Below are 144,179 nucleotides of genomic sequence, written 5' to 3'. Positions count from 1 at the left end.
CCTTGAGTGCCTTACAATTTCCAGCTGCCAGAGTTGGAGTACTGTGCCTTTAAGGGCATTTATTTCTTTATTTTCAGCGGACCGAATGGGGGTTTCGATTCCTTGCTGGAACGAGGGAGCAGCGCTTTCTTCAGTGCTTTTGCAGTGTGAGTGAGTTTTTGGTTTGGCGCGTTTGCGGAACAGCTTTTCCCTTCCCTCGTGGTTTATGGCGGCCCAGCTCCTCCGATGTCGCGCGTGCTTGTGGCGAGGGGTAGAGGCGCCGGGCGCTCAGTGTAGCTTTGCGGTGCGCCTATAAAGGTGGCTGCGGCTCCCCCCGTCTTGACCGCGGAGGGATCGATGGTGTCGGGAGTCTCCGGGTCAGCGGGAGCGTAGGCAGGGCTGCTGTCAGCGGGAACAGTTTCGGCGGGAACGGCCGCCATCTTGAGTCCGACGCGGCCCGTGGAGCCAGCTGTTTTTGGGCCTGCGGCCTCCGTTTTTGGCACAAAAGGGCCTAATGACGGTCCAGGAATGGTGGGCTTTCCTCCAGATTTTGTCTGGACGCGGTATCAGGCCTGGAGATCGGGACCCCCCCCCCCCCCAATTGGAAGAGAGGGCTGTTTCCGTCTTGGCTGAGAGACCACGGTTAGAGTGGTCAGAGGACAGGCAATGTTTTTCTCCTGTAGCTGCAGAAGCTGCACTTAGTGATCTGGGGGAGTCAGATGGAATTGATGGCTCTCAGGAGCAGGATTGTTGGATTCCTGGAGAGGATCCTTCAGTAGTGCGGATTTTCCATAGAGATGAGCTGTCAGAACTCACAGATCAGGTGTCATCCACCCTTCAGTTTGGTCCTGAGGTGGCTTTGGGGGAAACTGTCCAAGATCCGTTGGTGAAGGGCATTCAGCGTCAGGCGTGATCCTTCCCTATGAACAAGGATCTCCGGGAGATGATTTGATAGGAATGGGATTTGCCGTGTAAGGTGGCAAAGGCAATGGCGAGGCTTTATCCCCTCCCTCAGGACGATAGGGATTCCTTTAAGGCTCCCACGGTAGATGCAGTAGTGACGGCAGTAATTATAGCTACGGCTATCCTGGTTGATGGAGGAATGGCCCTCCGTGATCCTCAGGATAGGAGGTTGGGATCTTTTCTCTAGCGTAGTTTTGTTTTGTCGGCTCTAGCCCTGCAGGCCTCGGTTTGTGGGGTTCTGGTAGCTCGGGCATGTTTTCATTGGGCCGAGAAGCTCCTGGATGATTCGGTAGATGTTGGTTCTTCTGGGGGTCAGGAGTTAGCCAACTTGGACATGGGTTCATCCTTTTTGTCTGAGGCTTTTATGATTTGTTGCGTACTTCAGACAAAAAATATGGCTATGGTTGTGGGTCTCTGCCACTTAAGGGAGCTATGCTCTTTGGAGAAGATTTGGACAAGTTAGTGTGAGGTCTTAGTGATACCAAGGTTCTATGGCTTCCAGATTTTCGGTTCAAGGCAGGGGCCAGAACTAGTTCCTCGGGGATGGTTTAGGGAGGCTCAGCGGTATAGGCCGGGCAGATCGAGTGGGACCTACCCCTAGCTGTCTGTTCGTCTGTCCAATTTAGATTGTAAGCTCTGTTGAGCAGGGACTGTCTTTTCATGTTAATTTGTACAGCGCTGCGTAAGTCTAGTAGCACTATAGAAATGTTTAATAGTAGTAGTAGTAGTAGTAGGACCTCTAGGGGTCGGTTTTTCCAGCGCACACAGTTCTTTCGTGAGAGTTGTCGCGGAGGGCGTGGCTTTTCCAAGGGAGGTTAGTATTCAGGCCGCAATTCCCAATGAAGGTGTGTGGGCTCAGGCTCTGGTGCATGTTGGGGCTCGGCTGAGTCTGTTTTACCAGAGCTGGGCCCAAATCAGGTCAGATCAGTGGGTTCTCGAGGTGTTTCGAGGTGGATATGCGCTGGAATTCGAAAGCTGTTCTCCCGAAGTGTTTCTAGAATCTCTCTGTCAGTCTTGGAGCAAGAGGGCAGCAGTGAGGGACACTCTGCGGTGGCTGCTTGCGTTGGGAGCCGTGGTTCCTGTTCCTTCAGATCAGCAACGCTCAGGGTGCTATTTGATCTATTTTGTGGTCCACAAGAAAGAGGACACTTTTCGTCCCATTTTAGATCTCAAAAGGGTTAATGCGGCACTCAAGGTGCCCTCTTTTCGGATGGAGACGTTGCGGTCGGTCACTGGTGCGGTCCGGAAAGGAGAGTTTCTCACTTCCCTGGATTTGACGGAAGCTTATCTTCACTTTCATTCGTGCGGCCTTTTGGTTCCAAGTTACAGGGTCTGATTTGTCGGTTCCTTGCAGAGAAGGCGCCGACGGCCCGTACTTATCGTCAGGTCCTGGGCCTGATGGCGGCGACCATAGAGGTAGTTCCGTGGGCCAGGGCGCACATGCGTCAGGTACAGTCAGCTCTGCTAAGTCGTTGGTCCCCTCTGTCGCAGGACTTGGAGATGTGTTGTCCGCTGTCGGTGGTCCCTCATCTCAGTCTCCGCTGGTGGCTCAACCCGCGCAATTTGGGAAAAGGAATGCCGTTGGAGTCCCCACAGGGGCTGGTAATGGTCACGGATGCCAGTCTGCAAGATTGGGGGGCACATTGTCTCGGTCAGGTAGCTCAAGGCCGCTGGTCTCGGGCAGAAGCAGAATGGTCCATCAACCGGCTGGAAACTCGGGCAATTCGAGTGGCGCTCCAGGCCTTGCCATCGGTGGTTCGCCACAAGGCAGTCCGAGTGCTCTGCGACAACGCCATGGCAGTAGCGTATGTCAACCGTCAAGGGGGGACGAAGAGCCTTGGCAGTGCAGTTGAACTCATCTTCAGGCTCTCTTGGCAGCGCATGTGGCCGGGGTAGGTCACATAGATGCAGATTATCTCAGCAGGCACACTCTAGATCCCAGAGAGTGGTCTTTTCTTCGGTCAGTGTTCCAGTGAGTTGTGTCGGTCTGGGGACTTTCGGTGATAGATCTTAGGGCAACGGCTCGCTATGTGCAAGTTCAGAGATTTTTTTTTTTTCAGTCACTGAAGAGACCCTCGAGCAGAGGGAATCAACGCTCTTCTGTTGCCTTGGCCTCGGGAGTGGCTGTATGTGTTTCCTCCGTGGCTGTTAGTCGGTCAAGTAATATAGCGCATCAAACTTCACTCCGGTCGGGTGATTCTGGTGGCTCCGGATTGGCAGTGTCGACCATGGTACGGAGACCTGGTGCGGTTGGCAGGGGCGGCGGCCCTGCCTTTGTTGGGATCAGTTCTGTGTCAAGGCCCGATAATCATGCCGGATCCGGCTCGGTTTTCGCTTATGGCTTGGCTCTTGAGCGGCACAAGTTGAAGAGGGGGCTTTCGTCCAGTGGCTTTGCTACGATGTTGAGTTCCCGTAGACGATCCACTTCCTTGGCGTATGTCCGGGTTTGGAGAATCTTTGAGCACTGGTGTGAAGACCATCGAGTTCGGCCGTGTCGCTCTTCGGTGGCGGAAGTTTTGGAATTTTTGCACGATGGTGTTGATAGGGGTCTGGCCTTATCTACACTGAAGGTTCAGGTGGCAGCTTTGTCATGTTTTCGTGGGAAGCTTCAGTGAAAGTCCTTCGCTTCTGTGCCTGAGGTAGTGCGTTTTTTGAAGGGTGTTAAGTTGCTGCGTCCGCCTCAGTGACGGATGGTGCCTCCGTGGGATTTGAAGCTAGTTTTGGATGCTTTGATCGGGCCTCTGGTATCGGCATCTTGTAAGGATTTATCTTTAAAGACGGTCTTGTTGGTGGCGATTACTTCAGCACGGAGGGTTTCAGAGCTTCAGGCTTTGTCTTGTAGGGAACCATTTTTGTCCTTTCTGAGGGAAAGGTTTCGTTGCGGACGGTGCTTTCCTTTTTTGCCCAAGGTGGTTTCCGAGTTCCATGTTAATCAGATCATCTCTCTGCCAGTGTTGGGTGATATGGCTGGAGATTCGGAGCAGCGTGGTATTGCCAAGCTGGATGTCAGGAGAGTTTTGAGTTATTATCTCTCTGGAACTCAGGACTTCAGAGCCTCTGACCGTTTGTTCGTTCTTCATGCTGGCCCAAAGAAGGGTGCAGCGGCTCCTAAGGTGACCATAGCACGGTGGTTGAAGGAGGCGGTTTCATCTGCTTACTTGGTGAAGGGTCCTGTGGTGCCTAGGGGCTGGTCTGCTCATTCCACTAGGGGAATGGCAGCCTCGTGGGCGGAGAATAGTATGATTTCTCCGTTAGATATTTGTCGGGCTGTGGTTTGGTTTTCGTTGCATTCCTTTGTGAAGCATTATAGGATTCCTGTGCATGCAAAGGACAAGGTGAGCTTTGGGGCAGCAGTTTTGACCTCTGGCCTTAGTAGGTCCCTCCCGTAAGTTAGTTACTGCTCTGGTACGTCCCACGCGTCTTGACCGGTCTGGAGGGTCGCTGAGGAAGGTGAAATTAGATCTTACCTGCTAATTTTCTTTCCTCTAGACCCTCCAGACCGGTCAAGAGCCCGCCCTGTCTGTATTGGAGGCCAGGAGGTGTGTGTGTTGGATAATTCTTGGCTTCTGTAGATTGTTGTTTCTCTAATTGCAGACTCTGTTTATTTCTGTTTTGTGATAGGAGTCTGGGACAGGTGGGGCTCTTCTTTGATGGTCCACCTGTAGAAGCCCAACTGTTTTATCAAAGGCAAAGGAACATGTTTCCGTAAGAGCAAGCGGAAGATGTTTCTTGTTTTTGCAGTTTACTGTGACCACGTACAGGGTTGCTAGTTGTTGTTAGTGTTTTTTGTTTCTCTGCTTTGTCAGGGTTATACTGGCTAGTGGAGGTTCTGCACAGGTTATATATACAGGCTTCAAAAGCTTAGTGTTTTCTCAGTCTCCCTCTGCTGGTAGGAGGACATAACCCACGCGTCTTGACCGGTCTGGAGGGTCTAGAGGAAAGAAAATTAGCAGGTAAGATCTAATTTCACCATTTATCCTTAAAATCGAGCGTGGTACCGGAAAATTGGAGGGTGGCCAATGTAACGCCGATTTTTTAAAAAGGATCCAGAGGAGATCCAGGAAATTATAGACCAGTCAGTCTGACGTAGGTGCCGGGCAAAATGGTAGACACTATTATTAAGAACAAAAATTACAGAGCATATTCAAAAGCATGGATTGAGACAAAGTCAACGTGGATTTAGTGAAGGGAAATCTTGCCTCACCAATCTACTACATTTCTTTGAAGGGGTGAACAAACATGTGGATAAAGGTGAGTCGGTTGATGTGTATCTGGATTTTCAGAAGGCGTTTGACAAAGTACCTCATGAAAGACTCCAGAGGAAATTGGAGAGTCGTGGGATTGGAGGTAGTGTTCTATTGTGGATTAAAAACTGGTTAAAAGATAGAAAACAGAGAGCAGGGTTAAATGGTCAGTATTCTCAATGGAGAAGGGTAGTTAGTGGGGTTCCCCAGGGGTCTGTGCTGGGACTGCTGCTTTTTAACATATTTATAAATGACCTAGAGATGGGAGTAACTAGTGAGGTAATTAAATTTGCTGATGACACAAAGTTATTCAAAGTCGTTAAATCGCGGGAGGATTGTGAAAAATTATAAGAGGACCTTACGAGACTGGGAGACTGGGCGTCTAAATGGCAGATGACGTTTAATGTGAGCAAGTGCAAAAATGCATGTGAGAAAGAGGAACCCGAATTATAGCTACGTCATGCAAGGTTCCACGTTAGGAGTCACAGACCAAGAAAGGGATCTAGGTGTCGTCGTTGATGATATATTGAAACCTTCTGCTCAGTGTGCTGCGGAGGCTAAGAAAGCAAATAGAATGTTAGGTATTATTAGGAAAGGAATGGAAAACAAAAATGAGGATGTTATAATGCCTTTGTATCGCTCCATGGTGCCACCGCACCTCGAATATTGTGTTAAATTCTGGTCGCCACATCTCAAAAAAGATATAGTGGAATTAGAAAAGGTACAGAGAAGGGCAACGAAAATGATAAAGGGGATGGGATGACTTCCCTATGAGGAAAGGCTAAAGTGGTGGGCGGCCTGATGCTTGTTGGGTTGGAGGGAGGGCAGGAGGCCGGCCTGGTGCTTTCTGTGTGCTGCTGGGTGGGAGGGAGGCCTGCTGCTGCGTGCTGGGTGGGAGGGAAGCCTGATGGTGGGTGCTGGATGGGAGGGAGGCCTGATGGTGGGTGCTGGGTGGGAGGGAAGCCTGATGGTGGGTGATGGGTGGGAGGGAGGCCTGGTGCTGCCGGGTGCTGGGAGGGAGTGCAGGGGGGAGAGGAGGGTGGCTGGAGGGGAGAGGAGGGTTGCTGGACATTTGTGGCTGGAGGGGAGAGGATGGTTGCTGGACATGGATGGAGGGCAGGAAATGAAGAACAAAGGAGGAAAGTAAAGAAATAAATGGAAAGGAAGCCCTGGAAACGGAGTTAAGAGAACAGAGAGCAGCAGAATCAGCGACTAGAACCAATATGGATAGAAAAACAAAATCACCAGACAACAAAGGTAGGAAAAATCATTTTATTTTCATTTTAGTGTTTGGAATATGTCGAATTTGAGAATTTACATCTGCTGTCTTATTTTGCACTGGGTATACTGGAGCTGTAACAGCTTACAGAAATGATTTATAATGGAAGAAAATCATGTTATTTTTTTTCTCCTATACTAGTATAATATTTTCAATGATGTCTGTTTATATGCAAGAGAAAAACGAGTGGAAATACAATTTCAAGAGATCAAACCAAAAAAAGAGATGAAATGCTCCGAAAAACTTTATTGAGGACCCAACACGGTCCGTGTTTCGGTTTTTAAAAAAACCTTCATCAGGGGTCTAAAAGATAACAATCAAACATATATGGTTAAGTAACATGAAAGCAAATACATTACAACAATTATAGAAATCTAAAAACACACCATATGTACCAAACATGTAATAATTAAACATGTAATAATTAAAAATTAAAAATTTTTGTAATTAAGAATCTGAAATGTCAACTGAATCGATGCACATATTGTTATTATATCATCAGATGACCATCATAAGAAGCAAAAGGTAAACCGATTATATAAATTTGAATTGATATATATAATAAAACTTGTTTCTACAAATATTATGTATTAAAATAATTATATTAAACATAAATATGAAAAAGAATCTGTATGAGAATAATTTTGTATGATATATGACAAAACGGATGTCTATAAATAGAAGAACAGAAGTCTACATATAAATGTCATGAATTTAATAGAAAACATTAATATCATTTATTTAAGAAAGGTAATAATACATTAAATGAGAAATAAATAAATAACATATAAAATGAGGTTTGCAGCAAATATTTTCTCAATACATGTATATTAAATGAAAAGAAATCAATTGAACATACCAATCAGTAGTAGCACAGGAAATATACTGACAGACAAAGGGAGCTTGTAAAAATGTAGTCTCTATAAGAATTGTGGATAATCAGAAATTATTAAGTATGGCGAACAGTAAAAATCAAAATCATAATAATGAGTTGTATTAAAACGTTTAAAGACCAGTATAATAAAAAGGTTATTTGTAAAATTATTTAATAACTGACACATCTATATGAATATCCATATCATGATAACAAAATAAATTGTTAAAAAATAATAATAAATCATATTAAATAATAATGTAAATAACATATAGGTCCACCATCATTGAATTCATGAAGTAAAAAGTTAAAGATATGAACATATGTTTCCAAAATGTCCGTACTTTTTCAAAAATAACCATGAATTCAATGATGGTGGACCTATATGTTATTTACATTATTATTTAATATGATTTATTATTATTTTTTAACAATTTATTTTGTTATCATGATATGGATATTCATATAGATGTGTCAGTTATTAAATAATTTTACAAATAACCTTTTTATTATACTGGTCTTTAAACGTTTTAATACAACTCATTATTATGATTTTGATTTTTACTGTTCGCCATACTTAATAATTTCTGATTATCCACAATTCTTATAGAGACTACATTTTTACAAGCTCCCTTTGTCTGTCAGTATATTTCCTGTGCTACTACTGATTGGTATGTTCAATTGATTTCTTTTCATTTAATATACATGTATTGAGAAAATATTTGCTGCAAACCTCATTTTATATGTTATTTATTTATTTCTCATTTAATGTATTATTACCTTTCTTAAATAAATGATATTAATGTTTTCTATTAAATTCATGACATTTATATGTAGACTTCTGTTCTTCTATTTATAGACATCCGTTTTGTCATATATCATACAAAATTATTCTCATACAGATTCTTTTTCATATTTATGTTTAATATAATTATTTTAATACATAATATTTGTAGAAACAAGTTTTATTATATATATCAATTCAAATTTATATAATCGGTTTACCTTTTGCTTCTTATGATGGTCATCTGATGATATAATAACAATATGTGCATCGATTCAGTTGACATTTCAGATTCTTAATTACAAAAATTTTTAATTTTTAATTATTACATGTTTAATTATTACATGTTTGGTACATATGGTGTGTTTTTAGATTTCTATAATTGTTGTAATGTATTTGCTTTCATGTTACTTAACCATATATGTTTGATTGTTATCTTTTAGACCCCTGATGAAGGTTTTTTTAAAAACCGAAACACGGACCGTGTTGGGTCCTCAATAAAGTTTTTCGGAGCATTTCATCTCTTTTTTTGGTTTGATCTCTTGAAATTGTATTTCCACTCGTTTTTCTCTTGTGTTGGACTTTTGTGGAATTTTTGGGACCTTTCATTTCTACGGTGTCTGTTTATATGCGCCATGGCTGGTGTAAGGGGTGTGGCTATCATAGGGGTGGAGTCATGTGGTGACCCCGCCTGTAATGAGTACCGGCACTTTGCGATAAATAATTCGATTTTAGGTTGCTGTTTGGGCATTCGGTCTCTGAAAGGTTCGCCATCACTGGCCTAGCAACATGGAAAAATAAAGAAATCTTTAAAGGCCAAAAAACTAAAAGAAATTAAAAGGGTAACTGAAAAAACGAGGTATATTAAAGGAAAAAAAGATCCAAGGGGACTGAAAAACCCACGTGGGAAGGCACAAGAGAAAAATAAAGGTACTTGAGAATATGAAGATGCATCTTCCCTGCTCCACAGAAAAACGAAGACTGAGACCCACGCTTGCACATCAGATCATGATGATGTCATCCAGCAGTTAGAATACGACAGCCTGCTTGTCCTAGGAAAACTCATTCTTCCTCTGAACAGTTCAGGGAATCCTGAAGGCAGCAAAATTGTAGAATACATACATCATGTTGTGAAGGTTACCTCTTTTGGTGGAAGAAGTTCCATGATAAAATTCACTGAAGAAATTCTTGTGGTCTGCTTTGCTTTATAAGAGTTTTTGGAGCAGTCACAGTAACTGGTTTTCTTCCATTTCATGGGATGTTGGCTGCAAGGGTGGTTGAAAAACAGGCATCATATATTGAAAATATGAGCTTGATTAACCCTCTGAGAGACTGACATGAGGAAATGAGACAAGTGCTTGGTGACCGTAGAAATTACAGTACCTGAGGAGTCCTCACCTCTGTGCTGTAAAGTTTGCACAGGTGTTTTTGATTCACAGCACTAAATCTGTGAGATATGTGGTGACTTCTATTGTGATCCTTGAGGTCTGCAGGGTTCTTAGCAGCTTAAGCATGTTAAAGGAACAATCAGGCCCCCCCTGTTCCAATGCATACAATGAACCATCCTTATTTTTTTGTCTCATCATGCCATTTGTGGTGCTCTGGTGGAGTATAGCTGTGTGTCCTCCCTAAAGGAATTAGGAAGAATGACCTATTGTTTGTCAGGCAGAGTAGCTTAGTGGTTAGTGCAGTGGACTTTGATCTTGGGGAACTGAGTTCAATTCCCACTACAGCTCCTTGTGACTCTGGGCAAGTCACTTAACCCTCAATTGCCCCTGGTACAAATAAGTACCTGAATATACTATGGGAACTGCTTTGAATGTAGTTGCAAAACCCACAGAAAGGCAGTATATCCAGTCCCATTTCCATTTTTATAATTCTATTAGATATTTGCAATGCTGTATAGTAGTGATAAGTATTCAAGAACATAATGACTTGCCCAAAGTCATTAGGAGTGTCAATGGTAGAAGCTGGATTCAAACCCTGGCTCCCCTTGTTCTAAACCCATTGCTCTAACAACTTTCTCTCCAGCATGCTTCTGATTTCTCAAGTTTTAGAAGTGCTGGTTTTGTGTTTTGAAACCCCTTACAGTGAAAATCTAGATTCTGGGGCGTTTACAGAATTCCATGCTTCTGTATCACTTCCTGTCACTATCGTGACAAAATCGGTCCAGAAAGAACATGCGTGTATGGAAGCATTTTCAACAAACCTGTGTACTCAAATGGGCTTCTTAGGATTGTAGGGCTGGCTACAGCATGGAAGGCTTTTTTTCTGATGTCTTTTCTTCAGAACATTTTTTTTGCTGTGTGTTGAACAGATGAATTAAAATAAGAAATGAGGGTAAATGTTACTTGTGTGGGAGTAACCCCCCCCCCCCCCCCATTCTCAGAAAGGCCTTTCAAATGTTTCCCCTATCCTATTATAATAATTCTCACCTCCAACGTTCTGTCTTGCTGCCTGGGACCGTGGCTCATTCCGAGTTGGTCTGCTAGGCTCCGTAGATCAGGCTGATATCACCGTAGCCATTATGTCAACTTCAGAACCCGGGGGAAAATAAAAAAAACATGCCTCACAGCTGATCCATGTCCAGAGGAGGTTCGCTGGACATGGGTGGCTGCAGTGGGCGCAGGGGGAGAGGAGGGTCGTTGGACATGGGTGGCTGCAGGGGGAGAGGAGGGTCGCTGGACATGGGTGGCTGCAGGGGAGCTGAGGAAAACCTTGCTAGCGCCTGTTTCATTTGTGTCAGACACGGGCCTTTTTTACTAGTATGCTATAAGACAGCAAGTGTACGGGTCAGGGGCCATCATGGTGATATCACCATCTATTATGCCTGCATCATTCCTGTTTGCCAATGGAAAATGTTGACCACTGCAGCCACTCCCAGGAAACAGCATGACAGTAGCCCAGTTTCATACACTCAGTCTCCAGAAATGCAAGGTAAGTGCATATGTGGACATAGTAGCAGCGCCTTTCTTGGAAACCTAGCAAATGTTGGCAAACAACCATCCTAACAAAAGGTGGTGATTACTCTCATTTGCTTAACTCTTTTGCATTGGGAATAAGACTTCAACGGAGAGGCTCCCAGTAAAGCTTATATTAGGCGAAATGGACTGCTCCGTAGAGCCCAGGAGCAATATATCAGGTAAAGATAAGTTCTTATACTTCAAATTGCTATAACAATATTAAATCAACGTGAATATATTTTTGGATGATGATCTGGATATTTAATAATACAATCAAGATTTTTATGATCACTGGAAGTTTGGTGATAAAGAAATTCATCAAATTATATAAAATATAAGTTATGATTTAATTTAGAAAAATATGGAGGGTTTTTGTTACCAACGATAGTCGCGCTTTTTGTGAGGTTTTTCCATATACTCCTAAAATAAGGACATATGAGAGCCACTGAGGTCTTTTCCTTCTGTATAAAAGAAGTTAGATTTTTTTTTATTTTTTCAGCACAGGTTTCTAAGGTGAGTTTAGTATTGACACACAAACACACCATGAAATATACCTTCAGGGCTATAATGCCTGAAGTAACTAGTAATACAGAAACACAGAAAATGACAGCAGATAAAGCAAAATATTTACCTGTAGCAGGTATTCTCTGAGGACAGCAGGCTGATTATTCTCACAAGTGAGTTGATGAGCCGCATCAGCCAAGGACCCAGCATAGTAGCTAGCAAAAAAGTTGCTAGAGACTTCTGATGAGCATGCTGCACCCCACCGCGCATGTGCGAAGTGCCTTCTCGCGTGCCCGTGCTCCTCAGTTCAGGCAAAAGAAAGAGAGAGAAGATAACTCCAAGGGGAGGTGGGTGGGTTTGTGAGAATAATCAGCCTGCTGTCCTCAGAGAATACCTGCAATAGGTAAGTATCTTCGCTTTCGCCGAGGACAAGCAGGCTGTAATATTCTCGCAAGTGGGGTATCCCTAGCATCCAGGCTCACCCAAAACAAGAAACATTGGTCAATTGGGCCTCGCAACAGAGATGACATAATGTAGATCAACCTGAAACTATATACAAACTAGCTGAGAGTGCAGCCTAGAACAAAGTGGGCCTAGGAGCGTGGAGTTGGATTCCATACCCCAAACAGATTCTGCAACACTGACTACCCAAACCGACTGACGGGTTGGGTATCCTGCTCTAGGCAGTAATGAGATGTAAATGTGTGGACTGAAGACCACGTTGCAGCTTTGCAAATTTCCTCAATGGAGGCTGACTTCAAATGAGCCACCGAAGCAGCCATGGCTCTAACATTATGAGCCGTGAAATGACCCTCTAGAGTCAGCCCAGCTTCAGCATAAGCAAAGGAAATGCAATTTGCTAGCCAATTGGAAATTGTGTGTTTACTAATGGCGACTCCCCTCCTGTTGGGATCAAATGAAACAAACAACTGGGCAGACTGTCTGAAGGGCTTCGTCCGCTCCATGTAAAAGGCCAATGCTCTCTTGCAGGCCAAGGTGTGCAAGCTGCTTTCGCCAGGGTGGGCATGAGGATGGGGAAAAAATGTTGGCAAGACAATCGAATGGTTCAGATGGAATACTGACAGCTTCGGCAGGAACTTAGGGTGCATGCGGAGGACTACTCTGTTGTGATGAAACTTAGTATATAAGGTGCATCCACTACTAAGGCCTGAAGCTCACAGACCCTACGAGCTGAAGTAGCCACCAAGAAAATGACCTTCCAGGTCAAGTACTTCAGATGGCAGGAAATCAGCGGCTCAAAAGGAGCTTTCATCAGCTGGGTGAGAATGACGTTGCAATCCCATGACACTGTTGGAGGTTTGAAAGGGGGCTTTGACAAAAGCAAACCTCTCATGAAGCGAACAACCAAAGGCTGTCCAGAGATAGGCTTACCTTCTACACGCTGATGATACACACTAATTGCACTAAGATGAACCCTTACAGAATTGGTCTTGAGACCAGACTCTGACAAGTGTAGAAGGTATTCAAGCAGGATCTGTGTAGGACAAGAAAGGGGATCAATGGCCTTGCTGTCTCACCAGATGGAAAACCTCGCCTCTTAGTGGAATCTTTCCTGGAAGACACCCTGCGAAAGATCCAAGGAAGCAAATTCTCGGGTCTCAACATCCAGGCCGTTAGAGGCAGAGACTGGAGGTTGGGATGTAGAAGCAACCCCTCATTCTGTGTGATGAGAGTTGAAAAACACTCCAATCTCCACGGTTCTTCGGAGGACAATTCCAGAAGAAGAGGGAACCATATCTGACGCGGCCAATAGGGTGTGATCAGAATCATGGCTCCATGGTCTTGCTTGAGTTTCAACAAAGTCTTCCCCACTAGAGGAATGGGAGGATACGCATACAGGCTTGTCCCTCAATGAAGGAGGAAGGCATCTGATGCTAGTCTGTCGTGGGCCTGAAGCCTGGAACAGAACTGAGGGACCTTGTGATTGAGTTGAGTGGCAAAGAGATCCACTGAGGGGGTGCCCCATGCTCAGAAGATCTTGCGGACTACGCCCATATTCAGAGACCACTGGGGCTCGGGAGCAGGAATTGGACTGCTGTGAGACCGACGCGTCAGCACTTTCTGTATGGAGGGGGAACAGTCCTGGCATCCAGGCTTCTTGGGTGCCGATTCCCTCTGCGCCCAGCACCATGTGTCGATGGAGAACGGTGACGGTGCTTCTTAGCCTTCGCTCGATGCAACTCACCAAGGCTCCTCAGTGCCGACAAGGACATCAAATCCCCACATCGCCTCGGGGTAGGGTCTGACGATGGATGGTCCCGGGGTGGGGGGGGCTACATAGCAGGAGGCCTCAAGGCAGGTGGAGACCCACTCTATGCCTCACTGCTCCCAGTGTGTCTTGGTCTCTCAGTAGCCATCCCTACCTCCATTCCCGAAGCATCAATGTCGACGCCACCGACCTCGATGCCGATGTTGAAGGACAGGACCGGTAGGGTGCGGCGCACGCGTCAGAAGGCTCTAGCAACTTTTTTTTAATCTACTATGCCGGTTCCTGGGTCGACGCGGATCGTCAACCCACTTGTGAGAATATTACAGCCTGCTTGTCCTCGGAGAAAGATCATATGACCTAACCAGTCTCCCTACCCTTACCATCTACTATCCCGATCCTATGTGCTAGTCCCATGCGTTCTTAAATTCTGACAGGCTACAGCGTTTATTTTCAAAATATATGGGACTTCTCAAAAGGCCGAAATGGACAAATGTTTGAAACTTCCATGTACTGATTTTACAAAGGCAGAAAAAGGGATGCCCAACACTGCAAATAGCAAAGGAGTGTGTTTGGGGCAGGATTAGGGACAGCCTGAACTCTGGACACCCAAGAACAATTACCAAAGGGGAAGAAAAGTCTATGTCTAAAATGAAGAATGCCCTTATTTAGAACTGTTTCGGGCACATCCAGGATACAAAAGGGTGCCTGTCCATTGGAGGGATTAAGGCATGACATCTCCTTAGTCCCCCAGTGACTGCTGTCTCCCAACCTCTTCCTTGAAAGTGAAAGAGAACGGGGATATCAGGTTCTACGACAGCTTCAGATATTAAGGGCATTCTTAACTGAGCAGGAAGCAAGTCTGAGGAATGGCCTAGTGGTTAGTGCAGGGACTTTAAACCAAGAGATCCAGGTTCAAATCCCATTTTAGCTCATTTAAAAAAAAAACGTCTTTTGTAATTGTGAGCCCTCCAGAAACCAAAATATCTACTGTACCTAAATATACATGGCACCTGCAAGCCTAAAGGCTATAGAAGTGGTTTACACTCAGATACAATAGGTATGTTGCTGTTCCTGGAGGGTTCATAATTACAAAATTGAGTTAAAGTGGGATTTTAACCCGAGTGCCTTGGTTCACAATCCATTGCACTAACCACTAAACTTCCCCTCTACTCTGCAAAGATATGTGTGGCCTTTTTCAAAGAATGCTGCCATACAGACATCCATGCCCCACCTACCCCCATTTATAATTTGAACTTTATAGTTTGTAAAATGGATATTCAAGCTGGATGTTTCCAGCATATGGACATTCACCTCACATGATTTTGAACAGGAAATCTTGACCTATTCCCTGTTCAACAATACTTAAGAATAGCCATACTGGGTCAGACCAACGGTCCATCTAGCTCAGTATCCTGCTTTCAGCAGTGGCCAATCCAGGTCATAAGAACCTGGCAGAAACCCAATTTTGTTGCAACATTCCATGCTACCAATATCAGGACAAGCAGTGGCTTCCCTCATGTCCTTCTCAATAACAGACTATGGATGTTTCCTTGAGGAACTTGTCCAAACCTTTTTAAACCCAGATATGCTAACCACAGTTACCACATCCTCCAGTGAGTTCCACAGTTTATTGTTTGAGTGAAAAAATATTTCCTCCTATTTGTTTTAAAAGTATTTCTGTGTGAGATGGCTGTCCCTTTGGAACATCCTGGTTTGGACATCACTATTCTGACCTGGACATCCTTTTGAAAATTCCCTTCCATTTCTCCATCAGGAGGCCATTCCATACATCTACTACCCTTTCCATAAATAAGTATTTCCTCCCGCCATATTCTATCCCCCTTTCATCTTCATCCTATGCCCCTTCATTCCAGACCTTCCTTTCAACTGAAAGAGAATTGCCTTCTCTGCATTTATGTCACAAAGGTATTTAAATGTCTGGCCTATACCTCCAAGCATCCTTCTGACTTCTGCAGGTACCTTTTTGACCACATTAAGATTATTAGATACAGTCATACCCAAGTCTCATTCTTCGTACACAGGAGTACTTCATCCCCTACACCAGTGTTTCCTAAGTCTGACCCAGGAGTACCCCTTGCCAGTCAGGTTTCCAGGATATCCACAGTGAATATGCATGAAAGAGATTTGCATATTGTGACAGAACAGTTGTGTTTTAAACCTGTAAAATTGCCTTTATTAAACCTTGAAGTGCATTTCTCTATTTTGGACTGTTATAGAAAAGTGAATGCCCTCTTTTAGTTTCACTCAGTGAAGAAGTTAAATCTATAGTACTGTGAGCAGTATACTTTTAAAACTTGTTGACTGGGTTCTGATTGGCCTGGAGTTTGAAATTACCCAGCAGTTGCTGGCTGTTGCTTCAGTTTCCGCCCAGGAGAAGAGAGAGAGAGAGCAAGAACAGCTATATATGTCCTGATCTCCCCAGGTACTTTTTAGGAAATAACCAAATGTTTGGTGTTATAATTGATCCATAGTTCAGTCACCTGTTACTGTTTGCACATTTTTTTTTTAATTCATTGTTCAAGTTTGACAATAAACCTGTTTACTTTGCCTCTCTGGACTGATAAAGAATTCTGGTGGTTTGTGTGTTGGGTCTGTGAGTGCTTTCTGGGGAGGGACCAGAGGCAGAGCTGAGACACAAGCGAAGGCAGTCTGAATCGCCGCTCGCCTTCACTGTGGACACTGCGTCCCAAGGTAAGAATTTTTAAAATACAGCCAGCACTTAGGAAGGCGAGGGGCTGCCAGAGGACAGGTCGTGCTTGGAGGGCAGAGAGAGAGAAGTAGGGAGGTGTGGGGGCGTGGAAGTCGGAGAAGAGGGGGGGGCATGGACCTTGGAGGGAGGGGGCATCCTGCAAGTCGAAGGGGAGGGGGTCCTGGAACTCGAAGGGGAGGGAGGGAGGCGTGGGGGTGTGGAACTCGAACGAGAATGGGGGGCATGGAACTTGGAGGGGAGGGAGGGGGTCCTGGATATGGGTGGGCCTGGAACTCAAAGGGGAGGGAGGAAGGGGGGCCTGGAATTCAGAGGGCACACAGAGAGAGAGGTAGGGAAGGGGCCTGGAACTCAGAGGGGAGAGAGATGGAGGGAGGGGGGCCCTGGATATGGGTGGATGGAGGAGAGGCCAGGGGAGAATGCAGAGTTGATGCACATGTAGGGGGGGAGGGCAAGGGACAGAGGAGAATTGCTGCACCACGACGGATGGAGGGGGCAGGGGAGAGATGCTGCACACAGATGGATGAAGGGGGCAGGGCACAGAGGACATTTGCTGCATATGGATGAATGCAAGGGAGAGAGCATAATTGGTGCACACGGGACAAACACTACACTCTCTCACTCACACAGACACACACATTCTGTCTCTCAAACACACACACTCTGACACCCACTCTTTCTCTCTCACACATACTCTCTCCTAACAGTTCCCTTAAAAACATAATTGCTATTAGAGAACAACCTTGCTAGCTCCCGTTTCATTGCTTTCATTAACGGGCCTTTTTTACTAGTCTTATAATGAACACACATTGAGATTTTTGCAATGTATTTCACTTTTTAGGTGGTTTGATGATCACTACTAGGGGTTTACTTTGTTTTTTACCCCATTAGGTATGTAAAGTACAATAACTTTACGATTATCTCTTATGTATGAGCACTCTGACACCTATGACACTTGTTTACAATTTGTAATAAGCATGCCACCTTAACTTTCACATTGATTTATCCATCTTTTCTCCTTGCCTTCTTATATATTATCACACTATGATCTCCTGTTACACGCTTGTGAGTATAAGCTTCTTAATAGATGTTTTTATTACTGTTTTAATTAAAGTTTTGAATTGATTTACATTTTTTATATTACTTTTTTATACATACAATTTTTTTACTTAATGTAGTTGCTAATATAATATATATGTGATTCACGTTTAAATTATGTTACATTATGTTTTATTGAATTTATTATGTTTGTTCTTTTATTTTGTAGTTTGTTTGTTTTTTTACCCCTGATGCAGCTTGAGGGCGAAACGTGGCCATGTCGGGTAACTGTTTGAATAAACCTCTTCTGATTTGATAACCATGTCATTATTGCTGTTTGTTTAATCTATCAACAAACTTCACCAGTAGCATGGAGCACTGATAAAAATCCACTCTTCAGCTGTCTGTGCTGTAGTCATGCTTTCCATATATCAATGTGACTCTTGTTCTGATGTCCTTATAACAGTAGGAAGAGCTGTGCAGCAAAGGCTTTCAAACATGTAATATTTCTTAAGGAATACAAACAGAAACAAATGTTAAAGATTTTATTCTGTCTGTCGTAAATAGAAATAAAACAAAACATAGAAAAGATGAGTGGAGGAAGTGACGTCACGGACCAGGATGGCAGCTTGAACGCGGAGCTCCGTCAGGGCATTGTTTAGAGCGAGCAAATCCCACAGACTTGAGCAGCATCCCAAAGAGTGCATCGAAGGGGAAAGGTCCCTGAGGTATGCCGCCGAAGGGACTGGAGCGATTCCGTTTTTCGATGGAACAAAGTAAGAAAATGTCGGCAGCTTCGGCAGGGCCAGAGCGGAGTGAAGCAAAGATGGCGGCGAGTCCGGCTGTGGCCAGGGAGGACCACGCTGAGGAGGGACCCAAGGCTAGCGAGATTGCAAAATCGGAAGTAGTGGCTTGGTTTCAAGACTTTAAAGCCAATCTGGCGGGGTCCGAAAGGATATACAAACTGCCCTGACGGCAGAAATTCGCGATTTGGGAACGCGTGTCAGTGAGGTGGTGGAGAAGGGGATGGAGACTTTTAAGCAGGACATGGGGAAACTGCATAAAGTGGTGAATGCTGATATGTGGGAATTACAACAACTCAGGGAGCAGGTGGAAGACCTGAAGAATAGGTCACACCGAAACAATTTGCGATTCAAAGGAATCCCTGACTTGGATATATTTATTAACTGTGAAGCAGTGATTTGAGAGTTGTGTGGGTTCATTTTGAATTCTGAGGAAGGTGGTCAACTGCCAGACCTCTGCATCCACAGAGCGCACAGAGTGGCTGGCCCGCAGCAAGAATCTAACCTGAGGGACATTGTAGTGTGTTTTGCTGACTTCCCCATGAAGGAGAAGATATTGTCTAAAGCAAGGCAACAAAAAGAGATTCTTTGGAAAAACTGTAAGATTGGAGTGTTTCAAGATCTGGCATGGACTACTTTGCAAAAGCATCTATCCTTTTGAGAAGCCACGATATTTATGAGGTCAAAGGGGATCCGGTACAGGTGGCTATTTCCATTTGGGATGTGGCTAACGGTGGACGGTAAATTGCGTAAAGACCCTGGATGAAACATGGTTAACATTGCGCTCTTTGGGGTGTAGAGATATTCCCATTCAAAGGAGTTACTGGAGACCGCCAAGGAACCCTGAGCGGATTCAGAGTGGCAGAGGGTGATGGATCGGGGGAAGCATGCTGCCAAGCAAGCTAGTGGAAGATTATTTCATTGAGAACATTATGCAGATAAGCAATTACTTAGGGGGTGCTATGTATAGGGGGTCTGCAGGGGAGAGGGGATGGAGGGTAGGGAACCCTGAGGAGTATGGGTAAAGGTTGGAAGCCGGTGAGGAGATGGAACTGGAGGGATTTGGGGGAGGGAATTAAAATTATGCAAATTTGGGGGTGGAGGGGTGTGGGATGAATGAATGCAGTGGTTGTGGGTGAATGCAGGGGGATGGGAGGGTTAGGGATTACCTTTTGAGAGGTTAAAATCCCAGGAAAGTGCGTTGATTCCTTGTGGGATGGCTGATTTACTGATAGATCAGCTAAAGGGAAGGGGAGGATGGGGAGGGGTTGGGGATATGTTGGAGCAGAGGGGAGTGGGGTTGGAGCAGGGGGGGAGGGCAGATATCGCCTGTGGGGAAGGGGAGGGGAAAGACCTTATTGGTGGGTACATGGAATGTAAATGGGCTAAATAATCAGGGGAAGTGCAGTAGAGTATTTAAGGAGTTGGGCAGGCTGAAGTGGGACGTAACATTTTTTCAAGAAACACACAGGACCGAGAGATACTCACATGCTGCGTTGTAGGCCTTTTCGGGAAGCGGTGGTACATCAGGGAACAAGACCAAAAAGGATGGGGGGAGTAGCCATTTTGATAAGACAAACTTGTAGGTTTGTGATTAAAATGGTGTTTTGAAATACCAGTGGGCGTTGTGTGGCCCTCAGAGGGTGGTTGCAGGGCAAGGAGCTGACATTGATCAACATTTATACTCCAAATGTGGGGCAGAGGAAATTCTTTCAAACATTAAAAGAAGAAATTTGGGGATTTGTAGGAGGATAGGTCATGGTAGGGGGGGATTTTAATATTGCCCCAGATGCAAGACTAGATCACTCAACAGGAGGAGGGCAGCACAGTGGCCCTGGGTGGAAAGCATTGTTACAATTTTTGAAGGGGTTGGAGGTAGTGGATTGTTGGAGGTTGTTACATGAGGTGCAGCGGAATTACACATGCAGCACAGACATTCCCGGATATTTGAGTTACGGGTGCATCACAATGGATGGTATATGGTGGGGGCTGCTGAGATACAGACCATTTGTGTTTCTGGTCATGCGCCAATGTGGATTAAATTAACTGGGTTGGGTCAATGCAGGCGACAAGGGGTCTGGAGACTTATAGGCAGATGATCAAAAGCAAACGCCGGCGTTTGCTACCGCCCCATGATCAGAGCCCTCGAACGTGTGAAACAACGCGCGCGAGGGCTCTTTGCGCAAGTAGCATGCTAATGCATGCTAAACAGGGCTTAGCGCATTCATTGCCAATGATCAGCGGTCAGTGCACCAAAATTTGGGTCACTGGCTGCGGCAAACCTTACGCCAGCTCCGCGCTGGCGTTAGGGTTTGCAGATCATTGGGGAGAAATGGTGAGCCCTGTCCACCCCAACTCCCCCCCCCCCCTCAACATTGTCGGTCGAATCCCTGGTGGTCCAGCGTGAACAAGAACCCCCTCACAGCCCCCCTACCTTTGTTGGAGGAGGGAGGTAGCCTGCCTCCCTCCTCTTCCTTGGGTTGACGATGCCGCCGCCGCCGCCGCATCCTGGGATGCGCTGGGCGGGGATACAGACCATATAAGAGAGCAAGTCCCTTATATGGTCTGGATGCACTGGGAGGGGCTGGGCACCGCTATTTTGCGGCATCCTCCCTCTTCCAACAAAGGTAGGGGGGCCGTGAGGGGGTTCTTGTTCACACTGGTCCACCAGGGATTCGACCGACAATGCTGGGGGCACGGGGGGGGGGGGGAGTTGGGGTGGGCTGGAGGTCCGGTGGACCTCCAGCCCACCCCGACGCTCGCTGGGAGGGGGGGTTTGGCCGGTAGCCACTGGACCACCAGGGATTCAGCAGACAACATGGGGGGGGGGGGAGTTGGGGTGGGCTAGAGGTCTGCTGGACCTCCAGCCCCCCCCCCCGGTCGCTCACTGGGAGGGGGGAGTTTGGCCGGCGGCCACTGGACCACCAGAGACCATTTTCCGGGGGTTTGGGGGGGCTGGAGACCCACTGGATCTCCAGCCCTCCCTGAACCTGGCGGGGGGAGGATAGTCAGGGGGACCGGAAGTCCGTCGGACCTCCAGCCCCGTTGCTCGGGGCAGGGGTAGTCAGGGTCTGGTGGTCCCATGGACCTCCAGCCCCTGTGTTTGACAGGGTTGGGCTTTTGACAGCCCAGGCCTGTCAAACGTGCAGGAGGATTGTGCTCAGCGCATGCTCAGGCACAATTCGCCTGGACTTCTGCTCCATGATCAGAGATAATTGCGCTGCTTAAACTTGCATGCATTATCTCTGATCATAGGCCTAATAGCGCCCCGCGCTGTTCCAGCGCTATTTTTGAGCGCTGTTTGGAATAGCGTGGGGCTTTTGATCATCTCCACTGCTTGGAGATGAGTAAGTGCGGGAAGATATTAAGCTTATTATTCAAGAGTTCCGTCACTTTAATGACAATGGGGAAGTAACTGATGGGGTGTTATGGGATACGATGAAGGTAGTGGTGAGGGGCGCCTTGATTAAGTGGGGATCGCGCAAGAAAAGGGAAAAAGAGCAGCACTCGATGACTTTACAGATGAGGTTGTTGCACTTAGAAAAGCTGCATAAAAGAAACCCTACACCGCAGGTATGGGAAGACCTTAAGCAAGTGAGAGGGGAAATAGCACAATTGCAAATGGCAGATGTGGATTTTATGAGAACCAAGCTAAAGCAGCAATATTTTGAGTTTGCCAATAAATCAAGTGCAATGTTGGCCCGTTATTTACGGGCGAGACAGCGCTCCCTTATTCAAAAGATGATAAGGGAGGTTGGCACTATGCTGATTCAGACATTGGAAATCGTTTTGTGAAATACTATCAAGATTTATATAGTGCTTCTGAGGATACACCGGCTGCAGATATAGCTCGGTATTTGGACCAGGTTCCATTACAACGATTGGAAGAGTCTGAAAGAGCTCAGCTTGGAGAACCCATTAGACTAGGGGAGGTAAAGGGAGTGATAAAATGGTTCCCTAATGGTAAAACACCAGGGTTAGATGGATACTCAGCGCGGTTTTATAAATGTTTTGTGGAGGAGCTGGGAGACTTATTAGTGCGGGTGGGAAATGGAGTTTTGGAGGGCAATGGGCTCCCGGTATCCATGTCAGAGGCTGGGATAACAGTTCTGCTTAAGCCTGGGAAAGATCCCGTGGTTTGCAGTGCCTATAAGCCTATTTCACTTCTGAATGTGGATGCAAAGATAGTAGCCAAGGTTCTGGCTAACAGGTTGGCTAGGGTGTTGCCGAAATTGATCCATATAGATCTGGGTTTATCCCGAAGAAGCAGGTAGGGGATAACATAAGGCGTACTCTCCATTTAATATGGGAGGCACAAAGATCCCAGTCTAGTACAGCCTTGTTGGCTATAGACGCGGAGAAGGCCTTTGACCGGGTAAGCTGGGGGGTTTTGCGAGAAGTGATGAATCGCATGGGCCTGGGAGATAATTTTGGGGCTTGACTGGCAGCTTTGTATACAGCCCCGAAGGCATGCTTTAATATTAATGGGGGATATACTTACTTTTTCCCAATAGGTAGAGGGACTAGGCAGCGATGTCCCTTGTCGCCCCTCCTCTTTGCACTGTACATAGAGCCGTTGGCAGTAATGATACGTCAACATCCAGATTTTCGGGGTATTAGGGTTGGGGGGATGGAATATCGTATTGTTTTGTTTGCAGATGATGTGTTACTTTATGTGGTGGGTATCCTGAGCAGATACTACCTGTGGTGTTGGAGATTCTTAGAGAATTTGAACAATATGCTGGCCTAAGGGTTAACATGGATAAAAGTGAGCTATTGGGGATTTCTTTGACCCAGGGGGAGAAAAGTAGATTGAGAGCATTGTTTGCGTTCAAGTGGGCCAAGCACCACATTCGGTATTTGGGGATTCAGATTCCTAGGGACTTGGGAAGGGTGTATAGTCTTAATTATGGGAAGATAATAGACCAAATTCAGGGGGAGTTGTCCCAATGGAAGGGATTGTGGCTTTCGTGGTGGGGGTGTATGGCAGTGGTGAAGATGAACGTGCTGTCTAGATTGTTATTTCTGTTTCAGGCGCTGCCAGTGGCAGTTCCGAGATGGACACAAACAATTGCAGGGTTTTTTTTATGACAGTTTATATGGGAGGGTAGGCATCCCCGTTTGGCAGGACATGTATTGTGGGGGGATCCTGAGAGGGGGGTAGAGCGGTGCCCAATATTGAGTGGTATTATTTTGCTGCCCAACTGCAGATGATTATAGACTGGGAGAGGAGGAAAATAAAGCCAGCTAGTCAGGTGGAGCAGTCGTATAGCCTTCATAGGCCAATGAGTTCCTACTTGTGGACTACTGAAGGAGTGGGAGTCATTTTGGCTGGGATACAAAATCCGTTTGTGAGGCATCTGGTGGAACTGTGGGGAGAAGTGCGAAGGAAATGGGGCCAGACTGATAGGGTATCTACACTTGCGTCTTTGCGATGGGAGCCAAGATTTGGGGCTGGGAGAGAAAATGCCATATTTGTGCGGTGGGGACAAATGGGAATGGGTATATTGAATTTCCGAGCTGTGCTGCAGGGGGGTACAATGAAGAGTTTTCATACGCTGTGCTCTACGTATGGCCTGCCTGGGGGAATTTACAGATTCAACACTTTGTGGGGACACTGGGTTGGAGGGGCGAGAACCCTCAAGAGATGGAAAGTTTGGAAAACCTGTGGCTTTTATTGAGGAGGGTGCCCAGACCTATATCAGTGATATATAAATTTTTTCAGGGACGGGATCCCAGACCATTTAGCTTTCAGGGGGCTTGGGAAGCAGATTTAAATTGCAGTTTTTCCGATCAGGAGTGGGACGCTATTTGTGGGGAGGTTCAGAAAGCTTCCGTGTGTGTTTTGGTGCAGGAAAATGCGTATAAAGGTCTCACTAGATGGTATTACACACCGGAAAGGCTGCAGCGGATGTACCCAAGTACTTCGGGTCTATGCTGGAGGTGTAACTCACAATTAGGATCATTCTTACTTACATGGTGGGCATGCCGCAGGGTGGTACCCTTTTGGCAGGCTGTTATGAAGGCATTGGTAAAGTTGATTGGCTCATCTTTGGTGTGCCTCTTGAGCTTACATAATGAGAGGGACTCTTGGGAGCAGCGTAAATGGCTGCACTGGGGGTTGGCTGCAGCTAAGTGCCTCATAGCACAGCATTGGAAGAAGGCAGACTCCCCAACATTGGGTGATTGGAAATGCAAATTGGGTCAGTTAATACAGATGGAGCGCCTAACGGCATACCGCAGGAAGAGGGTACTGTGACACAAAGGCGGATGGGCTCGATTACAACAGCGATTGACATGCATTTAGGATGGTGGAGTATTATAGGAGGTGGGTGGGTTTGGGGGGGTGGGAGGGGGGAGAGAGAGCATGTCCCAAAGAATCAGGGGGCATTCTCAAGTTGAGCAGGGGCTGGTTGTGGTTGGTGGGGCAGGAAAGTTGATGGTGTATATTATGGGTGCACGGTCTGTTTGGGGAGCGGATACTGTTTATGGGACTATTTTGATAAAATGTGTTGTGAAGAAGTATATATAGTTAATATGTTAGTTCAAAATATTATAGTCCAGCAAATGATGGCCCCTGTGAGGGCAAATGTGAGCATGATGTGCTCTTTGCGAAAATGACTTACAGAATTATTACAATAAAAATTTAAAGTGGAAAAAAAAAAAGAAAATAAGATGATACCTTTTTATTAGACTAAATACATTTTATGATTAGCTTTCGAAGGTAACCCTTCTTCAGATCAGAAATAATATGGCTACCACATCACTTTAACCAATTCTGCCTGTCAAAAGAAATAATTCTTTTATTGCTAGTACTGGTGTATCAAATCTGTTTTGTTATTCTATTATTAAACAGCAAAACAAAGCAAAGGAAAACATTAAAAAAACAAAACATTCAGTTAAAATGCTTTCGCCTTAAAAATAAAAGCACAAAATAACATTAAATTACATGGGGAATCCTGAAGTCATTCCTGAATCTGCTTCCTGTTGCTGCCTCCCCAGATATTTCTGGACTGAAAATAGCAAGTAAGATTCCTGTAAGCCTACAGCTATATTTAAAAATAACATGGAAAACTAATGCATAGGTTTTAGATTCCTGTTGCTTTTAAAATACTGGTCCTCAAAATGTTATGGATGAAGACTGAAATGGAGAGAGGGAAAGTGATGACAGAATGTGTGTGTAAGAAAGATTACAGGAGTTACTATGTAGCATGTGCACCCTTCATTAATCAGAAGAAAGCTAAACTCTGGGGACTTACAGGTTTCTTTCAACCTATCTTAAAATTCAGTAAGCCAGATAAAATCATAAACATTGCAGAACAATGAAAAACATTCTAAATCTGCTGCAACAGGTGCAGAACACCCAAGACAATGTGAAAATGTATTCATTCAGAAGGAAAAAAAGGGGGAAGTAGGTCAGCCTCTCCACACCAAGGTTTCTCCCAGAAAATTGGTCACGTATACAAGTCAAAATCTATCCTCCTGGAGTTGTAAAACTGGCCTTCTGAGTTCTCCACTTTTCGGCAGTACACTCCATCTGGGAAGTAACCCTGATCAACCCAGTCCTGAGAGAAAAGACAGGTGGACAGAGAAATCATTCTTAGTGAAAATCACAAGAAACATGGATTTTTACAGCATCATCCATACAAATTGAATTTACAAGATACTTCACAGACCAAGGTAAAACTATGTCTTAACTGATAATTTTCTTTCCTTTAACACAGCAGATGAATCCAGGAACTAGTGGGTTAAGTCCGCCTACCAGCAGGTGGAGATAGAGATAAACAAACTAAAGGCAGTGATGTCAGATGGCCAGCTCCTTCCTCAGTTAGTATGTCATTCGTAAGCATTTGCCAAGGCCAAAAATATGAAACCAACAACCACCAGGAACCATCCTCACTATGAAAAACAGAGAACCAAATAAGAACTTCGAAATAACTGCAACTTGATCCAGAAATCGGAATCCTTTCCGTGTTCCCATCTCTATCTGAACTCTGCAAAAGAGAACCCGGAAGGAAAAAATAGCCACACTGCGCGGAAAATGAAAAAACCATCGGCTGAACTAGGGAGGGATCCTGGATTCATCTGCTGCGTTAAAGAAAAGAAAATTATCAAGTAAGATGTAATTTTACCTTCCTTGTCACTTGCAGCAGATGAATCCAGGAACTAGTGGGATGTACCAAAGCATGTACCAGGGTAGGAAGCCGACGCTCCCCGCACCAACACTCCTGCCCCAAAACTCGCATCCTCCCAAGCAGACACGTCTAGCCTGTAATGCTTTGCAAAAGTATGACAGGACGCCCAAGTAGCCGCCCGGCAAATCTCTTCCAGAGATAAGGCCTCTGCCTCTGCCCAAGAAACCGCCTGCGCCCGAGTAGAATGCGCCTTCAGGGCCACTGGAGACGCCCGCCCTTGTAGCAGATACGCCGCTCTAATGGCTTCCCTAATCCAGCGAGCAATGGAAGCCTTAGAAGCCGCCTCACCTCTTTTCGATCCCGACAAGAGCAAAAAGAGATGATTCGAGTGTCGAAACTCGTTAGAGATCTGCCAGTACCGAAACAAGGCTCTCTGTACGTCCAGGAAACGTAGCGAGGCAAACTCCCCTGGATAATCCTCTCTTCGAAAAGACGGAAGATAAACCGCCCGATTGACGTGGAAAGCCGAAACCACTTTAGGTAGAAATGACGGCACTGTTCGAATCAACACCTCTGCTTCAGAAAACTGCAAAAAAGGATCTCTGGAAGACAAAGCCTGAATTTCAGAAATCCTCCTAGCCGATGCAATGGCCACCCAAAACACTGTCTTAAGTGTTAGATCCTTCTCAGGAACCTTATTCAACGGCTCAAATGGTGGGGCCTGGAGGCTCGCAGTACCACATTCAAATGCCACGCCGGGCATGGCTGCCGCAGAGGAGGCTGAAGCCGAAGAGCCCAGCGTAGGAAACGGACCACAGCAGGGTGAGCTGCTAAAGAGGAACCATCCAGTTTGCCCCTAAAACAAGCTAGCGTGGCCACCTGCACTCGAAGGGAATTATATGCCAATCCCTTTTGAAGACCATCCTGAAGGAACTCCAGAATAACCGGAATGTCCACCCGAAAAGGCGATTCAGCACGCAAAGCACACCACACTCGCGCGTATGCTGCTGAAGTAGACTGCTTCCGTGCCCCTAAAACAGTGACAATGACTGGTCCTGAAAATCCCTTCTTCCTCAGCTGCCGCCTCTCAATAGCCAGGCCAGTAAGACCAAAGCGGGAGGGATTTTTCCATCTGAACTGGCTCTTGATGCAGCAGATCGGGAGTCACCGGAAGTCACAATGGTGGCTCTGAGAGTGCTCGAACGAGATCCGCATACCACGGACGTCGGGGCCAGTCTGGGGCCACTAGAATGACCGGCCCCCGATGCCACCCTATGTGGCAAAGAACTCTCCCTATCAGAGGCCACGGAGGAAAAACATACAGTAGCTGTTCTTCCGGCCATGGCTGGAGAAGAGCATCCAATCCTGCGGATCCTGGCTGCCGTTTGCGGCTGAAGAACTGGGGAACTTTGGCATTGCAAGCCATGGCCATGAGATCCATTACTGGTCTTCCCTAACGTTGACAGATCAGCCGAAAAGCCGAGTCCAACAGCGTCCATTCCGCTGCGTCCAAAAGAGTCCAGCTGAGAAAATCCGCTTGAACATTATCTTGACCCGCAATGTGCGCTGCCGACAGACTCTGAACATGCGCTTCCGCCCATACTAGAAGACGAGACGCTTCCACTGCCAAGGGAAGGCTGCGAGTGCCCCCCTGCCAATTGATGTAGGCCACCGTCGTGGTGTTGTCCGAGAATACACGAACTACCTGCCCCTGTAGAAGGTCCTGAAAACTCCGCAGCGCATTCACGACTGCTCGCAACTCCAGACGACTTATCAGCCAAGTCGCTTTGAGAGGGGTCCACGATCCCTGGGCTACTCGATGAAGCCAATGGGCTCCCCAGCCCGAAAGGCTAGCATCCGTCACGACTACCACCCAGAGAAACACCCTTCTGCAAATTGGCTGACCGGAGCCACCACGCGAGACTGTCCCTGGCCCGGCTCAACCAAGGAAGCTGTCGTTGATAATCCAGCAATGTCGGCGACCATCTGCTCAAGAAGGAGAAGTTGGATCCATAGTAGGTTTTGTACTTGAGACATTTGCAATTGGGGTAATGCAGGTTGAGGTAAGTTCGTGAAGTTACAGACATGTCTGGTGGGAAGGTCAATCAGATTGAGCATATAGTCCTGAGATTCACCGTGGATAATCTTGTGGATTAATGTATGGACTTTGAAGTTGATTCTTTCTCTGATAGGTAGCCAGTGAAGTTTTTCACGAAGAGGTGTTGCACTTTCAAATCGTGATTTGCCAAAAATGAGTCTTGCTGCCATATTTTGTGCAGTCTGAAGTTTTTTCAGGAATATGGGTCTTACAGCCTAAGAAGATACTGTTACAATAGTCGGCGTGGGTGAATACTGTGGATTGCACCAAGTTCCGGAATGTTTTCAGGGGGAGATCTGGTTTTACGCGTTTCAGTATCCACATCATGTTGAACATTTTCTTTGTAGTGGATTTTGCGTGATTTTCAAGCGAGAGATGGTTATCTAATGTCACTCCAAGGATTTTTAAGTTATCAGATATGGGGATTGTGGTGCCGGAGATATTAAAATTAGTAGGGAGGAGTGTTGAGATGAGAGGATTAGGCATTGTGTTTTCTCTTTGTTCATTTTCATCATAAAGGCGTTGGCCCAAGAGGTTAAGATGTTCATACCCAAGGATATTTTGTCGGAGATTTCAGTTTGATTAGATTTGAAGGGAATGAATATGGTGATGTCATCAGCGTATATGAAAGGGTTAAGACCATGTCTGACAAGTGCAAAGTGATGCATGTGGGTAAGAGGAACCCGAATTATAGCTACGTCTTGCAAGGTTCCGCGTTAGGAGTTACGGATCAAGAAAGGGATCTGGGTGTCGTCGTCGATGATACGCTGAAACCTTCTGCTCAGTGTGCTGCTGCGGCTAGGAAAGCGAATAGAATGTTGGGTGTTAAGAAGGGTATGGAGTCCAGGTGTGCGGATGTTATAATGCCGTTGTATCGCTCCATGGTGCGACCGCACCTGGAGTATTGTGTTCAGTACTGGTCTCCGTATCTCAAAAAAGATATAGTAGAATTGGAAAAGGTACAGCGAAGGGCGACGAAAATGATAGTGGGGATGGGACGACTTTCCTATGAAGAGAGGCTGAGAAGGCTAGGGCTTTTCAGCTTGGAGAAGAGACGGCTGAGGGGAGATATGATAGAAGTGTATAAAATAATGAGTGGAATGGATCGGGTGGATGTGAAGCGACTGTTCACGCTATCCAAAAATACTAGGACTAGAGGGCATGAGTTGAAGCTACAGTGTGGTAAATTTAAAACGAATCGGAGAAAATTTTTCTTCACCCAACGTGTAATTAGACTCTGGAATTCATTGCCGGAGAACGTGGTACGGGCGGTTAGCTTGACGGAGTTTAAAAAGGGGTTAGATAGATTCCTAAAGGACAAGTCCATAGACCGCTATTAAATGGACTGGAAAAATTCCTCATTTTTAGGTATAACTTGTCTGGAATGTTTTTACGTTTGGGGAGCGTGCCAGGTGCCCTCGACCTGGATTGGCCACTGTCGGTGACAGGATGCTGGGCTAGATGGACCTTTGGTCTTTCCCAGTATGGCACTACTTATGTACTTATGTACTTATGTAAGAGAGCTTTGGCTAGGGGGATCATCATAAGGTTGAAGAGGATCAGGGATAGAGGGGATCCCTGAGGTACACCACAGTTTGGTGACCAGGGAGATGAGATAGTTGAGGTTGATTTTACTTGGTAAGATCTTGAGGTGATGAAGCCTTTTATCCAATTAATGATATTTCCGCCAATCCCAATTTTATCCAGTAGTTTGGTTAGAATATTGTGATTTACCATATCAAATGCACTGGACAAATCGAATTGTAGAAGGAGGATGTTGTTTTCAAATGCAATTTCCTGTTTGAATTTAGATATTAGAGTGAGTAGGATGGTTTCTGTACTGTGGGCTGGACGAAAACCCGATTGTGATTCATGTAGAATGGAGAATTTTTGTATAAAGTCGTTGAGTTGAGAGGTCACCCTGTTTTCCATCAGTTTAATTAGCAAAGGGATGGAGGCAACTGGACAGTAGTTGGTGACATCACTCGCTGGTTTCTTGGGGTTTTTAGGTATTGGTGTAAGTAGTATATTACCATGTTCAGTAGGGAATGAACCTTGCTGTAGCAGGAAGTTTAGGTGGGAGGTAAGATCTGTAATAAAGCGTTCTGGTGCATCTTTCATTAGATAGTTGGGACATGGGTCAAGATGGCAGTGAGATTTGGAGAGCTTGGCGATTGCCATAGAAACTTCTTTAGTGGTGAGGAGGGTGAAATTTGTCCATGAGCAGTCAGCTGGAACTTCGTCTATGTAGGGGTCCAGTTCGTCAAGAAAGGTATCGATATTAGCACAGTCTTGGGGAATCGTGCTGCAAAGATTGGTAATTTTGTCATTCAAGTATCTGGCTAGCTGGTTAGCAGATGGGTAGTTTGAGGGTGAGGTTGTGATTGGGTTGGTGTTAAGAAGATTCTTTATGAGTTGATATTGTTTTTTTATGTCTGTGCCGCTGGTTGTAATTGTTTGTGTGTAGTAGGTTCTTTTTGCTCACTTAATGGCATTTTTATAATTCCTGTGTGATTGCTTCCATGCGTTGTAGGTGAAGTTATTTTTTGATTTACTCCATGTTTTTTCTAGTTTCCTGGTTTGTGATTTTAGATTTTTAGTAGATCGTTAAACCATGGTGATGGGTTACGCCTATGTAGAATTTTAGTGCGTAGTGCGGCCACCCAACCTATGGATTGCAACTCCGCAATCACTCGGTTGGTGACCACTCGACTCTCCTCTGCTGTCGTCGCCCGAATCAGCCAGTTGTCAAGATATGGATGCACTTGAATCCTCTCCTTCCGCAGGAATGCTGCCACCACCACCATGACCATGGAAAAAGTGCATGGGGCAGTGGCCATTCCGAAAGGAAGGGCCCGAAACTGGAAGTGCTGACCCAGCACCGCAAATCTGAGAATGGGAATGTGCAGGTAAGCTTTCCTCAAATAGAGAGCCGTCAAAAACTCGCCTGGTTGAACAGCAGCAATAACTGCCCTTAATGTCTCCATGCGGAAGTGACGAACCTGCAAAAACTGGTTTACTTTTCTGAGATCGAGAATAGGCCAAAAAGCCCCTCCCTTCTTTGGAACCACAAAGAAGATGGAGTACCGACCTGTGCGCCTTTCGAAAGGAGGAACAGGCACGATATCCTTAGCAGGTCTTGCAAACACTGCAGAACCGCTGTCCTCTTGGCCCGGAATACACAGCGGGACTCCAGAAAAAAGTCTGTGACGGGAGAGAAGAATTCTAGCTTGTAACCTTCTCACACCACATCGAGGACCCACTGATCCGAAGTAATTCTGGCCCACTCTGGAAGAAACAGAGAAAGCAGACCACCAATCTGCTCTCCTCCCGAGTGGACCTGCGCCCCATCACTGGGAGGCCCGAGAAGGAGCCCCCTGACGAGAGGGGGGTCCAGCCAGATGCTTCTCGTTGCGAAAGGAAGAACGCTGCCCAAAACGAGGACGCTGAAAGGCTGCGTTAGACCGCCCCGGGCGATACCGGTGTGTCTCTCTGAAACGTGACCTTGAAGCTCCTTTCTAGGTCTTCCCCAAAAAGCAATTTCCCTCGGAAAGGCAATTTAATGAGCCGTTGCTTAAAGGCCATATCTGCGGCCCAATGACGGAGCCACAGAAGATGCCGAGAGGAAACGGTCAAGGCCATGAGTTTGGCCGAAGCATGGATCAAATCATACAAGGAGCGGAGGAGTGGCCTAGTGGTTAGGGTGATGGACTTTGGTCCTGGGGAACTGAGGAACTGAGTTCGATTCCCACTTCAGGCACAGGCAGCTCCTTGTGACTCTGGGAAAGTCACTTAACTCTCCATTGCCCCATGTAAGCCACATTGAGCCTGCCATGAGTGGGAAAGCACGGGATACAAATGTAACAACAAAAAAAAAAAAAAGCATCCGCCAAGTACACCAGCCCAATATCCATCAGTGACATCTAAGGAGTTCCCGGCATATCAGACTCCGAAATCTAATTCATGACAGAATGTAGCCAACTGAGACAAGCTCTAGTCGCATAAGAACTACAACCAGAAGCTTGAAGTGTCAAAGTGGCCACCTCAAAGGCACATTTTAAAGAGGCCTCTAGTCGTCTGTCTTGCATATCCTTAAGTGCCACACCACCTTTCACTAGAAGAGTAGTCTTCTTAGTGACCGCCGTCACCAGGGCATCCACCCTGGGTAGAGCAAACTGCTCTAAACGGTCCGCTGAAACCGGATACAGCCTACTTTCAGCCCCCCCATCCGGATCCGCCCACTGGGCCAAAATCAAATCTTCAATAGCTTCATGTACCGGAAAGGCCTTAGAAGGTCGTCTGGTACTAGCCATCTTGGGGTTGACCGCCTGAGAAGCCGCAACCTCAGGGTCCACTATATTCAGGGCTTCCAGCGCCTGAGAGATAAAGGAGGACAACGCCTCCTTATGGAAAATCCTCACGGCAGAAGAGTCCTCCGGTTGGTCAGTGAGGACACCGTCCTCCACATGCTCTACCCCCATCTGCTCCGAGAAAGCCACCACGGAGGAAGCTGCAGGCGACCGTATGTAGGACCCCTCCTCAGACTCCAAAGAAAGCCTCGGCTTTTTAAGGGAGGAGAAATCCTCTGGAGAAAAACCCCAAATCTCTTGGTTACCCCCAGACCCCCTGAGAGAATCAAAGGCCGAAGCTGTCACAGCTGCGTGAGGGGGGGGGGGGGGGCAAGGGCCTTTTCAACAAAAACGCCTGATGGAGTAGCAAAATAAACTCTGGCAAAAACCCCACCCCCGCAACGGAGGTTGCAGCCATGGCACCTGCACCACTGCCCACAGTGCCTGACGACCCCCCCCCCCCCCCCCCCCCCGACTCCCCTACCAGTGGAGAAGAAGCTTTACCCAAAACAGCTACCGGAGCCGTGACCGATCGCAAAATGGCACGAGAATCGCCAGGCTCCGGGCGGGAAAGCACGCTCTTGGGGGGGAACACACCGCTCCGTTGAGTCCCGCCAAATCAGCGCACCCCGCACTGCAAAGGCCCGCCGCCGAACACAGTTTCCTGCATCGGGAACAGCGTTTTACCACCTCCGCTACCATTGCCCACCCCCGAACAGGAACCCAGCAGGACTTACCGGGAAAGCGCGGGAACTGACAGCTGAGCCGAAGAAAAAAACTCTCCGACTCCACTTCAAGGCAGGCTCAGACAGGCAGGCAATAGAAAACAGGACTCTGACAGCAGTAACACAAAAACAGACTTCCCTGTGCTTCTGTTTCTCTTTAAAACAAATTCTATGGTTCCCTTTTTTTTTTTTTTAGTGAGGAGGCAGAAACAATCAGGGAAGGAAAGGAACAGAACAGCAAAAGCCTGTTCAGAGGGAATTTGAGGTGCAGCAGGGACCCAGCAACTGTGTATGCTGCAAAGGAGACACCACCAGTCTGCCACCCCCGGCTCAAACTGGTCACCGGCCCAGGAGCTGAAGAAAAAGCTGTCCACCACCTGCTGCGATAGAGACATACTAACTGAGGAAGGAGCTGGCCGTCTGACATCACTGCCTTTAGTTTATCTCTATCTCCACCTGCTGGTAGTCTGACTTAACCCACTAGTTCCTGGATTCATCTGCTGCAAGTGACAAGGAACGTATAGATAGCACATTTCTGGATGGCATAGGAGCTGTCAAAAGGGATTTTGGGCAAAAGAATAATCACCATCAAACTGGAGTTGACTTCTAGGAAGGCCCATCATAAAATGATATGGAAATAGATGGCAGGGTAAACATGAGCAAGATCTCTCCCTGACAAAAGCACATTCATAAAGAGTACTCTATAGCACTGCTATTGCCTAATATATACCAGCTTGAGTGGGTGGAGTATGGGTGAGACAGAGATATGAGAGGGTGGAGTATGGGTGAGACAGAGATATGAAAGGGTAAAATACAGCTGAGGCAGAGGTGGATGAGGTGAGGTGAAGGTAAGAATGAGGTACAGGAAAGGCAGATGTGTTTGTAAGAGCATAATGTAGATGAGGTATGTGTATGGGTGAGATGCGAGAGTAGGTGGGGTACAGGTAACAATGAGGGATATATGTTGGTGAGTAGAAGGCATAAATGGGTAGTATGCAAGTAGGCTGTGTCTGAATTAGGAATGTCAGAGAGTGTCTGAATGAGGGGATCTCATGCCCCCATGTTCCATGCCTCCCTGTTGTCATCCCTCTTTTTCCTCTCCCACAATACTTATGCCACCTCCCTCCAATATATTTTCTCTCTTTCCTCTGCCGCCAACTCCTGCATTTCCTCAGCTTCTTGCCAGCCATATCACTTACTGCCACTGGAGCCAGCCATATCACTTACTGCCACTGGAGCATGTCCCTGATGTCTGCTACCATTGCAAATTTCCCCCAACATATTGGTGGGGTTGGGAGGACATGGTCCACTTTGGCAGGCTATTTCACTCAGCAACTCAGGTGCTCATTTTGTTTGTGAAGCATGCATAAACCTCAACAACCCACAAACATCAACAGCATAAACAACTGGTTTTACTTATAGTGGAGATCAACCAGGCTATCGAGGGATAATATGATCTGTTCTACAGTTACACCCAAAATCAGGGATTAGAATTAAGCTACAGAGAGACAACAACTTACATCAAGATCATACCTAGCTAGTGGCACAGCTGTGAATAAGAACTCAGTGGGCACCTAGAAAGCAGTCACTTACCTGCATCTGCGTGCTGGAGAAGGGGCCATAAAGCTCTGCCCCTTTTGTGTTCTCCCACTTGTACTCCCACATAGCCTCAGGGGGCTCATCCCCAACACTGCTACCTGCAAAGTGGAAAGGATGACAAGCTAAAACCAAAAGTTCCAAGGATCTCCCCTTTTCATCTAAATGACAGCACAGAGCACACTATGCTCGTGAATGTCACAGAGATAGAGTCACCTCAGAAATGCGGCAGACAGGTAATACATTTCTGTAGTTTACAGTACTATGAAAATCTTATATGGAATGTTGAATGAACTATCTTTTTGGCAAAAACTCATTGCTTAATGCACTGAGGAGCTGATGGTTCCCAACTGGCTGATTGCAGAAGTATTAGGAAACGGGGACACAGAGAGGCGTATTTTTAAAGTACCTTGGCTTATAAAGTTCCATAGGTTACTTGGAGGGACATTTTCGATATAAGGTCTAAATCAGAATTTGGACGTATTCCAAAAACGTCCAAATTCTGAACAGGAAAGAAGGCAAAAATGCTATGGACATCTTGTGATTTGGACGTCCTGTTTTTTGGTCCATTTTCGAACAAAAGACGTCCAAATGCAAGACGTCCAAAACAGGAGGAGGAGTTGCTTAATGGTTAGTGCAGCGGGCTTTGATCCTGGCAACATGGGTTCAATTCCCACTGCTGCTCCTTGTGACTCTGGGCAAGTCAAATGCACAAGGGGCATTTCTGAATATGACATCTAAGTCTGAATTTGGATGTTTTTTGTAAAATGTCCAAAATCAGAACAGGAAAGGTCATTTTCTAAAAAAAAAAAAAAAAAAAAGTCTCTTTTCCTTTTGAAAATGCTGTTTGGAAAAATGTTTTGTGATTTGGATGTTCTATTTTTTGGTCCATTTTCAAACAAATACATCCAAATGCAAAACGTACAAAACACACAAGAAAATCCACAATAAAGTGAAACCATTCACATGTTCTAAGTGTGGTAAAAACTTTGGTTGCAATGTAAATCTCAAAGTGCATCAGAAAGACCACATGGGAGAGAAACCATTTGCATGTATAGAGTCTGGTAAAAGCTTTGGTCAGAAGGTAAACTTCACAATGCACCAGAGAATACACACAGGAGTGAAGCGAAGATACTTACCTGTAGCAGGTATTCTCTGAGGACAGCAGGCTGATTGTTCTCACATGTGGGTCGGCGTCCACGGCGGCCCAGGAACGGAGATTTTTCTAGCAAAAATCCATAGAGCTTTGCGACAGCTTCCGGAGCGCAGGGCACTCGCACCGCGCATGTGCGGCCATCTTCCCACCCGCGCACGTCTGTTCCCGCCTCAGTTATATCAAAAAGCAAATGAAGAACAACAACTCCAAAAGGGGAGGTGGGCGGGTTGGTGAGAACAATCAGCCTGCTGTTCTCGGAGAATACCTGCTACAGGTAAGTATCTTCGCTTTCTCTGAGGACAAGCAGGCTGCTTGTTCTCACATGTGGGGCATCCCTAGCCCCCAGGCTCACTCAAAACAACAAAAGAAGGTCAATGGGGCCTCGCAACGGCAAGAACATAAAGATTGACCTACAAAGAAACATCTAACTGAGAGTGCAGCCTGGAACAGAACAAAAATGGGCCTAGGGGGGTGGAGTTGGATTCTAAACCCCAAATAGATTCTGCAGCACCGACTGCCCAAACCGATTGTCGCGTCGGGTATCTGGCTGAAGGCAGTAATGAGATGTGAATGTGTGGACTGATGACCACGTCGCAGCCTTGCAAATCTCTTCTATGGTGGCTGACTTCAAGTGGGCCACCGACACTACCATGGCTCTGACACTATGAGCCTCAAGACCCTCAAGAGTCAGCCCAGCTTGGGCATAAGTGAAGGAAATGCAATCTGCTAGCCATTTTGGAAATGGTACATTTCCCGAAAGCAACTCCCCTTCTGTTGGGATCGAAAGAAACAAACATTTGGGCGGACTGTCTGAACGGGCTTGTCCGCTCCACATAGAAGGCCAATGCTCTCTTACAGTCTAATGTATGCAACTGATGTTCAGCAGGGCGAGTATGAGGATGGGGAAAAAATGTTGGCAAGACAATTGACTGGTTCAGATGGAACTCCGACACCACCTTCAGCAAGAACTTAGGGTGCGTGCGGAGGACTACCCTGTTATGATGAAACTTAGTATAAGGAGCATGGGCTACCAAAGCTTGAAGCTCACTGACTCTACGAGCTGAAGTGACAGCCACCAAGAAAATGACCTTTCAGGTCAAGTACTTCAGATGGCAGGAATTCAGTGGCTCAAAAGGAGGTTTCATCAGCTGGGTGAGAACGACGTTGAGATCCCATGACACTGGTGGAGGTTTGACAGGGGGCTTTGACAAAAGCAAACCTCTCGTGAAGCGAACAACTAAAGGCTGTCCAGAGATAGGCTTACCCTCTACACTATAATGAAAAGCACTAATCACACTAAGATGAACTCTTACGGAGTTGGTCTTGAGACCAGACTCTGACAAGTGTAGAAGGTATTCAAGCAGGGTCTGTGTAGGACAACAGCGAGGATCTAGGGCCTTACTATCACACCAGACGGCAAACCTCCGCCATTTGAAAGAGTAACACCTCTTCGTGGAATCTTTTCTGGAAGCAAGCAAGAGTCAGGAGACACCCTCAGAAAGACCCAAGGAAACGAAATCTACGCTCTCAACATCCAGGCCGTGAGAGCCAGAGACTGGAGGTTGGTATGCAGAAGCGCCCCTGATTCTGAGTGATGAGGGTCAGAAAAAACTCCAATCTCCACGGTTCTTCGAAGGACAACTCCAGAAGAAGAGGGAACCAAATCTGATGCGGCCAAAAGGGAGCAATCAGAGGTATGGAGGTATGGGAGGATATGCATACAGAAGGCCCTTCCCCCAATGAAGGAGAAAAGCATCTGACGCTAGTCTGTCATGGGCCTGAAGTCTGGAACAGAACTAAGGGACCTTGTGATTGATCTGAGTGGTGAAAAGATCCACCAAGGGGGTGCCCCACGCTTGGAAGATCTTGCGCACTATGCGCGAGTTGAGCGACCACTAGTGAGGTTGCATTATCATGCTCAACCTGTCGGCCAGACTGTTGTTTACGCCTGCCAGATACATGGCTTGGAGAAACATGCCATAACGGCGAGCCCAAAGCCACATCTGGACAGTTTCCCGACACAGGGCAAGATCCGGTGCCCCCACCTGCTTGTTGATGTAGTACATGGCAACCTGATTGTCTGTCTGAATTTGAATAATTTAATTGGACAGCCGATCTCTGAAAGCCTTTAGAGCGTTCCAGACCATTCGCAACTCCAGGAGATTGATCTGAAGAACTGTTTCCTGGAGGGACCAAACTCCTTGAGTGAGGATTGTCTGTCCTCGGCTCAGGAAGATAGGCCCGAGCCGTTTGCGAGTCCAGCAGAGCTCCTATAAATTCCAATTTCTGAGCAGGAAGAAGATAGGACTCGGGGTAATTTATAACAAACCCGAGCAGCTCCAGCAGTTGAATAGTCATCTGCATGGACTGTAGAGCTTCTGCCTCTGAGGTGTTCTTCACCAGCCAATTGTCGAGATAAGGGAACACATGCACTCCCAATCTGCGTAGCGACACTGCAACTACCGCCAGGCATTTTGTAAAGACCCTGGGTGCAGATGCTAGCCCAAAGGGCAGCACACAATACTGGAAGTGTTGTGTTCCCAGACGGAATCGAAGATACTTCCTGTGAGCTGGAAGTATCGGGATGTGTGTATATAAGTCCAGAGAGCATAGCCAATCGTTTACCTGAATCATGGGAAGAAGGGTGCCCAGGGAAACCATCTTGAACTTTTCTCAGACTAGGAATTTGTTCAGGGCCCTTAGGTCTAGGATGGGACACATCCCCCTGTTTTCTTTTGCACAAGGAAGTACCTGGAATAGAATCCGTCCTTCTTGCCCTGGTGGAATGGGCTCGACTGCACTGGCGCTGAGAAGGGCGGAGAGTTCTTCTGCAAGTACCTGCCTGTGCTGGAAGCTGAAGGACTGAGGTCCCGGTAGACAACTTGGAGGTGTGGAGATCAAATTGAGGGAGTATCCTAACCGGACTATTTGAAGAACCCACCGATCAGAGGTTATGAGAGGCCACCTTTGGTGAAAAAATTTTAACCTCCCCCCAACCGGTAGATCGTCTGGCACGGACACTTTTATGGCGGCTATGCTCAACTGGAGCCAGTCAAAAGCCCCGCCCTTGCTTTTGCTGGGGAGCCACGAGGGCCTGCTTTGGCGCACACTGTTGACGTGAACGAGCGCGCTGGGACTGAGCCTGAGAAGGCTGTTGGGAAGGTGGATTGTACCTACGCTTATTGTAAGCATAGGGAGCATTCCTCTTTCCCCTGAAAAAACGTCTACCTGATGAGGTAGATGCTGAAGCCGCCCGGTGGTAGAGCTTGTCGAGGGCGGTTTCCTGCTGGTGGAGCAGCTCTACCACCTGCTCGACCGTCTCACCAAAAATATTATTCCCCCCCCCCCCCCCCCCGGCAAGGGACATCCGCAAGCCGCTGCTGGACTCGATTGTCCAGGTCAGAGGCATGTAGCCATGAGCGTCTACGCATCACTATACCTTGAGCAGCGGTTCTGGATGCAACATCAAAAGAGTCGTAAGCACCCCTGGACAGGAATTTACAACACACCTTCAGCTGCCTGACCACCTCCTGAAAAGGCCTGGCGTGCTCCACAGGGAGCTTGTCCACCAAGTCCACCAGTTGCTTCACATTGTTCCGCATGTGGATGCTCGTGTAAAGCTGGTATGATTGGATCTTGGACACAAGCATAGAGGACTGATAGACCTTCCTCCCAAAAGAGTCCAGGGTTCTAGACTCCCGTCCCGGGGGCGCCGAGGCAAAGTCTCTAGAACTCCTAGCTCTCTTGAGAGCAGAATCCACAACCTTAGAGTCGTGAGGTAACTGCGACTTCATCAACTCAGGTTCTCCATGAATCTGATACTGGGACTCAGCTTTCTTGGGAATGGTAGGATTAGATAGTGGTTTCATCCAATTCCTTAGCAATGTCTCCTTAAGGACACTATGCAGAGGGACAGTGGATGACTCCTTAGGTGGTGAAGGATAGTCAAGGACCTCGAGCATCTCAGTCCTGGGCTCATCCACAGCCATCACAGGGAAGGGAATGCCCACAGACATTTCCCAGACAAATGAAGAGAAAGAAAGACTCTTTGAGGGAGAAAGCTTTCTTTCTGGTGAAGGAGTAGGATCAGAGGGAAGACCACAAGACTCCTCAGAAGAGAAATATCTGGGATCTTCCTCTTCCTCCCATGAGGCATCCTCCTTGGTGTCAGACAAGAGTTCTCTGACTGCAGTCCGAAACCGGGCCCGTCTCGACGCCGAGGAACCATGTCCTCGATGGCAATGTCGAGAAGTCGACTCCCGTGCCGGCGGTGATGAAGCTCCCTCCAGCGATGTCGACGGGGAGTCGACTTGGGTGGCAGCCGAGACCGATGCCACAAGCAGCCCTGGCATCGGGGACCTCACCACAGGCCTGGAGCCAGCTGCCCCTTCAATCAACGGTACTGAGGGCGCAAGCACCCCCGGTGCCAGAACAGACTGACGCAGCAGCCCTTCCAGAAGCCCTGGAAGAATGGCTCGTATACACTCCAGAGTCTCTGCCGGGAAAGGCTGTGGGGTCGGTGCAGAAGTCGGCATCAGAATCTGTGGAGGCCTGGGAGGCAGTACCGGGCTGTCTGAAAATCGACGCACTGACACGTATGGAGGGTGAGCGCTCCTCCCAGCGTCGATGCTTCTCGGGTGCCGTATTCCTCGACACCCCGGAGCTCCCGGGCACCGTGCCTCAAAGGAGACCGATGACGATGCTTCTTCGCCTTCGCTCGAAGCACGACACTTGTACTCCTCGGTACCAACGAGGACGTGGAATCCACACGCCTCCTCGGGATCGGGTCCGACAGTGGTCGGTCCCGGTGGGCCTACACAACAGGTGCCTTCGAGACAGGTGGAGACCCACTCGACAGCTCACTACTCCCAGCTAGTAGTGATGTCTGGACAGCCATTACCTGCGCTCCCGATGTCGATGCCATCCCCGGTGCCGATATTGACGCCGCCGACAGTGGTACCGATGTCGACATCGAGGAATCAGTCGGAGCTCCGAAAAGACGGTCCCGAAGAGCTCTTCTCAACACGTGTCCGCTTTTTCAAGCTCAGACACAACTTACAAGCGTCTGGGCGATGGTTGGGCCCAAGGCACTGGATGCACCACACGTGTGGGTCAGTACCCGAGATCGATCGCTGGCACTGAGCACACTTTCTGAAGCCGCTGGGAGGCTTCAATGACATAAGCATAAAAATTGCGGCGATGAAGCCAAAAGGCTCGATTGTGCCAACAGAGAGCACAAAAATGAGAACCTCGTATGTGCGGCCTAAGAAGGCCGCGACGAAAGCGAAAGAAAACGTAAAAAGGGGAAAAAAGTAGAAGACAAGGGTTTGGTTTTTTTTACTGGAAAAGAAAAAGACAAAAGAGGCAACTTAAAACAAAAAGAAAGCGCGAATAAACAGCTCGAACGCCAAAGTCTTTCTCTGGGCCTGAGGGAGAGAGACCGACAAGCAGCCACTCTCCACCACGGAAAAAGAAAAACTGAGGCGGGAATGGATGCGCGCGGGTGGGAAGATGGCCGCACATGCGTGGTGCGAGTGCCCCGCGTTCCAGAAGCTGTTGCAAAGCTCTATGGATTTTTGCTGGAAAAATCTCTGTTCCTGGGCCGCCGTGGACGCCGACCCACATGTGAGAACAAGCAGCTTGCTTGTCCTCTGAGAAAACCATTTACATGTCCTGAGTGTGGTAAAAGCTTTGGTTGGAAAGAAAGCCTCACATGGCATCAGAGAATCCACACAGGGATGAAACCATTCACATGCACTGAGGAGGTAAAAGCTTCAGTTGCACTGGGACAGGTAATTACGTCTTTGTTTTGTTCCATTATTGCTGAAAGACATCCAAGTCTTAGGAACGCCCAAGTCCCGCCTTGAACATGCCCCTGACACGCCCCCTTAAGATTTAGACGTCCTTCTGATGGACTTCAGAGAAAAACATCTAAAAAGAGGTTTTGAAAATACTGATTTGGACGTTTTTGTGAGTAAACATCCAAATGCAGACTTATGTCACTTTTTGGACGTTTTTCTCTTTTGAAAATGAGCCTGTAAGTAACTTTGTAAGTGCTTTGAAACCACGCCTCCACGGCTTCTTAATACAGGAGAAAGACTTGTGAATATAGTAGCACGGAGGACATACTAAGTGCCATCTGTTCACACATATCACCATCCCTAACAAAGATACATGCATGCAAGGGTTTCTCTCACTTATTTAACAGCTCTTGCAATCACTTCTCTTGATTTATGTTTATGTATCAATTTTTTTCTTTCACACTCTCTCTTACCTACTGCATATCTTTTACCCATTTTTCTCTTCTATCTCTTGCTCTTATCCTCATTTAATTTCTTTTCATTCTCTCACCTGATTGCTTTCAGTTCTTTTCTTTCTTATAATTATGTCGTGTCTTCTCCCTCTTGTTTCTTTTTCTTAATACTCACTTCTCTTTCCACTTTCACTCATTTTTCATTTTCTTCTATCAATTGCATCTCATGCTGCATTTTCACTTCATCATTTCTCCATTAGCTTTCTTCTCTCATCCTTACTTACTCCTCCTCTAATATTTCTAGTTTATTCTCTCTCTTCTTCCATGTCACTCTTTACCTTTTATGTTTTTTCCTGTCTGCACCTTGCTCAGCTTCTCTTCCTCAATATCATCAGCAAACATGTCCAGTGGTTCTCTGGAATCTCCCTTGGCATCAGGAGGCAGTGCAGCAGAGGTCATCACCTTCAAATGGTATGCCACTTTCTCATAAGTATCTTGATAAATCTCATAGAAGCCTTGTGCCACCATTTGGTCTGCCAGACCTGTCAGCCTCTCCAGTTGCTCCTTCCATTGGCTCTCTGCCTCCTTTTGCTCCACTTCTTTTGCTCTGTCATGTTCTGCCTGCTTCTTCCGGGATCCATGGGCCCAACCAGCTCCTGGACTTTTGGTTCCCTTCCCTCCCAGTCGCTGGATGGCTCGAGCAACTGTCTCCCCTGGCCTCAGCATCTCCAAAAGTCCCTCAAGCACAGCTTTCCTCTCCAAGGCTTTGTGCTCTTCCCTCTCACTGTCCTCGTCTTCTTCGTCCTCCGTTTGTGGTTTCTGTTTACCTGGCACCTGCTCTTTGATCTTCACCTGGAACCAAGAAGCACACTTAAATATATACTGGAGGACAAAGGTGCAAAACAAAAAGCTAAGTTACTTACCTGTAGCAGATGTTCTCCAAGGTCAGCAGGTACATATTCTCACATGTGGGTGACATGTGCAGACACTGCCAAGTGCACTGTCCCTTTAAATCTTTGAGACAGTGCCCCCACTACACATGTGCAAGTGCCTTCTCACTTGATGCTTGAAGTACAATACTAAAGCTAAGACAACTCCAAAGGGAGGCAGGAGGGATGCAAGAATAAACGCCTGCTTGTGCCTTAGCTTACTCTGAGGACAAGCAGGCATAATATTCTCACATGTGAGAGTCACTAGCTATCAGGCTCGCAATATAAATCAGTTTCTGCAATTAAAGAGATAGTGAGCCTGGTGGAAAAATGGCTAGAGGGCAAAATTGGCTTTTAAATAGTAAAAGATTCTTCAAAGAAGGGCGACGAAAATGATAAAGGGGATGGGACGACTTCCCTATGAGGAAAGGCTAAAGCGGCTAGGGCTCTTCAGCTTGGAGAAAAGGCGGCTGAGGGGAGATATGATAGAGGTCTATAAAATAATGAGTGGAGTGGAATGGGTAGGTGTGAAGCGTCTGGTTACGCTTTCCAAAAATACTAGGACAAGGGGGCATGCAATGGAAGCTACAATGTAGTAAATTTAAAACGAATCGGAGAAAATGTTTCTTCACTCAACGTGTAATTAAACTCTGGAATTCGTTGCCAGAGAATGTGGTAAAGGCGGTTAGCTTAGCGGAGTTTAAAAAAGGTTTGGCCGGCTTCCTAAAGAAAAAGTCCATAGACCATTATTAAATGGACTTGGGGAAAATCCACTATTTCTGGGATAAGCAGTATAGAATGTTTTTGTACTTTTTGGGGATCCTGTCAGGTATTTGTGACCTGGATTAGCCACTGTTGGAAACAGGATGCTGGGCTTCATGGACCTTTGGTCTTTCCCAGTATGGCAATACTTATGTACTTAACTACTTGCCCAAACCGGCTATCCCGCCTGGAACACTGCTCTAGATGGAACATAGAAACAAGATGGCAGGTAACAGCCAAATGGCCCATCCAGTCTGCCAGTCCACAGCAATCACAGTCTCCTTCTTTCCTAAGAGATCCAACGTGCCTGTCTCACACTTTCTTAAATTCAGACAGTCCGCGTCTCCACCACCTCCACTGGGAGGTGATTCCACACATCCACCACCCTTTCCGTGAAAAAGCTGAGCCTATAACCTCTAACTTCATCCTATGCCCTCTCACTCCAGAGTTTTCCTTCATTTGAAAGAGGCTCACCTCCTGTACATTAATGCCAAAGAGGTATTTAAAGGTCTCTAACATATCCTCTCTCTTCTGCCTTTCTTCCAATGTAACAACTGTAGATCAGATTCACCCTTGTAATCTGTTATACAACCAAACCCACTGTGAATCTTACACACACACACTGAACAATCACTGGGCTCTTGTGAATGTGACATCACATATGTTTAATGTGAAGGTGAGAGGAAAAACCTCATACTACTGTGGCTTGACTCTGTTAATTCAACTGGACAAATTACTTTACTGAAAAATGCTCAAAGCACACAGTTAAAAAGTAATCATTGGTAAAAAAAACAAAAAAAAACCTCTCAATGTTAAACCTTCTAATGAATGTGTGAAACAAAGAAAAACACCTATCTGTGCTGCTCCGTTTCTGCTGGCAAATCAGTCTCTCATACAGTGAGGTCCCGACGGACCCGTTTTGCACAGGCTTTTTCAAGAGCATGCTGGCTGCCTCACGACAGGAACACAGCTTTCAAGGTTTAGTCACAGTGAGAGAGCTCTTGAAAAAGCCTGTGCAAAATGGGTCCGTCGGGACCTCACTGTATGAGAGACTGACTTGCCAGCATAAACAGAGCAGTACAGATAAGTGTTTTTCTTTGTTTCACACATTAATTAGAAGGTTTAACATTGAGAGGTTTTGTTTTGTTTTTTTACCAATGATTACTTTTTAACTGTGTGCTTTGTGCATTTTTCAGTGAAGTAATTTGTCTGGTTGAAACCGTTGAATTAACCGAGTCAAGCCACAGTAGTATGAGGTTTTTCCTCTCACCTTCACATTAAACATATGATTTCATATTCACAAGAGCACAGTGATTTTGCAGTGTGCATGTGTAACATTCACAGTGGGTTTCTTCCAATGTATACATATTGAGAGCCTTAAGTCCGTCCCCATATGCTTTATGACAGAGTCCACTGAGCAGTTTTCTTTAGCTGCCCTCTGGACTGAGACCATCCAGTTTATATCTTTTCATAGGTGTGGTCTCCAGAATTGCACACAACATTCTAAATGGGGCCTCAGAGACTTATACACAGGCACTATAACCTCTCTTATTCTGCTGGCATTTGCGCTCCCTATGCACTCTAGCATCCTTCTGGCTTTGACCATAGTCTTTTCTACCTGTTTGGTCACCTTGAGATCATCAGACACAAATCACCCCCAAGTCTCGCTTTCTTTCGTATACAGAAATACTTCACCCTCTATACTGTACTGCACCCTTGGATTTTTGCAACCTCTTTTTAACCCAGTCAGTCACTTTAGGAGCCATACCGAGGGCACTCGGTTTATTTATCAGTCGCACGTGTGGAACTGTGTTAAAGGCTTTGCTAAAATCCAAGTACACCACATCAAGCACCCAGTCAAAGAAATCAATCAGATTTGTCTGGCAAGATCTGCCTCTAGTGAAACCATGCTGCCTTGGGTCTGCAATCTGTTCTAGAAACCTCACAATCCTCCGCTTTAGAAGCATTTTCCATTAGTTTACTCACCACAGAGGTCAGATTAACAGGTCTGTAATTCCAAACCTCCTCCTTACTTCCACTCTTGTGCAGAGCAGTGAAGATGTGGATAGAAGATTACATAGCCACCTCACAAATGTCTTCAATAGAGGCAGAGCGGAAATGAGCTACTGAAGCCACCATGGCTCTCATATTGTGAGTGGTGACTCGGCCATGAAGCGTCAACCCAGCCTGAGCATATGTGTAGGAGATACAGTCAGCCAGCCAAGTTGAGATTGTACATTTGGTGATGGCTATCCTGAATCTGTTAGGGTCAAAGGACACAAAAAGCTGGGAGGATGTCCGATAAGGTTTTGTACATTCTAGAAAGTATGCATGCTAGAGTCTGTTTTCAGTCCAAGATATGCAGTGCTGCTTCTCCAGGATTACAGTGTGGCTTAGGGAAGAAGACAGGTAGTACAATGAATTGATTGAGGTGGAACTCCGATACCACTTTAGGAAGGAATTTGGAGTGGGCTCGGAATACAACTCTGTCATGGTAGAACCTGATATAAGGAGGGTCTGCCATATGGGCTTGAAGCTCACTGACTCTTCTGGCAGAAGTAAGAGCTATTAAGAACACTACTGTATATGTGAAGAATTTCAGAGAATAAGAATGAAACAGTTGAAATGGAGGTTCATGTGAGCTGTTCCGATTTCATTCAGATCCTATGCCACTGGAGGCAGTTTGATAAGAGGTTTGGTATGTAACAAATCTTTAATGAATTTAACTATTAAGGGATGAACTGAAACTGGATTATTATCCATTTTAGAATGAAAAGCACTGATAGCACTCAAATGTACTCTCACAGAGTTAGTTTTGAGGCCAGAATTCAAGAGGTGGAGGAGTACTCCATAAGGGTAGATAAGAGAGCTTGTAGTAGGCTTGAGTGCTCTGGCTGCACACCACATGTAGAAGGTTTACTAGAGGCAAGGAGTATCCTACGGACTGTGTCAGGAAGGTTTAAGGAACATAAATCTACATCATCAGGAACCAAGCCATCAGGGATAGAAAGCAAGGGGCTAGATGAAGGAGGGATCCCTTGTTCTGTGTTATTAGGGTTGAAAAAGGATCCAACTTCAATGGTTCCTTGGATCATAATTCTAGGAGAAGAGGGAACCAGATTTGAAGCTGCCAGTAGGGAGATATTAGAATCATGGTCCTCTGGTCTCGACGCAATTTAAGAAGCGTTAACCCCATGAGAGGTAGTGGGGGAAAAGCGTATAGAAAATCTGTTCCCCAGTGAAGTAAGAAGGCATATGGGGCTGTATGGCTGGGAGCATACAGATAAGAACAAAAGCAGGAAGCTGCTTGTTCTGAGGAGAAGCAAAGAGGTCTAATGCTGGGGTCCCCCACTGCAAGAATATTCGACAAACTATAGAGGTGCTGAGAGACCATTCGTAAGGCTCTGCATAGGGAAACACAAACTACTTTGAAGCATTCCTGAAACATAATACTGCCAAGTGTGTATAATATTTTATTCTTAATTTCTCAATTTTCTGGCTACAGGTTTAAATACCTGATATATCTATTCTCTAGACTTTATTACTTATTGCTTAATTAATTTGTCCTGTGTAGTACTTCTCTGTCTTCTAACCCAGACCCCAGAAAAAGACCAAAAACAAAAAACCTTTCTTTCTCTCCCTTTCTGCCTAGCTCTGATAGTAGAGAGAATAGGCTTTTCAAACTGTTTCTTATCCTTCACCCTGCTAATTCTTGCTGCAGTATTCTTTGGATACTATACTATGGACTAGCTCTGCAAGGTTTGTTTTCCATTGTCAGCCCTAAGTGAAAAAAAAAAGGAGCTTTAGTCTTACAACTGGTTAATTTAGATTTAAAGGAGAAAAAGTTAGTTTCTAGCTGAATTGGATTGTGGTATCAAACTGAATTTGATTGTATCAAACTGTCTCATCAATGTTTGCCCCTTCTACAGAACTTTTTGATAGAGGATTTGGCTGACTCGCTGGGAGGTAATCATCAGCACAGAAGGAGGCGGTTGGGCTCTGCATAGGGAAACACAGACTACTTTGAAGCATTCCATGTGCTGGGACCTGAACCATAGTACTCCTCAGTCATACACAGGCAATCTTGAAGACTGTTCCTACTCATTTCAACCAATCAAGATGACTTTTATTCTGTGTAATAATTGTGGTGCTTTAGTTCCAAGGCACACCACCTGGAGGCTGAAAGCTTGTCCTATCTGTCTTCAGCTTGCTACTCTAAAACAGGAGCTCTGCAAATTAAAGCAGGAATTGGATGCAATTAAAGCAGCTTCTATCACTGCACAGTATCACATCAATTTCTCACACTGCCTCAAAGAATAAAACCACCTAAGAATAAATGGCTCACAGTAGGCTCAGGTAGACTACAACATGTGGCACAGAAGTAGCCACCCTCACAATTATTACCCCTACAGAATTCTTTTGCTCAATTACAACACTGTGATGCTCCAGAAAATAGAACTGAGGTGAAAGGCTAAGAGGAAAGGCTCAAGCAGCTAGGACTCTTCAGCTTGGAGAAAAGACGACTGAGGGGAGATATGACAGAGGTCTATAAAATAATGAGTGAAGTGGAATGGGTAGATGTGAATCGCTTGTTTACTTTTTCTAAAAATACTAGGACTAGGGGGCACGCAATGAAGCTACAAAGAAGTAAATTTAAAAAGGATTGGAGAAAATATTTCATCACTCAATGCATAACTAAACTCTGGAATTCGTTGTCAGAGAATGTAGTAAAAGAAGTTAGTGGGGTCAAAAAAAGGTTTGGATAGCTTCCTAAAGAAAAATCCATAAGCCATTATTAAATGGACTTGGGAAAAATCCACTGCTTATTTCTAGGATAATCAGCATAAAATGTATTGTACTGTTTTGGGATCTTGACAGGTATTTGTAACCTGGATTGGCCACTGTTTGAAATAGGATGCTGGGCTTGATGGACTTTTGGTCTGTCCCAGTATGGCAATACTTATGTACTAATGAGTACTAGGCAAATACTAACTATAATCAGAAAAGAAACTAAGGAATCTAACACTGATGTTGTTATCCACCTGAGAACTAATGATCTGGCGAATAATACACCACTTGCAATGCAGAGAGCTTTTCAGGAGATAGGGGAGGAGTTAAAACCTTTGGTACAAACAGTAGCTTTTTCTGAAGTACTACCTACTTTTGGAAAGGGAGAGAAAAGTTTACAAAATACTGAGAATTTCAATAGTTGTCTCAAAACCTGCAGTCATCAAGAAGGTTTTAGGTACATAGGAGGCTGGGACAATACATGGAAAAATAAAAGACTATATTGTAATAATGGGCTGCATTTCACTGTAGCAGGGAAAAAAATTCTTGGTGAGAAATTCAGACAATATGTTTCTAGGCATTTAAACTAGAAGGTGGGAGTGGCATTCGGAGGCAGGTCACTTCCAGTGGTCACCTCCAGCTAAAGCTAAAGACAAGATGTGATAGTAGTAAAGAAAGCAATGAAAACAACAACAATCTTAGCAAATCACTTTTTACCAACACAGCATAAAGTGAGACCAAACAAATAACTAAACTGAAGATGAGACTGCCACTGAAATGTAGCTGGAAAGCAATGACCACAAATGCTCGCAGTCTAACCAACAAAGTTCATAAGTACATAAGTAATGCCATACTGGGAAAAGACCAAGGGTCCATCGAGCCCAGCATCCTGGCCACGACAGCGGCCAATCCAGGCCAAGGGCACCTAGCAAGCTTCCCAAACGTACAAACATTCTATACATGTTATTCCTGGAATTTTGGAGTTTTCCAAGTCCGTTTAGTAGCGGTTTATGGATTTGTCCTTTAGGAAACCGTCCAACCCCTTTTTAAACTCTGCTAAGCTAACCGCCTTCACCACTTTCTCCGGCAACGAATTCCAGAGTTTAATTACACGTTGGGTGAAGAAACATTTTCTCCGATTTGTTTTAAATTTACTACACTGTAGTTTCATCGCATGCCCCCTAGTCCTAGTATTTTTGGAAAGCGTGAACAGACGCTTCACATCCACCTGTTCCACTCCACTCATTATTTTATATACCTCTATCATGTCTCCCCTCAGCCGTCTCTTCTCCAAGCTGTATAGCCCTAGCCTCCTTAGTCTTTCTTCATAGGGAAGTCGTCCCATCCCCGCTATCATTTTAGTCGCCCTTCACTGCACCTTTTCCAATTCTACTATATCTTTCTTGAGATGCGGAGTCCAGAATTGAACACAATACTCAAGGTGCGGTCGCACCATGGAGCGATACAACGGCATTATAACATCCTCCCACCTGTTTTCCATACCTTTCCTGATAATACCCAACATTCTATTCGCTTTCTTAGCCGCAGCAGCACAATGAGCAGAAGGTTTCAGTGTGTTATCGACGACGACACCCAGATCCCTTTCTTGGTCCGTAACTCCTAACGTGGAACCTTGCATGATGTAGCTATAATTCGGGTTCTTTTTTCCCACATGCATCACCTTGCACTTGCTCACATTAAACATCATCTGCCATTTAGCCGCCCAGTCTCCCAGTCTCGTAAGGTCCTCTTGTAATTTTTCACAATCCTGTCGCGATTTAACGACTTTGAATAACTTTGTGTCATCAGCAAATTTAATTACCTCGCTAGTTACTCCCATCTCTAAATCATTTATAAATATATTAAAAAGCAGCGGTCCTAGCACGGACCCCTGAGGAACCCCACTAACTACCCTTCTCCATTGTGAATACTGCCCATTTAACCCCACTCTCTGTTTCCTATCCTTCAACCAGTTTTTAATCCACAATAGGACATTTCCTCCTATCCCATGACCCTCCAATTTCCTCTGTAGCCTTTCATGAGGTACCTTGTCAAACGCCTTTTGAAACTGTAAGTCCTGATGTCTATCATCAGGAGACATGATTCAATGATTCTCATGAATGGGATGCAAACATATCAGGCTACAATCTATTTAGAAAGGGTAGAGCTGGTCGTAAAGGTGTAGAAATAGCTTTGTATGTGAGAAAGGATATCGCAGCGACAAATGCCAGGGGCCTGGGGAAAGGAAGAAGCAATATGGATCACCTTGAAAAGAGATGATGGAACCTCTGTCCACATGGGGGTTGTCTACAGACCTCCGAAACAATCGGAGGAACTAGATAAAGATCTGGTTATGGAGAACAGGTGTGAGAATGTTATAATGCCGTTGTATCGCTCCATGGTGCGACTGCACCTTGAGTATTGTGTTCAATTCTGGTCGCCGCATCTCAAAAAAAAGATATAGTAGAAATGGAAAAGGTGCAGCGAAGGGCAACAAAAATGATAGCGGGGATGGGACGACTTCCCTATGAAGAAAGACTAAGGAGGCTAGGGCTCTTCAGCTTGGAGAAGAGACGGCTGAGGGGAGACATGATAGAGGTACGTATATAAAATAATGAGTGGAGTGGAACAGGTGGATGTGAAGCGTCTGTTCACACTTTCCAAAAATACTAGGACTAGGGGGCATGCGCTGAAACTACAGTGTAGTAAATTTAAAACAAATCGGAGAAACTTTTCTTCACCCAACGTATAATTAAACTCTGGAATTCGTTGCCAGAGAACCTAGTGAAGGCGGTTAGCTTGGTAGAGTTTAAAAAGGGGTTGGACGGTTTCCTAAAGGACAAGTCCATAGACCGCTACTAAATGGACTTGGAAAAATTCACAATTTCAGGAATAACATGTAAAAAATGTTTGTACATTTGGGTAGCTTGCCAGGCGCCCTTGACCTGGATTGGCCGCTGTCGGGGACGGGATGCTGGGCTCGATGGACCTTTGGTCTTTTCCCAGTATGGCATTACTTATGTACTTATCCAAAAGTTGGGAAAGAAAAAAAGAGATGCTGTTGCTGGGAGATTTCAACCTGCCGGATGTGGATTGAAAAGTTCTATCTGCAGAATCGAAAAGTAGAGAGATCACGGATGCCTTCCAAAGTGTTCTGCTCAGACAAATGGTGACAGAACCCACAAGGGAGGGAGCGACGCTGGATCTGGTGCCCACAAATTAGGAAAGTGTGTCTAATATCAGAGTGGGTGCCCACCTGGGCAGCAGTAATCATCACACAGTTTGGTTCGATACAACAGCTAAAGGGGTGGGCAGCCACTCAAAACTCAAAAGTTCTGGATTTCAAACATGCTGACTTTAGCAAAATGGGGGAATTCCTGAAGATAGAGCTGATGGGCTGGGAGGATATAAGAGAAGTGGAAAGGCAGTGGTCCAGGCTGAAAGAGCTATAAATATGATCACTGACCTTTAGTGTAAGGAGAGTAAACAAAAGGAAGAGAGAAAGGAAACCAATATGGTTCTCCAAGCAAGTGGCTGACAAAAAGGCTAAAGAGTTGCCATTAATGAAAAACAGAAAAACTCAAGAAGAAGAACACTAAGATGAATACCGGATGAAACTGAATGAAGCCAAGAGACAGATACGTCTGGTGAAAGCGTATGCAGAAGAACAAATGGTTAGAAATGCAAGAAGGGGCAACAAGAAATTTTTCAGGTGAAAAGAGGAAGGTACATATGAGAATGGAGTGGATATAACACCGTTCACAGAAGAAAGTATTTATGAACAACTTGAAAATTGAAAGGTGGACAAAGCAATGGGACCAGACGGGATTCATCCCAGGATATTGAGAGAGCTCAGAGAGGTTCTGGTGGGTCCTCTTAAAGATTTGTTTAATAAATCCTTGGAGACAGGGGAGGTTCTGTGGGATTGTTTAATAAATCCTTGGAGATAGGGGAGGTTCTGTGGGATTGGAGAAAAGTGTGGTCCCTCTTCACAAAAGTGGTGACAGAGAAGAAGCTGGAAACTACAGGCCTGTAAGCCTCACTTCAGTTATTGGAAAAGTAATGGAAGCGATGCTGAAGGAAAGGATAATGAATTTCCTGGAATCCAACAGACTACAAGATCCGAGACAACATGGTTTTCCCAAAGGTAAATTGTACTAAACGAATCTGATTTAATTCTTTGACTGGGTGACTAGAGAATTGGATCGCTAGATGTATAATCTAGATTTCAGCAAAGCCTTTGACTCGGTTCCATATAGGAGGCTCTTGAACAAAACTTACAGGCTGAAGTTAGGACCCAAAGTGGTGAATTGGATTAGGAACTGGTTGACAGACACCAGAGGGTGGTGGTTAATGGAATTCACTTGGAGGAAGGAAAGGTGAGTAGTGGAGTGCCTCAAAGATCAGTGCTGGGGCTGATTCTGTTCAATACATTTGTGAGTGACATTGCCGAAGGGATGGAAGGTAAGCTTTGCCATTTTGTGGATGATACCGACCAGAAACATGTCAACATCTTCACGATCATACCTTAACCTGCACCTTCCCAATTGCAAAGGACTAAAGTTCAAAACCTACCATGCATCTAACTTTCCCTACCTGGGATCCCAACTCTGGAATGCTCTACCTAGATACATTCGGTCAAATAGTGAATATCTTCCCTTTAGGAAACTCTTGTTCAAACAGGTTTACCTGAATGACTTGACCTACCATGACTTGACCTACCATAAGTAAACATAAGCAACCCATCTATTTACTGGTTCAACTAATCATTAACAACGACTCAGAAAATACCTCCTACCAACCTTCCTACCCATGCTCTTCCTAACTTCTCCCCTATCGCTCCACCTCCTTACCTATCCCTATTCTCTCTCTCTTCTATCCCATTTACTCCTTGTTCATTTGTCCTATCACATACCTCCTTTACTGATTCTGATACTACAGAGTGTATTCTCTTGTTACTATGTAAGCCGCATTGAGCCTGCGATAAGCGGGAAAGCGTGGGGTACAAATGTAATAAATAAATAAATACCAAGATTTGTAACAGAGTGGACACCCCGGAGGAAGTGAAGAAAATGAAAAAGGATCTGCAAAAGTTAGAAGAATGGTCTAATGTTTGGCAATTAAAATTCAATGCAAATAAGTGTAGAGTGATGCACTTATTTATTAGGATTTATTTACCGCCTTTTTGAAGGAATTCACTCAAGGCGGTGTACAATAAGAATAGATCAAGCAAGAGCAATAGGCAATTACAGCAGTAAAAATATTCAAGTAACAATACAAAGTATGGCATGGTATACTACTTGACTACACAATACGTAATAGAACATTATAATTGGTAGTGAAGGGTAAGGTAAAGTTGTAACATATATATGAGTAAGAAAGCAGGAAGAATTAGAAAGTAAGGTGACTGATTTGAGTGATGCACTTAGGGAGTAGAAATCCAAGGGAGACGCATGTGTTAGGCGGTGAGAAGCTGATATGCACAGACAGGGAGAGGGACCTTGGGGTGATAGTATCTGAATGTGATGAATCAGTGTGACAAGGCGGTGGTTATAGCCAGAAGGATGCTAGTAACCAGCAGAAGAAAGGAGGTGTTGATGCCCCTGTACAAGTCATTGGTGAGGCCACACCTGGAATATTGTGTTCAGTTTTGGAGGCTGTACCTTGCAAAAGATCTAAGAAGACTTGAAGCGGTCTAGAGGAAGGTGAGAAAAATAATATGGGGATTGCGCCAAAACACGTATGAGAAGAGATTGAAAGACCTGAATGTGTGTACCCTAGAGGAGAGGAGGTACAGGGGAGACATGATACAAACATTTAAATACTTGAGAGGTATTAATATAGAAACAAATATTTTCCAGATAAGGGAAAATGGTAAAACTAGAGGACAAGAACTGAGGTTGCGAGGTGGTAGACTTAGAAGTAATATCAGAAAATTCTTTTTCACGGAGAGGGTGATTGATGCCTGAAATGCCCTCCCGAGGGAGGTGATGGTGAAGAGAACTGTGGCAGAATTCAAGGTGGTGTGGGATGAACACAAGGGATCTCTAATTACAAAATGAATGGTATAAAAAACAAAACTTAAAGGGTTGCATATGTGTTTGCATGTCAAGTGGTGCTTAGATGGCAACTCAGGCTCTATCAGCTAAGGCTGGTGCTGGGCTGGCTTGTACGGTCCTAGTCCCACATATGGTGATCCGGCTTAGGATGGGCTGCAGAGACGGAAATGCCAGTAATTGGAACATGAGAACATTGCCGGGCAGACTTTTACACTCTGTGTCCTGCAAATGACAAAACGGATTTAGATAAGGCTGAAGTGGACTTTGACAGAAATCCAGCAGTTGGAACATAATGAGAGAGCCAGGCAGACTTCTACGATCTATGTCCCTGAAACAGCAAAGGAAGACCATGATCAAGTATATAATATCACGATCATTGTTTTTTTTTTTTTAAATATTTATTTATTAAAGTTTTTGAACAATTACATATTGACAACCTCTTTATAACAGTCATGTATCACACACAGAATGTTTGAACTTCAATAACAAGAAGCGGTGTATCCCCAATCCTCCCCTCCCCCCTGTCCCTTCCCATCAACCCCCCTCCCCCCTTGTTACCAGTGGAATATCGTAATATGAGGACTGTATTATAGCAGTCATAGTCTTGGTATAATCAGTTTAGGTGCATCTAAGTCTATCCCATTTTGTGATCGCCAGGCTCGATATTGTTCCCACTGTATATTGAATTTTGTTACATGTCCCAATCGTATAGCTGTCATTTTGGACATTTGGTAGAGGTAGTCCATCTTGTGTATCACCTTTATCACTGGTGGAGCCAGCTGGCTTTTCCACGCTGATGCCAGTGTGATTTTTCCCGCTACCATCCAAACTGTTGTGAGCCTGTGTACCGACAGCCGCACTCCCGGGGGTCTGATATGCAGCAGACAAATCTCCGGTTTAGTAGGGTATCTTACCCCAGTCACTATAGCAAATAGGTCCAACAGTTCTGTCCAGTATGCTTGAATCTTAGGGCAAGACCACCAGATGTGTAACATATCCCCCACCATTGAACAGTTTCTCCAACACTGTGCAGACCCCTGTCCATACATTTTTACCAGTCTCTGCGGCGTGTAGTACCACTGATATAGTATCTTATAGCTATTTTCAATCATTGAGCTAGATATGGAAACCCGCAACAAGTGGTTCAATGCTTTTTCCCACTGTGTGTAATCTATGGTAACCTGCAAGACTCGTTCCCAGCGTTGTATATAATATAGTATGGGTCCCTTGTCATTAAGCAGTGAAGCATATATGCGAGAGATACATCCCCTGTGGCTTCCCACTCTCATTGCTCTTTCTAGGGTCGTTTCTTCTATACGTAATTCTGTTTTGGCTCTCTTATTTATATAGTCTCTAATGCGAGTGTAGTGGAACAGATGTGATAGTGGTAGCCCATAATCTTCTTGTAATTCCATGAATGAGAACATCTGACCCTCGTCCCATAGTTGGCCCAGTGTGTTCAAACCTCTCTTCTCCCATTGTCTGTATATTAAATTATCCATCCCTAGTGGACACCCTGGGGCCGTTTTTATTGCCATTTGGTGGAACCAACAGCGATTAGGAAGATATTTCCCCCTAATGGCTAACCATGTCTGTAAAGGGTATTGCACCGCTGGGGGGGCTCTCTTAATATATGTCCGTAGTTGGCCCTTTGGTATCCATAGTAGAGAGCCCAAATTGTTTAGACCCATCCAGTGTTGCTCTATCTGGAGCCATGCTTTTGCACTACCAGCGCTCCATCCCGCCAGCACACGTAGCTGTGCCGCCTGATGGTATAGTGTAAAATTTGGCACTCCCATCCCTCCCAGCTTCTTGGGCTGATATAGTATAGCTGCCTTCACTCTGGGCGGTTTATGCTGCCAAATGTATGCGAAAACCTTCCGCTTGAGTTGCCTAAAGAACCCCTTCGGCATTGGTAGGGGCAGTGCAAGAAACAAATATAGCAATTTGGGTAGGATCATCATTTTTATCGCTGCCACTCGCCCCAGCCAGGATAGTTCTAGGCCCTCCCACCTATCTAGATCTTCAAATAGTTCCCTGAGTTTCATGGGAAAATTAGCTTGATATAAGTCTGTCAATTTGGGTGTTAAGTGTACTCCTAAATATTTAAGGGATCTCGTGACCCATTTGATCGGGAATTGTTGTCGTATTAAAGCTTCATCTCTCTTTGTTAATCCCAGCCCTAAAGCTTCTGATTTGTCCATATTCACTCGAAACCCAGAGCATTTGCCATATCGGTTTAGTTCTTGCATTATCTGAGGCATGGAGTCGCTCGGGTCTACTAAGGTTAGTAGAATATCATCGGCGAATAACATGATTTTATGTGTCACACCCCCCACAGTGATGCCATGTATATGTGGGTCCTGCCGGATATGCTGGGCTAGTGGCTCCATTGTCAAAGCGAATAATAGTGGTGATAGGGCACAGCCCTGGCGTGTCCCCCGTTCTAGTATTATCGGGTCTGAACTTTTCCCGTTGATCCTTAAGGCAGCCATTGGTCTGGTGTAAATCAATTGAAGCCATGTTGTAAAACGACCTGTAAATCCCATATGCTCTAAGACCTTGAACATGAAACCCCAGCTAACCCGATCGAACGCCTTTTCGGCATCCAACGAGAGAAGCAACATAGGTTGTCGGGTATTTCGTGCCTCGTGCATCAAGTGGAGTGCCCTTCTAATGTTATCAGTTGCTTGTCTGCCTGTGATAAATCCTGCCTGATCCTCCTGTACTAGTTTCGGCATTAGCTTTTGTAGTCTCTTAGCTAGTATTTTGGTGAAGATTTTATAGTCAGAGCCTAGAAGGGAGATTGGGCGGTAGGAACCGCAGAACTGTGGATCCTTCCCTGGCTTGCGAAGGACCACTAAATCTGCCAGTCTCCACGAATGAGGTAGTTCCCCCTGGAATTCCAACTCGTTGAATGCCCGGACCAGTAGGGGAATTAGCCATTTGCTATATCTTTTGTAAAATTTATTTGTGAACCCGTCTGGTCCCGGTGCTTTCCCATTAGGTAGATCTTTAATTGCCCATGCCACTTCGTCATATGTAATGGGGGCTGAGAGCATCTCCTCCTCTAGTGGAGTTAATTTTATAAGCTTGGCTTGCGCTAGGTATCTCTCGGATTCCTGCGGATCCGAGTTTCCCTCGGCCTGATAGAGTGTTGTGTAGAAATTTGTGAAGGCTGCCCGAATATCTTCTCGTGTGGTGCATAATTTCCCCTCTTTGTCATGTATGGCTGTGATATGTGTGTTGGCAGACCATTTTTTCAACTTAAATGCCATTAGCCGAGAGGACTTGTTCCCATATTCATAGTACGTCTGTCGCACCCGTTGGAGTTGTTCTGCTATCTCTGCCATCTGGATTTCCCTAAGCTCCATCCTCAATGCATGCATGTGGTGTTGTATTTTCTCCTTGTCTCTCTGGCGGGCTTCTTGTGCACTGAGGGTGGTCAGCTCTGTGTGTATTTGTTGGGTCCTTTCTCGTGTCTGGCGTGCAAGATGTACCTGTAGAGCTATTACTTTCCCTCTTATCACTGCCTTGCAGCCCTCCCACAATATTCCTGAGGTCACCTCTCCATTATCATTAAGGGTGATGTAGTCTTTAATGGCCACTTCTAGACTAGTAGCGATAGCCGAGTCTGTTAATAATTTGTCATTGAAGCGCCACTGCGGCGCCTCAGGGCTCGGAACCCTCAGCTTCACCTCTAGCACCATTGGTGTGTGGTCCGACCACGTTCTCGGATGTATCTGAATATCTATGATATCAGTCATTAAGGTTGGTGGGCCCATCCAAAAATCTATGCGAGAGTATGAGTTGTGGACTGCCGAATAGAATGTGTATCCTCTCGTTTGGGGATTTCTATGTCGCCAGATATCTACTAGATGCCATTGCCTCATAAATTTGTGGAGCTGAGACCGAGCGGATTGTGAGTAGCGAACCCCCTGTGTGGTGTTATCTAGGGTTGGGTGCAGCGTCAGATTGAAGTCCCCACCTATTAATAGGGTGCCCATTATGTGCTGGGAGAGGAGCGCTGATAGTTCCAGATAGAATGCACCCTGCTGGTCATTAGGTGCGTATAAGTTTAGGAGTGTAAGTGTTTCCCCCTCCACTCGCACTATCATTAACAGATACCTGCCCTTTTTGTCCCTGATCATTCTCTGGACCCGCCATGAATATTTTTGGGATAGCATGATCATGACCCCATTCTTTTTCTTTTCTAGTAAGTTGGATGCACAGAATACCTGATGTTGTCTTGTATTTTGACAGAGCCGCTCAGCTGACTGTAGCAAGTGGGTCTCTTGAATGAATGTTATGTCTGCTTTTAGGCGTTGCACTTCTTTGAGCATGAGTTGGCGTTTACCTGGGGAGTTAAGGCCCTTTACATTTAGGGTCATACATTTAATAACACTCATCTAATTTGTGGAAGTGCGCCCCTTAACTTTAATCCCTGCTTAGTCTTCCAGGTTATCCCCTCTTGTTGTGTTTTATCCCTCCCCTTCATGTGGTGTTTAAATATTGTCAGTCTTTTCCCACTAGTAACCCCCGTACCCTCCCTCTCCATTTGAGAACATCCTCGTGTCATATACATAAGGGTGTCTAGAAGGATAATGACCCATCCCCCTAATTGTCAACTTTAAGTACCTGGGTCCCACTTCATTAACTTATACATTGCTATTTGCATATCATAGTTATATCTCCTTTCCGCACTAAGTAGTGCATTCTTAACAACATCAACTCTACATAATTCAATTACATAGTCACCAAGTTGCGGCCTGCATCTGGGTTCCGATGCCAAGGATATAGGCTCTGTTTATTTCTTTACTCTGGCGTCCATTTTTGTTAATTGCTTGTCTGATTGTTGGCGTTGTAGTCTGCCTTTTCCCGTGACGACTCTTTGCCAACGTGGTTTATCGCCAATCATGGGTAGATGTTTCTTTGGTGCAGTAGTTTCCCCTTGTGATCCTTCTTCTGGAAATATTTCCGCCACATCCGCTATACTTCGCACTTGATATTGTTTCCCTTCTTTGTAGAATCGCAGCACAAATGGGTGACCCCATCGATATTTGATGCCCTTGTCTGTCAGAAATTTAGTGAAGGGCTTGAGCTCTGCTCTTCTTTTCAGTGTGGCTGCGGCTAGGTCTTGGTAGCATTCTATATGGTAGGAGTCCCATTGGAATCCAGGTGTTGATCGTGAAGCCCTCATAATTTGTTCCTTTAATTTAAAGTCATTAAAACACGCAATTATATCTTTTGGCCGGTTATTTATGGTGTTTCCTAAGGCTCTATGTGCCCGTACTAGTTGGATTGTTGCTGGTTCTTTTGATATCTGTACTTCTTTCAGCAGGGCGCTTGCAATACTCTGTACTGTTGTTTCACAATCATTGTACAGTGGCGTGTCTGGAAGGCCGCGGAACCTCACATTGCAGCGTCGACTCCGGTTCTCGAGATCTTCTACTTTGTCCCATATTTGCATTGTTTCCAGTTTAGCCTCCCTCATCTGGGAGTCTATGGCCTGCATTAGTTCTGCTTGTTCATCAATGCGATCTTCTGTCTCTGCGACTCTGATGCCCAGCGCGCCTATTTCCCCTCGAAGCTCCGCCCCCAGTGCCACGAGGTCCGCTCGTACAGCGGCGATAATTTCAGTTTTTATTTCCTGCAGCCATCCGCGGATCTCGTGTATGTGGGTTTCTTCTGGGTTGTGTCCCTCTCCCGTTATAAAGAGTGGCGGGGAGAGCAGCGGGGGACTGCCTTCGCGAGGGCTGGTCGGGACTTGCTCGGAGGACGGCGCGCTCATGTTCGCCGTTGGGCCCGTGTACGCGAAAGCTTGTAAGTCGATCGGATTCGTTTTAGATTTCGGCATGGATCGCTTACCCTTGGCTTCCGATGTTGTTTCCATGTATTTGCTAATTGTTTTTATGCGCTCGCGTCTCCGTGGGTGTCCTGATAGCGTGGGGCTGATCGGAGCTCGTGGCTCAGGCAGCCATTTCAGGGGATGACGTCACTTCCTCTCTATCACGATCATTGTTGATTTTAATCTTGAACTGAGAATGAATGAGACTGTTGGGTAGACTGGATGGACCATTTGGGTCTTTATCTGGCATCACTTACTATGTTACTATGAGGTTGAAGAACTCTGCATAGTTTGTCTGCTACAGCATTCTGTTTGCTGGCTAGGTAAACAGCTCTTACAAAGATGTTTCAAGAAGCTGCACGTCCATATCTGGATTGCTTGGCGACAGATAAGATCCTGTTCTCCATGTTTGTTCAGGTAATACATTGCTACCTGGTTGTCCAAGTGAACTAGTATTACCTGACCGAGAATACAGTTCTGGAAGGCTTTGAGAGTGTTGCAAACAAATTGCAAATCCAGGTTGATGGGATGTCTTTTCTCCCGAGTGGACCAAGAACCCTGTGTGTGGAGACCATCTAGGTGTGCTCCCCAACCTTTCATGGAAGCATCTGTGGTGAGAACTTTGTGATGTGGAAGAAGCTGGAATGGAAGGCCCTCAGTAAGATTTTGAGACACCATCGACCACTGTAGAGAATGGCATAGCTGTGGAGTGATCCAAATGAGAGCTGGTAGTAATCCCATAGCTTGGGACCACTGAAAGGAAAGTGTCCACTGAGGAAATTGGAAGTGGAGATGAGCCAATGGTGTTACATGGACTGTTGAAGACATGTGACTAAGTAGGTGAAGCATCAACGAGCAGATACTTGGGTGGAGTTGAACACCTGAGTGGCGAGATGTAGTAAGTTGTTTGCCCTTGGTAATTTAATATTTTGGATAACATTCAGATCCCATGCCACTGGAAGCAGTTTGATAGGAGGTTCTTGCACTACAGGTGCACTTTCAAGCAGATTTCAGAACTAGTGAATGGTGGGGTAGTTGTGTTTTCTCAGATCCAATGGATTCTGTATCCTATACATTGTATCAATTTTTTTTTTGGGGGGGGGGGGCGGGCTACCTGAACTGTCAGTGGAGTCTCCCAGTTTTTGAGAAGAGTGATTCCTTCTGTAGGAGCAGAATCATAACCTAGAACTTCAAAACAGTTCTTTCTAGTTTAAAAGGTACGGCTTGAGCCATCTCTCGGACAAAAGCCAGGAAAAGAGATACTCTCTGCAGGATATCTACAAATGGAATGCCATAGGATTCCTCAGCTGAGTGGTCCTGATCCATCTCCCAGGAGAGGTCCGAGGAAGACAGTGATGACTAGAGTGTCGGCTCTGCATAGAGGTCTGCAGTGTCAATGCATGCATCGGTCAGGTTCACATTGCACTGGATGGTCAACACCAAGCTGACGTGCGGGTCCTCTTCCATGACCATTGGAGAAATGCGTCAACAAGCTGGGCTGAGGCTGGCACAAGCACCTTGTAAGCCTGTATAGACTGCGAATGCAGCAACCCTAAAAGCTCCTCTTTCAGCATAGCCCAGATTTTCTCATGAAGAGCAGGCATCGGTACTGGCTGAGAAAGCAGTGTGGACACAGTATGAGATATAGCCTGTGCAGATGTAGGAGATCTTGAAGACCTTGAAGTCTTTTAAGAGATGAGCCGGAGAGAAGAGCGGTCACTGTGGCATAGACGCTTTCCATACATCAAGGACGTCAATGTAGGGAAGATATGGGCAGAGGGCGATGGTGATGATTCTTAGGTTTTACACATTGTAGGTTCCTCAATGTGTGCAGCACTGACGAGGATGCACAGTCCTAATGCTTATGTGGTATCGAGTCCGATGTTGGACCTTCTTGATGTTGCGTTGGTACACCAGATGTCAATGCCCATGCCCATGCAGGTTCTACATTGAGTACGGAATCCCCTGCCATGTTTGATGCAGATGTCAATGCAGAACTGAAAAGTTTTTCTTGCTGGACTCTACGGGCTTTAAGGGTCCTCTCTTGCATTCTTGCATATCCAGGCAGAGGTTACATTGTATGTCCTGGTGCTTTGGACCTAAGCACTAAAGACACCAGATATGGGAATCCATGCCTGAAAATAGTCTACTGCATCGAGAACACTTCTTAAAGCCACTCAGAACCCTGTTGACATGGAGAGAAAAACTGCCAACGCTAGGTCAAAAGGCTCAATAGCCTGGGGAGCTTTAGACCTAAGCACTAAAGACAATGGTTATGGGTATCCATGCCTGAAAATAGTCAATTGTATTGAATACACTTCTTAAAGCCACTCGGCATCCTTGCTGATATGAAGGGAAAAACTGCCGCCGCTAGGTTAAAAGGCTCAATGCCTGGGGAGCTCAAGTAGTTGTGTACCCGAAAATAGTCAATGTTTCCTGGGTAAGAAAAGGGCTCAGAGGACCCACAAGGCTGCAAACTGAAAATAATTGTGGGAAAAAAAAAATATATATATATATATAATAAATTAGTATTGAAAATAGAAGACTATGAAGAAAAATGTTCTAAAAAGGCAAAAGTCTGATGTGCTTGTAAAGCACCCCTTTGCCTCTGAGGGGAGCTAAACACTTCGGAGGGGTCAGAAAGCCCTTCCGGCAAAGGAAACACACTCCAGAGTATATTTTTCTCTCTTTTATAATAATGCTAAAATTTATTAGAGTAAATGAATGATTACAATAAAATTCTTTTATCTCAGCATTACAGAAAATTGAATCCTTATTTATATAAATCTAAATTTCAGCAAAAGTAAAATAAAATGTCTCTCTGGTGGCGTCTCTATGTATTTCCCTGGAAGCTATCAGGTCTGACTGCTACAAGACGTGCTTAGTCAGTTACTGAAGCTTCCTTTTGAGGCATATTTTCAAAGCACTTTTGTGTGTATTTTTTCCATTATTCATCATTTGCCCTTTGTAAACTCAAATTTCCCTGAATATTTACCACTCATATCTGTCCTTTACTGATAGAATTGCTCTGCATTATGTGCAGAGCTTGTTTGAGAACAAGACAAGAAGACGCTTGTTATCATTTCCAAATTTTATATCTCATGCCTTGCGCTAAGCATGCCTGCTAACTTGTCCCTGAAAAGGCCAAGAAGACAAAGGCTAGCTGTTTGCCCTGCTAGATCATAGATAAGGGAATAAGTTACATCCACAAAGTTGGCTGATTTCTGCAAAATTGGACACCAGACAGCACTATACTAAACATGCTGAAGAGAGATCAAAAAGTCAACCTCTGTGCTCCATGGAAAATGATAGACTGCTGGTCCTGCCTCGAGTACTGCGTGGGAAGCCACTGCCTCAAAAATTTAAAGTGATAGTGCACTTAGCAGTGTCCACATCAGGCTCCATGGATGACATCCACATGTGAGAATATTATGCCTGCTTGTCCTCAGAGAACCAGCTATTAGTGTTACTAAACTGTTTTCAAAATTGCTCTTGTATAATTGCTCTCATTATGAATCTTTTTTTTTTTGCAATTTAAATTTTTATTTTACATTTACATATATAACAAATGTTTCAGCAATATCAGAACTTAAAATTATCCATAAAAAATCTGACACCGGGATCCAAGATGGCATTTCGAGCAGACATGGCGTGGTGGAACTCCTGAACACCAGTGAGTGGAGTTGTTTTGGGAAAATCCCCCATGTTGGGAATGGGGAAAAGGAAGGGGAAACCCAAGATACCTACCTCCTCGGGCTTGGTGGAAGTCCCTACCGCCCGACAAACCAGTCTGGAGAGTTTTCGGGTCCATGCACTGGTACAGAGTACACATGCCTCGACGGAACCCGCAACTTCGGAGGCGGACCGCAGCGTAGAGGGCATTTTGTTAAGCCCACAATCAGACGCAGCTCCTTCAAGAGCAGGAAGTAGCTATGTGTCGACGGGGTTACAGCGTGGAGAAGCGACCGAGAAGAGCCAGCCTTCCCTAACTGTGCGAGGAGGACCCGTCACGGTATCGACCCCGGGAAGGTTGTCAACTAAAGAGAGTCAAAGTTCTTTGCTCTCGTCTCCTATTGCCCAGGTTGCTGCTTCTAGAAATGGAGGTATAGTGAAACCAGCTGTAGTTACCATGGAACCATTATGGGATGTAATACAGGGAGTGAATTCCTCCCTTCTTCAGTTATCTAACTCTTTTAGGGGAGAGATTACAGAACTTAAACAGATGTGCCAAACTCTGTCTAACCAAACTGATAATCATTTGGAGAAAATTACTTCACTAGAAGCTGAGGTTGTTCATGTGCAGAGTTTTGCAGCTACAGCTGTCAGGGACAGAGAGTTTTCAAGTGCGTAAACTTGAATACTTGGAAAATCAGGGGAAGAAAAATAATCTGCGGTTTCTAAATTTCCCAAAGTCTCTTCTCGTATCTGCCCTTGATATGCTGAAGAAATATTTTGGGGAAGTATTGGGAATCCCGTCAGAAGGCTATTCGCCTATTGTCAGAACCCAATATATTACAGGAACTTCCAGAACTGGAACTTCCAGAACTGTGAATGTGAAGTCTCAACCTGATTTAAATTTGACTGAATTCCTAGAGAGTTCTCTGGAAGTAATTACGGAAAGGACAACCCTTCTAGTGACATTTGCTTTGGAGCTGGACAGAAATAATATTTTCTGCATGTATTTTTGTTACATAAATGCAGTTTTTTTAAGGGTCTAAAATACAAGTCTTTCCAGATTTAGCAAGAGAAACACGGAAAAGAAGAAATGAATTTCTGGCTTTAAAATCTAGAGTTCTTTTTTTTTTTATTTTTTTTTTTATTTATCATTTTCGCATTATTTACAAGCATTACTACTTGGATAAGAAAAACAGTTGGAAAATCTTCAAATTAAACAAAATCCAGGAAACCATTCAAAACTTACATTAGACCACCATTTCGGGGCTAAGAGCCGTTAACTTAGGAGAAAGTATATTCATTAAGACAAATTTCAAGATGCAATCTTGCATTAGCAGATTATTATAACCCCCCATATCATAACACTTTGCCCTTTATTAAATCTTGAAGCCAAACAAGACGGTTTAAATTCAACAAGTACTATAATAATTTTTTCTGAGAAATAAATTGTTTTAAATGTTCAGGATTAAAGAAAACATATTTCGTCCCCAAATATTTTATATTGCATTTACACGGATAATTCAAGTGGAATGTGGCTCCTAAGGATAAAGTTTCTGATCGAAGTGCAAGAAAATCCTTCCTCCTAGTTTGGGTTAGTTTAGTAACATCTGGGAAAACCCAGATTTTCCCTCCATAAAATGGAGTTTGTATATTCTTCAAAGCCATTTTCCTGACGAGTTCTAGATCTTGGGGAAATACAAATGAAACCAACAAAGTCTGTCGCTCATGTTCATCAGACAACGTCGTTTCCAACAATTCAGAAGCATTCAATTCTGGCTGTTCCAATCTATGCCCAGTTTTCTTTGTAGGTAGGTAATAAATTTTAGTTACTGGAGGTATACTTTCCGAAGAAAATTTTAAATTTTCCAACAAATATCTTTTGAAAATCTCTAAAGGAGTATATATTAAAGTCCGTGGAAAATTCAAAAATCGTAAATTTAACCTCCTATTAAAATTTTCAAAATACTCCAATTTATTGTGAATCAACATATTATCTTGTATCAATTTAACTGAGGTTTCTTTTAATTTAAGGTTTTCATTTGACAAAGTCTTAATTTTTTCAGAAACCTCCTCTTTCATAGAGGTAAATGCAATAGATAAATCCTTCACATTACTCACTAATGGTTCGATTTTACTCGTTGAAATCATCACCATCTGCAAAGATTCCCATATTGCTTCAAGAGTCACCGCCGGCGAGGAGATATGAGATATTCCTGATCTCTGTGCCTTCTTACTCTCAGCCGTCGTTGTTATATAGGCCTCGGCTGGAACTTCTAATTGTGGGCCCAGTTGTAGCTCTCCCTTCCCGTCACCAGGGTTGGGAGCTACTCCTCCAATCTCAGTTACAGCCGGTTGCGGAGGTGGTGGGCGAGCCGGCGGGGACAACGAAACGTCCTGCTCCAAGAACTCAGCTTCTCCTCGAGCCACGAGTTCAGCGGGGCTTCCCGGCATCATCAAAGGGGTTCTCGCGAGGAATCCCTCAATGGTAGGCTGTGTTGGAGTGGAAGTCAAAGCCGGATGGGCACCGGTCTTCACAACACCTTTCCTCTTAGTATGTGGCATCGAAATCTAGAGTTCTTAATGTTGGTGGATCCTTTGTCTTGAAATTTCCTTGCAGATGTTTGGTGACTTTGAATCAAACTAATTGTGTCTTTTTTTTACCTTAAAATAATCGATAGAATTTCTTAATTCTAAAGAAGATATTAGGGATACCCTGGTCACACCCAAATTAGCTGTATATTGGCTGCGCATGTTTATCTGTCCATTGCTCTGTTGATGATTTATTGTTTCTGTTTTTGATTTCCTAGCTCTTGGATCCAAATTAGGTGGACAAAGTCTTTGTTTTCCTAATTTTCTCATTATTATGAATCTAATTAAATTTCCTAATTACATAATTGGTTAGCTTGCAATAAGACCAGAAATTCACCAGATTTGACTTCCTAATTACCTAATAACTCTTTAAAAAATCTATTATGTCAACAGGTGGTGGAAAAGTAGAGCACCAGCAACAGTATGTCACAGGACCACATCAACAGGCCAGTGCCATTCATACTACTCAACAACATGTGCTTGAGTGGCAAAAGAGGAGAAATCATGTCATCTTCACACCCACACTTCAATAAATGTATAGATATAAACTAAAGATATCGGTAGGAAACTGGGCCACGCGACCGTCGGCGTACTGAACGGGCTGAAACAAGACCTTTGAGAAATAAATGAATAGCTGTGGTCCTGAAGCAGCGTAATGTGAAACGGGACCCGTTGACCACAGTTTTATTTCGGTCACAAAAGGAGAGAGTTTAAAGTTTGCCCAAGCTAAGTAAAAAAAATTTTCAATTTTTCAATTTGGATGGCAGGGTGAAAAATCTTTTGTTCTATTTTTTGGCAAAGGGGATAGCAAAAGTATAAATAAAATTGTAAAAAATATATAAATAATTAATTAAAGGAGGTTTTTTGTGTCGCCCATGATGATGAAATGATAGCTTTTATCCCATTTACAATTTTGGGAGAAGCTTTTTCTTGAGGCATTTTTCCTCCATTTTTGAAAAGGGTAACCTTACATTTAATAACTGGGTTCTGTATTTATATGGAATAGTGATCTTCACACCCACAGGCACAAAAATCATGGAGATCGTTATCCTTGATAGGAAGGGACTGTTGTTGCTGATAATTCAAAGAAAGGAGAAAAAAAACACTGACAACCTACAGTCTATCCTGAAATTCAGAAGAAAAACACTCCCCATCCCACACTTTTCCCCAATTTGTAGTCATATCCAAAGGTGTAGTTTCCTTGCTTAATTTGGGGGGGGGGGGGGAGAGGGGGGAATGGGAAGAGGAATACGGAGGTCATATTGGTGGTGAGTACAGAAAAACCAATTAAGCATCTGTACCTGGTCAGGGGACCAATATTTCTTTCTACAAAAACTTTGACCACTTTGTTTCTGAACTGATTTGAGATATGATATGAGGTCTATTAAAAAATAAACTGGAACTGATGCTTTGCATATGGTGTCCAGTGAAGCAGATTTCAAGGTAGCCATAGTATCTGCAGTGACTTTAAGTACAAGAGGTTTTACTTTAACGGTCAAAGGACAGACAGTGGTCAAAGAACAGACAATTTGTTCAAACTAGAATTGGATACAGGATGCTAGCCAATTTACTAAAATGCACATAGCTACTGGAATTCCAACTCTATTAGGAACAGGTAAAAACAATTTTGTTGTTTATTCTTTAACAAATGGGGAAATCAAGCAGAGAATGGACCATGGAATTCTTTCAACACCTCTGAAAATGCATGTGTGTGTAGCTGTGCTGTCTGTCTGTGTCTTTAACTTAGAGAAAAGTGGGAAGGACAGGTTTGTTATTGAAGTAGGGTTATTTCAAGGGATGGGGCAGCTGAGGGTAGTTTTTTGAGGGTGGGATTGTTGGGGGTAGATAGCCAGTTGAGAGGATACTTTTTTGGGTGTTGAGGGAACATAGTGAGATTGGAGGGAGGTAGTTTTGGAAGGTGTGGAAGTTTTATGAGTGGTGAAGTAGTTGCTTGGGATATTTCAAGTTCATTTATTCTGGTTATACTGCTAAATTTGCAAAGTGTAGTGGTTTACAATTAAACCAAAAATGCACTTAGTGATTTACAATTAAACCAAAATGACTGCCTAGTGAGAAGCAGGTGTAAGACTCTCCTACTTAAATGCCAGCATCAGTAATTGGGAAGCAAAGCCAGTGCCAGGCAGACTTCTACAGTCTGTGCCCTGATCGTGGCTGGACAGATTTAGCTTCAGTAGCTGAAGAACAAGGTCAGTGCTGGGCAGAGTTCTACGGTTTACGCCCTGAAAATGGCAAGGACAACTCAAGATAAAGTATACATATGTAATATCACATTATACCTTATGCTATGAGGTTATCTTGTTGGGCAGAATGGATGGACCATACAGATCATTATCTGCCGTCATCTACTATATTACTATGTCTAGCTACTCATTCCTGCTTACCTTTTTCTTGATATCGTTGGAATATGCCTAAAAGGAAGGATAAGCTTATGGGACCTCTTCCCCCAAAGCTTCAAGTCCCTCCCAACCTGCAAACAATGATCACTTCCTATACCCAATTTTTGCAAGCGGGCATTTATGCTGCTTTGGTGAGGAAGAGCCCTGAACTGGAAGGCGAGATCTCATTCAGCCCACAAAACCCACTAGCTCCCCCCCCCCTACAATTCCATGGAGCATGGTTGAAACAGCACTGAACGGCAAGGCCAATGTGTCTCTCGCCTCTCCTTTTGCAGAAGTGTTTGACACCAGAGCCGGTATGGGGCCTGAATTTAATCACCAAAAGTATAACAGCTTTAACCCAGGGGGTTTTTCCAATGCAACAGTTTGGTATGCAGTAAATGAAGGCTGTGACATAAGGAAATGATAATGTAGTCAAACCAACTGCAAGAGCGGAGACAGCTTGACAAACACACAAGTCAGCTTCTGGTGTTTCAGCATTGCAATGCTTGCCTCCACTGTAGTGACTAGCAGCAACATAGTACTCAATCTGGACTCCATAAGGTTTGCTTTTCATTTATTTCATCAACAGAGGCTAATATAGTGGCTATTCAAGATTTTAAAGCTTAGAGGGATTCTCAGATTTCTAAGACCTCTACAACAGAGTCCTTCGGTGGCTCTGTCTTGTTCCAAATCACTCGGACTTCCTACCCCTAAACTTAGGAATGGAAACTAATTATGCCAAGTTTAAAAATAGTTTGTACTTTTCTTTTATTTCTTGGGCCAGTAGAAGGCAGATAGAAGCTGATGGAAGTTGCTTCCTGCCGCTTCTTTTTCCCTAAGCTTATCTAGTGCTTCTTCACTATGCTTTGAACAATTATCTCACACAGGAATTGTAACTGTACTCTTACCCACACTAATCCTCCCCCTCCTCCCCAGATTATCCCAGGAACAAATGTTTACTTTTCTTTGTACCTCTCCACAATCCAGTTCACTGGTTATTACAGTTTCTGTAAACCGCTTGATGTGCCTGACAAATAGTGATATACCAAATACATACAGAGTCCCTGGCACGGATATTGGTTATTTGTCATGTTCTACTTTCTCAGTGCCCTGCTGCATGGTGATGTTAGTGAGAGGTGGGGCAGAATCTCAGACTTACCCAATCTATGTTATCCAGCCAGTTGTCCCTGATCTCAGCCTCCTTTTTCAGAAAGTAGTTTCCCTCAGAATCAAAGTGCCCCTCTTCCATCTCCTCTTGCAGGTTGAAGGGTGTGATCTTCACACCCCCTTCAAAGTCAATTGTGGCAGATTCCTGTCCTGAGGAAGAGAGAGAAAAGTTACATCAGCTTCAGCTATCAACTCTATCCTACCTTTGGTTCACTGCTCCATTTAACCCTTTTTAGCACCCTGGAAACCGTCTGTTTCCTGAAATCATCCACTTTTGCCATAAAAATAACAGCAGATAATACTTGTAAATAGGGTTGTATTTCAATTAAAATTTACATCACGATTAAAGGTATTTTATTCATTTCCTTTCCAAGTCCAGCACCTTGTGACTCTGGGAAAGTCACTTAACCCGCCATTGCCCAGAGTCACAAAGAGCTGCAGTGGGAGAAAAATAACCACCACCTTTTAATCAAACTGAAGCCCTAAAAAAAATTAAAGAATAAAAAGTAATGAAATACAAATTGAAAAATTACATATTAAAAGAATCTAAAGCAGCATGCAGAATAGCTATAAACAGCCTTACAGTTTTCATAGCCTACTACAGAAAAGCAAGCCTATTTGTAAAGCAAGCCAACAAAATATCTGCCTAGTTATCTCTCCTCTGAATATGATGTATGTTGAGCAGCAAAGACAGTTTTCCCTTTGAAAAACATCCTGAAAGACAACATAACAGTGGTCTACCATCTCAGAAAGTGTGGGACAGGCACGTAGGATCTCTTACGGAAAAGAGGAGAAAGGATGGGCAGACTGGATGGGCCATTTGGCCATTATCTGTCATCATCTACTATAATAAAACTCACCCTCAACGTTCTGAGGACACTGACGTCAGTGAAGCCAAGTCCTGACTTCCTTCAAAAAGGTTCAAAGGTTCGTGGTGGTGAAGCCACCAAAATCGCTCCGGGCCCAGCCCTCGAGGGCAGAGCAATGGCAGAACAACGAAGGGGTTGGCAGGGAGGGAGGCAGGGAGGCGGAGGGGGGGGAATCGCTCCGGGCCCCGCCCTCGCGTCAAACGTCATGACGGTGGGGGCGGAGCAATGGCAGAACAACGAAGGGGTTGGCCAGGGAGGGAGGGGGGGTGTTGGCGACGAAAACCTTGCTAGCGCCCGTTTCATTTGCTCTGAAACGGGCCTCTTTTACTAGCGTTTCTATAATTAGCAGAGAATGGGATAGTTGAGTAGACACCCAAAATTGAGAATGTGTGACTGAAGCAGTGTTCAGAAAGTTATTGCAATGTGGTTTTAATCTCAAGGTACAGACAAGGTCTGTATTTCTGAGATACAGTGGGGGAAATAAGTATTTGATCCCTTGCTGATTTTGTAAGTTTGCCCACTGACAAAGACATGAGCAGCCCATAATTGAAGGGTAGGTTATTGGTAACAGTGAGAGATAGCACATCACAAATTAAATCCGGAAAATCACATTGTGGAAAGTATATGAATTTATTTGCATTCTGCAGAGGGAAATAAGTATTTGATCCCCCACCAACCAGTAAGAGATCTGGCCCCTACAGACCAGGTAGATGCTCCAAATCAACTCGTTACCTGCATGACAGACAGCTGTCGGCAATGGTCACCTGTATGAAAGACACCTGTCCACAGACTCAGTGAATCAGTCAGACTCTAACCTCTACAAAATGGCCAAGAGCAAGGAGCTGTCTAAGGATGTCAGGGACAAGATCATACACCTGCACAAGGCTGGAATGGGCTACAAAGCCATCAGTAAGACGCTGGGCGAGAAGGAGACAACTGTTGGTGCCATAGTAAGAAAATGGAAGAAGTACAAAATGACTGTCAATCGACAAAGATCTGGGGCTCCACGCAAAATCTCACCTCGTGGGGTATCCTTGATCATGAGGAAGGTTAGAAATCAGCCTACAACTACAAGGGGGGAACTTGTCAATGATCTCAAGGCAGCTGGGACCACTGTCACCACGAAAACCATTGGTAACACATTACGACATAATGGATTGCAATCCTGCAGTGCCCGCAAGGTCCCCCTGCTCCGGAAGGCACATGTGACGGCCCGTCTGAAGTTTGCCAGTGAACACCTGGATGATGCCGAGAGTGATTGGGAGAAGGTGCTGTGGTCAGATGAGACAAAAATTGAGCTCTTTGGCATGAACTCAACTCGCCGTGTTTGGAGGAAGAGAAATGCTGCCTATGACCCAAAGAACACCGTCCCCACTGTCAAGCATGGAGGTGGAAATGTTATGTTTTGGGGGTGTTTCTCTGCTAAGGGCACAGGACTACTTCACCGCATCAATGGGAGAATGGATGGGGCCATGTACCGTACAATTCTGAGTGACAACCTCCTTCCCTCCGCCAGGGCCTTAAAAATGGGTCGTGGCTGGGTCTTCCAGCACGACAATGACCCAAAACATACAGCCAAGGCAACAAAGGAGTGGCTCAGGAAGAAGCACATTAGGGTCATGGAGTGGCCTAGCCAGTCACCAGACCTTAATCCCATTGAAAACTTATGGAGGGAGCTGAAGCTGCGAGTTGCCAAGCGACAGCCCAGAACTCTTAATGATTTAGAGATGATCTGCAAAGAGGAGTGGACCAAAATTCCTCCTGACATGTGTGCAAACCTCATCATCAACTACAGAAGACGTCTGACCGCTGTGCTTGCCAACAAGGGTTTTGCCACCAAGTATTAGGTCTTGTTTGCCAGAGGGATTAAATACTTATTTCCCTCTGCAGAATGCAAATAAATTCATATACTTTCCACAATGTGATTTTCCGGATTTAATTTGTGATGTGCTATCTCTCACTGTTACCAATAACCTACCCTTCAATTATGGGCTGCTCATGTCTTTGTCAGTGGGCAAACTTACAAAATCAGCAAGGGATCAAATACTTATTTCCCCCACTGTAGTTTGACTAGAATGCACAGAAATGGGCACATAAAGTAGGAGTCCAACTAAGCTCTCTCTTGACCTGATAACCATTGCTCGCTCCTTTTTTATCATTAGTAGCTCAAGACAAGTTACATTCAGGTAACCCTGTTCCCTGAAGTCTTTTAAGAATAATGATAGATTGTTGAACAGATCAGAGAGAGAATTGCAGTATTCAAGATGACTGGTGATGAGGATATGAGTTAGAGTACGGGTGGCATCATTGGTTAGGAGAGGTTGGATTGATCTTATTTGACAAAAGGAAAAACAGGATTTAACTTCAGACGCTGAGGTTAATATATAAACTTCAAACAGCTTAGACGGTATACTAACTATCAGTATATCAACGTTGAATAAACTCTAAACTAAACAAAGGCGAGCACAGTGTCAGCATGACAACAGAATCAATAGACTTTCTTACTATAGATGTGTAGTACTTTGTGCAGTTTTTCTCCTCTTTCCTTTCCCTCATCTCCATCCACGTGCAGTTTTTTCTCTTCTCTTCCCTTTCCCTCTTCTCCATCCATGTGCGTCTTCTTTTTTTTTCTTTCCTCCCCTCCATCCATGTCCAGCACTTCTCCTCTCTTCCCTCCCCTGTATTCATAGAAAGCAATAATTCTCTCTCCCCTCTCCTCCATCCAAGTCCAGCATTTCTCCTCTCTCCCCCCAAACCCCTCCATCCATCCATGTCCAGCAATTCTCCTCTATCTCCTGTCCTCTCCATCCATTTCCAGCATTTCTCCTCTCTTCCATGCCCTCACCTCCCATCCATGTGCATCTCCTTCCTGTCTTCCCTCCCCTTCATCCATGTCCAGCATGTCTCCTCTCTCCCCTGCCCTCCCCTCCCATGTCCAGCGATTCTCCTCTGTTCCCTGTCCTCCCCTGCCATTCATGTCCAGCGATTCTCCTCTCTCCCCTACCCTCCCCTCCACGTCCAGCGATTCTTCTCCTCTCTCCCCTGCCCTCCCCTGTCATCCATGTCCAGCGATTCTCCTCTCTCCCCTCCCCTCCATGTCCAGCAATTCTCCTCCTCTCTCCCCTGCCCTCCCCTCCCATCTCATCCATGTCCAGCAATTTTCCTCTCTCCCCTGCCCTCCCCTTACATCGATGTGGAGCGATTCTCCTCTCTCCCCTTCCCTTCTATTGATTCGTTCCCCAGTCCGTCCTTCTCCCCTGTCTGCCTGCTATGAAGCAATAAAGAAAGGCTGCAGGCAGCGATTGAGAGAGGCTGACAGTGTCAGAGCTTCCCTCTGCGAGTCCTGCCTATGCGGAAACAGGAAGTTGAAATAAAGTAGGCATACATCCAAGGGGTTCCACAGGGATCGGTCCTGTCCCCATTACTGTTTAATCTATATGTTAGTCCCTTGGCACTCCTCATTCAAACAATGGGTATTAGTTTTTACTCATATGCAGACAATTTCCTTCTTATTCATTATGTTAAACCGTCTAATATAGACCTTACACCGCTTCAAATATGTCTGGATAAAGTGGCAGACTGGCTGACAACATATCAATTAGTATTAAACCCAGATAAGACTGTAACATCTTGGATAGTAGGACAAGGCACATGTCCAGCAGTGGTACCTATGCTATTTGGCCAGAACATCCCTACAGTTAAATCCTTTAGATACCTTGGGGTTATAGTCGATTCTGCTCTGACTTTTGAGGAACAAATATCCGATGTAGTGAAAAAATCTTTCTTCCATCTTAGGAGACTTAGGTCAGTTAGGAATTCAGCTCTGACTTTTGAGGAACAAATATCTGATGTAGTGAAAAAATCTTTCTTCCATCTTAGGAGACTTAGGTCAGTTAGGAATTCAGCTCTGACTTTTGAGGAACAAATATCCGATGTAGTGAAAAAATCTTTCTTCCATCTTAGGAGACTTAGGTCAGTTAGGAATTCAGCTCTGACTTTTGAGGAACAAATATCCGATGTAGTGAAAAAATCTTTCTTCCATCTTAGGAGACTTAGGTCAGTTAGGAATTCAGCTCTGACTTTTGAGGAACAAATATCCGATGTAGTGAAAAAAATCTTTCTTCCATCTTAGGAGACTTAGGTCAGTTAGGAATTCAATTGGTAGGGATTCCCTTAAAACACTGACATCTGCTTACATCACCTCACACTTAGACTATTGTAATATCATATATGCAGAGATTACTCAAGCTAGCTTGAAACGACTACAAAGAATACAGAATACAGTGGCGCGTATGATTTGTAGGGCCCGGAGGGATGACAGAGTAACACCTTTATTACATCAACTGCACTGGCTTCTGGTTGAAGCAAGAGTTAAGTTTAAAGCCTTAGTCTTGACCCATAAGGCTTTTCGCACACTAAACCCTGACTACTTGTCGAATTTAACAATTCCTTATACTGCCACACGAACCCTTAGATCCCTAACAGATAACAGGTTAGTGATTCCTTCTCTCGCTAGGGTCAGATGGGAATCTACGCGTAGATAGGCTTTTTTCTACTTGTCCCCTTCTCTTTGGAACGGCCTTCCAAAAGAGATCAGACTTGAGAAATCCTACTTTCATTTTTGGAAACTTTTGAAAACCTTTTACTTTATTAATTATGTAGAACAGAATTTATAATAATGGAAGCAAGGTTATAAAAGGGTATCTTCAATGTATATTAAATCATAATTTGTACTGTTTATGTTTGTGTAGCTTATACTATGTACTCAATTCTGTATTTGCGGTGCTTTCCTGTATACTAAATCATGATTTAGTCTGTTTTTACCTTATGTAGCTAATTTTTGGTTTTGCTGTGCTTTCCTGTAATGATTGGAGTTCCATTGTTTGTCTAAACTGTACCTATAATGTTGTATTGTTCTTTTTCTATTTTACAAATTGTAAACCGTTCTGTCTTGCAGTTGCAATAAGATACGGTATATAAATTGACGTAAATAAATAAATACTCAAAGAACTCAAGCATGAAAATGCTGATCTGCTGTTAGCAATACATAACCTGTCATTAAAAATAGTCTGTAGTACCTGAAGATTGGAGGATGGACAATGTGACGCCAATTTTTAAAAAGTGTTCTAGGGGTCTTGCCTCACCAGTTTGCTTCATTTTTTTGAAGGCTTGAATAAGCATGTGGATAAAGGTGAGCCGGTTGATGCAGTGTATCTAGATTTTCAGAAAGCTTCTGATAAAGTTCCAGAATGAGAAACTCTTGAGAAAATTAAAGAATCATGGGATAGGAGGCAAGGTTCTGGTGTGGATAAATAATTCATTATCGGGCAGAAAATAGAGTGTAGAGTTAAATGGTCATTTCTCTCAATGGAGGAGGGTGAACAGTGGAGTGCCACAGGGATCTGTACTGGGAGCAGTACTATTTAACATACTTATAAATGACTAGTAAAAAAGGCCCGTTTCTGACACAAATGAAACGGGCGCTAGCAAGGTTTTCCTCGGAGTGTGTATGTTTGGGAGAGTGTATGTGAGAGTGACTGTTTGAGAGTCAGAGTGAAAGTGTGAGTGTGTGAGAGAGAGAGTGAGTCTGGGTGTGAGTGTGTTTGTGAGAGAGTGTGTGTGTGAGAATGAGAGTGTGTGCAAGTGTGTATGTGAGACACAGTGTGAGAGAGAGTGTGTGTATGAGACCAAGCGAGTGTGTGAGTGACTGTGTGGCACATAGAGAGTGAATGTGATACAGTGTGAGACAGAGTGTGTGAGAGTGAGAGTCAGAAAGACATTGTATATGAGAGAGAGAGTGTGAGCCGTGCCCTCCCAATCCATGGCCATCTGTCCCCTGCCCCCTCCATTCATCCTTTTCCAGCAATTCCCCTCTCTCCCGGAGCCCTGCCCTCCCAATCCATGGCCATCCATGTTTCTCTGTCACCTGCCCCCTCCATTCATCCCTATCCAGCATTTCCCCTCTCTGCCTGAGGCCTGCCCTGCAATCCATATCCATCCATGCCCATCTGTCCCCTCCATTCATCCCTATCCAGCAATTCCCCTCTCCCTGAGTCCTGCTCTTCCAATCCATGGCCATCCATGCTCCTCTGTCACCTGGCCCCTCCATTTTTCCCTATCCAGCATTTCCCCTCTCTGCCTGAGGCCTGCCCTGCAATCCATATCCATCCATGCCCATCTGTCCCCTCCATTCATCCCTATCCAGCAATTCCCCTCTCCCTGAGTCCTGCCCTTCCAATCCATGCCCATCCATGCTCCTCTGTCACCTGGCCCCTCCATTCATCCCTATCCAGCATTTCCCCTCTCTGCCTGAGGTCTGCCCTGCAATCCATATCCATCCATGCCCATCTGTCCCCTCCATTCATCCCTATCCAGCAATTCCCCTCTCCCTGAGTCCTGCCCTTCCAATCCATGCCCATCCATGCTCCTCTGTCACCTGGCCCCTCCATTTTTCCCTATCCAGCAATTGCCCTCTCTACCTGAGGCCTGCCCTGCAATCCATATCCATCCATGCCCATCTGTCCCCTCTATTCATCCCTATCCAGCAATTTCCCTCTCTCCCTTAGTCCTGCCCTCCCAATCCATGCCCATCCATGCTCCTCTGTCCCCTGCCCTCCATTCATCCATTTCCAATAATTCCCCTCTCTCCCTGAGCCCTGCCCTCCCAATCCATGCCCATCCATGCTCCTCTCTCCCCTGCCGCCTCCATTCATCCTTTTCCAGCAAGTCCCCTCTCTCCCTTCCATGACCCCCCCCCCTCGCATCCATGCTCCTCTCTCTCCCATGTCCCAGCCTGGCCCGCCCTCTTCTCCCCCCCTTCGCATCCATGCCCCCCCCTTCGCATCCATGCATCCCCCCCCCTTCGTATCCATGCCCCCCCCCTTCGCATCCATGCATCCCTTTTTTTTTTTCTTCTTCGTTTTAACTTTACCTCCGTGGCGGTTCGTGCAGCGAAGCGTCAGGGAAGGAGGCGGCGCTCCAGACGTCTAGCTTTCCCTTCGCTGTGTCCCGCCTTCTTTTGAAGGCGGAACACAGCGAAGGGAAGGCTAGACGTCGGGAGCGCCGCCTCCTTCCCTGACGCTTCGCTTCCGGATTTGTTTGGTTTGAGGCAAGGGCGGGGCAGAGACGGCTGGCTGGCTTGAAGGCTTCACACCACGAATCCACGAACCCTTCAGCCTGGGAGTGACGTCAGATGGCTTCATGGCTTCAAGGCTTCAAGGCTTCACAGAACGTTGTCCTCAGAACGTTGAGGGTGCGTTTTATTATATTAGATATGGAAATTGGAGCGACGAGTGAGGTGATCAAATTTGCAGATGATACAAAACTATTCAAGGTTGTTAAAACATGTGCGGACTGTGAAATATTGCAGAAAGACCTTAGGAAACTGGAAGACTGGGCATCCACATTGCAGATGAAATTTAATGTGGACAAATGTAAGGTGATGCACATTGGAAAGAATAATCCAAATCATAGTTACCTGATGCTACGGCCCACCTTGGGGGTCAGTGCTCAAGAAAAAGATCTGGGTGTCGTTGTAGATAATACGCTGGTATCTTCTGTTCAATGTGCAGTGGCGACCAAAAAAGCAAACAGGATGCTAGGAATTATTAGGAAAGGGATGCCGAATAAGACCAAAAATACTATAATTTCTTTGTATTGTTCCATGGTGTGTCCGCACCTTGAATATTGTGTTCAGTTCTGGTCGCCGTATCTCAAAAAAGATATAGCGGAATTAGAAAAGGTTTGAAGAAAAGCGACTAAAATGATAAAGGGAATGGAACTCCTCTCATATGAGGAAAGGCTGAAGAGGTTAGGGCTCTTCAGCTTGGAAAAGAGACGGATGAGGGGAGATAAGATTGAGGTCTACAAAATCCTGAGTGGTATAGAACGAGCAGAAGTAAATCAATTTGTTACTCATTCCAAAAGTACAAAGACTTGTGAGTCCGCTACTGAAGGACCGTGTTTGCTCACTAGAGCATTTTTTGTCCTCTATTGTGAAGGGGATCACACAGCGTTGCAGTTCATTGATCTTCTTAACTGTATTGTCTTTACAATACCGCCGCATGTTGTCTGCTGTTTCTTGCGACCCCTGAGGCAGGCGCTGTGCGCCGAAACATGGACCGTGTCGGGTCCATTCAAGTACTGTTTCTTCAACATATGATTAAAGACTTCAATCCCCATTTTTTTGGAAGCCCTTGGTGCTTTTTATGTTTTGGCATGGTAAGCGAAGTTACTTACCTATAGCAGGTATTCTCCGAGGACAGCAGGCTGATTGTTCTCACATATGGGTGACGTCCGACGGCAGCCCCAGGCACCGAATCTTCCCAGCAACAAAGTTTGCAGAGCCCTCGCGCGTACACGCACACACCGCGCATGCGCGACCGTCTTCCCGCCCGAAGCGCGAACGTGCCTCAGTCAAATTACAAGCAAAGACAAGGGAAGAGACAACGCCAAATGGGAGGTGGGCGGGTTGGTGAGAACAAGCAGCCTGCTGTCCTCGGAGAATACCTGCTACAGGTAAGTAACTTCACTTTCTCCGAGGACAAGCAGGCTGCTTGTTCTCACATATGGGCATCCATAGCCACCAGGCTCACTCAAAACAACAAAAGAAAGTCAATTGGGCCTCGCAACAGCGAGGACATAACATAGATTGACCTGAAAAACAACAACTGAGAGTGCAGCCTGGAACAGAACAAAAATGGGCCTAGGGGGGAGTTGGATTCTACTCCCCAAACAAATTCTGCAGCACCGACTGCCCGAACCGACTATCACGTCAGGTATCCTGCTGAAGGCAGTAATGAGATGTGAATGTGTGGACTGATGACCACGTCACAGCCTTGCAAATCACTTCTATAGTGGCTGACTTCAAGTGGGCCACTGACGCTGCCATGGCTCTAACACTATGAGCCGTGACATGATCCTCCAGAGTCAGCTCAGCTTGGGCATAAGTGAAGGAAATGCAATCTGCTAGCCAATTTGAAATGGTGTGTTTCCCGACAGCCACTCCCCTTCTATTGGGATCAAAAGAAACAAACATTTGGGCGGACTGTTTGAATGGGCTTGTCTGCTCCAGATAGAAGGCCAATGCTCACTTGCAGTCCAATGTGTGCAACTGACGTTCAGCAGGGCGGGTATGAGGATGGGGAAAGAATGTTGGCAAGACAGCTGACTGGTTCAGATTGAACTCCAACACCACCTTGGGCAAGAACTTAGGGTGAGTGTGGAGGACTACTCTGTTATGATGAAATTTAGTATATGGAGCATGGGCTACCAAGGCTTGGCGCTCACTGACCCTATGAGCTGAAGTGACAGCCACCAAGAAAATGACCTTCCAGGTCAAGTACTTCAGATGGCAGGAATTCAGTGGCTCAAAAGGAGGTGTCATCAGTTGGGTGAGAACGACATTGAGATCCCATGACACTGGCGGAGGTTTGACAGGGGGCTTAGACAACAGCAAGCCTCTCATGAAGCGAACAACTAAAGGCTGTACAGAGATAGGCTTACCTTCTACACAGTAATGATAAGCACTAATTGCACTAAGATGAACTCTTACGGAGTTGGTCTTAAGACCAGACTCAGATAAGTGGAGAAGGTATTCAAGCAGGGTCTGTGCAGGACAAGAGCGAGGGTCTAGGGCCTTGCTGTCACACCAGACGACAAACCTCCTCCATTTAAAAGAGTAATTCTTTTTAGTAGAATCTTTCCTGGAAGCAAGCAGGATCTGGGAGACCCCCTCCGACAGACCCAAGGAGGCAAAGTCTACGCTCTCAACGTCCAGGCCGTGAGGCCCAGGGACTGGAGGTTGGGATGCAGAAGTGCCCCCTTGTTCTGAGAGTTGAGGGTTGGAAAACACTCCAATCTCCACGGTTCTCCAGAAGAACAGTGAACCAGATCTGGCACAGCCAGAAGGGCGCAATCAGAATCATGGTTCCGCGATCCTGCTTGAGTTTCAGCAAAGTCTTCTCCACCAAAGGTATGGGAGGATACGCGTACAGGAGGCCCTTACCCCAATAAAGGAGAAAGGCATCTGACGCTAGTCTGCCGTGGGCCTGAAGTCTGGAACAGAACTGAGGGACCTTGTGATTGGTCTGGGTAGCAAAGAGATCAACCAAGGGGGTACCCCACGCTTGGAAGATCTGACGTACCACTCTCGAGTTGAGAGACCACTCGTGAGGTTGCATGATCCTGCTCAACCTGTCGGCCAGACTGTTGTTTACGCCTGCAGATACGTGGCTTGGAGAAACATGCCATACTGGTGAGCCCAAAGCCACATCTGGACGGCTTCCTGACACAGGGGGCGAGATCCGGTGCCCCCCTGCTTGTTGATGTACTACATGGCAACCTGATTGTCTGTCTGAATTTGAATAATTTGATTGGACAGTCGATCTCTGAAAGCCTTTAGAGCGTTCCAGACCGCTCGCAACTCCAGGAGATTGATCTGAAGACCTGATTCCTGGAGGGACCAACATCCTTGAGTGTGAAGCCCATGAGCTTCCCACCCGAGAGACGCATCCGTCGTCAGCACTTTTTGTGGCTGAGGAATTTGAAATGGACGTCCCAAGATCAAATTGGATTGAATTGTCCACCAATGAAGGGATTTGAGAAACCCCATGGACAGCTGGATCGTGTCCTCTAGATCCCCGGCAGCTTGAAACCACTGGGAAGCTAGGGTCCATTGAACTGATCTCATGCGAAGACGGGCCATGGGCGTCACATGAACTGCGGAGGCCATGTGGCCTAGCAGTCTCAACATCTGCCGAGCTGTGATCTGCTGAGACGCTTGGACCCGGGAAACAAGAGACAGAAGGTTGTCTGCCCTCACCTCGGGGAGGTAGGCATGAGCAGTCTGGGAATCCAGCAGAGCTCCTATGAATTCTAGTCTTTGAACTGGAAGAAGGTGGGACTTTGGGTAATTTATCACAACCCTAGTAGCTCCAGGAGTTGAATAGTCATCTGCTTGGACTGCAGAGTTCCTGCCTGCGAGGTGTTCTTCACCAGCCAATCGTCGAGATAAGGGAACACTTGCACTCCCAATCTGCGCAGCGACGCCACTACCACCACCAGGCATTTTGTAAACACCCTGGGCGCAGAGGCGAGACCAAAGGGTAGCACACAATACTGGAAATGCCGTGTCCCCAGACGGAATCGAAGATACTGCCGGTGAGCTGTGAGTATAAGCATTCTTTAAGTCCATCGTTTTCCTAAATCATGGGAAGGAGGGTGTCCAGGGAAAGCATCCTGAACTTTTCTCGGACCAGATATTTGGTCAAGGCCATTAGGATGGGACGCATTCCCCCTGTTTTCTTTTGCACAAGGAAGTACCTGGAATAGAATCCCAGCCCTTCCTGCCCCGGTGGCACGGGCTCGACCGCATTGGCGATGAGAAGGGCGGAGAGTTCCTCTGCAAGTACCTGCCTGGGCTGGAAGCTGAAAGACTGAGCTCCCGGAGGGCAATTTGGAGGTTTTGATATCAAATTGAGGGAGTATCCCAGCCGGACTATTTGAAGAACCCACCGGTCGGAGGTTAAGAGAGGCCACCTTTGGTGAAAAACTTTTAACCTTCCCCCAACTGGTAGATCGTCCGGCACGGACACTTTTATGTTGGCTATGCTCGCCTGGAGCCAGTCAAAAGCACGTCCCTTGCTTTTACTGGGGAGCTGCAGGGGCCTGTTGAGGCGCATGCTGTTGACGTGAACGAGCACGCTGAGGCTTAGCCTGAGCAGGCTAGCGAGAAGGTGGATTGTACCTACACCTATTAGAAACATAGGGAACATTCCTCCTTCCCCCATAAAAATGTCTACCTGATGAGGTAGATGCTGAAAGCATCCGGTGGGAGAGTTTGTCGAAGGCGGTGTCCCACTGGTGAAGCTGCTCGGCCACTTGTTCGACCTTCTCACCGAAAATGTTATCCCCCCGGCAAGGAGAATCCGCAATCCCCTGCTGGACTCTATTTTCCAGGTCAGAGGCACGCAGCCATGAGAGTCTGCGCATCACTATCCCTTGAGCAGCGGCCCTGGATGCAACATCGAAAGTGTTGTAGGCACCCCTGGACAGGAATTTCCTACACGCCTTCAGCTTCCTGACCACCTCCTGAAAAGGCTTGGCCTGCTCCGATGGGAGCTTTTCAACCAAGTCCGCCAGCTGCCGCACATTGTTCCACAAGTGGATGCTCATGTAGAGCTGGTAGGACTGAATCTTGGGCATGAGCATAGCAGAATGATAGGCCTTCCTCCTAAAAGAGTCTAGAGTTCTCGATTCACGCCCTGGGAGCGCCGAGGCACAATCCCGAGAACTCCTGGCTTTCTTGAGAGCAGAATCCACAATGCCAGAGTCATGAGGCAACTGGGTCTTCATCAACTCTGGGTCCCCATGGATCCTATACTGGGACTCAATCTTTTTGGGAATGTGGGGATTAGATAACAGTTTCGCCCAGTTCGTCAGCAATGTCTGCTTAAGGACATTATGCAGAGGAACAGTGGATGATTCCTTAGGTGGCAAAGGATAGTCCAGGACCTCGAACATCTCAGCCCTGGGCTCATCCTCAGTAACCACTGGGAAGGGAATGGCCGTAGACATTTCCCGTACAAAAGAGAAGAAGGACAAGCTCTCGGGAGGAGAAAGCTTCCTCTCTGGTGAAGGAGTGGGATCAGAGGGAAGACTACAAGACTCCTCGTCCGAGAAATATCTGCTTCCCACGAGTCTTCCCCCTTGGTATCGGACACCAGTTCCCTGACTGCAGCCCCAATCTGAGCCCGTCTCGACGCCGAGGTACTACGTCCTCGATGGCGGGGTCGAGAAGAAGACTCCCGCACCGGCGGCGATGAAGCTCGTTCCACAGACGACGCCCCCGGGTGGTCGCCGAAGCAGACACTGCACACAGCACTGGCACCGATACAGGCGAAGCCGATACCACAAGCGGCACCGGCATCAGAGACCTCACCACGGTTGGGGAGCCAGCCGCCGCAAGCACCCCCGGTACCGAAGCTGATGATCGCAGCAATAATTTGCTTCATTTCTTTGAAGGCATGAATGAACATGTCGATAAACGTGAGCTGGTTGATGTAGTGAATATATATTTTCAGAAAGCTTTTGACAAAGTTCTTCATGAGAGACTCCTGAGAAAATTAAAGAGTCATGGGATAGGAGGCAATGTTCTTTTGTGGACTATAGAATTGGTTATTGGACAGAAAACAGAAGGTAGGGTTGAATGGTTATTTTTCTCAATAGAGAAGGTTGAATAGTGGAGTGCCCCAGGGATCTGTACTGGGACCGGTGACATTTAATATATTTATAAATGCTCTGGAAATTGGAACAACAATTGAGGTGATTAAATCTGCAGATGACACAAAACTATTCAAGGTTGTCAAAACATATGCAAACTAAATATTGCAGGAAGTCCTTAGAAAATTGGAAGACCAGGCATACAAATGGCAGATGAAATTTAATGTAGACAAATGCAAAGTGATGCATATTGACAACAATAATTCAAATCATAAGTTACCTAATGCTAGGGTCCACCTTGAGAGTTAGCACCCAAGAAAAAGATCTACGTGTCATTGTAGACAATACACTGAAATCTTCTGCCCAGTGTATGGCAGCGGTCAAAAAAGCAAACAGGATGCTAGGAATTATTAGGAAAAGGATAAAAACATAAGAATAGCCATACTGGGTCAGATCAATGGTCAGTCTAGCCCAGTATCTTGTTTCCAGGTCACAAGTATCTGACAGAAACCCAAATAGTGGCAACATTTCATGCTACCAATCCCAGGGCAAGCTGTAGCTTCCCCATGTCTGTCTCCATAGCAGACTATGGACTTTTCCTCCAGGAACTTGTCCAAACCTTTTTTAAACCCAGATACTCTAACAACTGTTACTATATCCACCGGCAAAGAGTTCCAGAGCTTAACTATTCATTAAGTGAAAACATATTTCTTCCTTATGGTTTTAAAAGTATTTCCATGTAACTTCCTTGAGTATCCCCTAGTCTTTGTACTTTTGGAACGAGTACAAAATCAATTCACTTCTACTCATTCTACACCACTCAGGATTTTGTAGACCTCAATCATATCTCTCCTCAGCTATCTCTTTTCCAAGCTGAAGAGCCCTAACCTCTTTAGCCTTTCTTCTGAGAGGAGTTCCACCCCCTTTATCATTTTGGTCGCTCTTCTATGAACCTTTTCTAATTCCGTCATATCTTTTCTGAGATACGGCAACCAGAACTGAATGCAATACTCAAGGTGAGGTCACACCATGGAGTGATACAGAGATATTATAGTATTTTTGGTCTTATTTACCAAACCTTTCCTAATAATTCCCAGCATTTTCATCCATAAAGACCAAAGCAAAGAATTCATTCAGTTTCTCCGCTATGGCTTTGTCCATCCATTAGTGCCCCTTTTGCTCCTTCATGATCTAATGGTCCCACAGATTGCCTCATAGGCTTTCTGCTTCTGATGTACCTGAAAACGTTTTTATTGTGAGTTTTAGCCTCTGCGCAATTTTCTCTTCATATTCTCTTTTAGCCGTCTTTATCAATGCTTTACTTCTGACTTGCCAGTGGTTATGTTGCTCCATGGTGTGACCTCACCTTGAGTATTGTGTTCAGTTCTGGTTGCCATATCTCATAAAAAAGAGATATAGCAAAGTTAGAAAAGGTTCAAAGAACAGAGACCAAAACGATAAAGGGGATGGAAAAGAGAAGGCTGAGGGGAGATGTGATTGAGGTCTAAAATTCCTGAGTGGTGTAGAACGAGTACAAGTGAATCAATTTTTTACTCTTTCAAAAAGTACAAGGACTAGGGAACACTCAATGAAGTTACATGGAATCACTATTAAAACAAATAGAAGGAAACATTTTTTTCACTCAACAAATAGTTAAGCTCTGGAACTCTTTGCCGGAGGATGTAGTAACAATGGTTAGCATATCTGGGTTTAAAAAAGGTTTGGACAAGTTCCTGGAGGAAAACTCCATATCTGTCATGGAGTAGAGAGTTACACGGGAGTGGAGATGGTGGAATTCCCACTGGGATCCCCTCCAGGTTGCGGGGATGGACCCGAGTCCATGGGAATGGACCCAGGTCTTGCAGGGTCCCTGTGGACATGATTGCAATCTAAGCTTTGCCTCTCCTCCCCCAAAATGCAGGGTGCCCTCCCAGCACATACCTCAAGCAACCCTGGTGGTTTAGTGGATTCTCTGGGGCAGGAAAGATCCCCAGTCTTTTCTGCCCACTCCCCGCTGACACTCTTGCTGCCACATTGCTTTTTTTAAATGACTGACAAGACTCCAATCTTATTTCTTAGGCTTCTTGCATTTAGGCAGACTTTAAATTGTGGTTTCTCCTTGCATCTACAAGCTGCTTAGAAGTTGACAGGGAAACGTTTCAACCTTTACTTTGCTCTCCCCTTTAACACTCCTGGCTTTCGTTCTCATTTGTTGTAACCTCTGTCGGGATTCTAGAAATGTCCTGTTTTGATAGTATCTTTCAAGTATACCTCACTCCAAACCATGTGTTCCGTCAACTCCCCCCCCCCCCCCCCCCCGGGTCTTTCTAGTTTAAAAGCTGCTCTTTTTCTAAACATTAACGCCAGCAGCCTGGTTCCATCCTGGTTAACGTGGAGTCCATCCTTTCAGAATAGACGCCACCTTTCCTAGAATGTTGTCTAGTTCCTAACAAAACCTAAATCACATCCGAACCACACACTGAGACTGGAGCTCTGCCTGCCTCTTGGGTCCTGCGTGTGGAACTGAGAGCATTTCTGAAAACGCTACCTTGGAGGACCACGATTTCAGCTTTCTAGCTAAGAGCCTACATTTGACTTCCAGAACCTCACTCCCAAATTTTCCTATATCTTTAGCACCCACATGAACTAAGACAGCTGGCTCCTCCCCAGCACCATCTAAAATCCTATCTAGGGGACGAGTGATATCTGCCACCTTCGTACCAAGCAGGCACATAACCAAGTGATTCTCACATCCATCAGCCTAATAACTAAATCAGCAATTACAACAGCTGACCTAATCCTTTCCTCCTGGGCAGACACCCTTGGAGACATCCTCAGTGTGAAAGGATACTGCATCCCCTGGGAGAGGTCCTGGCTAAAAGATTGCTTCCTGCTTCACCAGGTGACCTTCCTCCTCCAAGGCAGCATAGGGGCTACCAGACTGGAGGTAGGACTTCTCTACTATGTCATTGTAGGTCTCCTCTATAAACCTCTCTATTTGACTCAGCTTCTCCAAGTCTGCCATTCTAGTTTCAAGAGACCAGACCCATTCTGTGAAAGCCAGGAGCTCTTTGCACTGAGCACACACACATAACCTTTCGCCAACTGGGAGATACTCATACATGTGACACACAATGCAAAAAATCAGTTAGCAACCCTCTCTCTGCTGGACTGCACCTTAGTAATTGTGAAATTTTTAATTGATTAAAACTTGCTAAGGTACTAGGGATATTAGACTAATATAAAGAGCAAGAGTAAATAGGGACTGTTCCTCCCTGTTATTACCCCCACTGGACCGCCAGGGAGCATAAGGTAGGCTCAAGGAAGCCTACAGGTAGGATTGTGGTTTCAGGAGTGAGTACTTGATGGTGGGAGGGGTTAGGAAGGTGTGCTTGATCAAGGAGGGGAACAGTATAGTACTTATCAGCTCTACTCAGAAGATATGTGGATGCTGGCTGATTTTCAGTGCCAGCACCCGCGCAGCTATTTGACCAAAGCCTCTTCTGCCCACTTAATTTATTTTGAATATTGACCCAATAGTAATTCTCATTTGACATAATCATGCAGATGAATATCATGTTTTTAAAAAAAAAATCTACAATTTCAAGTGACTGAATATTACTCTATAACTATACGTTGAATTGTAAAAGCTAATAAAATAAAATTCAGCAGATGTTACTAAATGCATCACTGAAAAGTGGGAGACTCCATAACAATAACGCAGCTTTGCTATTCAGATCTGATACCTCTTCTTAAACTGACAGGACTGGGGGTACCTGGAACATTAATGAAAACCAAGGAACTGATATCCACATTCCCCGTTATCCATTTTTTTTCAGGCTTACCCTCTACATCCTCTGATGACAAGATGTCATATTTTTGGGAATCCCCTGCTTCCTCATCATCCTCTTCATCGCTATCTAGGGAGTGTTTGCCCTTGAAGCGACTCCCAGGCCCTCCAGCCCTTGTGGTACCTTCTTGTAGCTACAGGAGAAAGGCAAGTGAGATGAAAAGAAAGCAGTCACCAATATAAATACAAGGACAAAATGTTTTTGTTTTTAAATCTTTCTGGTATCTAGGGAGAACCACCTCTATGAGGCACTGGGAATTGCTTTGAATGGCTGGCAACAACATTCATGGATCAGAGGCACCCTATTTTTAATTTTTTTTTAAATTTCTAATCTTTTAATATCCCATTCCATTCAACTTAGTCCAGCAACCAAATGATTTTGAACCAAGGGTTGTATCATGGTTCTCCCAGAGAATGCAAAATTTGGGATTATAATCTACCCACAAGCGTTGCTAATGAATGATAGCCGAGACTCTCTCATCCCCTATAGGCTATGAATGCTGCTTCTACAACAGCCCCAGGCACAGCAGCAGCGTCCTGATCCTGGATTCAAATCAAGGTTTTGTGTGTAGCAGTGAGCACTTGCCAATAAGCCACCAGGTCAGTGATCTCAGTTATCTCTCCTACCCTTGGGAATAGTATCCCACTTGATTTAAGGAAGGAACTATCGTTATTTAGGTTTAAAGGCCTTCTTAAAGTCTATTTTATCTCAAAAGCATTCCCATCTGAACCCACATGATCCCTAATATGTCTGCCATCGCTCCACTGCAGCAAAACTGGCCCTTCACTGTCTTGTCTATGCTTTTCGCTATTTTCCATTTATTTAGTCTTGCATCCCACATTATCCAAATCGAGTTTGGTTCTATGGTTTACACTGTAATAAGGAACTGCGATCAACAGGTTTATAGCGTAATGAAGGACTTACTAGGATAACAAACCAAATAGAGAACTATAATCAACAGGATTACAGAGTAACAGGGAACCTACTACAACAACAACAAATAATAGTGTGTCTGTGGGTTATTATGGAGAACAAGATTCTTGGTCTGACAAACAGGAAAATTACATTACTTATTCAGTTGAGGGGCAAGGAACTGTGGTCAGATTGTGTGCACGGTCTCTAGAGGCTTACACAATAACATAGTAGATGATGGCACATAAAGATCTATACAGTCCATCCAGTCTGCCCAACAAGATAAACTCATTACATATGGTATATTGTGATACTTCATATGTGTATACCTGATCTTGATTTGTTCTTGCAATTTTCAGGGCACAGACTGTAGAGGTCTGCCCAGCACTGTCCTTTTTCTACATTTCTGAAGTTGTCAAGACCCTGAAAAGCTCCACTGCAGCCCACCCAAATCCATTCAGCCATGATCAGAGCACAGACTGTAGAAGTCTTGCCCAGCGCTGGCTTTGCTTCCCAATTAGCGGTGTTGCTACCTAACCTTTGCTAAGCTTCTTTGGATTCATTCCTTCTAAACAGGATTCCTTTGTGTTCATCCTACACATTTTTGAATTCCATTACCATTTGCATCTCCACCACCTTCCGCAGAAGGGCATTCCAGGTACCTACCACCCTTAGAAAAAATATTTCTCGGCATTATTCCCAAGTCGGCCCCCTTTCAACCTCAATTCATGTCCTCTAGTTATACCACTTTCCCATCTATGGAAAATGTTTGTCTGCGGATTTATACCTTTCAAATAACTGAATGTCTGTACCATATCACCCCGGTTTCTCCTTTAATCCTGGGCCTACATTTTCAGGTCAGCAAGACTCTCCTCGTATGTCTTGCTTCTCAAACCCCATACCATTTTTGTCACTTTTCTCTGAACTGCTTCAAGTCTATTTACATCCTTAGCCAGATACAGCCTCCAAAACTGAACACAATACTCCAAGTGAGGCCTCAACAACAACTTGTACAGAGACATCAACACCTCCTTTCTTCTGCTGGATATACACCTCTAAATGCAACCTAGCATCCTTCTGGCCGCGGCCACCACCTAGTCGCATTGTTTCGTCGCCTTGAGATCCTTGGACACCCAGATCCCTCTCCTGAGCCAAGCTTACTAATCTCTCTCCTCCTATCTGGTACATCTCCTTTGGATTTCTGCACCCCCAAGTGAATCACTCTGCATTTCTTTGCATTACATTTTAACTGCCAGACCTTTGATCATTCTTCCAATGTTTGGAGATCCCTACTCATGGTTTCTACTCCTTCCAGGGTATTCACTCATTCGCAAAGTTTCCCTTCTAACCCTTCAGTAATGTCCCTCACAAATATATTATATTCAAATCTTTTTTATTAACTTTGCAAGCAGCAATCAAAGTAATAAACAGTGACACTTTTTACAAAGGTGGAAAAGAGAAAGCATCCCTCCCCTCCCCCCATCCTTACCTATTCATCCCACCCCCATTCCTTCTCTAATCTATACATCATATTACTAACAAATTACAGCCTCATGCATGAATCCCTTGTAAAATGTCAGAAGTTCAGAAACTGTCTTCTGGCGGCAGGAGTGAAAGTCTCCCAAAATAGGGACCATCTGCATTGAAACCTTGAGATTTCCTCAGGGGTTGCATTGTACACTTCCAATCTCTCCAGTCATAATAGGAATATCATCTGAGCATGCCATTGTTGCATGGATGGCGTCTGGTTTGTAATCCACTGTGTAAGAATAATTTTCTTAGCAATAATAGTAGCCCGCAACACAAAGTCTTTAAATCCTCGAGGCACTGGTGGGCCCAGTCGGGGATGGCCAAACAAAAGCGCTAGATCATAGTGCCAACCAGTTGCCCACAAAGCCGATATCTGCTTTAGCAGATTTTTCCAAAATATTACTATCTGTGGACAAGACCAGACCATATGTCCTAATGTCTCTCCCTCCGCTCAACATTTCGGGCATGCTCCATCCAACGACAATCCCATATGGAAGGCTCGTCATGGAGAAATAAACGCCCATAAAGCAAATTTGTACTGGAGTTCCCAATGCAATCATATCCTTGTATATTTCCGCAGCGCCAGTACATGCACTTTAAACACTGCTGTAGTGATAGTAGTGTTCAAGTCCTCACTCCACAATTTAGCATACTTTGTAAAGTCCAACTCAGGTGCTGTATCTCTCAAATGTCTATGGTGAAAGGACAGTGGCACCTTCTGTTGTGTGCCTAGGGAGAAAGCTAAGCACTTCTTAAAACTATATTATGTTTATCCACATTATAGTTTGAGTTTATCACTGTACACTTCATATTATTCATTTTATTTAGTATTTAAAATACCTAATTATAAGTTATTTATTAGAGAGGTACTGTTGATTTATTATTTTCCTCTTTGTGTTTTTTCATTAAATTTTAACTGCCAGACCCTCCTAACATAGTAACATAGTAGATGACGGCAGAGAAAGACTTGTACGGTCCATCCAGTCTGCCCAACAAGATAAATTCATATGTGCTACTTTATGTGTATACCTGACCTTGATTTGTATCTGCCATTTTCAGGGCATAGACCGTAGAAGTCTGTCCAGCACTAGCCCCACCTCCCACCAGTGGTGCTGTTACCCAATCTCCGCTAAGCTTCTGAGGATCCATTCCTTCTGAACAAAATTCCTTTATGTTTATCCCACACATTTTTTAATTCTGTTACCGTTTTCATCTCCACCACCTCCTGCGGGAGGGCATTCCAAGTATCCACCACTCTCTCTGTGAAAAAATATTTCCTGACATTTTTCTTGAGTCTGCCTTCAACCTCATTTCATGTCCTCTAGTTCTACCGCCTTCCAATCTCCAGAAAAGGTTAGTTTGTGGATTAATACAGACATTCAAATATTTGAAAGGTATCATATCACCCGTTTCTCCTTTCATAAGTACATAAGTAATGCCACACTGGGAAAAGACCAAGGGTCCATCGAGCCCAGCATCCTGCCTCCGACAGCGGACAATCCAGGCCAAGGGCACCTGGCAAGCTTCCCAGACGTACAAATATTCTATACATGTTATTTCTGGAATTGTGGATTTTTCCAAGGTACATTTAATAGTGGTTTATGGACTTGTCCTTTAGTCGCCCCGCTCCTCAAAAAACCTTCTCTGGATCTCTTCATGTTCAATTGTAAAGCGCTGCATACGACTGGTAGCACTATAAAAGTGATTTATAGTAGTAGTAGAAACCGTCTAACCCCTTTTTAAACTTTGCTACGCTAACCACCGTCACCACGTTCTCCGGCAACGAATTCCACAGTTTAATTATGCGTTGGGTGAAGAAAACTTTTCTCCGATTTGTTTTAAATTTACTACACTGTAGTTTCATTGCATGCCCCCTAGTCCTAGTATTTTTGGAAAGCTTGAACAGACGCTTCACATTCACCTGTTCCACTCCACTCATTATTTTATATACCTCTATCATGTCTCCCCTCAGCCGTCTCTTTTCCAAGCTAAAAAGCCCTAGCCTCCTTAGTCTTTCTTCATAGGGAAGTCATCCCATCCCAGCTATCATTTTAGTCGCCCTTCACTGCACCTTTTCCAATTCTACTATATCTTTCTTGAGATGCGCCGACCAGAATTGAACACAATACTCAAGAGGCGGTCGCACCATGGAGCAATACAATGGCATTACAACATCTTCACACCTGTTTTCCATACCTTTCCTAATAATGCCCAACATTCTATTCGCTTTCCTAGCCGCAGCAGCATACTGAGCAGAAGGTTTCAGTGTATTATCGACAACGACACCCAGATCCCTTTCTTGGTCTGTAACTCCTAACATGGAACCTTGCATGACGCAGCTATAATTCGGGTTCTTATTTCCGCCAAGGTTTACATGTTCAGGTCAGCAAGTCTCTCCTCATATGTCTTGTAACGCAAATCCCATACCATTTTTGTAGCTTTTCTTTGCACCGCTTTAATTCTTTTTACATCCTTAGCAAGATACGGCCTCCAAAACTAAACACAATACTCCAGGTGGGGCCTCACCAATGACTTGTACAGGGGCATCAACACCTCCTTTCTTCTGTTGGTCAAACCTCTCTCTATACATCCTAGCAAACTTCTGTCTACGGCCACCGCCTTGTCACAGTTTCGTTGCCTTCAGATCCTCAGATACTATCACCCCAAGATCCCTCTCCCTGCCTGTTCAAATCAGACTCTCACCGCCTAACACACGTCTCCTGTGGATTTCTACTCCCTAAGTGCATCACTTTGCATTTCTTTGCATTGAATTTTAATTGCCAAACCTTACACCATTCTTCTAGCTTCTGCAGATCCTTTTTCATGTTTTCCACTCCCTCCAGGGTGTCCACTCTGTTACAAATCTTGGTATCATCCGCAAAAAGGCAAACTTTACATGATGTGTTTGGTGGCTAAGGTTCCCTGTGTTTTAAAACATTTCTCTCTCTTTAAAGCTTTTTCTTATAACTGTCTGCCTCTATATCTTAACCAGGGTGGGACCAGGCTGCTGGCGTCGGCATTCAAAAAAAGAGATAGAGCAGCTTTTAAACTAGATATGGGGGAAAGGCTGACAGTCGCACAACAGCGCATGGTTCGGGATAAGGTATCTTGCAAGGATACCTCACAAACAGGGAAGATAGGGTTTCTGGATAGTGAGGTTACACAAAAGACCATGGTAGGCCAGGTGTCCTTAAATACAACTACAGATCAGACAAAAGATGGCAAATCAATAGTGTCAAGCACTAAGCATCATGCAAATAGGAACAAAAAACATACTCTGAAATGTCTATATGCAAATGCTAGGAGTCTAAGAAATAAGATGGGAGAGTTGGATATATTGCACTAAACGAAAAATTGGACATAATAGGCATTACTGAGACCTGGTGGAAGGAGGATAACCAATGGGACACTGTCATACCGGGGTACAAAGTACATCGTAGTGATAGGCTGGACCAGACTAGTGGAGAGGTAGCATTGTATATTAACGAGAGCCTTGACTCAGATAGATTACAAATTCAGCAGGACACAAATCACACATTTGAATCATTGTGGGTTGAAATTCCATGTATAAAAGGGGAAAGGACGGTGATAGGAGTGTACTACCGTCCGCCTCGCCAAGATGAGCAGGTAGATGAAGAATTGATAAAAGAAATCAGAGACACAAACAAAATGGGCAATGCGATAATAATGAGTGACTTCAATTACCCAAATATAGACTGGGTAAATGTAACATTGGGACACATTAGAGAGGTACAATTCCTTGATGAAATCAAGGACAGCTTTATGGAGCAGCTGGTGCAGGAAACGACAAGAGAAGGAAAAATTCTAGACTTGGTCCTTAGTGGAGCGCATGATCTAGTGAGGGACGTTATGGTACTGGGACCGCTTGATAACAGTGATCATAATATGAACAGTTTTGATATCAACCTTGAAGTAACTATATATAGGAAGTCAAATACGTTAGCATTTAACTTTAAAAAAGGAGACTATGATAGAATGAGAACGGTAAAAAAAAAAAACTTAGAGGGGCAACTGAGAGGGTAAAAACTGTACAACAGGCGTGGATGCTGTTCAAAAGTACCATCCTAGAGGCCAGGCCAAACATATTCCGCGAATTACAAAAGAAAGACGGAAGTCCAAAAGACAGCCGGCGTGGTTGAAAAGTGAGGTGAAGGAAGCTATTAGGGCTAAAAGAAACGCCTTCAGAAAATGGAAGGAACCATCTGAAAATAACAAGAAGCAACATAATTTTATTTTATTTATTTTTTATTTTATTACATTTGTACCCCGCACTTTTTCCCACTCATGGCAGGCTCAATGCGGCAGGCAATGGAGGGTTAAGTGATTTGCTCAGAATCACAAGGAGCTGCCTGTGCCGGGAATCGAACTCAGTTCCTCAGTTCCCCAGGACCAAAGTCCACCACCCTAACCACTAGGCCACTCCTCCATAAGGAGTGTCAAAGCAAATGCAAGGCGCAGATAAAGAAGGCCAAGAGGGATTATGAAAAAAAAAAAAAGATAGCATTAGAGGCAAAAAACATACTAAAAAAAATTTTTTTCGGTATATTAAAAGCAGTAAGCCGGCAAGAGAATTGGTTGGGCCGCTGAATGACCGAGGGGTAAAAGGGGCCATCAAGGATGACAAAGATGTAGCAGAGAGATTGAATGAATTCTTTCCTTCAGTCTTCACCGAGGAAGATTTGGGTGGGAAACCGGTGTTGGAAATGGTATTTCAAGCGGACAAGTCAGAGAAACTTACTGAATTCACAGTAAACCTGGAGGACGTAATGGGGCAGTTCAGCAAACTGAAGAGTAGAAAATCTCCTGGACCGGATGGTATACATCCTAGAGTACTGATAAAACGAAAAAATGAGCTTGTAGAGCTTTTGTTAGTGATATGCAATTTATCCTTAAAATCGGGCGTGGTACCGGAAGATTGGAAAGTGGCCAATATAACGCCAATTTTTTAAAAAAGGTTCCAGGGGAAATCCGGGAAATTATAGATTGATGAGTCTGACATCGGTGCCAGGGAAAATGGTAGAGGCTATTATTAAAAACAAAATTACAGAGAACATCCAAGGACATGGATTACTGAGGAGTAAACAAACATTTATTTTTTTATTTTTGTTACATTTGTACCCCGCGCTTTCCCACTCATGGGACTTGTGGACAAAGGGGAGCCGGTTGATACTGTGTATCTGGATTTTCAAAAGGCGTTTGATAAGATACCTCATGAAAGGCTACAGAGGAAATTGGAGGTCATGGGATAGGAGGAAATGTCCTATTGTGGATTAAAAACTGGTTGAAGGATAGGAAACAGAGAGTGGGGTTAAATGGGCAGTATTCACAATGGAGAATGGTAGTTAGTGGGGTTCCTCAGGGGTCAGTGCTAGGACCGCTGCTTTTTAATATATTTATAAATGATTTAGAGATTGGAGTAACCAGCGAGGTAATTAAATCTGCTGATGACACAAAAAGTTATTCAAAGTCATTAACTCGCGAGAGCATTGTGAAAAATTACAGAAGGACATTACAAGACTGAGAGACTGGGCGGCTAAATGGCAGATGACCTTTAATGTGAACAAGTGCAAGGTGATGCATATGGGAAAAAAGAACCCGAATTATAGCTACATCATGCAAGGTTCCACGTTAGGAGTTACGGACCAAGAAAGGGATTTGGGTGTCATCGTTGATAATACACTGAAACCTTCTGTTCAGTGTGCTGCTGCAGCTAGGAAAGTGAATAGAATGTTGGGTATTATTAGGAAAGATATGGAGAACAGATGTGAGGATGTTATAATGCCGTTGTATCGCTCCATGGTGCAACTGTACCTTGAGTACTGTGTTCAATTCTGGTCGCCGCATCTCAAGAAAGATATAGTAGAATTGGAAAAGGTGCAGCGAAGGGCGACTAAAATGATAGAGGGGATGGGACGACTTCGCTATGAAGAAAGACTAAGGAGGCTAGGGCTTTTCAGCTTGGAGAAGAGACGGCTGAGGGGAGAAATGATAGAGGTATATAAAATAATGAGTGGAGTGGAACAGGTGGATGTGAAGCGTCTGTTCACGCTTTCCAAAAATACTAGGACTAGGGGGCATGCGATGAAACTACAGTATAGTAAACTAGCTGTTGAGCCCGTAAAAACGGGCTAGTAAAGGAAGGGGGGGTTTGAAAGCCCCCCCCCCCCCGGATAGGTCACCACCGCCCCTCCCCCCCGGAGTCGCCGCCCCCCTCCCCCACCTCGGAGTCGTCGCCGCCGCCCCCCCCCCCCCCCCCGGAGACGCCTCCACCACCCCTCCACCCGGGCCGGGTACCTGGCTTCACTATTCAAACCGCCGGAACGCAGCACACAGCTCATCTGAGCTTACGTCGGCCTTCCTTCTTCTCTGCGTGTGCTCCGCCCTCGTGTGACGTAACGTCGGCGAGGGCGGGACACAGGCAGGTAAGGAAGGCCAACGGCAGCTCAGATGAGCTGTGTGCTGCGTTCCGGTGGTTTGAATAGTGAAGCCAGTTACCCGGGCCGGATGGAGGGTGGGTGGCGGCGGCGACAACTCCGGGTGGGTGGGGGGAGCGGTAGCGGCAACCCTGGGGGGGGAGCGGTGGCGACGGCGGTTCCCTCACTCGCAGGTGCGCAGGTTCCCTCTCTATCACACCCCCGTCATCACGTATTGACGCGGGGGCGGGACAGAGAGGGTCTCTACTGCGCATTTGCGAGTGAGTACGCCTCTTGCCATTTATATGTTTGATTTAAAACAAATCGGGGAAACTTTTTCTTCACCCAACGCATAATTAAACTCTGGAATTTGTTGCCAGAGAACGTAGTGAAGGCAGTTAGCTTGGCACAGTTTAAAAAGGGGTTGGACGGTTTCCTAAAGGATAAGTCCATAGACCGCTACTAAATGGACTTGGGAAAAATCCACAATTTCAGGAATAACTTGTATAAAATGTTTGTACGTTTGGGTAGTTTGCCAGGTGCCCTTGACCTGGATTGGCTGCTGTCGGGGACAGGATGCTGGGCTCGATGGACCTTTGGTCTTTTCCCAGTATGGCATTACTTATGTACTTATATACCTTCTAACCCTTTGGCAATGTCACTCACAAATATATTGAACAGAATCGGCCCAACACCGATCCCTGAGGCACTCCACTACTCAACTTTCCCTCATTCGAATTAATTCCATTACCCACCACCCTCTGGTGTCTGTCTGTCAACCAGTTCCTAATCCAGTTCACCACGTTGGGCCCTATCTTGAGCCTGTCAAGTTTATTCAAGAGCCTCCTGTGTCAAAAGCTTTGCTGAAATCTAAGTAGATTACGTCTATAGCACGTCCTTGATTCAATTCTCTGGTCATCCAGTAAAAGAATTCAATGAGATTCGTTTGGCACGATTTACCTTTGGTAAAACCATGTTGTCTCGTATCTTGCAACTTATTGGCTTCCAGGAAATTCACTATCCTTTCCTTCAGCATCGCTTCCATTACTTTTTCAATAACCAAAGTGAGGCTTAATGGCCTGTAGTATCCAGCTTCTTCCCTATCACCACTTTTGTGAAGAGGGACCACATCCGCTCTTCTCCAATCACACGGAACCTCTCCTGTCTCCAAGGATTTATTAAACAAATCTTTAAGAGGACCCACCAGAACCTCTCTGAGCTCCCTCAATATCCTGGGGTGGATCCCATCTGGTCCCATGGCTTTGTCCACCTTTAGATTTTGAAGCTGTTCATACACACTCTCTTCTGTGAACAGCTATATACACTCCATTCCCATACGTACTTTTGCCAGTCAAACGTGGTCCTTCTCCAGAATTTTCTTCAGTGAAAACAGAAGTATCTGTTTAGCAAATTTGCATTTTCTTCATCATTATCTACATAGCAGTTTGCAGCATCTTTCAGTCTCACAATTCCCTTTTTAGTCTTCCTCCTTTCACTAATATACCTGAAGAAATTTTTGTTGTCCCTCCTTACATTTCTAGCCATTTGTTCTTCCACTTTCACCAGACGTATCTCTCTCTTGGCTTCTTTCAGTTTCATCCGGTATTCCTCGCCATGTTCCTCTTCTTGAGTTATTCTGTATTTCATGAACGCCAACCCTTGAGCCTTTATTTTCTCAGCCACTTGTTGGAGAACCATATCGGTTTCCTTTTTCTCTTGCTTTTATTTACTCTCCTTACATAAAGGTTTGTGGCCATATTTATATAGCTTCTTTCAGCCTGAACCACTGTCCTTCCACTTCTCGTATGTCCTCTAGCCCATCAGCTCATTCCTCAGGTATTCTCCCCATTTTACTAAAGTCAGCATGCTTGAAATCCAGGACTTCTGAGTTTTGAGTGGCTGCTCTCCACTTCAGCTGTTATATCAAACCAAACTGTTTGATGGTCACTGCTGCCCAGGTGGTCATCCACTCGGACATTTGACACACATTTGGAGATCTCTTCTCATGAAACCCTCCAGGGTATCCACTCTATTAGCTATCTTTGTGTCATCTTCAAAAAGGCAAACCTTTCCTTCTAACCCTTTAGCAATATTTCTCAATGTTCTGCTTTAGGTTCTTTCGAGTATATCTCTGTCAGACAGACTATAGAGGCGGTCAAAGGTTATTACATAAACTTTATTCAAATAAGTAAATCATAAATTATACATCACCGCTTGAGTTGACAACATCTCCGTCAGCGGCTGGGGAGGCTTGGCTTGCAGCCAGGCAGAGAGTCTCAGCGGGCACAAAGGGCCTGGGTAACGTCTGCTCCCATTCTGAAAACCTCCGCCTCTGCTCTTAGCTTCCAGCTTTTATACTGACCAATAAACATGATCTCATTCAATTGAATAAGGCTGACGTGTAGTTAAGGATGTAACAGTTCCTTAATGCATCCCCAGGAACTGGACAGGTTTCCAGAGATTCATGTGAAACATCATCCCTAGCCCTAAGCATGTTGTCATTCCATTTAGTACAAATTACTTCATTTAATATGATAATGCTATCAATTCCTGTCCTGAGAGTCCATTACTTTCAAGCAAACATTAAATATGATATCATTACTTCATTATGTACTTTCAAGCAAACATTAAATATGATATCAATACTTAGGCAGAACTCAATGTCAACCATAAACTTTTCCATTACACTCAGATATATTGAACAGAATCGGCCCCAGCACCAACACCTGAGGCACTCCTCTACTCACCTTCTTTTCCTCCGAGTGGATTACATTTACCACAACCCTCTTGTCGCCTGTCGGTCAACCAGGTTCCTATCCAATTCACCACTTTGGGTTCCAAGTTCAGCCCTCTCAACTTATTCATGAGTCTTCTGTGAGAGACCATATCAAAGGCTTTGTCCTTCATCCAGTTCTTTGGTCAAGGCTATAAGATTCATTTGGCAGGATTTTCCTTTGGTAAAGCCATGTTCCCTTGGATCCTGTAACCTGTTGGCTTCTAGAAAGTTAACTATCCTTCCTTTCAGCAGCAACTCCATTATTTTTCCTACCACCGATATAAGACTTATCAGCCTGTTGTTTCCCACTTCTTCCCTGTCTCCGCTTTTGTGAAGAGGGATGACATCCGCTTGTCTCCAATCCTGCAGAACCTCTGCCGTCTAAATATCTATTAAATAAATCTTTAAAAAGTACCCACCAGGACTTCTCCAAGCTCCCTCAGTATCTTGGGCTGCATCCCATCCAGCCCCATAGCTTTGTCCACTTTCAGATTCTCAAGCTGTCTATAAATGCTTTCCTACATGAACAGAGCAATATCCGCTCCATTCCCAGATATTTTCTCATTTCCTCATTTCCTCGGCAGCTGAGCACCGAACAGAAGTAATTGTTTAGCAAATTCACTTTATCCTCATCACTCTCCACATAACCATTGTCAGTATCTTTCAGTCTTGCAATTCCATTCTTCTTTTCTTCTTTCCCCCATATATCTGAAAAAAGGTCTTGTCACCTTTCAATATCTTTAGTCATTTTTTCTTCCGCCTGAACTTTCGCTAGCCGTATTTTCCTTTTCGCTTGAGTTTAATACGCTAATCTTTTTGTGATCCTCTTGTTGCACTCTTCTGAACCCTCTTTTGCCCTTATTTTTTCAGCTACTTGTTTGGAGAACCATATAGGCTTCCTGTTTCTCTTGTTTTTGTTTACTTTCCTTGCGTAAAGATCAGTTGTCATGTTTATAGCAGCTTTCAACTTGTACCTCTGATTTTCCACTTCACCTAAACTATCACGACATCAGATTCTTCTTCAGGTATTCCCCCAGTTTACTAAAATCAGTACATCTGAAATCCAGTACTTTGAGTTTTGTTCGTTCGCACTCCGCCTAGGTGGAAACCCACCCGAATATTGGAAACACTTCCTCCATTTGTGAGTAGTAGATCCAGCATCAACTCTTCCCTCGTGGGTTCGTCACCATTTGTCTGAGCAAGGCACTTTGACAACTGTCCACGATGTCCCTATTTCTTTCCAATTCTGTAACTGGGACATTCCAATCCACATCAGGTAAGCTGAAATCTCCCAACAGTAGCACTTCCCCTTTCATATCAAGTTTTTCAATGTCTTCTATCAAATCCTTGTCCAGCTTCTCCATTTGTGCCGGGGGTCTGTAGATAACATCCATGTGGATACAGATTCCATCTTCTCCCATAAAGCTTCTTCCTTTCCCCAGGTTCCTTGCATTTCAGTCGCTCTGATATTGACAGTGCCACTCGTCCACCTCTTCAGCCCCATCCTTCCTAAAAAAAAATTATAGCCCAATATGCTCACATCCTGCTCATGGAAATCACTGAACCACATCTCTGTAATAGAAACAATATCCAAGTTTTCTTCAAACATCAGGCTTGCAAATCTTGAACCTTTTTACTAAGACTACGAGCAATTGTGCTCATTACTTTCCATGTGCTAAGTGAGTTTGGGTGGTTTTGTATATTTAGATGACCTTTCCCTCTTCCATCATGTTTATTCTGGGGGGTAACTTTCTGAATTTCCTTGTTTCCTTTTGTCACCCCCACCCTCTAGTTTAAATGTCTAGAAACATACCATCTGAATTTGTCCCAAAGGATCTTGTTGGGCAGACTGGATGGACCGTGCAGGTCTTTTTCTGCAGTCATCTACTATGTTACTATGTTTGTCATGGAAAAGTTGTCATCCAATTGCCAGACAGGTGGACTACTTAAGTCTAAGCTAAAGTGCAAGCAGCAAGGGCATAACTTCCTGTTTTCAGAAGGGGGTGGGACGGATCAGAAAGAAAGGCCCAATGCAGGCTGAGGCAGAATGGGATCAGGCCCTCTCCAAAGCTGCAATACCTGTTCAATGGCTGGTGGAGTAGCTGAAGCCCCACCAGCTGAAAAAACTGCTGCCTGAATCACCCCCTTCCTCCTCATACTACCTCAGAAGCAAGGACGTCAGCAAAGTGCCTCCAGCCACCAACACTTGCACTCCTCAAGCATACTCAGTTTGTGCATGAACTGAGCATGCTCATGGAGTGTCAGCATCGGTGGCTGGAGGCATCCCGCTGACTTCCTCGCTCCTGAGGCAGCACAAGAAGGAAGAGGTGCACTTTGGCAGTGGATTTCTTCAACTGGCTTCCGCATCCCCACCAGTAAAAAGCTATGATATCTAATGTGGGGGAGGGAGAAGAAATGCATGCCCCTCCCCAATGGACAACTAGTTATTCCTAGACATTAATCGTGATTACAAATTTTAATCAAAATGCAGCCCTAATCAGAACCTTAAAGGCATGCCATCATTGATGGAACCATGAATTCTGTTTTAGATCAGAAAAGTTTAGAGAATGTTAGGACATCCATCCCTGAGCTGAAGTCAAGCCAAAAGCAGTACATTCAGGAAAAAGAAATTTTATGCTTTGGATTGTCCAAGCCAAAATCCCAGCCTAAGCCCTATTGAAATGCTGTGACAAGATCTGAAGCAAGTTGATCTTGGATGAGAGCCCTGAAATATCACAGAATTGAAAAAAATCTGTATGCAAGAATAAGCCAAAACTCCTCTAGAAGATGTAAAAGAGTGATTTACACTAACTGAAAATGTTTTGTTGAAGTTACTGCTTTGAAGGGAGGTGTCCCCATTGCTGAATGAAAAGTTCACATACTTTTTCATAAGGATATTTCTTATTACGCCAATACTTCTTATTACGCCAAGCCCCCTCCCTACCCATCTTCAAATCCTTGCTCAAAGCCGCTTTCGGCACCTAACCTTCAATGTCGCTTTCGGCACCTAACCATTTCTCTATCCAAGAAATCTAGACTGCCTCAATCTTGATTGACTGCACTTTTTGCCCTTTAGATTGTAAGCTCCTTAGAGCAGGGACTGTCCTTCTTTGTTAATTGTACAGCGCTGCGCAACCCTGGTAGCGCTTTACAAATGTTAAATAGTAGTAGTAGTTGAATAATCAAAGTTTTGTCTGAGTTATTTTTTTTATCAGGGTTTAGAAGATAATCTAATCATGCTTTGAACTATAAAAGGTGCTAAAATACACACTACCCTAGAAGTTGTCATACTTAACATTTTCATTCTCTGTAGTCTCCCTAAATATATTTCACTCTATATACTCCTGGTTACTCCTTTCTGGGCTTTCTCTACCTCTGATTTTGAGGTACAGCGATGACAACTTAAATGCTGTTCCACTTTAATTCAAGGCTTTTGATATGGAGAATGTTATATCTCCTGCCTAACACTCTAGATACCTTGATCCAAACTATGTAAGGAAAACCTTCTCTTGTGCCCAGTAATTATCCACTTTCTCTAAAAAGGAGAACATTTTTTTACAATTTCACAAATTTTATCTTCTAAGCTTATGAGCAATCTTCCAGTGTGCAATATAAATAAATTACATTTTAACCAAATCTTTTTCTTGCAGGATTCCTTGAACCCCTTTCTTTTCACAGGAATGCAAAGCTGTAGAAGAGGTAGGGTGGAGGGAGGAGGGAGGAGGGAGGAGTTAGCAAATATATAAATTTAGAGAGGGTGAATGGAAGGGTAGCAAATATCTAAAAGGTGGAGAAGGTGAATGGAAAGATAATGAGGAACACTCACCCGTTTCTTTGGCAGGAACAATTTCTCTTCCTCTGTTCCGTTGTCCTCAACCTCTTCAAAAGCCACTTTACGTTTGGACATGATCTCAGATGATAGAGAAGTGCGTTTGCTGGATAGAAGAGAGTGGAGGTGGGTACTAGATAATGAGATTGGTAAGTCTATGCAACCAGTCAAGGTTTATTGAGGCTACAGACTTTCTCCCGCTTCCAAAAATACCTCTCCACCCTCTTACCTAGCTCTGATTGCATTATCAAGCCCCTGCAGATACGGCCAGCTTAACCATTAGGCTAACTAGGTTGTCACCTAGGGTGGCATCTTTGGGGAGGAGAGGACCACAAAAAGTGTGATTACTGCAAAATAGATTTTGAAAGCCAGACAAAAATCTGAGAACCCTCAACCTTTGCTTTTAACTGCTTAATATTTAAAAGTATGGAAGGCAATTCTGTAAATTAGTACCTAGAGGTGCATGCGACGTTGGTGCCAAAAATTGGTAGTTTGTGCATGAATGTATACTATGCACCAGGGGAGGTCCAAGACAATCTGCCGCCTTAAGCAAAGAAAGAGATGCCGCCCCCCCCCCCCCCCCCCCCCCATGATCTGGCATCTCTCCCCTTCCTTCCCCGAATTTACCATTATTCTTGTTTTTCAAAAGGTTGAGGCGGCGGAAACAATTCCCATAGGCTGCCCTGCCACCGGTCCTGGCCCCTTCTCTGTACTACAGCCTACCTCTGAGGAAAAAGGAAGTTATGTCAGAGAGGCAGGCCCCAGTAGAGAGAAGGGGCCGGGAACAGCAGCAGGACAGCCTATGGGAATCGCTGCTGCCACTGTTGTTGACACTGCTGCCTTTTAAAAACCAAGAAATAACATAGTAACATAGTAGATGACGGCAGAAAAAGACCTGCACGGTCCACCCAGTCTGCCCAACAAGATAAACTCACATGTGCCATTTTTTGTGTATACCTTACCTTGATTTGTACCTGTCTTTTTCAGGGCACAGACCGTATAAGTCTGCCCAGCACTATCCCCGCCTCCCACCACCGGCTCTGGCACAGACCATATAAGTCTGCTCAGCACTATCTCCGCCTCCCAACCACCAGCCCCGCCTCCCACCACTGGCTCTGGCACAGACCGTATAAGTCTGCCCAGCACTATCCCCGCCTCCCAACTACCAGTCCCACCTCCCACCACCAGCTCTGGCACAGACCGTATAAGTCTGCCCAGCATTATCCCCACCTCCAACCACCAGCCCCGCCTCCCACCACCAGCTCTGGCACAGACCGTATAAGTCTGCCCAGCACTATCCCCGCCTCCAACCACCAGCCCCGCCTCCCACCACCAGCTCTGGCACAGACCGTATAAGTCTGCCCAGCACTATCCCCACCTCCCAACCACCAGCCCTGCCTCCCACCACCGGCTAAATAAAAGGTAAGTTTGAGGGAAGGGGGTTGGGGAGAGAAGGGTGGGGGTGATCTCGCCTCAGAAGAGTGCCACATTCAGTGCTAGTGGAGGTAACTGTACAACACTTATCTGCGTGTCCGAGTTAACTGCATCCCGACAGGTGTCTGTTTCGCTGTTAAAGGTTTATCAAGGGATAATCTCACGCCGGACAGTCTCTTAGCCAATTTTGAAGCTATTGGGCACTTTTGCCTTAAATTCTACTACTTTTTGTATTATTTCTAGGATAAGCAGCATATTGTACAGTTTTGGGACATTGCCAGGTACATGTAACCTGGTTTGGCAACTGTTAGAAACAGGATGCTGTGCTTGATGGACCTTTGCTCTGTCACAGTATGGCAATACTTATGTAGCTAGCACAGTGCTTCCAGAAAGTCATGCAGTATGTTTTAATATCATTTGTAAATTGGTTGCTGTCTACATATATCCTTTGTACCAATATAGGGCCCATTTTAACAAACAGCAGTAAAAGGAGCCCTGCGGTGGCAAAAGCTAGGCATCGAAGCCCCCTTTTACTGCTGCCAGTGAAAAGCTTTTTTTTAAAACAGGGAATAGCTGTGCAGTTAAGTTAAACACTTGCCGCCCGGCCATTTCCTGGGAGAGCTCTTACCACCTATTTAGGAGGCAGTATTACTGCTGAACACGCCCCCATGCTAGAAAACTTAAAAATATTTTCTCGCACCAGATTTGGCGGTAGGAGTTGGAACTTCTGCTGGGCTCATCACAGAGCCCGGCAGTATGGCTAAAACGCCGCACACCAAGCCAGCACTACCCCTACTGCCCCTTTGTAAAGGGGCCTCAAAATGTATAATATAGTTACATACACATATACGTTTGTTTGGGTTTTTTGGAGAGAGCCCATTGTTAAACATTTACCAGCACACCACTGGCTACGTAGAAAAATGAAGGTCCTGCCATCTCTGCCTCACTCCCGGGAGATCTGGAACCCACCACTCAGTTGGAACTCTGCCCCAACACTGCTCTCTACTTCCCACAGCAAAAGTAGTGCTTCACTAATATGCAGCCACCGGGAAATCCAACTGCAAGTGTAGCCCGACAAGAAAATAAATATAAAGCAATACTTCCTAAGAGATCTATATATAGCCCATCCAGTCTGCCCACCCTCAGTAACCCCTAACTCCTCCTTTTCCTAAGAGATCTATATACAGCCCTTTTCCTGAGAGATCTAATATAGCCTCAGCTTGTCCCCTGGGATGGCAGCAGTAAGCACAAAGCGTATTTACTCTTTCCAAAAATACAAGGACTAGGGGGGCATGTAATAAACCAGAAAAATATTCCTTTAAACATAACAACATAAGCATTGCCATACTGAGAAAGACCAAAGGCCCATAAAGCCCAGTATCCTGTTTCCAACAGTGACCAATCCAAGTCACAAGTACCTGGCAAGATCCCAAAAGAGCAAAACAGATTTTATGCTGCTTATCCTAGAAACAAGCAGTTTAATAATGGCTTATGAACTTATCTTTGAATAAATTATCCAAACCATTTTTAAACCTTGCTAATCTTACTCTGGAATTTGTTGCCAGAGGTTGTGATAAAAGCAGTTGGCTTAGCAGGGTTTTAAAAAGGTCTGGACGAGTTCCTACAAGAAAAGTCCATAAGCCATTATTAAGATGGACTTGGGAAAATCCACTGCTTAACCCTGAGATAAGCAGCATAAAATCCACCTTTACTCTTTTGGGATTTTGCCAGGTATTTGTTTTCAGCAGTTGCCAATCCAAAGAGAAGCAAATTGCCAGTACTGGATGGTATACAGAAAGAACTCAAAAAGGAAACTGTGGATCTACTATTTTAGTAATCTGTAACCTGTAATTAAAATCGTTTATGGTACCTGAAGATTAAACGGTGGCCAATGTAATGCCAGTTTTCAAAAGTGTTCCAGGGAGATCCGGGAAACTAAAGGCCAGCAAGTCTGACATCAGTGTGGGGCAAAATGGTAGGAACTATTATAAAGAACAAAATTACTAAACACATACACATTGTTTTATGGGATATTCAAAATGGATTAACCCAAGGGAAGTCTTGCTTCATCAATTTGCTACATTTTCTGAAGGTGTGAATAAACATCTGGCTAAAGGTGATGTAGATTTTTGGAAAACTTTTGACATGAGAGACTCCTAAGAAAATTAAAAAACCATGGAATAGGAGGCAATGTTCTGTTGTGGACTGGGATCTGCTTACAGAATAGGGTTAATGACCAATTCTCTAAAGAGAGGAAAGTGAACAGTGGAGTGATGCAAGGATCTATACTGGATCCAGTGCAACATTAGATATCAACATAGGGCATGAAGTCAAGTCAGAAGAGAGAAAAATGGCAAACGGACAGGAGAGGAAACCCCGGAAACAGTTACAAAAAAAGATGGACATAGGAAAGCAGAGACAGACTATTTTTCTGCTGTAGCAGCACATGCAAATCTGGCTTCTGGGGCTTGTAATTTAACATTTGCCTAAATATTTCTATTCTTAGTTTGTGATCATTTTTTCTGTATTTGAGAGAGATCTATCTGTAGTTTGTGTGAGTGACCAAAGTCAGCTATTCTGTTAGCATTAATTGTCTAAGCAGTGATATGTAGTAATCTGGAAGCACCAGAACATTTAGGGGTTGCAGAGTCTACTACTGCCTTGAGACTCGGGGGGGGGGAGGGGGGGGGGTGGGTCGGAACTAGAGAGTTGCATGGGGACAGAAATCTCACTCATCCCCGCCCCCACTGGAATCTCAGCCATTCCTGTAAGAATTTAACCCAATCCCCACTAGATTTAATGGTACATAAAAAATAAAAATTCTGGTCGTCTCTCTCAGTCTCTCTCTGGGCTCAAGCCGCAGCACTGCAGGCAAGGAAGGAACAGAAGTTGAACCTGGAACACTCTGGTGCACATTTGTAAGACTTGTCTCTGATTCACTGGCACTGTGTGCTGAGAGATGGCCACATGCAAGCACTAGTAGGTCAGGTGACATCTGATGCTTGTGCCTATGTCAGAGCTGAGGTCTGGGCATCAGCCTGGGAGCAGAAAGGATTAATAACAACTCACCAGATAAAAAACCTGAACAGTCCAGTCTGCTCAATAGTCACGCTCATTATCAATTCATAATGAAATCAACAATGAATGTGATATTATATACTTGATTATGGTCTTTCTTTGGCGTTTCTGGGACATAGACTATAGAAGTCCACCTGGCCCTATCCTTATGTTCCAACTGCTGGAGTTGCCGTCGAAGCCCACTCCAGCCTATTTGTCTTCTCATTTGCAGGAAAGACTGTAAAAGTCTGTCCAGCATTGTCCTCATGTTCCAGCCAATAAAGTTGCTGTCTAAGCCCTTTCTAGACCATCCTAAACCAGATTGCCATATATGAGACACAGACCATACAAGTCTGCCTGGTATCGGCCCTAGTTCATCACTGCCAGAGTCACCATCTGTCACTCGACACATCCTTTTCTTGGCTGGGAGGTGCATGGTGAAGTTGCCCAGTGCTCCCACCAGCTGCATTCCAGGTGCTGTGGCGGAATTGTAGCCCATTTGCATATCCTCACAGCCTTCTCTGGGGCGACTACTAGGTCCACTCTGATCCGCTCAGAGCTTTTGCTCCAGGTGAACAGCGCTCCCACCAGCTGCATTCCAGGTGCTGTGGCGGAATTGTAGCCCATTTGCATCTCCTCACAGCCTTCTCAAGGGTGACTCCCAGGTCCACTCTGATCCGCTCAGAGCTTTTCCTCCAGGTGCCCAGCGTCTCACCAGCTGCATTCCATGTGCGGTGGAGGACTTGCAGCCCATCTGCATATCCTCACAGTCTTCTCCAGGGTGACTTCCAGGTCCACCCTGATCCTCCCAAGGTCTTTGCTCCAGGTGCAGCGCGCGCCAAAGCATTTTCTCTATACACTTTGTATTTTCTCCCAGTTACCTCATAAGGGAAATGGGACTTGATATACCACCTTTCTGAGGTTTTTGCAACTACATTCAAAGCGGTTTATATATATATTCAGGTACTTATTTTGTACCAGGGGCAATGGAGGGTTAAGTGACTTGCCCAGAGTCACAAGGAGCTGCAGTGGGAATCGAACTCAGATCTCCAGGATCAAAGTCCACTGCACTAACCTCTAGGCTACTCCTCCACTCCTTAAGGCTCCAGTACACTTACTCTTCTCTTCCCGATCTCTTTCTCCATCTGAAACCACTGTATACGGCAGGAACACACTGTCCACCTTCTGGTTTCATTTCACCATCTCTTTTGTCTTCTCCCTTCTTCTCAGCTCTCAACTTTCAACATTTCCTTCCTTCCATTCAACCATCTCCATTCTATCTGAGTACATCTTGCCTTTGTTGCTGTCGTCATGCCTCGGATATCAATCCCAATCCTGGTCCTCCACATCAGCTCTCATCCTATTCGTGCAGATCACACCATGATGTCTCCAATCGAATTTCTGTTCCTCTCCTCCCCTCTTCTTCCTTGCCTTTCTCATGTGCTCTGTGGAATGCCCACTCTGTCTGCAACAAACTTTCTTACATCCACAATCTCTATCTCTCATACTCTTCATCTGCTTGCCCTAACCGAGACTTGGCTTTGCCCTGTTCTGCTTCAGCCGCGGCCCTCTGTCAAGGAGGTTACCTTTTTTTCCCCCATACTCCTCGCTGCAGAGGTGGTGTCGGTCTACTACTTTCACCTTCCTGTAGATTTCAACCTCTTCTTCTACCCTCAATCTCACTGCTTTTCTTCCTTCAAAGTCCAATCCATCCGTCTATTCATTCCTCTGCCTCTCCGAGTAACAGTCATTTATCAACCCCCCTAAGTCTCTTTCTTCATTTCTCACTGACTGATGCCTGGCTTTCCTTCTTTCTTGAACCTTCATCTTGTCCCTCATTCTTGGGGATTTTAACATTCATGCTAATAATCCCTCTGACTCTTATGCTTCTCAGTTTCATGCTTTAACATCCTCTTTCAATCTTCAACTGTGCTCCACTACCCCCACTCACCAGAATGGCCACTGTCTTGATCTCATCTTCTCCAACTGCTCACTCTCCAGTTTATGCGCCTCAGCTCTTCCCACCTCTGACCACCATCTGATAACTTTCACACTTAAACCCCCCCACCACCACCACCACCACCAGTCCCATCCAATCTCAACCAATACATTTAGGAATCTTCAGGCTACTGACACTTCTACTCTGTCCTCCAATGTTTAAATTCTCTTCTCAACCACTATGTTATCTGAGTCTGTCAATGAGGCTGTCTCTTCCTATAATACCACTCTCTCCTCTGGATACTCTCGCTCCTCCCATTCCCCGTTCTGCAAGGCCTACCAAACCCCAGAATTGGCTGACCTCTAGAATCCGCTACCTATTTATTTGTGACATTTATATCCCACATTATCCCAAACAAGTTTGAGTTCAATGTGGCAGTATAGGATACATAGAGAATAATGCATAAGAAAGTAATTTGTTGTAAAAATCCAATTTTACAATACAATATCAAACATACTAGGATAGCTATGGATGTTTAACATTTAGAAAATCCATTATGAATAAGAAATTGTACATGAAGCAAAGAGAAAGTTAATGGTAAATAGAGTAATAACCAATTCAGGTAATAATTGTTGTTCTTTGTGAGGGTTTGTTTGAATAGGAACGATTTGAGGATTTTGCGGAATCTTGTATATTCCTGTATATTTCTTATTTTGGGTGGTAAGGAGTTCCACATTTGGTTCCTAGGTAAGTGAAGTCTGCAGAATGGACATTTTTGTAGATCACTTTTTTGCAATTTGGGAGGTGTTGTCCAAGATAATTTCTTGCCTCATATTTAGTGTTTCTTTGACGTAAGTTTATTAATGGTACCATATAGTTTGTAGCTGTGCCATTTAGTATTTGAAAGATAAAGGTACATAATTTGAAGGTAATTCTCGATTTGATGGGAAGTCAGTGTAATTTGATTAATAGAGGGGGGAGCGCTTTCAAAACGAGGGATTTTATATATGAACCTGGCTGCCGTGTTTTCAGCTGTTAGTTTTTTCAACAGGTACTCCTTACAGTCAGCATATATGGCATTACAATAATTGAATTGGGATAATGTTAATGATTGTACCAATAGTGTGAATGTTTCTGATGAGAAATAGGGTCATCCTGGGACCTGTTCTTTTCTCCATCTATACGTCTTCCCTTGGTACTCTGATCTCATCCCATGGTTTTCAAAATCACCTTTATGCTGATGACTCCTAGATATACCTCTCCACACCAGAAATCTCAGCAGGAATCCAGGTCAAAGTATCAGCCTGCCTGTCTGACATTGCTGCCTGAATGTCTCACCGCCATATGAAACTAAACATGACCAAGACTGGGCTTCTTATCTTTCCCCCTAAACCAACCTCTCCTCTTCCCCCATTCTCTATCTCTGCGGATAACACTTATCCTCCCTGTCTCATCAATTCGTAACCTTGGGGTCATCTTCAACTCCTCTCTCTACTTCTTTGCACATATCCAACAGACTACTAAAACCTGCCATTTCTCTCTCTATAGCACCACCAAAATTCATCATTTCCTTTCTGAGCATACTACCAGAATCCTCATAGTCTTTTTTTTTTTTATTTGCAAATCTGTTTAGACTACTACAACTTGCTTCTCACAGGTCTCCCACTAAGCCATCTCTCTTCCCTTCAATCTGTTCTGCTACACGACTTGTATGCCGCCAGTGTCGCTCTGCTCATATTAGCCCTCTCAAGTCACTTCATCGGCTCCCTATCCATTTCCGCATACAGTTCAAACTACTACTACTACTATTTAACATTTCTAAAGCACTACTAGGGTTACGCAGCGCTGTACAATTCAACATAGAAGGACAGTCCCTGCTCAAAGAGCTTACAATCTAAAGGACAAATGTACAGTTAGTCAAGTAGGGGTCATCAAATTGGGGTAGTCTAGAATTCCTGAAAGGTATAGAGGTTAGGTGCCGAAAGCAACATTGAAGAGGTGGGCTTTGTGTAAGGATTTGAAGATGGGTAGGGAGGGGGCTTGCTTGGCGTAAGGGCTCAGGAAGTTTATTCCAAGCATAGGGTGAGGTGAGGCAGAATGGGCGGAGCCTGGAGTTGGCGGTGGTGGAGAAGGGTACTGAGAGGAGGGATTTGTCCTGTGAGCGGAGGTTTCGGGTGGGAACGAGGTAATGAGAGGTAATGAGGGGCTGCATACTGAGTGCATTTGTAGGTAAGAAGGAGAAGCTTGAACTGAGTATATCGGTTCTGGCAGAATATAAGACGTGCAGCAGAGTTCTGAACGGATTGAAGGGAACTCCATTCAGTGGGTAAATCTCTTATCTGCACCTTCTCCTCCACTGCTAACTCCAGACTCTTCCTTTTATCTTGCTGCACCATACACCTGGAATAGACTTCCTGAGCGGGTACGTCAAGCTCCATCTCTGGCTATCTTCAAATCTAGGATAAAGGCCCACCTTTTTTATGCTTCATTTAACTCCTAACCCTTACTCACTTGTTCAGTACCCATGTTTTATCATTCCCACCTTAGTAATTCCATTATCCCTTATTTGTCCTGTTTGTCTGTCCTAATTAGATTGTCGAGCAGGGTCTGTCTCTTCATTTCCAGTGTACAGCGCTGCACACGTCAGGTAGCACTACAGAAATGATAAGTAGTAGTAGTAGTACTTCATTTCAGTACATGATTTTCTCTGACTCTGCTTCAACAATAATATTAGTTCACTAACCAAATTATGCTGTATATTAATTTAAATACTCACCAATTTGGATTATTTTTAACATTTTATAAATAGAGCCCACTGACACTTCTAACTTACAACAATCCCTTAAAAAATTATGGACTATAATTATAACAACGATATAATGACCACGTCATTTACATGATATACTTTTTTTTTTTCTCCCAAACAAAAATTACGCTGCCGATTCCTAGTTGTATAACACACGCCATTTCTCGTGCACTCACCTCCCAAGAGCCCCACTTTCCCGACTGGTGCCTGCAGTCTTTACATCAAAAACAAGTCGGCCCCGCCCCCTCAAATCGATCATTTCCGGCACCAAGAAATGACGACTGATGTACACAAAAAAGTCACCCCCTCCCCAATCGTAGTGCGTGTCAAAGCCTCGCTTTGCTTCGAGGTTCGACACCACGAGTGGAATGTGAAAAGGTGCGTTTTAATGCTAGGAGCAGTGGTTACCAGTAGGTCAAGTTTTTAGAAGAAACCAGTCTGTAGGAACTAGTTGTCTACTGGTTCCAAAGAGGTTTGATAGACAGGAGACCAAGTGACGTGAAAACGTTGAAACCAGTTAGGGTAGTGTCAGTTTCCCCTTCCTCGCGTTGCCGTCATCCCCTTACACTCAAACCAAAGCAAGTTAAACCTATGAGCTCCTGCATCCAAGTTGGGACCTGTACAACTGCTGTCTGGAATTTTGGAAGATAGAAATAAGTAAATAAAATTAAATGTTGGATGTACTCTGTAGAAGTTGAATTCAAACATGTGTGGGATAAACATAAAAGAATCCTGTTCAGAAGGAAAGGATCCTCAGGAGCTTAACCGAGATTGGATAGCAGAACCGGTAGTGGGAGGCAGGGCTGGAGGTTGGGAGGCGGGGATAGTGCGGGGCAGACTTATACGGTCTGTGCCAGAACCAGTGGTGGGAGGCAGGACTGGAGGTTGGGATAGCAGAGCCGGTAGTGGGAGGCAGGGCTGGAGGTTGGGAGGCGGGGATAGTGCGGGGCAGACTTATACGGTCTGTGCCAGAACCAGTGGTGGGAGGCAGGACTGGAGGTTGGGATAGCAGAGCCGGTAGTGGGAGGCAGGGCTGGAGGTTGGGAGGCAGGGATAGCGCTGGGCAGACTTATACGGTCTGTGCCAGAGCCGGTGGTTGGGAGGCGGGGCTAGTGCTGGGCAGACTTATACGGTCTGTGCCCTGAAGAGCACAGGTACAAATCAAAGTAGGGTATACACAAAAGTAGCACACATGAGTTGTCTTGTTGGGCAGACTGGATGGACCGTGCAGGTCTTTTTCTGCCTTCATCTACTATGTTACTATGTTACTTTTGCAATGTGATGGATGCCTTTTCTAGTGTGTGCGTGTGATAATCAATAACTGCCTATACTAATGGCTATGGATTTCTGAACATGTTGTATCATTAAAGGACAACCTTTTAAATGCCCAGTTGGGTATATATGCTAATAACTTTATTAAATGTTTCAGACATATCCATCTATTTGTTCCCATGATATAACTGAATTCTATTATTCTGTCTCACCATATTTTCAAATGTAAGCCACATTGAACCTGATACAAATTTTTTTTAAAAATCCTTTATCCTTCACCTTTTAAGACACTGCCTACCTGCTAGATAGTGATGGCACAAGGAAAGCAAGTTTGGTCCAGTGCAGACTAACTCAAAATAACCTTTTCCTTAGCTGGACCCTAATATTACCATATTGAAAATGCGAGCATACCATGCCTCTGTGGTTATGCTCCACTAATAAGTTAAAAGATTGAAGATACGAATTCAAACAATGTTCGTGAATGCAAGGACTTCCTCCAACTATGGGAGCTCCACTGGCCAAACATGCAACCGACCCATAACAAAGGACACACACTAGATATTATCACCCACAAATTCTCATCAGAAACTAATCTCACACTTATAGATACAAAATGGACAGCCACGCCATGGTCCGATCACTACAAAGCAAACCTTGCCCTCCACTGGAGAACAAAAAAAGGCACAACAAAAACAAGAGCAAAAAACTTATACTACAAGAGGCAAAATAGTCCCACTAATATTCTGGCAACAATTCTACACCGATGAATGGACAACACCTACAGACTCGCCCCATTTTCTCCAAGAATGGGACAACAGATGCAGAACAGTACTAGACAATATAGCACCACTTCAAACCAGAACCTCACACAGAAAAAACTCAATACCATGGTTTAATGAAGAATTGAAAGAACTAAAAACACAGGTCAGAAGACTAGAAAAAGCATGGAGCAAGAAAAAAGACGAACACACACTCAAAGACTGGAAACAACTACAAAGAAAATACAAATACACTATCAGACAAACTAAAAGAACGTATTACAAAACCAAAATAGGACCAAACTACAAGGATACACACAAACTCTTCTCACTCGTAAACAAACTCCTAAATACTACACCGGTTACCTCTAATAATACAGACACCCCATCCGCAACCAATCTTGAGAACTACTTCAATGAAAAAATCATAAAGCTCCAACTCATGATACCTACCAGCATCACTGAGTACACAAACATCCTTGAATGTCTAGACCTAAAACCTGGGGAATGCCCAGCAGATCGATCATGGACCAACTTTGACACGCTCTCGTCAGATGAAATCTCACAATGGCTTTGAAAATAAGCCAAGGCACAATGCAAATTAGACATTTGCCCTACTAGCCTAATAAGATCCACCCCCAAACAATTCAAAAAAGACCTCACGAATCATGTAAACCACAGGCTTCAAAACGGTCACTTTCCCACGGATAAAGGAAACATCTTACTTACTCTGCTGCCAAAAGATGCTAAGAAAAGCACAATGGACCTAACCAATTATCGCCCAGTAGCATCTATTCCACTCATAACCAAACTCATGGAGGGCATAGTGACGAAACAACTCACTGAATACCTAAATAAGCACTCAATTCTGCACGAGTCTCAATCAGGATTTCGGTCAAATCACAGCACCGAAACTGTTCTAGTGTCCGCAATGAACTCATTCAAGCAAGCAATTGCAACTGGTAACAACATACTCCTCCTACAATTCGACATGTCCAGCGCCTTTGACATGTTTAATCATGGAATACTATTACGATACTAGAATACTTCGGAGTAGGAGGTACAGTTCTCAAATGGCTCAAAGGATTCCTGACCACAAGATCATACCAAGTAACAACGAACGCGGACATACCACACCCATGGATACCTGAATGTGGAGTTCCCCAAGGATCCCCCTTTCACAAACTCTCTTCAACCTAATGATGATACCTTTAGCTAAACTTCTAGCCAATCAAAACCTCAACCCCTACATAAATGCAGAAGATGTCACGATGTACATCCCGTTCAAACGTGATCTAAACGAAATCACCAACGAGATCAACCAAAGCCTCCAAATCATGCACTCCTGGGCGGATGCATTCCAGCTAAAACTCAACGCAGAAAAAAACACAATGTCTTGTACTCACATCACAACATAACACAAACAATTACTCCACCATAACCACACCATACTGTTCTCTTCCCGTCTCACAAAATCTGAAAATTCTTGGAGTTACCATTGACTGATACCTCACACTCGATGCCCACGTGAAGAATACGACGAAAAAGATGTTCCACGCCATGTGGAAACTCAAAAGAGTAAAACCTTTCTTCCCATCTTCCGTACCCTGATACAGTCAATGGAATAAGTCATCTGGACTACTGCAACGCACTGTACGCTGGCTGCAAAGAACAGACTATTAAAAAACTCCAAACAGCCCAGAATACCACTGCCAGACTCATATTTGGAAAAACTAAATATGAAAGTGCAAAACCCCTAAGAGAGAAACTTCACTGGCTCCCACTCAAGATCTGCACGATTGTACACAAAATCATTCACGCAAACACCCCAATCTACATGCTAAACCTCCTGGACCTGCCACCCAGAAACGCCATAAGATCATCCCGCAAGTTTCTCAATCTGCACTTCCCCAGCTGTAAAGGACTAAAATACAAGTTGACACAAGCCACTACCTTCTCTTACATGAGCACACAATTGTGGAATGCATTACCTACAGCCTTGAAAACTATTGACGAAATAACTACCTTTCGCAAATCACTGAAGACACATCTCTTCAACAAGGCCTACAAAGAGAACCTATAGCCTTACAAAACTACCTCTCCAAGCCACCCAGTTATGAAAGTCCACCTTCTATACTAACCTGCCAAACACTTTCCTTCTCTCTTCCCCTACTTAATCTTTGTACACTACCAATTGTATCTGATATCCTGGAATGACTATGTCATAACAAAACTATGTAAGCCACATTGAGCCTGCAAATAGGTGGGAAAATGTGGAATACAAATGCAATAAATAAATAACTGGATTTCTTGAAAGGATTATGTAAACTTAGGATGCATGACTAGGGACACAAACCTACACTTATTTATTCAATATCACAATTCTTCATGTACAACCACAAAACAACCTTTTAGGGTGGATGGTGTTCACAATGAGCTCCTTTTATTATTGACCAGATAGAGATAAGAGTTTTCATTTTTTTCAAAGTATATGTCATCACAAGAACAAAATATAAGAAAACCAATGGGCTGCATTATGGGCTTATAGCCCATTTATGTTTAAACAAAAGAGATCTGCATGAAACAAAATATTTTTTTTATTTTATTATTTATTATTATTTATTGCATTTGTATCCCACATTCCCCCACCGATTTGCAGGCTCAATGTGGCTTACATAGATTTGTTAACATTGCCATTTCAGGATATCAGATACAGTTAGTAATGTGTAGCGATTAGGAAGGGAAGAAAGAAGAAGGAAGGTTGTGATTAGGGTAGTTCATAATTGAGTGGGTTGGTGAGGTGACTTAGTGAGGCTGTAGGTTCTCATTGTAGGCCTTGTTGACGAAGAATGTCTTCAGAGATTTTCGAAAGATAGTTGCTTCGTTGATTGCTTTCAAGTCTGTAGGTAATGCATTCCATAACTGCGTGCTCATGTAAGAGAAGGTAGAGGCATGCATCAGCTTGTATTTAAGTCTTTTGCAGCTGGGGTAGTGCAGGTTGAGAAATTTGCGGGATGATCTTGTGGCGTTTCTGGGAGGTAGGTCTACGAGGTTTAGCATGTAGATTGGGGCGTCTGCATGAATGATTTTGTGTACAATCATGCAGATCTTGAATGCAATGCGTTCCTTAAGTGGGAGCCAGTGAAGTTTCTCTCTTAGGGGTTTTGCACTTTCATATTTAGTTTTTCCAAATATGAGTCTGGCGGCCGTATTCTGGGCAGTTTGGAGTTTTTTGATTGTCTGTTCTTTGCACCCGGCGTACAGTGCATTGCAGTAGTCCAGGTGACTTATTACCATTGACTGTACCAGGGTACGGAAGATGTATCTCGGGAAGAAAGGTTTTACTCGTTTGAGTTTCCACATGGTGTAGAACATCTTTTTCGTCGTGTTTTTCACGTGTGTATCAAGAGTGAGGTTTCGATCAAAGGTGACTCCAAGAATTTTCAAGTTTTGTGAGACAGGGAGGGAACAGTATGGTGTGATTATGATGGAGAAGTTTTTTGTGTTATGTTGTGAGGTGAGGTGAGTACAAGACATTGTGTTTTTTTCTGCGTTAAGTTTTAGTTGGAATGCATCTGCCCAAGTGTGCATTATTTGGAGGCTTTGGTTGATCTCGTTGGTGATTTCATTTAGATCATGTTTGAATGGAATGTAAATTGTGACGTCATCTGCATAAATGTTGGGGTTGAGGTTTTGATTGGCTAGTAGTTTGGCTAGAGGTATCATCATTAGGGTTGAAACATGTTCAAAACAGAATAATCCTGCACTGCCACAAGTGGTGAAAACAACTTATGATCACCTAAAATTCAGAAAATTATTAAAGACTCACCTATTCGGAAAGGCATATCCGAATGACCCAACTTAAGTGACTCAACCCTGCAACACTTCACTATCAAAAGATCATATTGAACATTGACAAACCCTTTTACCTCAAACCCAACTTGATTGAATCTTATTTTCCCTACCCCACTACAATTTTTTGTACTTATCCCGTACCAGACTTGGCGAATGCCTTCACGGTATTATGTAAGCCACGTTGAGCCTGCAAATGTGTGGGAAAATGTGGGATACAAATGTAACAAATAAATAAATACAATTCTTTATAACACCAGGCTTCCCAAGGCAGATTACAACAACATTTAAGATGAACCCATCAGGAAACAGGATATCCTCACTGAAATTTGGCCATCTGTATTGTATACAGTCTATTTATTTGGTTAGTTTTTAGTGTAGAAAAATGAGCACAAAATACAGAGTTTAAAATTGCTGTTTCTACCAGCTGTAATAATTTTTAAGTTGTTTTAGTGATATTCATTTGTTATTTCATGATATTTATATCTACACTAGTAAAAGAGGCCCGTTTCAGATCAAATGAAACGGCGCTAGCAAGTTGTTCGTCGCCAACACCCCCCTCCCTCCCTGGCCAACCCCTTCGTTATTCTTCCATTGCTCCGCCCCCAACGTCATGACGTTTGAGCGAGGGCGGGGCCCGGAGCGATTTCCCACCCCCGCCTCCCTGCCTGCCAACCCTTTCGTTGTTCTGCCATTGCTTCACCACCACGAACCTTCAAACCTTTTTGAAGGAAGTCAGGGCAAGCTCCTTTGAGCATGGACTGTCCTTCTATGTTAAATTGTACAGCGCTGCGTAACCCTAGTAGCGCTTTAGAAATGTCAAGTATTAGTAGTAGTAGTGGCTTGGCTTCACTGACGTCAGTGTCCTCAGAACGTTGAGGGTGAGTTTTATTATAGTAGATATGGGAAGCTTTCAAATAAATTAAAAAGCTGTCCAATAAGTTAAAAAAACAAACTTTTGTCCTCCACCTTTTAAGGCACTGCCTATCCAATTGAAACAGGTTTAGAATTGTTACAGATGGACCAACAATAAAGAACAACAACATGGGTGCAGCAGCTCATAGGTTTGCTTGCTTTGTTTTGAGTGTACTAGAGATGATGGCTGTGCAGGGAAGTGGAAACAGAGATTAACCAAATTAGCTTCCTTGCTTACAGTGGACTTGATAGGCTCACTTCCACTCCTGTCTATGAAACTCATTGACTAGTTCCAGTCATACCTGTCTCATAGCTCAAAGGTGAGAGCAAGGAGATTAGATTTAACAGGAGATGGTATGAGGCTATCTAGTCTATGATATGGGTTAAAGCCAATAGTTGTAGCTTGCTGCCAGTAGGTGGAGTCACAAGTACACCCCAAACAATAACAATCACTTTTGAAAATAATGGAGTGCCTATGCGTGGTCCATCTGTAAAAAGTCAAAAGCTGTTCCAGTTAGATTGGGAGTGCCTTAAAAGGTGGAGGACAAAAGTTTTGTTTTGTTTTTACTTATTTGACAGCTTTTTAATTTATTTTAAAGTGTCCCTTATCTACTATAATAAAACTCACCCTCAACGTTCTGAGGACACTGACGTCAGTGAAGCCAAGCCCTGACTTCCTTCAAAAAGGTTCGAAGGTTTGTGGTGGTGAAGCCACCAAAATCGCTCTGGGCCCCGCCCTCGAGGGCGGAGCAATGGCAGAACAATGAAGGGGTTGGCAGGGAGGGAGGCAGGGAGGCGGGGGTGGGTGGGAAATCGCTCTGGGCCCCGCCCTCGCGTCAAACGTCATGACGTTGGGGGCGGAGCAATGGCAGAACAACAAAGGGGTTGGCCAGGGAGGGAGGGAGGGGGAGGTGTTGGCGACGAAAACCTTGCTAGCACCCGTTTCATTTGCTCAGAAACGTGCCTCTTTTACTAGTGTAGATATAAATATCATGAAATCAAAACTGAATATCACTAAAACAGCTTCAAACATTGTTGTAGCTGGTGGACACAGCACTAATAAGAGTATTTTGTGCTTATTTTTCTACACTGTTCTGTACAATACAATAATACGTGGCCAAATTTCAGTGAGGATATCCAGTTTACTGATGGGCTCATCTTAAGTGTTGTAATAATCTGCCTTGGGAAGCCTGGTGTTATAAAGAATGGAAGCAAAATTAAACTCTCCTTTCATTGGGGCACATGGAATCATATCTTTACCTCATCTCTTTTGTAGAAATGGATTATTCTTTTTTGACCATGTTTCTGGACAAGTGATTTTCATAAGTCAAAATAATTAAAATAAATATTTTCTTTCATGCAGATCTTAAACATAACTAAATGGGCTATTATTAGTAGTATTATTATTATTAGTATTTGTATAGCGCTATAAGCCCCTAATGCAGCCCATTAACCAATATGTTGGCCTTGTGATTTTCAGCAAAGCCTTTACATAGTAACATAGTAGATGACGGCAGAAAAAGACCTGCACGGTCCATCTAGTCTGCCCAACAAGAGAAATTCATATGTGCTACGTTTTGTGTATACCTTACCTTGATTTGTATCTGCCATTGTCAGGGCACAGACCTTATAAGTCTGCCCAGCACTAGCCCCGCCTCCCAACCACCAGCCCCGCCTCCCCCCACCGGCTTTAGTACTACTACTCAACATTGCCAAAGCACTACCAGACTCATGCAGCACTATACTGCCACCCAATCTCGGCTAAGCTTCTGAGGATCCCTTCCTTCTGAACAGGATTCATTTATGTTTATCCCACACATGTTTGAATTCCGTTACCGTTTTCATCTCCACCACCTCCCGCGGGAGAGCATTCCAAGTATCCACCACTCTCTCCGTGAAAAAATACTTCCTGACATTTTTCCTGAGTCTGCCTCCCTTCAATCTCCATTCATGTCCTCTCGTTCTACCTCCTTCCCATCTCCGGAAAAGGTTCGTTTGCGGATTTATACCTTTCAAGTATTTGAACGTCTGTATCATATCACCCCTGTTTCTCCTTTCCTCCAGGGTATACATGTTCAGGTCCGCAAGTCTCTCCTCATACGTCTTGTAATGTAAATCCCATACCATTCTCGTAGCTTTTCTCTGCACCGTTGCTATTTTTTTTACATCCTTCGCAAGCTACAGCCTCCAAAACTGAACACAATGCTCCAGGTGGGGCCTCACCAATGACTTTTACTACTACTACTTAGCATTTCTATAGCGCTGCCAGGGTTACGCAGCGCTGTACAAGTTTAAACATGGGGAAGGACAGTCCCTGCTCAAGAGAGCTTACAATCTAAAGGTTACAAACTATGTAGTCAGTGTAGGTATCATGAATGGGGAAGGTGGTTAGGCGCCAAAAGCAAGGGAGAAGTGATGGGCTTTGAGTAAGGACTTGAAAATGGGCAGGGAGGGCGCATGGCGTATGGGCTCGGGAAGTCTGTTCCAGGCATAAGGTGATGCGAGGCAGAAGGGGCGGAATCTGGAGTTAGCGGTGGTGGAGAAGGGTACAGATAGGAGTGATTTGTCCTGGGAGCGGAGGCTACGGGTGGGAACATACGGGGAGAGGAGGGTAGAGAGGTAATGGGGGGCTGCAGATTGAGTGCACTTGAAGGTCAATAGGAGAAGCTTGAACTGTATACGGTAGCGGATCGGGAGCCAGTGAAGCGACTTGAGGAGAGGGGTGATATGAGAGTATCAGTTCACACGGTAGATAAGACGTACGGCGGAATTTTGGACAGATTGGAGGAGGGATAGGTGGCTAAGCGGGAGACCAGCGAGAAGAAGGTTGCAATAGTCAAGACGAGAGGTAACGAGCGAGTGGCCGAGGGTTCGGGTGGTCTGTTCAGAGAGGAATGGGCGAATTTTGCTAATATTATAGAGGAAGAAGCGACAGGTCTTAGCTGTCTGCTGGATATGGGCAGAGAAGGAGAGGGAGGAGTCGAAAATGACTCCGAGGTTGCGGGCTGAAGAGACGGTGAGGATGAGGGCGTTGTCAACAGAGACAGAAAGTGGGGGAAGAGGAGAAGAGGGTTTGGGTGGAATGACAAGGAGCTCAGTCTTTGCCATGTTCAGTTTCAGATGCAGGGGCATTAAAACTTATTTTCTTCTGCTGGTCACACCTGTCTCTATAAAACCTACCAACCTTCTAGTTACGGCCACTGCCTTGTCACACTGTTTCGTCGCCTTCAGATCCTCAGATACTATCACCCCAAGATCCCTCTCCCCGTCCGTACCTATCAGACTCTCACTGCCTAACACATACTTCTCCCATGGATTTCTACTCCCTAAATGCATCACTTTGCATTTCTTCGCATTGAATTTTAATTGCCAAACCTTAGTCCATTCTTCTAGCTTCTGCAGATCCTTTTTCATGTTTTCCACTCCCTCCCGGATGTCCACTCTGTTACAAATTTTAGTATCATCCGCAAAAAGGCAAACTTTACCTTCTAACCCTTCGGCAATGTCACTCACAAATATATTGAACAGAATTGGCCCCAGCACCGATCCCTGAGGCACGCCACTACTCACCTTTCCCTCATCCGAGCGAATTCCATTCACCACCACCCTCTGGCTTCTGTCTGTCAACCAGTTCCTAATCCAGTTCACCACTTTGGGTCCTATCTTCAGCCCATCTAGTTTATTCAAGAGTCTCCTGTGGGGAACCGTGTCAAAAGCTTTGCTGAAATCTAAGTAGATTATATCCATAGCATGTCCCTGATTCAATTGTCCAGTCACCCAGTCAAAGAATTCAATGAGATTCGTTTGGCACAATTTCCCTTTGGTAAAACCATGTTGTCTCGGATCTTGCAACTTGTTGGTTTCCAGAAAATTCACTATCCTTTCCTTCAGCATCGCTTCCATTACCTTTCCAATAACCGAAGTGAGGCTTACCGGCCTGTAGTTTCCAGCTTCTTCCCTATCACCACTTTTGTGAAGAGGGACCACATCCGCCTTTCTCCACTTCCACGGAACCTCTCCCTTCTCTAAGGATTTATTAAAAACATCTTTAATAGGACCCACCAGAACCTCTCTGAGCTCCTTCAATATCCTGGGGTGGATCCCGTCCGGTCCCACGGCTTTGTCCACCTTTAGATTTTGAAGTTGTTCATACACACTCTCTTTCGTGAATGGTGCTATATCCATTTTCATATGTACTTTTGTCAGTCATTCGCTGTCCTTCTCCAGGATTTTCTTCTGTGAAAACAGAACAAAATATCTGTTTAGCAAATTTGCTTTTTCTTCATCATTTTCTACATAGCAGTTCACAGTATCTTTCAGTCTCACAATTCCCTTTTTAGCATTTCTCCTTTCACTAATATACCTGAAGAAATTTTTTGTCACCTCTCCTTACCTTTCTAGCCAATTGTTCTTCCGCTCACGCTTTTGCCAGACGTATCTCTCTCTTTGCGTCTTTCAGTTTTATCTGGTATTCCTCTTCGTGTTCCTCTTCTTGAGTTTTTCTGTACTTCAGGAACGCTAACTCTTTAGCCTTTATTTTTTCAGCCACTTGCTTGGATAACCATATCGGTTTCCTTTTTCTCTTGCTTTTATTTACTCTCATTACATAAAGGATGGGGCCCTATTTATAGCTTCTTTCAGTCTGGACCACTGTCCTTCCACCTCTCGTTCGTCCTCCCAGCCCATCAGCTCCTTCCTCAGGTATTCCCCCATTTTCCTTTGATACGGTCCCCCACAGAAGACTTGTGAATAAGCTGAAAGCGCTGAGTTTAGGACCGAAAGTGGTGAACTGGATAGAAAACTGGTTGACCAACAGGTGGTAGAGGGTGGTGGTAAATGGAATCCGCTCGGAGGAAAGGGTGGTGAGCAGTGGGGTTCCTCAGGGGTTGGTGCTAGGGCCCATTTTGTTTAATATATTTGTGAGAGATATTGTTGAAGGGTTGGAAGGAAAGGTTTACGTTTTTGCGGATGACATGAAGATAGCCAATAGAGTGCATAAGTATATAAGTAATGCCACACTGGGAAAAGACCAAGGGTCCATCAAGCCCAGCATTCTGTCCATGACAGCGGCCAATCCAGGCCAAGGGCACCTGGCGAGCTTCCCAAACGTACAAACATTCTATACATGTTATTCCTGGAATTGTGGATTTTTCCCAAGTCCATTTAGTAGTGGTTTATGAACTTGTTCTTTAGGAAACCGTCTAACCCCTTTTTAAACTCTGCCAAGCTAACCGCCTTCACCACGTTCTCTGGCAATGAATTCCAGAGTTTAATTACGCGTTGGGTGAAGAAAAATCTTCTCCGATTTGTTTTAAATTTACATTTTTGTGGATGGCACGAAGATAGCCAATAGAGTGGATACCCTGGAGGGAGTAGAAACGATGAGAAGGGATCTCCGAAAGTTAGAAGAATGGTCAAGGGTCTGGCAGTTAAAATTTAATCTTAATCCTAATAGGGTATATATATATATATATAATAAGAAGTACCTAAAACATCAACAACAAACAGTTGTTTGACACAAGACGCTGCTCCGATCCTTCCCGCTTGTCTTCATTTCGGGCAGGACTTAACGCTACATTATTCTAAAGAGATATATGGTTCTCCAATAATTGGATAGAATTCATAATCTACATACAGTGAGAAGACTCCTGACGCAAGCCTATATGGCCGAAACACAGCTGTGTCGAATCCCTTTCTCCCTGCTATCTTTTGGCTAATAAAGTTGATTTTTAATTTTTATAACCAAAATATCGTCTATTTAATGTATTTATATTTTTAAATACATATTCTGTGAATATTTTTATATTTTAGTGAAAACAAATCAGTACATTAAAAGAATTACTAAATAATATCCTTGCAACTCACTCACACTGCCATCCACACCAAACTTATACCCTGATCACATACGTAAATCCCACAAAGAACATTAAACATAAATCCTAAATTGCTGTTTCAGTCTCTGTATATCATCAGAGCACAATCTCAATAAAGATCAGTTAATAAGTCCTAAGAAAACACAAGGGCACACTGAACCCAGTTCTTAATAGTAGTAGCAAATGTTGAACATTGCTGATCTTTGTATCCAACAAGTTCTCAAGTGCAGAAAGAAAAAACTCCACTGCAATATACCTAGAACAGGAGTACTGTTTGTTGTAGAGTTAAAATTTAATGTCAAGAAATGCAGAGTGTTGCATTTGGGGTGTAGAAACCCAAAAGAGATACCGAATAGGAGGGGAGAGATTAGCAAGCTCGACTCAGGAGAGAGACCTTGGGGTGTTGGTGTCGTAGGATATGAAGGTGAAGAAACAATATGACAAGGCGATGGCAGTGGCTAGAAGGATGCTAGGCTGCATAGAGAGGGGTATAACCAGTAGAAGAATGGAGGTGTTGATGCCCCTCTACAAGTCGTTGGTGAGGCCCCACTTGGAGTATTGTGTTCAGTTTTGGAGGCCGTATCTGGCTAAAGATGTAAAAAGACTGGAAGCGGTGCAAAGAAAATCTATGAAAAAGATATGGCATTTGCGTTGCAAACCATACGAGGAGAGTTGCCGACCTGAACATGTATACCTTGGAGGAAAGGAGAAACAGGGGTGACATGATACAGACGTTCAAATATTTGAAAGGTATTAATCCGCATACTAACCTTTTCTGGAAACAGGAAGGTGGTAGAACTAGAGGACATGAATTGAGGTTGCAGGGGGGCAGACTCAGGAGTAATGTCAGGAAGTACTTTTTCACAGAGAGGGTGGTGGATGCGTGGAATGCTCCCTTGCGGGAGGTGGTGGAGATGAAAACGGTAATGGAATTCAAACATACGTGGGATAAACACGACGGAATTCTGTTTAGAAGGAATGGATCTATGGAATCTTAGCGGACATTGGGTGGCGACGTTGGTATTTGGAGAATAAAACCGGTGCAGGGTGGACTTCTAAGGTCTGTGCCCTGAGAAAGGCAGGGACAAATCAAACTCAGATATACATATAAAGTATTACATACCGTGTAAAATGAGTTTATCTTGTTGGGCAAACTGGATGGACCGTTCAGGTCTTTATCTGCCGTCATTTACTATGTTACTATGTTATATTATGTTATATCCACAACCTTCTTGGTGACTGAAACACACCAATCTTATTCGATCACAGTACAACCATGTACCTGTTCTCTACCGGACTTGGCGAACGCATTTACGGTACTATGTAAGCCACATTGAGCCTGCAAATAGGTGGGAAAATGTGGGGTACAAATATCCTATATAATAATTCTCACCACCAACGTTCTAATGTGGGACTGCCTGTGTCCGTGGCTCCTGGAGTTGCTGAGCTAGGCTCTGTAGCCAGGATGACGTCACTCACAGCTGACTCCCAGGCAGGGGGAGGAGTGCGTTTAGACTGGACTTCTGCAGGAAGGTAGCTCTGCCCTCATATTTAATATTCTTTGAAATAGTAGTAATAAACAATACTAAGTGCATTTTAATAATGTATCACTGCATTCCACAAAATAAAAGAAACAACTTCCCACAAACCATCTTTCTCTTTTGATCTAGGCAGAGGCTAAAAACATTTTAAATGCTCACAGGTTTCAACCTCAAGTCACTTCACTGGCTCCCTGTTCACTTCCGCATTCAGTTTAAACTTCTCGTACTGACCTTTAAATGCATCCACTCTGCAGCCCCCCATTACCTATCCGTTCTCATCTCTCCCTACTACATTCCTCCCCGTGAACACTGCTCACTGGACAAATCTCTTTTGTCGTCCTCCTTCTCCTCCACTGCTAACTCCAGGCTTCGCTCCTTTTCTCTTGCGGCACCTTATGCCTGGAATAGACTTCCTGGACCTATACGTCTAGCTCCATCTCTACCTATTTTCAAATCTATGCTGAAAACCTACCTTTTCACTGCTGCTTTTGGCTTCTAGCCACAATTGCCCTCCCCTTGTCCCTTCCTCCCTTCTCACTCATTACTTCCCTCACCTGTAACTGTCTTGTCTGTCTGTATTATTTAGATTGTAAGCTCTTTTGAGCAGGGACTGTCTCTTTGTAACAGGTGTTCAGCGCTGTGTGCGTCTGGTGGCGCTATACCAGTGGCGTAGCCAAGGGTGGGCCTGGGTGGGCCCAGGCCCACCCACTTTGGGCTTAGGCCCACCCAGTAGCAGCACACCTATGATGTGGCTGGCAGGGATCCCTAAGCCCCACCAGCCGAAAACTCCCAACTATCCCTCCTGCATACCTTGTAAATAGCAGATCTTCACACTGCTCATGTTGGCCCCCCAGCTTTCCTTCTGATGTATTCCCACCTATGCGGAAACATGAAGTTGCATCAGAGGGAAGGCTGTGGTGCCAACATGAGCAGTGCGTATTAGTTGTTGCTCGCTGCCAGTGAAAGTCTGCTATTTAAAAGGTTAGGGGGATGTCTGAGAGATCATATGGTATAATGGTGAGAGAGGGAGAGACCAAAGCACTTGTGGGATAGGGCAGAGTTCTTCTGCCCACTCATCTTGGGCCCAGGCCCACCCAAAATTGGATGTCTGGCTACGCCCCTGCGCTATACAAATGCTAATAATAATAATAATAATAATAACCTAATTAATGTTTAATGTGGGATATAACTGTCATAAATAAGTAAATAAATAAATACATACATACATACATAGATAGAAACTCTGAACGTTGAGTACCTGATTCTCATAACATGATGTCTGTTTTAGTGGTCCTTTCCCAGCAGAAAAAATAAATGTCTGCAGGAATAATGCTTAGCTTGGGAAAGAGATAACTATAGAAAAGACTGTGTCAAATTTATTATACTTCATCTGTGTACATCAGTATGCTGCCCAAGCTGGTATTTTTGAAACTATAAGTGAGATTAAATAAAAATGCCAACAATACAGAAACAGAACAACAACTTGCATGCAGCAGCGCATAGGTTTGTTTGATGTGTTTTCAGTGTACGCAGAAGACGACGGCTGCGCGGGGAAGGGGAAACATAAACCTAAGTAGCTTCACCTTTTTGACGTCATGCCGCCTCCTGAGTGAGGATTGAAACGCATGTCGTAAATTAGCTCTGTCAGAGTTACCGTAAAGCAATGCGCTGGTAGTTGAGCAACTGAGCGAGCGTGAGCGACGTAGTAGTAGTGTTGGCAAATGGCGGTTGTAGCGATGAAGCAGCGGTGGCATGAGCAGCAGCAGTGGGAGCTGGGCTGGGAGGGAGATTGTTGCGGTACTGTCTCTCAGCCCTTGGTGATGCGAGGTCCTCAAAGGAGGGGCGACAGGGGTGTGAGCACTGGGGTAAGGAAACGTGGGAACTGTACGATGCCATTGAAATTGGCTGGTTGCAGTTCTGGAAAATGAAGTGTGTGTGTGTGTGTTTTTCGCTTACATACAATGTCCAGTCAAATTGTGGACTTGGTTGTTAGAGTAGTGGCCACCAATAGTCAGATTTTTATTTTATTTATTTATTCATTCATACTCGTGCCCCGCAATTATCCAAAAAACGTGTTTCAGTTCAATGTGGCTTACATTTAACAGAGATTACATTGATTCAATTACATTTACAAGGTTGTATGATGCTGTGTTTTATAGTGGTTGTTGGCAAGATACCTATTTATTTATTTGTTGCATTTGTATCCCATCTCTTTGCAGGCTCAAAGTGGCTTACAATACATCATGAGTAGTGGTTAGTAAATAAACATTTAGTATTGCAGGATCTTGGTCAGCATGATGATAATAAAACAAAGCAATAGTATACAAGCAGATATTGTGAAACAGTTCTGAATATAGATGGGCGAGTTGTGCATATTCACATTGGTTGATCTTTGTGGTATGCTTTATTAAAGAGATGGGTCTTCAGTAATATGCGGAAGTTCGTTCTTTCGTAGATCGATTTTAAGCTGAGCGGTTAGTGCGTTCCATAACTGTGTGCTCAGGTAGGTAAAGTTTGACGCACGCATTAGTTTGTATTTCATTCCTTTGCAGCTGGGGAAGTGCAGATCAAGGAATGTGCGGGATGATCTTTTGGCATTCCTAGGTGGTAGGTCTATCAGGTCTGACATGTAAGCTGGTGCGTCTCCATGGATAATTTTGTGAACTAGTGAGCATACTTTGAACGTGATGCGTTCCTTGAGTGGGAGCCAGTGTAATTTTTCTCATAAGGGCTTGGCACTTTCAAATTTTGGTTTGCCAAATATGAGTCTATTAGTGGTATGGAATAGTCATTGGGTTTCTTGAGAACATATGTCTTTGCTAATTTCTTAAATGAAAAAGATGTGTTACAGTTAGTGGTTGTGTTGTATATTGTTGTTGCAGAATGATTAATGTATATTTTATTGATAGAATTTCCTGAAGAGGTAGGTCTTTAGGTCTTTTCTGAACTGGAGGTAGTTTGTGTTGCTTCTTATGACTATGGGAATTGAGTTCCACCATTTTGAGCCCAGGTAGCTAAATCTGCTGTGTAGGTGGACTTGTATGTTTTTGAAGTTGGGCAGATGAAGTAGGTAACCTGTGGTTTCTGGGTTTATATTTCTTGGTGATAGTTCGATCATGTCTAGTATGTAATCCGGTGACATGCCAAACAGTATTTTGAAGATGATTGTTCTGGTTTTGAAAAATAGTCTGGCCTTGATCGGGAGCCAATGTAGCATTATGAGTAGTGGGGTTGCTCTATCATATTTTGACTTTTTGAATATCAATCTTGCAGCTGTGTTTTGGACGGTCTGCAACGATCATAGTAGATTTTCTTTGCAACCTAAATATGCTGCATTATATTAGTCTAGTTGGTACAATAACAGTGTCCGTACTATAAGACGGAATGACTGTCTGGGGTGGAGGAGTGGCCTAGTGCTTAGGGTGGTGGACTCTGGTCTTGGGGAACTGAGGAACTGAGTTCGATTCCCACTTCAGGCACAGGCAGCTCCTTGTGACTCTGGGCAAGTCACTTAACCCTCCATTGCCCCATGTAAGCCGCATTGAGCCTGCCATGAGTGGGAAAGCGCGGGGTACAAATGTAACAAAAAATAAATAGTCTCTGATTCTTCTCAATTTCCATAGTGTTTTGAAGCTTTTTGACGTAATTCCAGCAACTTGGTCTTCAAGGGTCAGATGTATGTCGAGAATGAGTCCTAGTATTTTTATTTGTATTTTGATGTGTAATATTGTTGATCTATTATGAGGTTTTGCTAAGTAGTGGGATTGTGCTGGCTGGATAAAACCTGGAGTTTGGTTTTGTCTTGATTTAGTTTAAGTTTGACAGTTGTGGCCCACTTTTCCATGAGGTCAAGTCCTTTTTTGGCCTTATCCATTATCTCTGTGATGCTTTTATTGAAAGATATGTAGGTGTTGACATCGTCTGCATATATGAATGGGTTTCAGCCCAATTTTTCCAGTTTCTTGTCAATTGGAGCCATCAGGATATTGAATAATATTGGGGGATCCAGGAGGCTAAAAATTAATTGGACATCTTGACAAGGTAGGATATATTTCTTAGAAAACTGTTGAACCAGACTGCTACTGCTCCAGTTATTCCTATGTTGTTGAGCAGGGTCATTAGTATTATGTGATCTACAAGGTCAAAGGCGCTTGATATATCGAATTGTAGTAGTAGTATTGATTGGCCTTGGCTTACTATTCTTCTGAATTTTGTGATCAGGGTGGTTATGACTGTTTCAGGGTTATAACATGGTCTGAAGCCTGAGTAGTGTGTTTGGTATTCCATTAATTGTTGTGCTACTAGTTCCTCCATTGTTTTTGTCAGCAGTGGTATCGATGCCAATACCTGATCTTTCTGGTGGCGTCTTTAGGGATTGGAGTGAGTATGATGTTGCCCTTTTCAGAAGGGAAATGGCCTTTCAAGAACATGTATTCTATGTGTTTAGTTAATCGTTTGTTGAACCAGAACATGTATTCTATGTATTCAGTTAAGCGTTTGTTGAACCAATCTGGTGGGTTTTCCATAATGTAGTTCGGGCAGCCGTATAGTACATAAGTACATAAGCATCGCCATGCTGGGACAGACCAAGGGTTTATCAAGCCCAGCACCCTGTCACCGACAGCAGCCAAAAGAACAAGCAATTTGTCCCGCCCATCCTAGAAATACTGTATTCCCTCGTCCATTCGATAACTTTCTATGGCTTTTTCCTCCAGGAAGCTGTCCAACCCTTTTTTGAAGTCCGCTAAGTTAACCACCTTAGCCACCTTTTCCGGCAGCGAATTCCAGAGTTTAACTACGCGTTGAGTGAAGAAAAATTTCCTCCGATTCGTTTTAAATTTACCACACTGCAGCTTCATCACATGCCCCCTTGTCCTAGAATTTTTGGAAAGCGTAAACAGACGCTCCACATCGACCCGTTCTATTCCACTCATTATCTTATAGACCTCTATCATATTTTCTTCAACCGCCTTTTCTCCAAGCAGAAGAGCCCCAGCCTCTTCAGCCTTTCCTGATAGGGAAGCCGTCCCATCCCCTGTATCATCTTTGTCGCCCTTCTCTGCACCTTTTCCAATTCCACTATGTCTTTTTTGAGGTGCGGCGGCCAGAATTGAACACAATACTCGGGATGCAGTCGCACCATGGAGCAATATAACGGCAGAATAATATCCTTATTTTGTTTTCCATCCCTTTCCTAATGCTAACAGCTAAACACGCTGGGATTGGCTGAGAGAGACCTGGAGGGAGCAATGGCCAAAAAGTTTTGATTTGGACGTCATCGCACGTCCCGATCTTGGGGGGGGGGGGGGGGGCACAAGCTGAAAACAACCTTGGAGGGGACTGTTGAGAGAACTGTGGTTGTGGTCAGTTTAGGCAGGTAAGAAAAACAGGGACGTCCTTTTTTTTTTTTGCAGAGAAGTCCTTCCTAACTGCAGGTAAACTCAGCAAAGAGGGCTTTCACCAAAACACGCCCTTTCAAACCCTGTGGTTATCAATTGCCCACTTGTGGGAGCCGTACCATATTTGAAACAAATGAGTTTACTGCCCTCAAAACCTATTGTACGCCACATTGAGTCTGCCCATGGGCGGGAATACTGTGGGATATAAATGCCATAAATAAATCTAGGCTCTGGAGATGAGGATAATACCATATTATGGCATTGGATCAACTCTCCTGGGCAGGCAGGCAGGTAGGGACAGTACCATTAAGTATACCTGTAGGGATAATACAACACAACACTAGTGTTTACATTTTCCTGACAAGGAAAGATGCACAGACAACTACAACATAACAGAGATGGGCACACACAAGTGTTCATACTGAGGTAGTGCAGACTGTGTAGGTACAAGGAAAGTTTTGTGTGAAGAGAGCATCAATATATATAAATGGCGAGTGTCGTACTCACTCGCAAATGCGCAGTAGAGACCCTCTCTGCCCCGCCCCGCGTCAATACGTGATGACGGGGGCGGAACAGAGAGGGTCTCTACTGCGTATTTGCGAGGGACACCGCCGTCGCTAACACTCCCCCCACCCGGAGTCGCCGCAGTATCTGGACCATACCAGGTTCTTATCGTATCCAACTAGCCGTTCAGCCCGTAAAAACGGGCTAGTATAGGAAGGGGGGGTTGAAAGGCCCCCCACCCTGCCGCCGAGTTCGCCGCTGCCGCTCCCCCTCCGGGTTCGCCCCCCCCCGAGCCGTCGCCACCCACCTTCCACCCGGTCGGGCCCTCGCTCCGCTATTGAAACAGCGAGGGCACGCAGCACACAGTTCTGCTGAGCTGTCGTCGGCCTTCCTTCTTCTCTGCCTGTGTCCCGCCCTCGACGACGTTACGTCACACGAGGGCGGGACACAGGCAGAGAAGAAGAAGGAAGGCCACAGCAGCTCAGCACTGCAGCAGAGCTGTGTGCTGCGTGCCCTTGCTGTTTCAATAGCGGAGCGAGGGCCCAACCGGGTGGAAGGTGGGTGGCGACGGCTTGGGGGGGGGGGGGCGAACCCGGAGGGGCAGTGGCGAACTCGGCGGCAGGGTGGGGGGCCTTTCAACCCCCCCCCCCCCCTTCCTATATTAGCCCGTTTTTACGGGCTGAACGGCTAGTTGGATACGATAAGAACCTGGTATGGTCCAGATACTGTTGTCCCTGTTCTTTTAGGATGTCACATCACCTGTGAACAATTAAACCTGCCCTGCAAGCATGGCAACCACAGCCATTGGATAGTCAGCATGTGGGCTGGTACTGATGACAACCTGAAACAGCTATTTCAGCTACCTGATGAGTTGGATTGACCATTGGTCATGCAACAAAAATGATGAAAGCTTTCTGCGCATGTTCATCATGAGCCAAACTGTTACATTTTACATAATAAGTATGACAAAAAACAATCATCAGAGCAATATTGTGGTGAAATACACACCTAACAAAAGTTATGCTAATAATCAATTAGAGATACTTTATTAGGTGCGTAGTATGGGTGCATTTGTAATCCCAGTTTCCAAGAGGTGAAGTGATGCAGAATGAAACTAACCTGTTACTGGAAATTGGGCTGACAAGTTTGTGCTAGAATATTAGGCTCCCTAGGTATCCAAGACCTTCATTTGATGGTTTTACCTTTGGCCTCACATATTTGGTCTGTGTTTCTTATCTGACATGCCCTTGTTTACCACAGATTTCTAAAGGGCTTTACTAAGGAGCATTCACTTCCCTTATCAGTTAGTAATTGGGAGCGAGAATCATTCCTTTTCTCTGTATGTGCATGTAGCTGTTTACTCTGCTGGCGTCATATTAAAGGTATCTATCGTATCTGTTTCCTGAGTGTGTGTGAGACTGTAGGTTTGTGCACACATGTCATCCGAAAATACAAAAGAACCAGCAAGGTGACAGTTGGCCTCGCTGCTGCTCTAGATCAGTCATTATAGTTTCTGTACAGGGATCCCAGTTTGCTTTCCATTCTTATTTGGTACTGTTTGCTGTCTTATTAGATTAATTTATTTGACTATTGCCTCAGTCTCTAAATTATGGGTAGAGTCCTCATATATTACTGTTTTTAACTTTGTGGGCTTTTTACTCTGAAATCCACTTCTTTGGACCTTCACTTAAAGAGCTTGTATAAGAAATTTAAAGCCAAAGTGAAATGGTAATAATGCTTATATAGGTTCAAAATGGATCACATCAAATTACAGATTAAATAAATTTTCAAAATAACAAGTAGAGTAAGAGAGATATAAAAGCTGTATAAAAAAAACGCCTTAATAAAGAAATGTTTTAAACAAATAGGCCTTCAATTGTTTCCGATATAGTAGATAATGAAGAAATGGAGTGGAGGAGTGGCCTAGTGGTTAGGGTGGTGGACTTTGGTCCTGAGGAACTGAGTTCGATTCCCACTTCAGGCACAGGCAGCTCCTTGTGACTCTGGGCAAGTCACTTAACCCTCCATTGCCCCATGTAAGCCGCATTGAGCCTGCCAAGAGTGGGAAAGTGCGGGGTACAAATGTAACAAAAATAAAATAGATACTATTGGAGATTCTACATGGAATGTTGCTATTCCACTAGCAACATTCCATGTAGAAGGCTGCGCAGGCTTCTGTTTCTGTGAGTCTGACAGGACGTCAGACTCACAGAAGCAGAAGCCTGCGCGGCCACATTGGTGATCTGCAAGGGCCGACTTCTAGTGGAATAGCAACATTCCATGTAGAATCTCCAATAGTAGCAACAGTGGAGGAGTGGCCTAGTGGTTAGGGTGGTGGACCTTGGTCCTGGGGAACTGAGGAACTGAGTTCAATTCCCACTTCAGGTACAGGCAGCTCCTTGTGACTCTGGGCAAGTCACTTAACCCTCCATTGCCCCAGGTACAAATATACCTGTATACAATATGTAAGCCGCATTGAGCCTGCCATGAGTGGGAAAAGCGCGGGGTACAAATATAACAAACAAAAAAAAAATCATTCTGAGATAAGCAGTTAACACCATGCAGAAATTGCTTGTTACGGAAATTGTGAATAAAGACTTTTTATATTTAACTTTCACAAAAGATGGAAAATAGAATCAAGAATCTATGGCTCGGGATGAAGAAGGAAACAGTGGAAAGGAGAATTAAGAAAATAAATATTCTGGACATGCACCTCTAAACATCTTATAAACCCAACATGACAATTTAAAAATAATAAGTGCCTTAATAGGTAGCCAGTGAAGTTTTTATCAGTGTGGGCTTAACATGATCTGACCTCTTCTGTCCCAGAATCGTCTGAGCTGCAGTATTCTGTATCACTTGTAATCTTGAAATCAAACTAGCTGAAAGGAGACAATATAAATCATTACAGTTGTCCAGTTTATATAGGATCACCACCTGAGTCAGAATTGAAAAATGTACTGTCGTATTGTGCATTAAAAACTGGTTAAAAGATAGAAAACAGAGAATAGGGTTAAATGGTCAGTAATCTCAATAGAGAGTAGGGTTACCCAGGGATCTGTGCTGGGACCGCTGTTTTTTAAAACATTTATAAATGATCTAGAGATGGGAGTAACTAGTGAGGTACTTAAATTTGCTGGTGAGGTAATTTGCTGATGACACAAAGTTATTCAAAGTTGTTAAATTGCAAGAGGATTTAGGTGTCGTCGTTAATGATACGTTGAAACCCTCTGCTCAGTGTTCGGCGGCAGCTAAGAAAGCAAATAGAATGTTAGGTATTTCTAGGAAAGGAATAGAAAACAAAAATGAGGACGTTATAATGCCTTTGTATTGCTCCATGCTGCGACCGCTCCTCGAATACTGCGTGCAATTCTGGTCACCACATCTCAAAAAAAGATACAGTGGAAGTAGAAAAGGTACAGAGAAGGGCGACGAAAATGATAAAGGGGATGGGACGACTTCCCTATGAGGAAAGGCTAAAGTGGCTAGGGCTCTTCAGGTTGTAGAAAAGATGGCTGAGGGGACTAGGGCTCTTCAGCTTGGAGAAAAGATGGCTATAAAAGAATGAGTGGAGTGGAACGGGTAGACTTGAATCGCTTGTTTACTCTTTCCAAAAATACTAGGACTAGGGGGCATGCAATGAAGCTACAAAGCAGTAAATTAAAATAAATCGGAGAAAATATTTCTTCACTCAACGTGTAATTAAATTTTGGAATTCATTTGCCAGAGAATGTAGTAAAAGCAGTTAGCTTAGTGGGGTTTAAAAAAGGTTTGGATAGCTTCCTGTCCATAGTCCATTATTAAGATGGACTTGTGGAAAATCCACTGTTTTATTTCTAGAATATCAATAGAAATCAAACAAAATAAAACATGGAAAAGAAAATAAGATGATACCTTTTACATTGGACATAACTTAATACATTTCTTGATTAGCTTTCGAAGGTTGCCCTTAAGAGTGGACTAACACGGCTACCACACTCCTTTATTTCTAGAATAAGAAGCATAAAATGTACTGTTTTGGGATCTTGCCAGGTACTTGTAACCTGGATTTGCCACTGTTGGAAACAGGATGCTGGGCTTGATGGACTTTCAGTCTCTCCCAGTATGGCAACACTTATATTCTTATGTAGGGAATGAATTTTCCTGAGACAATACAGTTTATAAAAAGTGGATTTAATAACTTGTGTCAATATGAGGCTTTGGAGATAGAGATGCTTGTTTATTTGGATTTTGATTAATCACCAACTCATGGCAAAGCCAAATCTTAGTGATTTTCATAATTTAAAACCACAAAAAAATCAAAACATACATGGTATCCAAATAAATGGTAAGTATCTTTGAAATATTGTCAACCTTCCATATAAGCATATTGACTTATATGATCTAGCCAGAGAAAATTACCTCTGTTTAATTTAAATCCATGTTCTGTACTTAGCACGTCCAACTTTCTTATACAAAGTGAGATCTGCAATAAAGGTAATTGTATCAAATCCTGGATCAGTATCAACAAAAACATGTCATCAGCATATGAAAAAAACTTGGCCCTAAAAAGGGAAAAAATGATAACTAAAGGATATCATATATATGTTAAATAACACTGGAGATAATGGGTACTCCACAGGGTGGAGTCGAACTGGCTGAAATTTGATCTTCCATTTTAACCCTAGTACTGAAACTGTACGAGTCACCCTCCTGGCCAAATTCAAGCATGAAATACCCACAGGTAAAAGCATACTTCTCCAATTTGACATGTCGAGCGCATTCGACATGGTAAACCACAATATACTACTACGACTCCTAGACCACTTCGGGATTGGTGGAAACATACTTAGTTGGATCAAAGGTTTCTTAACCACCAGAACATAACCTCAAAATACTCGGCGTCACAATTGACCGCAATCTCACACTCGAGAGCCAAGTAAACTCCACTATAAAGAAAATGTTTCAGTCAATGTTGAAACTCAAACGTGTAAAACCTTTCTTCCCGAGGGAAATATTCTGTAACCTAATACAATCAATGGTACTAAGCCATACAGATTACTGCAATGGAATCTATGCGGGATGTAAAGAACAACTCACAAAGAAACTCCAAACAGCCCAAAACACAGCAGCCAGGCATTCGGTAAAACATGATTTGAAAGTGCCACACCCACCCCTCTGAGAAAAACTGCACTGGCTTCCAATCAAAGAACGCATCACCTTCAAAATCTGTGCCCTGGTCCACAAGATTACCTACGGTGTAGTCCCAGGATACATGACAGACCTTATAGAGCTACCAACCAGAAATAGAACCGGATCATCACAATCACACATGAACCTCCACTACCCAAACTGCAAAGGTCTCAAATACAAAGCAACCCATGCATCCAACTTCTCCTATATAAGCACACGACTATGGAACACACTGCCAAAAGCCGTGAAAACAGTCCACGACCATCTAAACTTCAGGAAATCACTAAAAACCTATCTGTTCAAACAGGCGTACCCTATCGACCCAACTTAAATGCCTCAACTCACCAACACAGCAAAAACAAAGATCGTTCTGGACATTATATAACCTCCCCTATCTCCGACTCCTAATGTGCCTGAAACATACCTACCTATCTGACCTTAACATCACACTGTATTTGTCTACCTTATTTGACCTCAACATTACATTGTATTTGTTCCTTTACCGGACTTGGCGAACGCCTTATGGTTCTATGTAAGCCACATTGAGCCTGCAAATAGGTGGGAAAATGTGGGATACAAATGCTACAAATAATGTCTAGAAGTGAGAAATTGTTTTGTTCAACACAGAACTTTATCTGAAATCCAGAATGAGCTTAATTTATACAGTAATATATCATAATGTACAGGATCAAACTGCAGGAAAACGGCAGATTTGCCATATGCAAATAGTGTTTATATCTCAGAAACAATAGATAATAAAACTGATTCTGTGGAATGATATGATCTAAAATCAATTGTAACGGTTGTAGGCAGTGAAACTTCACCAGAAATTCTGATAATTTTGCAACAAAAGCCTTTGCTATTTTGGCAACTAATGGGATAATTTACCACTGGTCTATAATTCGCTGGAAGGGTTTTTAATAAGTGGATTCAAAATAAAATGCCCATCCTAGAAGAAATCATTTTGCATAATCATAAACATTCAATTATTTGAAATGTTGGATCCACCATTAAATAAGCAGGGCAACGATCTAGTAAACAGGAGGATTTAGAAACGTTTTTTTTTAAATAATCTTACTTATGGTACTAAATAGAAAAGGTGATCTAATTTTCAGAATCTTATCTGCTAAATATTGGGCTAGATCTTCAGTTGAAGGGCATAGAACCTCAGTGCTATTTTATTTTGAGGCACCAGTTGTCGACGAGTAAAAGGTGCCGATGATCAGAGGCCCCACCACTGTTCTAAACAGCGCTCTAAAAATAGCACTGGAACAGCATGGGGCTATAATGCCATTATGATCAGAGCTAATAACATGCAAATGTAGGAAAGCTGTTAGCTCTGATCATAGGGGTGAAGTGCGGAAGGATTGTGCGTGAGCGCCCGCACTAGTTGGACAGGTCTGGGTTGTCAGAAGCCCGGACCTGTCAAATGCAGGAGATGGAGGTCCCTGGCACTCCTGGACCTCCCCCATCCCTTTGGCCCTGGTATCCTAGTGCCACCCCAACAGCAACACGTTGGACCTCCATTATCTCCCCCCCACCCACCTCTCGACACACGAGGACACGGGGGCAGGTCTGGTGGACATGTTTAGAAGGAAATGGACACATTTCCTTCTATTTGTAAACAATAAAACTTCTGTTTTGCCAATTTAACAGATTTTTTAATACCGTCTAAATGTAAGAGAGAAAAAAAACTCGCGGCTAGGCCACGATCCGGTTTCCGGGGCTGACAGAGAGAGAGACGATAACACGTCTCTCTCCAGCGCGGAATAGAAAAAAACTGAGCGGGAACGGTCGCGCACGGGCGGGAAGACGGCCGCGCATGCGTGGTGGGCATACCCTGCGTGCGGGACCGCCCGCGAAGTTTTGTTCTGGTTGGTGGGGGCTGCCGTGGACGTCAAACCAGTCGTGAGAACAAGCAGCCTGCTTGTCCTCGGAGAAACTGTAAATACAGTGAAAACAGCAATTAGGGAACTGCTCCTTTCAATTTCTTGAGCCTCACCCTGCAAAACTACCAACCCATTACCCTCCAATTATCTTAACACCCGCAACTTCCCCGTCCCCAAAATACTACCCCAGCTGCCATGTCCCTTTTTTCCTCTTAAGTCAGACATGCAGAGACAACACAGCTACACGTACCCATGAGTGGATGGATACATATTTGTTTTCAGCCATAGGCAAATGTATATATCGTTCCTGCCCATGTTGGTTCCAACCTCAAAATGGCTGCCAGCTATTTTGAGCAGGAGCTGGCCATGGGCAGGAGCGAGTGGGGGTTTGTTCCTGCCCCCACTAGCTACTAATGACATGGTAAGCCCAAGAGAGAGCTGCCGCTGCGGAGGGAATGGATTTGGGAGGGTCTGCTGCTGGAGAGTGAATCTGGGAGGGGGTGAGGGCTGTATAGCACAGTTTCGGTTCCAGCTGAAAATGTATAGGCATTTTCGTCCAAGGCCAAACTGAAACAAGGCTAAACACGGATTTTGGGCTGGTTTCGGAACTGAAACCGAATTCAGTCGGCCTCTAGTTTGACAGCTAATAATAATCAGAGAGGTTCTGTGGCTACACTGTGCATGGGTCTGGCCATGGTTTTTCAGAGAAGTCAGATTGCTCTTATGTCCTTGACTGATGTGATAAATTGGAATGAGCCCTGTAGATGGTATGAATTTAATCTATTTCTGCTTTCATTTGTGTCAGACTACAATCATGGCAGTGGAGTTTGATGGAGGAGTCGTCATGGGAGCAGATTCACGTACAACGACAGGGTAAGGACCCAGACGTCTGTGGTGTCTTGGCAATCTGTGCATACTTGAGCAATATCTGGTTTGGGGGAGGAGGGGCTGAGGTGAGTTTTCCTTAAAGAGGAGGATTACTGATTTTGTTTCTCTTCCAGTGCATATATTGCTAACCGGGTGACAGACAAGCTGACCGCAATCCATGACAGAATTTTCTGCTGTCGCTCTGGTTCTGCTGCAGACACCCAGGCCATTGCTGATGCTGTTGCATACCAGTTAGGTTTACACAGGTAAGTGTTGAGAATGCAGACTTAGCCTAACTCTAGGAGGAGGTGTCTTTTCTTTCATAACTTGAGGAGCCTGTCAGGGTCCAATGTGCACATTGACAACAAAGTATGTTGGGAGGGGGTGAAGAGGTGAGGTGCATCTAAGATTATGGAATGTAACTACCCCTTCCACTTTGGTTTAGACTTTATTGTGTACTTGTGTTGCAGCATTGAGTTAGACGAACCCCCACTGGTGCACACAGCAGCAAGTCTTTTCAAGGATATGTGCTACCGCTACCGGGAGGACCTTATGGCAGGCATCATTGTGGCTGGTTGGGATAAGAGCAAAGGCGGACAGGTAAGGCAAAAATCAGTACCATATGCATTCTTTTCTTTTTTTTTTTCCTAGCAGTGTGCGAGTCAGAGCCCTGAGTCACTATATCTAAAGGATGCTTAAGAGAGGCAGGTTGGCTGAGGCCTGAGCTCCTCTATCCTTAGGTTAATATTTTGCCTGTGTGTTTTTCCTGTTCATTGGATAATGTTTGTCTGTGTTAGGATTTGCCATACTGCCTTTTGTGCCAGGCAAAGCAAATCAGCTAACAATCAAAGTAAAATAGGTACAAAAGGAACTAAAAAATTCAGTAGTATAGGAGAGAAGGATGAGGACCAACAGAGACTCAAGGTTAGACAGAGAATCTGGCTAATGCTCTTCTTTCTTTCTAGGTATATACTGTCCCTGTTGGCGGTATGATGGTACATCAGCCTTTTTCTGTGGGTGGCTCTGGTAGTTCTTACATCTATGGTTTTGTGGACTCTTCATATAAACCTGGGATGAGCAAGGATGAGTGCTTACAGTTCACAGCCAATGGTAACTCAAGTCTCAACACTCATGCAACACTTATTTGTGATAATACACAAGATAAATAGTATTCTCCGAGGACAAGCAGGCTTAATATTCTTACGTGTGGGTCATTGTCCGCGACGGCCCAGGAGACGGAAGAAACTTCAAAGCTTAAGAACCTTCCCGAATGTTCCGCCACGCGGGTGGCTTCCCGCCCATGACGCGAACGTGCAGTGAACAGTTTTCTTTCCTCTGCGGTTCTGGGCAGTCGATTTTTTCGCACTGCACAGTTTTTGCTCAGGAGATGTTCTCTTTGCGTTTTATCGCTGTTTTTTCTAACTTTCCCGTGACAATTTCTTTGGCTTCTGTTTAAAATTTAAAAAAAAAAAATTTGTTTTTCCCTATTTTCTTATTTTTTTCTCATTCCTTCAAGTTTCCTTTATTTTTTGTCGCGGCCGGCCTTTAGGCCACTCAGCCGGGTCTTTTTCCCTTTTTTTGTGCCCTTTTTATTGGCACAATCAAGCCTTTTGATTTCGCGGACACTATTTTCCCACCCATGTCATTGAAGACTCCCAACGGCTTCAAGCATTGTACTCGCTGCAACCGGACCATCTCGAGCACCAACCCCCATGCGTGGTGTCTTCAGTGTCTTGGGCCCTACCATTTCCCAATTTCTTGTAAGTTGTGCAAGTTGAAGAAGCGGACCCAAGTGGCTCGAGAGGTTCAACGTGAAAAACTTTTTTCTGAGCGGTCCGGTCCTTCAACTTCGGTACCGAGGGCATCGAGGGAAGCAGCGACACCGGGACCGCAGGTAATGGCTGCCGAGAGACTGCATCGAGCTGGGAGCAGTGAGGCATCGAGTGGGTTTCCACCCATCTGAAGGCCTCCTGCTATGCAGTCCCCACGGGACCAACCTTTGTCGGACCCGGCCCTGAGGAGGCATGAGGATTCCACGTCATCCTCATCGGTACCGAGGAGCCTCGATGACGGGCGTCGAGCGAAGGTGAAGAAGCACCGTCATTGATCTCCTTCCAGGCACGGTACCGAAAGCTCCGGGGGGAGCCGAGGGAGTCGGCACCAGAGAAGCGTCGGCACCGGGAGGATCACTGACCCTCCATTCAGGAGGTGCCGATGCGTCGGTCATCCAGCAGCCTGGTACCGGCTCTCGAGCCTCCTCAGATTCTGGCACCGACTCCTGCACTGGCCCCACAGCGTGTTTCGATGGAAACTCTTGATGAGTGCATCCGGGCCCTTCTTCCAGAGCTCCTGGAATGTTTGCTGCATCAGTCTGCCTCGGTGTTGGGGGTTCTTGCGCCTCCCGTACCGACTGCAGAGACGGCATCTGGGCCATCACCTGTGAGGAGGTCCACGCCCTCGGTGCCGCTTTCGGTACCGGAGCCGGTTGCCACCCGGGTCGACTCCCCCTCGACGTTGGTGGAGGAAGCTTCACCGGAGTCCAGGCAGGAGTTGACTTCTCGA

The 144,179-nt window shown here is 44.6% G+C and overlaps 2 protein-coding genes across 2 annotated transcripts in view; one reads left to right on the top strand and one right to left on the bottom strand.

Annotated features, from left to right (window-relative positions):
• Positions 1 to 25,405: 25,405 nt before the first annotated feature.
• LOC115456981 (CD2 antigen cytoplasmic tail-binding protein 2-like) lies at positions 25,406 to 113,825 on the bottom strand. Its single transcript, XM_030186404.1, has 7 exons — positions 113,752 to 113,825; positions 104,337 to 104,445; positions 88,853 to 88,991; positions 70,910 to 71,067; positions 43,040 to 43,553; positions 35,290 to 35,393; positions 25,406 to 25,954 (listed from the first exon to the last, which is right to left on the bottom strand). The coding sequence occupies exons 2-7, from the start codon at positions 104,415 to 104,417 to the stop codon at positions 25,844 to 25,846; spliced, it is 1,107 nt and encodes a 368-aa protein (XP_030042264.1). The 5' UTR covers positions 104,418 to 104,445; positions 113,752 to 113,825; the 3' UTR covers positions 25,406 to 25,843.
• Positions 113,826 to 129,462: 15,637 nt separating this feature from the next.
• The window catches only part of PSMB6 (proteasome subunit beta 6), a 25,070-nt gene continuing 10,353 nt past the window's right edge, over positions 129,463 to 144,179 (top strand). The window contains exons 1-5 of the mRNA XM_030186403.1: positions 129,463 to 129,651; positions 141,556 to 141,623; positions 141,752 to 141,883; positions 142,088 to 142,217; positions 142,583 to 142,727. Coding sequence (XP_030042263.1) covers positions 129,508 to 129,651; positions 141,556 to 141,623; positions 141,752 to 141,883; positions 142,088 to 142,217; positions 142,583 to 142,727 — 619 coding nt within the window. The 5' untranslated portion in view covers positions 129,463 to 129,507. The remainder of the gene's footprint in view (positions 129,652 to 141,555; positions 141,624 to 141,751; positions 141,884 to 142,087; positions 142,218 to 142,582; positions 142,728 to 144,179) is intronic.

This window comes from Microcaecilia unicolor, chromosome 14 (assembly GCF_901765095.1).
Source record: "Microcaecilia unicolor chromosome 14, aMicUni1.1, whole genome shotgun sequence".
Taxonomy (NCBI): domain Eukaryota; kingdom Metazoa; phylum Chordata; class Amphibia; order Gymnophiona; family Siphonopidae; genus Microcaecilia; species Microcaecilia unicolor.
The sequence above is the reverse complement of the archived record's forward strand: the minus strand, read 5'-3'. Positions and strand labels throughout refer to the sequence as shown.

Bases quoted from the DNA above. Each gene is read 5' to 3' on its own strand.
- LOC115456981 (XM_030186404.1), bottom strand. From the start codon at position 104,417: ATGTCCAAACGTAAAGTGGCTTTTGAAGAGGTTGAGGACAACGGAACA. The intron at 35,394-43,039 runs GTAAAGAGTGAC...TCCACTTTGCAG, and splicing joins GACAGGAAAAAACATAAAAG to GTAGCAGTGTTGGGGATGAG. The intron at 25,955-35,289 runs GTAAGTGACTGC...CTTTTCTCTCAG, and splicing joins TCTCCAGCACGCAGATGCAG to GACTGGGTTGATCAGGGTTA.